Source organism: Teleopsis dalmanni, chromosome 1 (assembly GCF_002237135.1).
Source record: "Teleopsis dalmanni isolate 2A chromosome 1, ASM223713v2, whole genome shotgun sequence".
Classification (NCBI taxonomy): Eukaryota; Metazoa; Arthropoda; class Insecta; order Diptera; family Diopsidae; genus Teleopsis; species Teleopsis dalmanni.
This window is the reverse complement of record NC_051846.1, coordinates 16,890,901-16,999,005: the sequence shown is the minus strand read 5'-3', so window position 1 is coordinate 16,999,005 and position 108,105 is coordinate 16,890,901. Positions and strand designations below refer to the sequence as shown.

Genomic DNA, 108,105 nt, shown 5'->3' with positions numbered 1-108,105 from the left:
TTTCAAATTGTCTTTTCTGATTGTTATTTGTTATTTGTTATTTTATTTTCAAGTTTATTTCGGCACATTTAATTATAATATTAAAAACCAATTAAATTTCTTAACTACATATATATAAAGCTATATATATGAAAAAAATTTCCTAACATCGAAAAAACAAAATTTGTATATAAATAGTTTTGACTAAATTTTGACTGAAAAAATCAATAAAAATTATTGTCATGTAATAAATTCATTATTTTAGTATAAAAAGTATAAAGATTTTGGCTAATTAAAAATTGTAAAAATTTAAAATATATGCAAATTGCAATTGATTTAATTTAATTTAAGTAACAAAGGTTGACAAATATTTTTGGATAATAAAAAATTTGGCCAAGAAATGGAAAAGGGACAAGAAGACAAAAAAGAATGGTGAAATGCAAACAAATTGTGATCAAAAATTAAATAGTGTTAAAACAAAAACAAAAACAAAAACTTAAAAATAACATTTAGGCAAAGTTTTAAAGAAAATTAATGAAGTTTAAGTTCAGTGCTAAATTTAAGTTAAACAAATTTTATATCCCAAAGAACGGAAATAGCTCATAATTAAAATCAGAAACCTCTATGGTTGATGCAAAAACTGTTTGAAATCATAAAAAGTAAACACTTTTATTTATTTAAACACAAAGCCATAAAGAAAACCATAAAAAAATAAAATTAAAAGTAAAATAAATCAAATCTCTGTGTGCTACTTTTAACTTTGAAACTTTAAAATTACCTACATACGTACTTACATATATGATACAATTTATGGAAAACTTAAATATACGTAAAAATATGTGGTTTTATCAATAAAAAAATAATAAACAAACTTTTCTATTTTTTTGTGCTCAATAAGAAATATGTTAGCAAGCACAGATAGTATTCAGGTTTGTAGCTAAGGGGGTAATAGTAGCGGCGCTCTTTTAAGCGCGGTGCAGAATATCATTTTTGAATGTCATTCAAGTTGTGCTCTCTCTTGCTCAAATTTATTCTAGCTACCAAATTTGAACAAGCTCATTCAAGAGTTGTCATTCAAGCAAAATTTGTGAAGAATAAAGGTGATTGCGTACGCTGTAAGTGTGTTATTGTAACCACGCAAAAGTATGTTCTTGAATGACGAATGCAAGTTTTTGGGTGACAGACTATCAATTACAACATGTCGGCGAGAAGCTGGATGATATTGGTTGTGTGTCATTCAATAGTTCAGACTATCATTTTTGAGTGTCATTCATGGATTTTCTCTTTTGAATGACACTCAAAAATGATAGTCTGATCCGCACTTTAAATGTGATTGATCGATTGACTGTGAAGAGGCGAAACCAAATTTCTGATTCTATGAGTTTTTTTTTGTAAATGATATAATAATACATATGCAGATGTATTATTTATTGATAAGGAGAAATTTTTCCTTGCTTAAATTAAAATGAATTTATTGCCTAATTTTATATAAGATGCCTATTGCTTAATGTCAAATAATTATCTCAAATAAACTTGAATATAAAAAATAAAGAGAATTTTAGAACTATGTTACAATTCAAGGGAAAGTTATATAAATAATATAGTTTTAAAATTTTATAACCTTACGAAAACTTCTATATGGGTTTTTGGCTTTTGAGAACTGTCCATGTCATATGAGAAAATTTAACTAAATAATGTAATATAAAGTCAAAGAGTTTCATTACCCATAACATTCTTAGGAATATGCATACATATATCATGTGAAATAATATTAAAATTTGGTGCTACGTAATAAAAAATTAAGACTATTTTTTGATGGATCTACTTAAATATTTTCCAAGATCGAAATTAATCCTTAAATTATACCCTTCTTGAATTCTGACTGAAAGTAATCTATTTGCGGTTTTGTCCTTATCCAAACCAATTCATCATTAATGCTGCAGAGTTCGAAAACTCACCACGTCTTCGTTAATAAAATAAGTAACTGTCGCATTAACACAATTTCTTTAACAAATATTTTATATTTATATGTGTAAATATAATACATTTAACAAAAAACATTTTTAGTCTCCAAACTGCAGTTGTTCCCGATATTATACCATTATTAAAATTACTTACCTCTGGTAAATGGTATTCCTTTAGTTGAACATATTCCAACCTAATAAGAATCGCATTGAATACAAAAGAAAAGAAACTAACTAAAGATAAAAAACGTTGATATTGAGTTTTAAAGCTTAAAGAAAACTAAAATTTTTCTTATCCACAAGATACAAAAGATACAAGTGGAAAAGGTTTATATATTAATAATATTAAAAAATGTTTATCAATAATTCAAATTGTGTGTCTGAACGCTTTTCTGTGGTAGATTCAGAAAATTCTCTATATAAGCAATTTCTTAGTAAACAATCTGTTCTGCAAATATCCTAACTTTAATTATTCACTGATTTAATTAATTCTCTCCAATTGATCATCGATGTGAGGAGTTGGTTAAAGTACGCACATTCATATTAATATAATTATATCATTGAAACCCCGTACTAAATATTAAGGTAATTTATTTAGAAGCATTTTTGAAAACAATTTATTGGAAATTATTAATTTATTTGTTATAATACAATACGCACAAAAAATGTTTTAATTTTCTTGTTTTTGTGATAAAGCGAATCAATTTGAGTTCAAAGTTTATCAACGAGGACAGTTAAACAAATTAATAGCAAACAAAATTTAAACATTTAAAAATTTATATTTGTGCACGTTTAACTAAATACTACACGAACACCCAAGCGCCAATCGTCAGGAGCTTTGATATGAGAGATGAATAAGGGCAAGAGCATGCGTAAAAATATAAAAATACATTATTGATTCCTGTAATCATGGTGGACATGCAAACGTCCTGAGTAACGTGTATTACCAGATTGCAGAGCGTTCGAGCGGTGTATGACCTTTGCTGAGCCCTCGATTTGAGTATTTCCATCTTGGCTTCGCCAGAGATTTGCTATGGCTTCTAAGGCGATTTCCGTATCATCGTCCTTATCATCATGATCAGCCGATATTGTTAGATCTATTTGGCGTCGACTGCGTTGAAGAGTTAACTCGTTTTTGTGAATCATAGGATCATTCAAATCATTTAATGTTGGTGCTGACAAACACCAATCGCAATAGACACAGATTATCACGTAAAAAAATATGATTTTACTAAACATTTTTATATTCCAAAACATAAGTGCACTGTAAATAATTCAAAATGAGACTGAATATAAATCGAACATCTTTTTACAAAAAGTAGAAATCGAATAACTAAAGCGACTCTATTTGCTGATAAGAATTATTATCACTTTTGCTATTTTAAAGTGTATAAAAAATCAATGTCAACATATCAATTTTAAAGCGATCTCATTATTTACTTTCAAATATAATAATTAACATATAAACTGCTATGAAGTCCTTCGACATAAATCCACAAGGTATTATATAAATTAATAAATTGCGTTAAATGTTTTAAATTATGAAGGAAAAATTTTGTAACAAATTTTGAAATTATTTGTTATTGGGTTATTATAACTTTGGTTCAGAAATTTGTGCAGGTGGCCAATCCCATTGTTTGGGAGGCGCAGGCTTCACTAAATTCTCCCATGGCTTCCAACCAAGCATTTTACGTGTAAGTATTAGCTCATTTTCTGCTTGCACGATTAACTCTTCCGCTTGTCCACATCCTAGTGCTGACTCAAGCGCCGTAACATCTTTATGCTGGAATTAAAAAATTTTATTTTTATTTTAGTTTTTAGTTTTAAAACGCAATAACTGTCACTTACCGTTTCAACTGCCTTGGCACGTTGTTTTATTATTTCCTCAGTATATCTGCGGTAAGCAGCATCTTGAGGCATTTTAGTCAATGCACGCAAAATCTTCCCGTAAAGAGCATTGAGAGTGTGGTGTGGATTCGTGGACACAGTCAGACCAGTAAGTCCAGTGGACTGCAAGAAACAAGTAATTCAAAATGTTTTACGAATTCATTCAATATTATTAACTTCAGTTATGACATAACAACTAAATTAAAAATATGCATCCCATATTTCATTGTAAAACAACATGTCAATAATTAGATTGATTACCGCTTTTAATATTTTTGCCATGGTTCGCTTTAAGAATCACAAATATATGTAAAACTTTTAACAAAATTAACGATTTTTTAACAAACCAACTATACCTCGGATTTGTCAAAAAAGTGTTTTTGACGACCACTTAATTGACTTCTGGCACAGGATGATACTGAAAACTAACTAATAGAAAATGATGCCACTCTATTTTAATAAACAGTACTTATTTAAATTTCTGTTATATATATATATATATTCTGTTATACAAACTACATTGACTCACTAACATTTAGCTTACTTTCGCATATATTCGCATTTATGTAGAAAATCCTCATAAATTGCTATTTAATAAATTAGATATGAACTAGATATGAAATTATATCAATTTATCTATAATTAATTTTAAGCAATTATATAAGGTATTTCAAATTCGTCCCCTGCGCTTAGTTTCATTAACGACATAATCTTGCAATATTATTCCATTGTCTCATTGTTACCAAAAGGGATACCAACTTATTTGTTTGGAAAAGTTGCGTTTGACCTTCGTAGTTCCTAACTTTAAGAGCCAAACATATTCACTTTAACTTTAGCTACTGAATTAACAGCACGCGTTCGTCTAATATTATTTTAATTTAATATAATTTAATACAAAGTTTTAAATATTGTTATAATTATTAATTTATATCTATAGGTTATACAAGAAAATATAAAAAAATTTTATATCATATTTTTTAAGTAAAAATATGAACATCTATACTAATTTTATATGGCATTTACACTGGGTGCAAATGACACATTTCAAATCAGTGATTTGAAAGTGTTTACATTCGTTATTATCAGCTGTCTTCATTTTAAACAGCTGATTTGTCAACGTATATTTTATTTGAAAAATCGTAATTTACAATTTACGTAATTTTGTTAACATTTATTTGTTAAAAATGAACGTTTAAAATAAAAGATTGATTATTAGCGAACAATTGAGTTATTTAGAAAAAATAAGTTTTTTTCTTCAATAAACAATCCGAAATCAAATGCAACCACCAAATATTTGCATACCTTTCTTGTTAATATCTCAAAAACAGCTTTCTAAAACTGTCAAAATGCCAGAAAAAACCTTTATTCAGGGTATATTGAATGTATTTATTTGTACTTGGAACGTATTTGGAACTTATTTGAAACTCAATTGAATTTTAAGTGGTATTTTAAATGGCACATATAAGCGTGAGGTGACACTTCACAATTTGGTATATGTATAAATCAAATGGAAATATTAAAATTAGTTAAGAAAAATGCGTTCAGGATTCAAATATATATACAAAAAATGCAGCAAATTTAAGAATTTATTATATGTGATCTCAGTTGAAGGTTAAGTTGACACTTGTCTGCAATGCTATCTAACAATTTTTTATCACTAAAATATAAAACATAATTGTTACAAAAGTGATAAAAACAATAAATTAATTGTAGGTTAGAAGGCCTTCTAATTAACTTTTTACCAATAAAAATATATATATATACCACCCAAATATCTCTACATTTTCTCTTATCCTCGAACAATATAAGAATTACATATTCCCTTATGCACGCATCTTATGGGATTTAAAACTACCACTCAACTTTAAAATTACCCATCAATGCAGATAACACAAAACACATTAACAAAATTATTTACGAATATTACGAATATTTACTTATACCCGGATCATCTAAAAACCTTGAATATTTAATTATGGATAACACCGTCATATACCTGTAAGTAATGAACGCTTTACAACACTAAACATTAGTGATCAACAGCTGTTTGCATAATCTTGGGAGAATTATTCCGGTGGTACTGATAGCAAAATAAAATTGTTGGAGCAGCTTGATTTTGCTCAGTTAGAGCATGCAAGCGATAGCACGAAAACCGAGAAGTCAGTAGTGCAGGTGCAAAGCAGCAACAACGGTTAAAGTGAAAATAGCTGCAGAAGGTGTATCAGCAATATTCAAACATTCAAACGAAAACACACAATACGTGTTGGTCTGAATAACAACGGAAAAAAGAGCAAAGAACATTGAAGCTTATGCTGTAATAAACTAAAGGTGGCATAATTTAACAAAAAAGCGCATTTGTGAGAAAAATCTACTCAAACAAGTTACAAGTTTATGCGTTATTTCGTGATCATCTTCAACAAAAGCGGTACAGCGAACGTTTTTGCTTCAAGGGTAGTTTTGTTACCCGTTCTTTGATCTTGACAACGTGTTTGGTGAATGAATTTTAATAAATATTTAACGTTTGCTGAACGAACAAATATTTTCAGAATATATAATTTGTATATACACAACGAGTAAAATAGAACTGCACAGGTGAGTGAGAGATGAGTTATGTGAGTGATGCGAAACTTTTGCTTTGTGTTGTTGACGTCAATATTTCCGCAATTGGCTTACGCAGAACTGTTTTATTTGCTTGTCTAGAACTTAAAAACCAAAGCAATTAATTTTGTAATTGATTAATTTTTTTACTAGAAATGGCACCACCCACTGTACTTGTTACTGGCGGAGCAGGCTATATAGGCTCACACACAACGCTAGAGATGTTAAACGCTGGTTACAACGTAGTTTGTGTGGATAATCTTTGCAATGCCTACAGCACTGGTTCTTCGAAGCTGCCTGAAGCATTAAGTCGTGTACAGGAGATAACTGGCAAGAAGGTGCATTTTCATAATGCAGACATTACCAAAGATGAGGAATTACGTGCCATTTTTCAAGAGGTAAGCTTAGCATTGTCGTTTCATTACCTATCAGGTCTTAACTTTTTGACCTCATGACCTATTTTTAATTCAAATATTTTTTAACTTAAGTACATCACAAAATCCGTCTATCTACTGTGTTTTCTTTTGTGTCTGATAATCAAAATGAATATTGATGGCTTTGTAAATTTATCTTGTTGGCAATTTCCGTGCACAGCTAATTGCTGACAGTTTTTCTTCTGAAATATTTTCTATTTTTGCTGATAAGCCGTTAAAACGATAAATGAAAAAATTCGAGTACGTGCTTTGCGCTTCTTTCACATATTTGTTTTCTTTATCAGTCAAACATGGGTTTTTGGATATATATATATGTCCCAGATTTAACAATTACATACTGGACGCTATTTCGATTTTATGAGTAAACTACTTGAGGAGTTTTATATCGCTTTTCTGCTCCATTTTTTTTATCAAATCGTCGGTCGTAGGAATTCATATCAACTATTGTACTCAAAACCCAAACTATGTATGTATGGGTAATATAGAAGTACATTTGCAAATACGAAAACTCGGTAATTGCTATCAGCATCATTTGTAGTGTTGTTATTTGCTCAATAATTTTTAAAACGATTGTGTAAACACAGATGTCAGCGATGTTCTGAAGCCTCCGTTAAATAAGGTCACATTGACTTCACATTGTAGTATACGTTGTCAAGTCGTTAAAAGTGACGAAAGCAACTCTTTAGGAACACGTATGCGATTTTCTATTCCATTCAATGTAATCACTATGGCTTATCAAAAAATTTTAGATTGAAAAACATTACTGTAAAACGTTTTTCGCTGGTTTAGAAAGGTGTAATCGTTACGTATTTCTATTCTTGTTGTGAATATGTATTTACCATTGACATTGAGAAAGTAGCAAAAATATTGCTACTTGCAGTGCATACGTGCATATGCCTTATTCTGGCAATGAAATAGGAAGTTAAAGGAAAACTCTCTCTCTCTCCTTGTACTATAAAAAATGAATAATTCTTTTTCTTATTCTATTCACAATACTTACAATAATTTCTATTAACAAATACAAATATAAAAATAAAATATTTTGTTGTTTCTTAAATTTCATCGACATATAAAGAATGCAATTAAAAGCAGTATTTTAATAAAGAGCGGCCCTATGCTAACCCTAGTTAAAGGTTTCAATATATATATATATAATAAAATTGAAGTGTGATCCCAAAAAATATTAGTAACACAATATCTTCTTTATTATAGAAGGAAAATAAGGAAAAATAAGCTTCGTTTCATTTTCTTTGTAGTAAATGGTAACATTTTTTTGAGAATCAGAGATTATCTGCTTTTTATCCAAGACTGTTGTGTATGTGTGAAATCGGCTAAATATTTAATTTTACCAACATTTTTCATAAATATTTATAAATATATTATTCATATAAATGTTTTTTGAAATTCTTTAAATTTTTTAGTGTTGCTGGCACTTTTTATTATCGAAAAAGTTTGTTAGCGATTTTTTACAGTTTTTTTTTATTTCTATGCTGTATTTTTAGTGCTCTTAACTAGCACGTTTTTTATTTTTTATTTGTTTTATATTTTTAAGCCAGCACCGCGTATTATAATGTATATTTTTAAGCAAAATGAAGCACTAAATATGTTTCTTCGTTATTAATGTGAATTCAATTTAGTACATACCTAACGTACGATTTAATTACTTCAGGAAATAGTATTGAGGATGTTTTAACTTCATAACCTTAGGCGTCTAAAATTTCCCTTCAACATAGTTTATTAAAAATAATATTATCAATCTAATCAATTTATTTTAATTGTTATAATAAATATATTTGTTTTTCTTTGGTTTGGTTATCATATGTGACACACCTCGTATCATAAACGTGAACATTTTGTATTGAACATTTTTTCTTTTTCAGCATAAAATCGATATGGTTGCTCACTTCGCAGCCCTCAAAGCTGTTGGTGAATCATGTCGCATACCCTTGCAATACTACCAAAACAATTTGACTGGCACGAATGTCTTGCTAAAAACAATGGCTGATAACAATGTCTTTAAGTTTGTATATAGTTCAAGTGCTACCGTGTATGGTGAACCAAAGTTTTTGCCTGTAACAGAAGATCATCCCACAGGGAACTGCACAAGTCCGTACGGTAAAACTAAATATTTTACTGAGGAAATTTTGAAAGATCTTTGCAGGTCGGATAAGGTGCGTCTATTTATATAATTGTAATATTATACAGAACTCTTTAATGACAAAACGTTTATATTGCAGCGCTGGGCTGTAGTTTCTTTACGTTATTTTAATCCGGTTGGAGCACATCCGAGTGGTCGTATTGGGGAAGATCCCAACGGTGAACCGAATAATCTGATGCCGTATATAGCACAAGTCGCAGTTGGCAGGCGAAGTGTCTTACGTGTCTATGGTTCCGATTTTCCGACAACTGACGGTACTGGCGTACGTGATTACATTCATATCGTTGATTTAGCAGAAGGTCATCTTAAAGCTTTGGATAAACTACGTAACGTTGCAGAGACAGGCTTTTTTGCATACAACTTAGGTACTGGTGTAGGTTATTCAGTATTGCAAATGGTGCATGCCTTTGAAAAGGCAGCTGATCGGAAAGTCAACCATGAAATAGTTGAGCGGCGTGCTGGTGATGTGGCAACTTGTTATGCTGATGCAACACTTGCGGAAAAAGCGTTGGGATGGAAAGCAACACGCGGAATACTTGAAATGTGTGCAGACACCTGGCGTTGGCAAAGTCAAAATCCTAACGGTTACGCTGCCAAATAAATTTTGAAAATTAGAATTTTTTCGTAAAGATTTTTTTTCTTTTTTTTTTTTTGTTTTTATGTCTATATCTTGCCTATGTGTGAGTTGTGCAATTGTTGAAAATCTATTAATTTATGTCAATATATTCTTGTAGTCATTCCTTTTACTTTGTTATTACTTTTATATATCGTAACTTTTATAGTATCGTAACGTTTTGTACTATGATTTTCGTATTATTCCTTTTCGTATGTTCCTCTTTTAAAGTAACTTTACTATTATATTTAGTTAATGATGTACCAATGTTTTTATGATAAATAGTATAAAAACAGTCCTTTTTAATAAATGTACGTTTTAAAAATGTGAGCAAAATTATTTTTTTTTTATTTATTTCTAGAATCAAAATCTATATAACGAATATGCACATTTATTTTAAAAACATTGTTTTTGGTTGAAAAATTGCCCTACTTAGACAATATAGCAATAAAAACTCGGTGTCTTCACTACAGAACCCCCTTTTTCTTTAACACTTGAGATATATATGGTACCTGGAGTGAATGGGCATACGATCACAACGACGACGAAGTGCCGCTTATATATTTCCTCAATATGTTAATGGGAGGAGATCACTTAGTCTTTTCACAGAATGTGAAAACTGTTTGAGCTTTAACAATTTTTTCAGTTATTGGCATCGAAGACAATTATAAATACACTGTTTATTTGTTTATCGACACACCTATGAATAGACCATACACTGCACTTTCAACCATATGATAACATTTTACATACAGCGTTGATATTGGTGGATCTTCAACGTACTAGGTGTTGCGAGTGGCGATACTTATTTTGGGGAAGGTTGATTCTAAGTGAAATTGGCAAATCGTTTAATGAGGTAATATCCTTGGCACTTAGCACTAATAACTGAAAGCCTTTGTAGAAACTATATGTTCCTGATATGTTAGAAGTTTGAATGATATATAAATAATATAATAAATCTTTAACATCTTTTTAGTTGCTTGGAATAAAATGCTTTGAGTAAAGTATAAATGAAATATATTTTATTATAAAAACTTAATACATTTTTTCTTAGCGAAAAACATTTCTGTCATATAACAAAAGGTTTTGTATTCTTATTTTAAATTCAATAAAATTTGATGCATGTTTATCACATAAAATCAATTTGTGTTTATTTGGAATGATAAGCTTGTGGTTTATGTCTGCAAATAAGAGTTAATTGTAAATCCAGGAAATCAAAGTCGCCAGCAAAAAGCTTAAAGTACAGATTCGATTGTTATAGTTCAGTTTTTGTTGGTGTAAATTCATATTAACATTATCACTTATTATTATTCAGTTATTAAAAGCATTTATATCATCTTATCAGTAATGATTATTGGCAACGTTTATAAAATTCTTTATATTTTTTTATGTAATTATAATAATAAATTGTAGATTTGGCAGTTGCATTGTTGTTTGCAAGTCATTGCTTCCTTTTACAATATACTGTGTGTATTCTGTTTAAGCTGTGTACATTACATTGATTATTTTTTACTATAATTTTAATTCAATAAGTTTAAACTTTTAAACTGTGTATAATAACAACCTTTTTGTGGTTTAAAGACGTTATGAATATTAGAATCATTTATAAAAATTTTTGATATGGTAATTTTTATATATAATTTAAGAGACACATATTAAGCCATGCAAGTACAAGAAGCTGGAATAATTTTTTAACTACATACATTAGATCAATAAAATATCAAGTTCCCTTTAAAAATTACTACAAATCGATTATAGCAAATAGTTACGTGAATATGTTAAAATTACAATATATAATCTTGAAACCTTATTCAAATAGAAATTAAATTAGAGTTTCTTTAATATCTGTATAAAATTGTGTCGATATGCACTGATAAATTAGAAGAGATCATCAGAGTATTTAAGTATTACAAATGTTTAGTTAGGAAGATTTAAATTATTTTAAAATAAATTAATCGAGTTTATGTGGAAGTTACACCTTTGCGAGCAACTAACATATTCAAAATAGGATTTTTCCGTATATAGCTTACAGCCTTTTTATGTGTCACCATTGTAAAATCGTAGCCGTTGCATTGTAGAATCTTGTCATGTATGCGCAGGCCAGCGCGTGCTGCGGGACTGTTATCGTGCACTTCGGTTACATATATTCCCTAAAAATATTACCAATATTCAAGAGTTTTGTCCTTGCTTTACAAAAAATTACAAAACTTACATAGTCTGTGTAACCTTGTGGACTTTTCTTATAATCCTGATCAATACCACCGCCAATTTTAAAGCCACACTTTAGTATCTCCCTACCTTCTTGATCATAATCCTTTTCCTTGTGTAATGTTATTGGTATCTGTAACATATTGTTAACGTGAATAATTTTAACTCCACCCACGTAACAAACTCATACTCATTCATGAGCCTATTCCCATTGATCTCTATGATTACTTACGCTTAAACACTCCATAGCCGTTCCGGCTTGGTGTTGAAATGCCATTTTTGTTGCCATTTTGTTTTGATAAATTTGTTGCCTAATTTAATGTTTTATAATTTGTTGTTTATAAAAAAAAGTTTTTCAATTTTACTACGAATAGTAAAAGTTGGTCAAGCAACTAGAGAAAATTTGTGTCAATTAGGTAGAATGAGACACAAAAGGAATGACGTATACTAACAGTATTAATGAGCGTTGGCAGCACTCTATGCTGCCAAATGATTGTATGTTCAAACGATTTACCAGTTTCAAATAAGGTAACTCAAATATTTAATATTTATTATACATATGTTATTTTTTATACGGTTCAGTCGAATTTCTGTGACCACTTCGCATGTACAACAATTTTCAAACAATAATTGAAATAGTTTTTGTTGATGTATAAAAAATATATTTAATTTTAATATCAGTTTTAGAGTGACTGAACATACCTCTTAGATCTTGGTTATTGGAACAGTGATAAATGCAAATGTAAATAGATGTTCGAAGCAAATGCAGGGGGTTTGAGTATATAGTTAGTTATCTTATATATATAAAAAAGTGAGTAAGAGTCTAAAACTGAATTGTTGGAACTGAAGCGATTGAAAATGTCTGTGCAAGTAAATGATCTTCCGCCCTCTTATGACGAAGCTACTGGCAGTTCATTAATAGATAATACAAAATCTGGATCAAATTTGGATGCAAATGCAAAAGGTAGAGTATACACTAATTTGTTGCTTCTTACAAAAATATACATTAGTTTATCTTTAAAGACACAACATTTAATTCTGTTGTTAAACCAACAGCGCCTTCCCCGATAATAAATTCATATGGTGCGTTGGAAACAACACCAGTAAGTGTTGAGGATCCATCTGATGGTGAAGCTGACACTTTACCAATCCCCAGAATAGCAATTGGTGATTGTCCTGCTTGTCGCGTAGGTCAGTTGGAGGATGGTTACTCCTGTTTAGGATTAGTTTGTGCCATCGTACTGTTTCCAATTGGTATAATATGCTGCATGGCGATGAAAAATAAACGCTGTCCTAGTTGTGGGACAGAATTTTAAATTACGCATAAAATAAATTGAATGATAAATTTTAAAACGCCCAAATAGAAAATGAAAATAAAAGTTCTCACCATATCGCTGATTAAACAAGTGTGGCATTTAACGAAAAAAAATACCAAATATATGATATTATCTCGAACATTAAATATTAAACAAATTTCTATTATATTAATTAATAAAGCGTTTATTCTATTGGTGCGTAAATGTAGTTGAAAAGGCTCTAATGATTGTGTTAAACTTCGCGTCTTAGACTGATATTGGATACGTTTTTATATTTAAATCTCTACTATTATTGTTCAGATACCTAAACTTTTTACGCTTGACTCTAATTTGTATTATACTATATAAATAAAAAGTGACATTTTTACACAAATATGTTTTATACAAATTATTTAGAATCTGATGTATCTCTGTATATCAAACCCTAAAGACAACACGTATCCGTCCACTCGTATCATTAAGTGTGAGAATGATGATCACTCAACTTTAAGTGTTTTAAGAGTAAAAGTTAATTGTTTGTGTTAAAAGCTATTTATGTATTAGATTTTCGATAATCTTTAGCGGCATATAGTTAACCATACTTTGTACACAACCAATTAAATATATTGAACTGTTCGTTGACTAAACCTATTTTAATCTATTAAAATCTATTAAAATATTAAATTCATTTTTATAGTTTATTCAGTCCTTCGTTGAGCGTCACATGAATTGGGCGTTCAGCAATGATACACCATAAAAATATTAAGTTGGCTATGAAATCGCATTACAAGCTTTGGAATAATTATTAATACTGCTTTTGAATTGAAATCATTTTAAGGTTCATGAACTTTGTCACTGGTAGGACGGAGACATATAAGTTGGTCGTAGATCTGTGTAAGTAGCAGGACACACAGTTGTAAAATATTTCAAAAATAACCGGGTTTATAACTTCTGACGAGTAGTGAAATTCAAGTATCAAAAGCCAATTGAAAGACCCGTTTAAATATTTATAGAATTTCTTCAATACATGTGTAACAAAAAAAGTTCCGAATAAGCACAGAAAGTAAACCTTATTTTCCCATATTAAACTATTTAAATTCAAGCTGTTTTCTTGAAGGGTACAACTCTGTGACGACTGTTCTAAGAAGCGGAGGTTTGCGATGCACACCCTAACATAATTTGCAAAATGTCGAATAATATATGTATAATTATTAAATATCTTCACATCGAGAATTAATATTATTTATTACATTTCTATATATATATATCTAAAGACTAAAGTTTTAGCAAAAACAATTGAATATAATTGTCTACAAAAATAAAGAGAGTAATTTAAAGAGAGTAATTTTTTGTTGTATTCGAATATCAACTGCATGTATACGAATACATGTTGATTTGCCGAAGCACTTAGTTGCGCGGTAAAATTTGCAGCACAAATCTCAGTACTTTTTTATTACATTTCGTCTCTTCCCTTATAGCAGTAGCCCGCACGAATTTCTTTCGTTAGGTGTGCGGAAAAGTTGGTCGCACACTCATACGTTATAAGTGTGTTCGATTTTGTTTGATCACTGCATAAACAGGTATGGTTCTGAGTACTCTTGTTTGAAAAATGTTTGTTTGATGTTATAAGAAGTATTTGAAAAGTTGTGTTTATTCCATATTGATATAATTTAAACTTATATGTATATAAATTATTAAGTTATGTTATTTTTTTAATGAACTGTTATATTATTGCCTAATGTAATATAGTTATTATTAATAAAACATCTCATATATTTCAATTTATCATTTTTTATTTAAGCTGTACATGTAAAAACAACATTGTGGAAGGGCCGCATACCCTTCTAGATAAGGCACTCATCGTCACTAGTACAATTATATATATGTCACTTATCAAATCCGTTTTCACTTAGGAAATATTTGTCCCAATCACAGATGGTGTTTTATAGAAAAGATTATACAATTTACAGTTTGAAGAACTAGTCAATTATGCAGTTGGTTACACCGTTTATGAAATCACTATATTTGAGATGGCTTTGATACGTCATGCGTAAAGAATATCCTAAGATCCCGGTTATACACTCCGGGATCTAAGAATAAACATTCTTAACTACTAACTTTGATATGAAGCGAAATTGTGAAGAAAGCTTAAGGTTGTGACACTACAAAAGAAAACTAAAGTTTTTGTTAACTGTAACACATAATTTATTATTAAATATATTTTTTTTAAATATATATATGTATATGATCGGTTTATATAATATATTTGCATAGTAATTTTAAATACTCAAATAAAAATATTTTGTTTATTGTAATGCTGTTATACTGAATAATTTCTTATGGAAATGGACATTTTTACAGAACAATTTTTCGATTCATATTTATATATAAGTATATATAAATAAATTAAATTTTTATTAAACCCAAACTGTTGCTATATGCTTATTGTTTTCTATGTATACAATTTTCTTTTTAATGTGATATTTATCATAAAATATAAAATAACAAAAGAACCTCCAATTCAAAAGTGTGTCGATAACTATATTTATGTAAATTTTAATTAATTTCTTTCAATTAAAGATTTGTATTATATGATTGATTATTTTATTATAGTTTTCAGTTCCTTTATATAGAGATCAACATACCAATTAATATTCGAAATGTTTTTGAAGGGTATATATGTAACATATATATGTATAAATATTTACTAAAAGTATATTTGTTTTATTTTTCATATAGAAACACAACATCAAAAATATTAACAGTATACGCGAATTATAAATAATTTAAAACATTTTTGAAATCGATTAACCTTAGAACTTTCCTTTAATTTAATTTCTAATTATTGTCTTCTGTTTAAATTATTTTTAATTATTTTTATGCTCTTAAATAAACATTAAATGTTTTTTTTTGGATTTTTATATTTTTAACGTGTTTAGGGTTAAATATGTTAATTATTTTGCAATTGACACTTTTTCACGGAGTGAAGTTAGTTACTAAATCCTATCCTTTTAGGTATTCTTATCTTTTTGCTTTACACTTAAGAAAAACGTTAGTCATCCATTAGATTTTAAACCGATTTAAAGTCAGTTAATTCTTGTAGCAATATATTTATATTGATAGCTAGAAGTATATAAACACTGATATATAATAGAGTTTTGTTTACAGGATCAATATTGTAATATAATATAATTGGATTAATATATATTGTATTATTAATTTTAATACTAAATAAGCGAATGTTGCACTGCACTGCTAACTGCCTATATCAATAATAATTTTATATTCTTAACAATATTTAAATAACAATACACATCAGCAATTTGCAACCTATCGTTTTATATAAGCACTGATGCATCTAACATCTAAATTAGAATAAAGAAACCTATTTTTAATTAAGTGTAAGTGTATAAGTGTGTAGTCTTTTTGTGTACTTATACGCAAATATGGAAATATGTATATATTTTAGCGTAAAGTATTAAAAAAAAAAAACAAATTTAAATCACATGCTAATTAAATAGAACAACAAAGACTTCACAGAACATTTAAATAATAAATACTAACAAAACTATTGAAAGTCTTAGTTTTTATTTGTTGAATCAATAACACCACCAGGACCAGGAAGAGTACTTGGTCGGCCTAACAAATATGTGTCAACTTGACGAGCTGCCTGACGTCCTTCGCTTATAGCCCAAACGACTAAAGATTGACCCCTCCGGCAATCTTAAATTAAAAAAATTGCAATAAATTGCAAGTAAATGTCTCAAATTTTAATAACTTCGTATAAAGACTTACCACCAGCTGCAAAAACTTTAGGATTGGATGTGCCATAACTGCCATTGCAGGATTTTATATTACCACGTGGATCTAGTTCTAGGCCTAATTCATTCGGGACTGTCTTTTCAGGTCCTAAGAAACCCATAGCAAGTAATATTAAATCAGCTTCAAAGTAGCGTTCAGTGCCGTCTACTTGCTTCATAATCCATTGCCCATTTGCACCTGTTTCCCAAGCTACTTCAACAGTTTTTACAGCATTGATCTGCCCATTTTTGCCAACAAATTCTTTTACTGTTGTACAATATTGACGTGGATCCTTGCCAAATTTAACACGCACTTCTTCGTGACCATAATCGATTCTGTAGAGTGAAGGTAAGTGTGAAGTGTGAAGTGTAAAGTGTGAATAAGAAAAATAAAAGGTAATTTATGAGTATCTTACCTGAATACCTTTGGCCACTGAGGCCATGGGTTATCATTAGCTCGTTTCGCTGGTGGTTCTGGTAGAATTTCAAAAGTCGTGATACTTTTGGCACCCTGACGTAATGAAGTAGCAATGCAATCACAGCCGGTATCACCTCCACCAATAATTATTACGTGCTTCCCTTCAGCAGAAATAATATCCTTCCTGCCACCAAGTTGTTTCTTTTGTTGAGCTTCAAGAAACTCCATAGCAAAATGAATGCCCTTAAGGTCGCGATTTGCCAATGGTAAGTCTCGTGGCCAAGTTGCACCAGTTGTGATTAATAAAGCATCATATCTATTTATTTCAAAGAAAAAGGTTAAAATCTTTCTTCTTTATTATTTATTATTAAACATCAACTTACTCATTAAGCAATAATTCGGCTTTCACATCTTTACCTACATGTACACTGGTACGAAATTCAATACCTTCATCAGCCATTAAATCAATGCGACGTTTAACAACATTTTTAGATAATTTCATAGTTGGTATACCGTATTGTAATAAGCCTCCAACACGATCGTTACGTTCAAAAACTGTTACAAAGTGACCAGCACGATTCAATTGTTGTGCAGCTGCTAAGCCAGAAGGACCTGAGCCAATAACAGCAACACGTTTTCCAGAACGCACCTCAGGAATTTCAGGTTTAATCCAACCTTGTTCAAATGCATGATCGATGATTGCACATTCGATATTTTTTATTGTGACAGGTGGCTCAGATATACCCAGAACACAAGAACCTTCACACGGAGCTGGACAAACACGACCAGTAAATTCTGGAAAATTGTTAGTTTGCAGTAATTGACGTAATGCTTCTTTCCATTCGCCGTGAAATATGAGGTCATTCCATTTTGGAATAATATTACCAAGAGGACAACCATGTGCGTTTGATTGACAAAATGGTACTCCACATTCCATACATCGTGCAGCTTGTACTTTAAGAGTTTTACGCACATGTGGAAAATTATAAACTTCGTCCCAATCTTTTTGACGATCTCCAGCATCACGATAAATTGATGTTTCACGTTTATATTTAACAAATCCGCGTGTCTTATCTAATATGCGATCCGCTCTTTTTTGTTCTAGGGCTATATCGTGTATAGCTTCTTCTATATCCTTAATATTGGGTTCATTATTAGATTTTCCATTTTCAATTGTTATTAATTCATTTTTATTTTCTTCCTTCAAAGATTCGGCTTCTAGCTCCTTAAGAGCTTTTTGGTATTCATATGGGAAAACCTTAACGAACTTAGTTTTTGATTCAGCCCATTTTTCCAGAATTTCCTTAGCAATTTTCGAATTTGTTTTCTGAATGAAATCTCCTAGCAGTTCTTTTATAACTGTTTCGTCTTTTTTTAGTTCTAATGTTAATAGTTCGACTGATTCTGGATTAACTTTAGGCTTGAATGACCCGTCAATATCATAAACATAGGCAATACCACCTGACATACCGGCAGCAAAATTTCGACCAGTTAGGCCAAGAATAACTACTAATCCTCCAGTCATATATTCACATCCATGATCTCCAACACCCTTAAAATTTATATTATAAATAGTTTGGTTATTTCGGTATTGTGCTTTTATCAACTTACTTCAACAACTGCTGTGACACCAGAGTTCCGTACACAAAAACGTTCTGCCGCAATACCACGGAAATAAGCAGTACCCTCAGTAGCACCGTATAAACAGACATTACCAACAATAACATTCAAATGAGATTCAAATGGCGATGAATCTGGTGGTGTTATAACGATATTACCTCCACATAAACCTTTCCCAACATAATCATTTGCATCGCCTTTAAGTGTAACATTTACACCTTTAGCCAAAAATGCGCAGAAACTCTGACCAGCAGACCCTTCTAAAAATATGTCTATATTCTTGCCTTCTGGCAGACCTGCTTCACCGTATTTGCTGTTGAAAAAACACAATAAAAGACGTAACATTTAAATCTTTTAATCTTTGAACATACCAAGCTATATGGTAACTCAGCGTAGAACCAAAAGCCCGTTCTTCGTTGTGTATACGCATTTTCAAAGTAACATTATCCACTGATCCATTAAATATGCTTTGTGCTTTTGTTATAAGTGCGTTGTCTGCACGTTTTTCCAGTTGGAAGTCCTGTGGAATCGAACCTCCAATGATATTAGTTCCTGGTCGTAGGTCTAATGCATTTTGCAAAAGTAAAGACAAGTCTAATGTACGAGCTTTATTTAAACGCTTTTCAGATACTCGCAGAAGATCGGTACGACCAATTAAATCTTGAAATTTTCTTATACCCAAATCAGCCATTATTTGACGAATCTGTTGATTAAATTTTCATAAATAAATAAAACAATTCTAAATAATAAAACAATATAAATTTAATATTAATTACACATTAATATATTTGTATAATTATAAAAATAAATATGCACATATTCAATAACATTAATAAATATAATTTTGTTATTAATTTTTTTGAGTTGTTACGTCGAAATTTTTATTAAAATCTGTTTTGTTTTTTAAGAATGTTAACTTTTATTTCGTGCGTTATTTTTTAGTATAATTCTATACGTATTTCGGCAAATTCGCTTTTGCCTTCATCAGGAGGATTCCTAATATTAGGAAAAAAGTTAACATTCTTAAAAAACAAAACAGATTTTAATTAATAAATAATTATTAAATAAATAAAATTTTAAGGATCTCACTTTTACTACTAAAGAGAGAGAGAGAAGTATTACTTACATCTTCCGCCAACATAAAGAAGAAGTTAATAACGTGTTCAGGTTTTCCGGTGAACTTCTTGCGTAAAATCGGATCTTGTGTGGCAATACCAACAGGGCAAGTATTTAAATGACATTTTCTCATCATTGTGCAGCCTATAAACACAATTAAATACGTTATTTGTGTTATATTATTTGACACAAGATTCAATTTGTTAAACTAACCCATCACTATTAATGGAGCAGTACTGAAACCAAATTCGTCAGCACCCAATAAGGCAGCAACTACAACGTCAAATCCAGTGCGCAACTGACCATCAGCTTGTACAATTACTCTACATAGGTGCAGAGGTTCAGAGGTGCAGACCCAGATGCAGATGCAGATGCATATGCAGATGAAGAATTAAGCACATAAAGCACACATTATCAAGGATGCACACAAAGACATAAAAAATAAAATATATGTTAGATTTGAATTCACTGGTGGTATATATGTAATGAAAAAAATTACTAATGGAGCAGCTCTGCAGCTGTGTTCGATCATAAGAACGAGCGAGCGAGTGAGTGATTGTTTGATTGATTGTCTGATCGAGTGAAGAACACAATACAACGACGACGAGAAGAAGGAAGATTTCGAGCAATTACAAGCAATTTTCGAATAATACGACTAGAGACAACGACATTTTCGAAACACTAGACACGCAGTCACACACACACATATATATATATATATATATGCACAGGCATATTTTTAAGTAATCGTAAATATGGTGTTTAGTTAAGTTGTTTGCTTATGAATTCGTTCCAGAATACGAGTATTGTATTAAGTCCAAGCTGCTACTGGTGCTCCATTTTAATCCACATGAATATTTTAATGTTTCGTGTATTTTTTGGTCTTAGGCAATTCAGGTTTCAAGTGTGTGTTTAAAATGCGCGAAGTGCATGAAAACGACATTATAAATGACAAATGCGACAATAAAATATATGATTACGGAATCAACATATCACATATCACATCTCACCGATAAGATTGTGATTTCTTATGAATATCTCTCTCATTGCAAAAATGCGAGTGCCGCGTTAGCGTTAGCGTTAGCTTTATCTCTAAAACATTTAAGCATTAGCATTTGTATCTTAAAACATATATAATATATCAGTTCATCCTTTCCTGTGACAAGCACGAAATCTGGATAACCAGGTTGTTCAGTAATGTTTCGTCATGGTTAGTAAAAGAATTGTTGAAAATCTAAGCTTACCTTGAGCGTAAATTATTTAAAACAAGTACTTGATGGGTTTCTGCAATACCCAACTCCCACGGTAGTCCAGCATTTTTGATGCCAGTCCAAGAACTAGCACCAGTACCACCGTCATGGCCAGAGATAACAATATGTTCGGCTTTTCCCTAAATAAGAATAGAAACACTGTTATCCAATTGATATCTATTGTATATATCCATAAAAACATACCTTTGCCACACCCGATGCAACAACTCCAACTCCGACCTCAGAGACGAGTTTGACACTTATTCTTGCATTGGGATTTGAGCATTTCAAATCATATATTAGTTCAGCTAAATCTTCAATAGAGTAAATATCATGATGTGGCGGTGGTGATATTAATCCTACTCCAGGAACAGAGTGTCGAGTTTTAGCAATGTCCTTAGTAACTTTGTAACCAGGAAGTTCGCCACCTTCGCCGGGTTTGGCTCCTTGAGCCATTTTAATTTGTAAATCGTCGGCGTTAGCTAAGTAAGAAGCTGTTACACCAAAACGTCCTGAAGCAACTTGTTTAATTGCAGAACGACGGCTATTGTTCGGATCTTGATCTACGTGAAAATGTATTTTTATATCAAAATTTTGACTAAATATTGACAAAATGTAAAATTAAAAGTGTCTAACTCACTTAAATAACGATCTGAGTCTTCGCCACCTTCTCCAGTGTTACTTTTACCACCGATACGATTCATAGTAATTGATAGAGTTTGATGCGCTTCCAAGGAAATACTACCAAAGCTCATTGCTCCTGTCGCAAATCTATATAAAAAATAATTTTTTGAAATTTCATTGAAATTTTCATTATACTTAGAGTCACTTTATTTTTTACCTTTTTACAATTTCACCTGCTGGTTCAACTTCGGATATATCAATTTTTTCACGGTTTGTTACAAACTCCAATTGACCACGTAAAGTACACTTTTTGACACTGTCTAACGTTGATATCTTGAAAGCATTATAAGCATTTCTATTTTTATTTACAGCAGCCTCTTGGAGACTAGCAATTGAAGAAGGTTCATTTATATGCGCCTCTCCACCGTGACGCCAATGGTATTGACCAGGATTACGTAAAATACGAGTATCAGGTGAAACTTTGCAATATGTCATTTCATACCGTTCGAGACTTTCTTTAGCTAGAATTTCTAGAGTTACTCCTCCAATGCGGCTTTGAGTACCTCGGAAGCATTTGTTGATAAGTTCTGTACCCAAACCAACAGCTTCAAAAATTTGAGCACTTTTGTATGATTGCAAAGTGCTTATACCCATTTTAGCCATAACTTTGGCTATACCAGTGTCAATAGCTTGAGCGTATGCAGAGTAGATTTGCTTATCGCTTACATCAGGACTAATAACACCATCATTACGCAAAGATTGTGCCAATTCAAATGCTAAATAGGGACATATTGCATCTGCACCGTAGCCAAGCAGAACACAAACATGATGAACTTCACGTGCTTCAGCAGTTTCAACAATAATTCCAACTTTCATACGATGTAAAGTTTCAATTAAATGGTGATGTAAAGCGCCTAAAGCCAACAAAGCAGATACCGGTGCTCTGCCTGAGCCAATATTTCGATCCGATATGATCAACAGTTGATATCCTGTTTGGGCAGCTGAAGCGCCTTCACGGCATATTCTTTCAATGCAATCAATATAACCCCTAACACCCTCTGTGAACTGGAATGTAATATCCAAAACTTTAGTTTTCCAACCACGGTGAGTATTACGTTTTAAGAGATTTGTGTCTGGAATGCTCAGTATCGGATTTGTTAGCCAAATGCGATGAACTTGCTTTGCAGAAGGTTTCAACAAATTGGCTTCAGGTCCGATTGGACATTGCATGGACATGACAACTTTCTCACGGAATGGATCGATAGGAGGATTTGTTACTTGAGCAAAAAGTTGTTTAAAATATTCATACGGTATAGGTTGGAATGTTGAAAGACATGCTAAAGGCGCATCATTACCCATAGAACCTAATGCTTCTTTTCTGAAATTTAAAAGAAAAAGAAAAAAGTGATAAGACAAGTTTTCTAAAAAAAGTTATTATTCAATTTACTCACTTATTTTTAAACATTGGAACCAATAGCATGTTAACTGTTTCTGTCGTATATCCAAATAACGATAAGCGAGAATCAAAAATACCAGATTTTGAAGGATCTTTCATGGTATCAGCGATATCATTTGCGGCTTTTGAATTTAAGACATTGGCGTTTCGTATTTCATCGAGAGTTATCTAAATTAAAAATAGTAATATATCATGGTTAAAGAACTAACAAAAACTATATGGTACATTTTTCTTCTAGAATATAATTAACTCTCACTTGATTTTATTAATTCTTTTGTTTTCGTAATAATTTTCAGTTATTTCTTGAATTTTTTTTTTCAGTTTGAGTTTTAACACTTACCATCTAAATTTCCAAATAAAAATTTGAAGACATGTTAATAATATGAAACATTACACACAAAAAACTTTTTTGATGTATAAAAATTAATAAGCATAAATTTACCTGTTGTTGTAACCATTCCGAATGTGGACGTGATCTGGCTATGAAAGACTTAAGTTCAATGTCTTGTATAAATTTTTTTTCTTGAGTATCAACTAAAAGCATACGTCCAGGCTTCAACCGACTTTTTAGTATAACTTTTGATGGATCAATATCATAGACTCCAACTTCAGATGCCATTACTAAAACATTGTCATTTGTTACATAGAAACGTGATGGACGTAGACCATTTCTATCAAGTACTGCACCAATGTAACGACCGTCAGTAAATGAAATCAAAGCTGGACCATCCCACGGTTCCATGACACACGCAGCCCAATGATAAAAGTCACGTTTCTCCTGTGTCATAGTTTTATCATTTTGCCAAGCTTCTGGTACCATTGTCATTACTGATTCAGGCAATGAACGCTCACTTGCCATTGTTAAGAATTCCAAAACGCAATCAAACGAACCAGAATCAGAAAGGTTAGGCTCAACAACCGGATACAACTTTTTCAACTGTGTACCAAAAATCTCACTTTCCATAACACCTTCACGTGCTTTCATTAGATTTACATTTCCACGTAGGGTGTTTATTTCACCATTATGTGCCAGCACACGGAGAGGATGAGCACGTTCCCAAGAGGGAAAAGTGTTAGTAGAGAACCGTGTGTGTACCAGTGCTAAATAAGTGTCAAAATCAGGATTTTTTAGATCTGTATAGTAATCCCATAGTTGATCAGAAGTAAAAAGGCCTTTGTATACCATAGTCTTTGACGACAAGGAACATATATAAAAGCGACGTTCTTCTTGCGTTAGTTCATGACTCGCACGTTTTCGCAGCACAAAGACTTGACGTTCGAAACTTTTCTCATCCATGTGAGTAGGGCGTTTAACAAAAACTTGCCGAGAGAGCGGTTCAGATTTGCGAGCTACTCTACCAATAGCATCCACGTTTGTCGGAACAGTGCGCCATGCAATAATATCCATACCAAGACTCTTTGCCAATGCATTGAATTCAGTTTCTGCTTGAGCATGTGTTTGCTCATCCAAATAAAAAATTCCAGTAGCATAATCACCAAGATTGGGCAACGACACACCTTGCGAAGCCCTGAAATAAAATAATTCATCAAATTAAGATTGAAAATAAAATATAAAATCTAACAAATTTGTGTTAAGTAATTAATTAAATTATTTAAAAAATCTGAAATGATTGTTTTCTGACAATTAAACTCTCAGTGCAGGCGTATGAGGCCACACTCGTGTGATTAAAAACGCCAGCAGCAGATAGCAGATAGCAGATACGTCAAGTAATATAATTTATGCTCTAATATTTGCTAAATTATGGCGCACTCGACTGTGGGCACGCGATGCAGTCTATTAAGAGCTGAAAATGTGTTACTCTGCCAAGGAAACGATGTCGTTCACAGCTGTTTTGTGATGAAATGGCAAATGCTTGGCGCGAACAATTTAGGAAGCGCCATTTGAATAATTTAAATTTATTAATAGATCTTTTGCGGGTTCGGAGCAGAAGCGTGGCTGATAAGTCGTCTGTTTAAGTGCTAAACAAATGGGTCATATGGGTATGGGTATGGGTATGGGTAATTACAAGCTACAAGTGCTCGTACATTGATCTGGCAGAACGTATCACTTTAATGTGTTCCTTGAACTTGTCAGGGGTTGCCAAGCAACTTTTCTGCTTGCGTAGAAGCCGATTGCAGTGATTATTTATAATATATTTTAATTGCAGTCATTGCGCTTTCGTAATAATAAAATAATTAACGTAATTAATTAAACAACTAAACAACTTATAATAACAACTAAATCTGTGTTGTAGTGTACTTCTGAGTAATGCACAGTAAAATATTCCGATAATATTCCGATAAGCATAGATAGATAGATACGAACGGTGCTAAGCCGATTTTCAACAAATAGCGTTAGTGTTAGTATTTAGCATTTCTACAGAGTGGGTAAATTTACTAGTACGTTAAATAATTGATGATAAACTAATTAATGTAAAAATTAGTTTACATACCATATATGCTACAATATACGACACATTACTGTCAAAACCTTATACATAAATATGTTTTTTAGTTATTTACTTTATGTTATAAATGATCATAAAAAATCTCATAAATGATCTCAAAATCTGATAAAAGCATCTTAAATTTATCGAAAAATTTTATATTTTAAAAAAGTAAATAAAATGTTCAGACGGTACTTATCTATTTCTTATATGAATATATTGATAGTTACATCTACAGTTGATAATCCTTTAAAAGCGAGTGATTAAATCTAATTCAGAGAACTTGGATTTTCAATATATTTTTCGGTTTAGTAAACTGAAATAGTACTTAGAACTGTTAAAATGATATATAAGAATGTAAAGGGCCCATTGTTCTTTGGAGGCGTTAAATTGAAATGTTTAGGTTTCTCCACCTTAAATCCGGCTAATTTCAATTTAAACTCAATTATCTCTCATCGATCCCTTATCCTAAACAAACGTAGCCCATGTACTCATAGATTTTTTATTATAGATAAATAATAATATAGAAAACATATTATAGATTATTAATTAACCCAAATTTTTAAAAATTTGATGTTTGACATTGAAAACTGTGTTTCGAGAAATGTAAGTATGTGTAAATATGTATGGATGTAAATATAATAATTATAAATAACTGGAAAATAAAGTAATTTACTGGACTTGCAATAAATAAATCGTGTTTTCAAATCAAATAAATAAAAATTATTTTTAATTTATTATTTTTTACAAACTGTTAACAGCAACAAATTAACAACTCATTGTATGTTAATTTAAATAATTAACAAATAAAAAATAAAAGTTATAAAAGTAAGAAGTGCGCCAACAGGTACGGAAGGGAAAGACGTTTGTTGACTATACAACTTGACGATCTATTTTTGGTTTCAATTGCTACTCTAATTGGTTTTTATATGCTTTTCAAGGTTAACTGTGAAAATTCGTGAAAATTCGTGAAAATCAGAAATTTTTCATTTATTTTTATGATGTAATAAAGTAAAGCCAAATATATAAAAAATTATTTTTTTTTTAGTTAACACATTTGTTTTGTGTGTGCGTGATATACACTGCAAATAACAACAATAACCACGACAACAAAATTCATCTACTCTCTGTTATTTGTTTTGCTACCTCATTTCTGAATATCTGCCAAAAAATTTGCTTTCATCAACAAAAAGTGGAAACTTTTTAGATCTTTATTTTCTACTTCTATTACTTACAGAGCTTTTGCATAGAGTCCATGAGGTATAGAAGCCAGTACACCAGCGCCATCGCCGGTGTCATTATCGCAGGCGCATGCACCACGGTGATTCATCCGTTCTGACAAGGTCTGGGCATCACGAAGAATCTGAAATATAAAAGAACAAGTGTGTTAGACTTCTTTTATCTCAAGGTATAGTCTTAAAACATTTTTAAAATATATACGATATTAAATTATAAATTATTACATGATTAGATAGATGGTGATTTAACGGAAAAATAGATAAAACAATATATTAGTCAGCTGTATAATAAATATAAGAACTATATATCACAAAAATAAGTAATTGATTTATAATTGATTGATTATTTTGTAATATCATTGAGACATATTTGAAATATAGAAAAATACATTCAAAAAAAATAGAACATTTGATTTTAATTCAGTTTGATTTCTTAAAAAATTAAAAATTTTAATTTGACGCCAACTTATTAAAACAATTGTATAAATTCATAGCTCTTAAAATGGTTTGAAGAATATAAGAAATAATCCTTAAGTAAATTTAATAAAGTGGTAATTATAAAAATAATAATAATATGTTATATTGAAAATGGTTACAAGTTTATATAAAGTAAAGTATAAATTGGTCAAAAACTAAACTCAATTAATTATGTGAAAATTTTAACACTACAAATATCACATTTTTGTTGATACTATTGAAGATTCTGTACATCAGTAGCATCAATAAAGAAAAGAAGAAAAAAATAGAAGGGAAATAAATGCCATTAAAATAAGGAGATATATATATTTTTTAATGCAAGGACTGACATAAACAAATGTTACTTGATGCAAGTAGAAGAAGAGTTTTCAACACTATTTAATAGAATAATAAAATATACCAATAAAGTAGAATAATAATAAAAAGTGCCAACTAGAAGCACTAAAAGAAAAAAGGAAGAGAAGTTAAAAAAATATAGGAAATCTTTATAAACAATTTCAATTTTAAAACTTGGAATCTTTATTTAATATTTAAAAACATAGAACTGAAACTATAATATGTTAACTGAATTGGACAATGCTTTAATATGTGAAGTCTTGTAGCTTAATTTTTTTTACAGCTCGATGATCAGGCACAGTAATGGATATTGTTTTTATTTTTTATAGAAATGTGGTTGTATAGTTAAAAATGCTTGAATATTTCACACATCATTAAATAAAACTAAAAAATATAATCAAAAGCAAAGCACTATTGTGTATACTATGAGTTATATTTTCATTACATAATTGCAAAATTGAAGTTTACTTTTACAATTACGTTATCTGAATGGGAATAATAATACTATTATTACAATTTATAAAAGTAATTTAAACATGTTTTGTTAAATTATTTCATTTGGGGTTACATATTAAGTCATAAAAATAAAAACGAATAAAGAATACTATATAAAAATACTGATAGACACTTTAATATAACAGGAAAAACAACCATTGTGTGTTCCACTATTTCATTTCTAAATGTTTATTATGTTGCTCATCAGTTTCAATAATATAACTAAATAAACGTAAGCCTGTATCCTCTCTATATCACCTAACAATATTTTATTATAATACCATCATAAAATCCGTAAGTTTGACAAAATTTGGTGAATGTTTCTTAACAAAGTTATATAAATACGATAAATATGAAATCTAACATTTTGATAGTCGAGTCTAAGAATTAAAAAAAAAATTGTATAGAAGCAAGACGTGTCAAAAAAAATCACTCCCAAATAAAAACCTTCTGCTAAAGCATTCCCAATATTTCAAAAAGGATTCATTTAAATATTTTAGATCATAGACCTATTTTCAGTAGAATAAGGGTCGATTTTATAGTCATAACTTAATTCTCCAAACGTAAGTAGGAATTAAGTCAGTAAAGTCGATGACTTAACCATGACCTCAAATGCTATTGACACTTAGTTAGGGTTGTGAAATCCAACCTAAATATCTTTTAATTTTTATTGTTATATGAAAAATCAAATGTGCTTTTCCGTAGAATAGATCAAAAAATAAATAATAATAATAATAATAATAATAATAATAATAATAATAATAATAATAATAATAATAATAATAAAAATAAATAATTTTGATATATTATAAATTCCGAATTCATTGAAATAAAGGAACATATTGTACAGGAAATTAAATTCTTTTAAATGGATCAAAATATAAATAAATAATTTATATATTAAATATATAAAATAAATATGGAAAATGATCCCTTTCCTAACGCATGATTTTCTATGTTGTTTCTTAGACAAAAGAATCACTTTCGATATTTATTTATCTTTATTCGATATTTTATCACTTTGCACGGGAAACATCCTGCGTTTCCATCCATAATTTAAAATTATTGTTTTGTTTTATCACAAAAAAAAAAATTTGGAGAAAATTGTAGAATTTGGTCGTTTTCTTATATTAAAATATTTTGTTACCTTGTGAGACCGTTTGCCATCGACGGCAACAATGAACCCGACACCGCAAGCTTCATGCTCATTTTGCGGATCATAAAGTCCTTGAGCCTTAGGTCCTTCCCATGGCATTTGCTTGTGGTTATTGAAGAGTTTCTGGTTCTGACACTTCTCAGCTGTTGTACCGGCATCATTTTCAAGAAATTGCTGCTTTTCGTCCTTGGTCTGTTGCAATTGTTGCTGCTGACTGTTACCTATAGCTTGATTGAACTCAATACCATTTATGGAGTCCTCGTTCTCAACGACAATGTCGTTCACTTCTTCAATAAAATCACCGTTTTCACTAAAATTGCTGGCGTTATTGTTGGAATTAGCAACAAATTCACATTCTGATTCGATATTGTCAATGGTTATTGGGGCCATTATATGAATTACTTAACGTCTTTGAAAAATTTTTCTCTTAAGTTTATGTAAAACACAATATTTTATGTATATGTATAATTCTTTATAGCTGGAAATTTTTAATACTACAAACACTTAAAAAAATTGACAAATATAAAATTTTTGACACTTAAACACAAATTATTATGTTAATTGCGCTAATAAATGCACTAAATTCGTTTAAAACAAATTAATATGTGGGTCAAGTTATTTTAATATTTTAAATATTTTTTATATTGTCAATCAGTCGCGTTTCACGTCAAAATGTTTAAACTTGCAATTTATTTGATATTTAATCGTTTTAATACCTGCAAAGAAAATTAAAGTTTTCCAATTTACTTCAATTAAAATGAATTTTTTAAAAATTACTAAAATTAGTAAAATTAGGAAAGAATAAAAAAAGCTTAATTCTTAATTTCTTATGAAAGATAAAATCATATTTTTATTATTTTTTAGCAAATATTTTCACTTCATCTGCGCATATTTTCAACAGAGTCTATTTATAGCGAAATAATTCTAAAAAAGAAAAAAAATATCTCACTGAAAATAATTTTCACTGTCGTCCGCCGTAATCAAACTCAACGTTGTACGCAGTTAAACGCTCCCAAACGAATGAGGCGCCACGACTTTGATAAATTCACTAAACGCAACTGAATTCATGGTTTTCCCCTCCTTACGTGCGCTACACTCCGGTAATGTATGTTAAGCTTAGTATCAGTATATCAGTAGAACTCATCACTTGTTCTGTGAGTTTATATATGGTATATATTGTATTATTGTATCTTTATATATGAGCAGAATGTAGTATATTAATGGATTGACTAAACTATTCAGAAGAACTTAGAGGAAATCCAAATTACACAAGAACCGAGATACTAAATTAGCGAATAAGCAGTAATTAGAAATCAGTCAAAACCTCTAATAATTTCAAATTACTGAAATTAGTTTAATGGCTTTAGTTTCAAATAAATGAAATGCAGTTTTTCAAATGCTAAACTGAACGAAACCAATAACTCGTATTTGAAGGTAAAATATAGCATATTACTAAATTTTTTTTTGAATATTTAATTATTACAATTAATTTAAAAATGATTTGCTTCCTAATTATATGGGTACCTGCATTACGATTACACTACATTACGAAACAACTACAGATTCAATATTCCTTAGGATAATATTGGTTTGTTGTTAATACTATTTTTAGCACAGCACTAACTATGTTTATATGTAGTACTAACAGTAAAATTTATAGAAAAACAAAAGTTTTACTGTTCAAAACTAAGTGCGTTCAATAGAACAAAATACCTGCCCGATCTCAGTGCTTCGCTCCGTTGGGAACGCGTAACGTATCTATTTTTATTTCTTTGCCTGTCTTCAGAAATTATTTTTCCTTTTTTTAGTGCAGAAGATAGGACCAACTATCCTCCCTCTATATATAAACATTGATTATATGTATGAGTGAAGTGTTGAGTGGGGGGGAGGAGTGGTTAATTTAAATATATACATTAAAATAAAGAAAACTTAAAGTGCCAGATACCATTCAAAGTGCTATCAAAAATGTCAGAGAATAGTAAGAAAGAATAAAAAATAAAATGTGAAGAATTGGTTAGAAAATCTTTGCATAAACTTTTTACAAGCATACACTTCGTAGCGTAAAACAACAATCGGTCGACCGAAGCAATTTACATTTTGAATACTCCTTTTAAGATTGCACATATGTATATTCTGTAAATGTTGGATAGAGTTCCACACGTCAAAGAGAGCAAATAATGAGATTCTTTTGCATTTCTACGAGAACATTCTAAAAATATTTTTCTCACTGCACTTATTTGCACCACAAAAGTACGTAAAAACCGGCATGCGGTTCTATGGATTATCATGCATTATCAATAAATTTTGCTTCCATTGCTGTCGTTGTTATTGTGGTGGTTGTTGTTTGTAAGTTGTTGTTGTTGGAGCGCTCGAATTGAGTTAAGTTCAGTTAATTTAATAATTAAATAAACACGTTACTTTCAGAAGTACTGAAATCTAATATAAAGCATATACTGTTTGTTTACATGGTTAGGCAGGTATTTGTTTATATTTGTGCACAATATTTTCATTTAAAAATTATTCGCAAATTCGAGTATACTTGTAGATACATTCATACTTTACAAAAAATGTGCTAATTTCCCATTCTATATGGTGGCGTTCTCCTCAAAGCATACGTGACGTGGAGAGAAGTTACATTTTGTATATTTAATGTGCATTCCTATCAGATACTTTTGTGATGTAAACTCTAGTAATTTACGTTGATGTTTTAGTTTCAATAGAGGGAGGGGTATATTTAACTAAACTATAAGAAATTTTAAACGAACGGCAGGCAGAAGCTATTGTTTACATCAGTCAATAGAAAAATATTAGCGCAGTAAATACTGCGTATTTAGAAATAATTAATTACAAAATAAACTAAGTAAATGAATACGTATAATATGCAAGTTAACAGAAAGCTAAAATTTATTAACGATAATGTTAGTGCAAGATAAGGTTTGGGAAAGGTAAATATATTATTTTAACGGTTGCGTGGACTTAATACCAATCACCAATCAGCATCTGTAAATCATTGACGGTAAGATTTAGCAAATATGGTATACTATTACCCCCTTTAGTACTAGGAAATTAATTAACCCAAATAGGATCGGAAACAATGACATCTTTCTTGTAACCTGGGACTGTCGAATAAGCAGATATCACGAAATTAAGAGTCATAACTGAAGAAATTTATAGCCATTGCTAGAGGAGAAGAAAGAATTAATAAACTCCTCACTATGCCGACAGTCAACATTAGTAAGGTGCCACTCATCAATTAATAGAAGAATTTTCTTCAAAGATTCCGTAGAAGTATCACAAACTGTTATCGGAAGCCTCATAAATTTAAGTGGAATGATGTGGGTAACTCTTAAATCAGACTTGCATGTATCCATCATAACAACTGTCATAAAATCATTAGAAAATACATCACGGAAATGTAATAGAGCTATTTATGATCTACGTTGAATATATCGATTAACCCTCACACTACAGTTGAATGTAACAACAATATCATAATGCATGAATTAAATTAGTTAGGTTTTATTTACAAGATAAATTTGTCTTATGACGGATTTTTCAAAAGTTCAACGTTATTTTCACGAATTAATGTACATGTTTACATTAATTGTTCGATCGTTAAGTGGTAGTGCTGAGATGGTTCAAATCAGAGATATTTAACAGTTCACTTGATTTCTTTGTTAGTGATTATTTAATTTCTTCCAGATTTCTTACACTCGCTTACATTCCTAAGCATAAGCATTTATATATTCGAAATTCATTCGCTAATTTGTCATTTAAAAATTTATACATATTTAACAAACAATATCTGTTTGAGCATGATATGGTACGCAGAACAATAGCAAGCAACGGATATAAATACATAACACATATAACAAACAACTGTTTTTATATATTATTGTACATACTGGAGTTGGTTTTTGTCTCGAACATTCACTTATTCGAAATCCATTTGTGAGTTTGCTAATTTGCTAATAGTGAAGAGAAAATTAATAATTAACTAGTATATTGATTTGTAATGTGAATTCTTTTTGTATTTTCGAGTTTATCACTTGTAACAAATTAATCAGAAATGATTCGTTTTCTGGTTCGAATGTTTAAACAATTATGTGACCGTATCTTAACTTATAAATATCTAAATTAGATACATTTGACTGGGGAGCAAACAATTATTTGAATTTTATATTTTTTATTGTTAATTATAAATAAATAAAAATAAATGTTTGAAAGTTTTCACACATTTATGTTAGAGTCTTGATTATATCTAAAATCGTTATAATAACGTAACAAATTGAAATGTTTGAGGCAACACACGAGTTTGTGTTATAGATATTGAATATACATATAAACTCCTATTGTCAATTAAGTGATACGAAAATGTTGCATCTACCAGCTACTATTTTACTATTTTTATTTATAAAAAATATTATTTCATTCAAGATCAAAATTATTTTTTGTTTATATGTTATTCAAAATATATTCAGTTATTCTAAATAAATAATAATATTCTAAATAAATAATAAAATAAAATTCAATTTTAGTATGTGACCGTTTTTGTCAATGATCGTCCATCACACGTTTCTTTTGTGCAACACCCTACGGCAAGTACTTATAGCATCATTCATTTTCTTAAATTTAGTCACAATATTACTTGTGCAGAGCATTTAACTATATTTCAATGTACAATTAATGAAATATCTTTGGCTTTTTGCCTACTGATAACTAACTTTGGAGATGTCCTGCAAAGCTTTCTAAAAATTCACACTTTGTTTTAATGGATAGAAGAGAATAGTACCTTCTTTAAAGCAAAAAATGAAGAATATAAAGTTCTGCCTGTCATTGGCAATATTTCTGGTGGTAATTCAGGATTGTGTGTACGTACGTATAGTTCGGTAATGATGCGTGCCCTGTATGGAAGGGTGTGCGGCCCCTCTACAATGTTGTTTTTACATGTACAGCTTAAATAAATAATGATAAACTGAAATATATGAGATGTTTCATTAATAATAACTATACTTAGAACCATACCTGTTAATGCAGTGATCAAACAAAATCGAACACACTTACAACGTATGAATGTGCGACCAACTTTTCCGCACACCTAACGAAAGAAATTCGCGCGAGCTACTGCTATAAGGGAAGAGACGAAATGTAATAAAAATGTACTGAGATTTGTGCTGCAAATTTTACCTCACAACTAAGTGCTTCGGCAAATCAACATGTTTTATTCGTATACATTCTGTTGATATTCGAATAGAACAGAAAATTACTCATACAATTCCTACTATATAAATCTCTATTTCTCATATTACAAGCGTGAGCATACGCGCATTATTTTGTTCATTTTTCTGTTGACCACAACTAACGACAGAAATTTATGAATGCAATTGCTTAAAGGGAAAAGACGAAATATAACAGAAGTGTTCTGCGAATTGAGCTGCAAACTTATGAGCACAACTAACAACTATAGCATTTGAGGAAAGCAAATTGATTGAGTTTTCATAGACAATTATATTTAATTGTTTTTTCTGAAACTTTAATCTTTAAAAATATATATATGGAAATATGATAAATAATATTAATTTTCAATGTAAAGATATTTAATAAATTTATATATATTATTTGACATTTTGCAAATTATGTTAGGGTGTGCGCCGCACACCTCCGTACCTTAGAGCAGTCGTCACTGGTATAGTTCGAACTAAAGTGAACGGTTTTTCTGGTAATCTGTATCAACGAGTATCAATCGTATAATATGAATAAATTATTTGTGGTAACATTATGACTCCTTAAATCAAATGTCAAACACACTGCAAAGCGGTCTTAAATTCTATACAATTAAACAGTTTATGTATAATTAGTAACAGATTAAAAGAACTTAAGGACTTGTATTGCATTTGACTGGTTTTGACGATATGTATTTTATTACCGAAATACACATCTTTTTATAAATGTTAGCAGCTATTCATCTTGATAAGGAGCACAAGGTATGGCAATATGTTCTTCCATTCATTCCAAAATTTAAGTAAAATTATTTATTCAATTATTTTCAAGATTAATGCGTTAGTTATACTATCCTCCATTACAGGTCAAATTAAAATATATATTTTTTGTGAATTAAAAAAATTTGAATAGTCTTAAAAAGAAAATTAAAAGTTAAAGTATCCAAAATAGCAATAACCTATTTCAAGAAAAAAATGTTTCTCCTAAAATGGGTCCAATTTGACCCGACGATTCTATTGAGTTTAAAACATTGTGCATAAGCTTAAAAAATGTTTTCAACGTTAAGCATCTGCATCATATTCAGACGTAAACCTTATAAAACACACTACGAATAACAAATTTAGTTTATTTTTATTGCAAACGTCTAAATATTCTACGTAGTCAATGGAATTTTTTGGGCAAATTTTTTTGTCTGGCAGATACGTTTTTTTTGTTTATTTACTTTTTTAAAAGCAAATTTATTTTATTGTAGAATTCTTGGAAAGCAGTTAAGTGATTATTAAGTGCTGTAAGCCAATAAATCATTTCTAATCAGAATTCAATCAAAAGAAGAAAATCCCGAACAGCAGTAAACCGATTTTATTACCGATTTTCCACTGATAGTACAAAGTAAACCATCGCTAGCTTGAGATAACAAATAGATTATAAAGTCTAATTTAGTTAGCAGACCATAATGACAAGCAACTAATAGGCGTCTGCTGTCTCCGCTGTGAGTTCAGGTGCAAGTACGCGAGCTCAAAGTACGAACACTCGCAATCTTTTTTGCGGTACAAATATGTATATATTTTTGTTATACGAGTACTAAGTTGTGTATGGACATATGTAACATGTAGCTTCACTCGTGAATTATTCGTGAATGAAACTTGCAGTAAAACACTTGTATTTTGCTTCTGATAATTGAGTAATAAAAGGCGATAATAAACTTTAAATAATCAAATGCAAAGAATTTGCAAAGTTTCTGGTTATTAACTGGATTTGCTGATAAGGCGTCCCATGCACCCACCACATGTCGTTAAATGAATTTCATTTAATTTAAAATTAGATTAATCACCTCAGCATGTGTCACAAAAAAAAAACGACAAAAAAATAAAAATAGCAAACAGAAATGTTCATATCTACAAACAATTTGATTCCAAAATATATTTAAAATAATTAGACAAGAAATTATCTTATATATGAATTGCGCAAGTGTGACAATTGAATCATTTAAGTACGTGTTCTAAAAGTCAAATAAAGTATAAAATGGTATTTAATTGCCATACAGACATTAACTTAAGTTCATATATAACATTCTAACATTTTTTTAATAATTTATTGGCTTAAAAATGCAATAACAATGTTACTAATATTGCATTGCATTTATGTAAACTACAATTTGCACAGTTTACACAAATTTGTTTTCTTTTTATGTAATGTTTTTAATACAGTTGTTTTTTATTTTTCGCTTTTTTTAGCGCTATTAGTTAGCACTTTAAGCTGAGCTGTGCATTACTTACAAAAGTGAGTAAAATATTTGTTTTTTTTAGGAATTGGCAAGAATCAAATTTAGTGGCATAATTCATATATAGAATACGATTATAAATGTGTGACTTTATTAACACAATTAATAGGTGGTCTTAAAGTTCTTCGCCAAATTGGACCTTGTACATTTTTTATAGAGCTAATATCTACAAATGTTTTAAATAATTTATCAGTCGTTTTATAATAGTTTTAAAAAAGTAATTAAGTTATTTTAAATATGATGTGTTGAAATATAAAAAAATCCTCATCATTTATTGCGGTAATTTAAAACTTAAATTTAAACTATAAAAGTGTGTATAAGTTTATGTTATTATTTTTTAAATTCTTAATAGATAAAATTAAGTTTAAAATAATAATCTTACTTTTTGGTGAACATGGCATTTACTTATATTCATATTTGTGCATGCATTTATATATAATTGCTATGATAACAGAAGCAATTATAACAATAGCAATAGTAGCTTTGATTTACTTTACCCTTAGTGTGGATATAATATTTAATTACAGATTGAGAAGAAGAATGAGAAAACAAGCAGAGAATAAATTGAAAATATTGAACTTGATATAGCATCAATAAATCGCACCAACGCTCTAGGTCTACCATATCTACATATACTCACTAATTAAGAAGTCGGATCGAATAACCTTGATTGCTCTTCACAGTCGAAAACTTTAAATTTGCACAATTTGAAGTCAGTAATTGAATTGACTTTGTCGAAGATGAAACCGACGAAGCGTTTAGCATGTAGCAGCAAACTAAGTAATTGTCAATTTATATTTAATATTTGCATAATATACAAAACTGTTGTTTGCTTAATTTGCTTTAAAAATGTGCTAGGATAGGAATTTTTCCATACTGAGTTTGAATTTAGTTTCTTAAAATCACAGCACCAAATGATTGCGGGACGTAAAAATGGTGAGCAAGCACAAGCTGAGTGGGAAGGAGCGCAACAAAATATACACTCTGTATATAATCAGATAAATATTCAAAGTTCTAAGATGAGAAATAGGCGAATAGGTAGGTATACGCACAAGTCACAAACTCATAAATTTGCTACAAAAAAAAAAAAAAATACACAACGACTGAAGATACACGCAAACCACGCGTGGATACTGCATGACCAGTTCAAAAAATGCCTTAATTAAAAACAAATAATAATAAAAAAAATTAGCGATCAAAATACAAAAATTGCTAATTTAACAACTTGAACTTTTCAGATATTCTATTTTAAGTTTTATAAAAATCAATTATTGCTTAGAATTTTAGATAAAGTAAACTTCAAAGTAAAACACCAAATTAGATCAATTAAATGTAGCTAGAATTAAAACTTAGTTCTAAAGCCATTCAATATCTAACACTTTAGATGTTTACACTTACGTACGTGTAAGTGCTGTTTATATTATACAAAAAACTTGATGTTCGCACTGTTTGACGAAAATATCAAATATAAATCCAAATTTATACCAAATAGTTTGAATGGCCCCCTTATAGCATTTTTAGAATTTAAAATATTTGATGCAAAACGGACCATCTGGATATTGGAATACTAACAGACAGACCATTACGCCTATTTGGCATAATTTTTGATAATCTTTAAAGTATCGGTTATTAAAGATATCACACTTGGTATGTCCAAGTGTTGATTAAGTCATTATAGTACGTTTTCACTGTCTTTGTTAAACCAGTTAACTTACTTGAGCTTTAAGTAATTCAAGCAATCTCAAGTAAGTTAACTAGTCTAACGAAGCCAGTGGAAACATACTATGTATTTGTATATAAACACATATTTTTATTTTAAACTTTTTATCGAAGTTTTCGATGTCCATTTCGACACGAAATCAATAGATACTCGTATCATAGTTGCAAAGATCCAACTAATTTAAGTGATTGCAGTGACCTGTAAAGTAAGTATTTGATCATACCGGTCGTTTTGAAAAATATAAATATATATAACCTTATTTTTCAAAATCTATTGATAAGATATTGTTTAATACATATGCGTTAGGGAGTTGGAGTGAATTGAATTAATATATAAGAAGATGATTGTATTAAAAATTTGGAACGTTATTAAAAAAATAATATAAATCCGGAAGAAGTTGAAAATTGAGAATAAACCCAACATGCAAGATTGAATAATTCTCCAATATTTTCGCAAGAGCATGATATTAAACATGGGGTGATATGGAGTAATGTGATGCGGACGGTGATTTGTAATGGAAGCTATTTTAGTAAAGTAAACTGAATTGTTTACTACCGCAACTTTTTCCAGTATGATATAGCCAACTTCACGAAATATCATGATTTACATCCTATCTAGTGCTAACTGGTATATAGTAATTATTTAGACGCGCCATATAGCTTTAATTTAAAAATTTGCAACTTTAAAACCAGATATCGCGTAAACTAAGCTATATGGATATATAGCGTTGTGAAAACATTTCTCAAAATAGCTCTATTTACTAATATCTAGTTTCACGTAGACGTGCCCATATTTTTTACTATCGGACTTAGTAAAATTCAGCTTCATGAATATTAATCCTATTTAACTCTCCCATGTACCCTTAATGAATCAATCGAAATGATGACTAGTTCTACTGTACGTATCGATGGCTGTTAACGTTTCACAATTTATTTTTATGAGGAGGATTTAGTGGGTTGAAGTTTCACATGGAGTCATTTTATGCATTCCGTTTATGGGAGAAGAAGGTTGGGAGAAATATATCAAAATAAATATTTGAAACGATTTTGTTATCCGTTACGTAATGTAACAATAGATTGGCGTTTTGTTTTGCGGTTTTGAACGGTAGTAAAGAATTCTGTGTACTGTTTTTTACATCAATCAATCAAAATTTCAATTTTATTTTATTTAATATATAATATTGCAAAATTCATTGCTGTCAATTGCGTCGTTGTAATTAAAAATCAATCACATTTTCCAACAGTTGAATAAAATGTAATTTTGCATTTATTTGCCTTTGCTTTTGCCTTTGCCTTAATGCGCATATTTTGTAGAACCGCAAAGTAAATAAAATCAAATATAAATTACAACGAAATGAAAACGTTTTTTATATATAAAAACACATATCTCATATAACTGATTAAGTATACAATGTAATATATATACATACACATATACATCATTATAAAGAATATATGTAACCGAAAATCGGACAATTTCGATAGATGCGTCAAAATAGGCATAATTGCAAACTGATAAGAAGTGAAAAACATAAAGTATTTCCTATATAAAATACGTTTACTACACATCAATGTATCTACATAAATGCATGTATATGAATGTATTTCAAATTCATGAAATTTAATCAATATCAAATATATTACGAGTATTTATTGTACAAACGAATGGCACGGCACATTCGAGTATGCGAATGCAATATGCGAATGCATATGGGGTAGCAAGTCATTGAAATAAAAAAGTTGATTTCTTTCATAATCAATATCATCGCATAAACACGTGAATTAAAAAAATTAAGCACTTTTGAATATTCTCAATGAATTTTTTACAGTGCAACTTTTTAGCAATAAGTGCCTTTCCAATCTGCTGACCAGATACGCAGATACGCAGATACTGCGCTTTAAATTGTTTTAATTATTGAACTAAAAATAACCTGCTAATTACTTTAATTAAATTGCTAAATGTTTCTAGTTTGGCTAAGTTGATGTACCAGATACATATCACGGGGTTTTAATTCATTTTAACTCTGTACAAAGGTAGTAAATTCGAAATTGACACTATGATATTATCCAAAAATAACCTACTAATTATTTAAATTAAATTGCTAAATGATTCTAGCTTGGCTACACGTGGTACATATTGTATTAGTATCTTCTAAATAAGAGGAGTAATTTTGGAATTTATGATATACTATTATCACATATGGTTATTATAATATCCATATAAAATATAATATAAAAATATAATAACAGTACTCTAATAATATATAATATAATAATAGTACTCTAATAATATAAAATGGTTGATACGGAAATTCTGAATACTTTTCACAGGAACTATAACTTTCAAAGCATGTGTTCATTTTGTGTGGCGATTTTACTTATATTGTTCTATGTAGTTTGAACTCTGCCATTTAAATCCCAAGAAGTGCTACTTTCTGAAGGATATTATCTTCGAAATTACTTAATAGAGAACAAATGTAAAATTAAAAATTTCAAGTCAAAACTTAAAAATCTCCAACATCAAGTAGTTAAGTAATTAAATTCAATATTGAAAATGTCAAATCAATTTTAAAAATTAATTATTTACATATACTCGTATATATATATATATACTGCTCACTAAATATTGATATTACTTACACTCATACACCAATAATTTTTGTGAATATTAACTATAACAATTAATCCAGAAATTGAATGTGACTTCATTACAAATTGGGTTTCTTGCCCATTTGTGGGTATTTTTATGTTTCATGTTTTTATGTTTTATGTTTCCTAATAATAAATAAGTTATATTTATGCATCTTAAATATTGAAAATATTGTGTGTATTCGTTGCACATAAATATTACTGTAATAGTAGTATCGCAAGCATGACTGATGCTTTGCTCAACTTTTTGACCCTACCAGAAAATATACATATATTAATATATATAGAATTGCAATTGGGTTTTCATTTGCGAGACCCCCTCAATTCAGCACTACGGGATCCGGTTGTTCTGGATACTGAGTTGGCTTCGCAAGACAAACCCAAAGCTACACAGGAAAGTTGATAACTCTATGATTTCACTCAATTTGGATTTGAATTTTACTGTGCAGTGACAAAAAGAACCACAGACGTTTTGATAAGCCTCGCTTCTTAACAAATATATAATATTAATTGATAACGACGTTAATTGGTGTATTATCTTGACGGGAATATAATGACTACTTGTATAACAAATATATATTTGCGTAAAATTAATTAATGGGAACGAGAAGATATATATAATGAAATTTTTTTAGGAAGCTTTCCATGAAACATTTTTAATTTATAAAAGTCAGTTCAAAAACAGTGGTGCAAATTTTATTGAAGTCTGATCTAAGAACATTTTTTAGAAAATCTTTAAAAAATTCTCGGCAGTTTTGACAACCCGAATTGAGCTTCAAAAACTTCTTAGATTCGCAAAACCAAAACATGGATTTTGCATGGCGCATGGAGGTCTTGCTTCATCTAGTATTACTATTTTGCACAGTTATCATGAACTCGGCATCATGATGGTATAGATACTAAGAATGAAATTTATTAAAAGAAATTATTGTGTTCTAATCCAGAGTTCTTTAAAGTAGCTTCACTATTGTTATACAAGCCTATATTGAGTGATGCAATTTATGCATATTTATATCCACATTAAAATCAATCGGCGAATATTAAACAACGATATTCAGAATAAATATACTTTTTTTATTATTTCATAATAAATTGTATTATTATTATTTATTAAATACGAGGTATATTAGGACTATCAGTATAAAATTGTTGGCATCCGTTTTGTTTAATTTATATTGAATACTTGAAGTTAAATACAAAATACATAAAAGGCATTAGGTATATATATATACATATGTTAGTATTATATATTAGTATATATATTAATTAAAAATCAGGTCTATGGTAGTTTATATGTGAACTATGATTATCATGAGATGAGCACGTGTAAGGTATATTATGATGTTAATTCATCATTATTATCAGGCTCAAGAGTTCATAGCGATGCAGGCTACATCAGATGTTAATTAGATGTAGATAAATTCTAATAAATACTAATAAAAAATAAATTAAAATTCATTTCAGGTATTTGATGCCAAAATAGGAATTTACTACTAATAAATAATTACATTTTATCTAACAAAAAGATACTTGCATAAATTTTTATTCTATCGTAGATGTTTGAACGGTTTAATTTATTACTATGGGTACAATTTAAAAATAAATACCTAATTACCGTGTAACAGACTTCATGGAAGGAATTGTAAAAGGCAGCGAAATTGAATGGTGACAGTTCCCAAATAATAATGTTTGATTCTCAAATATATTACTCTTTACTCTTTACTCTTTAATGGTGAAAAAGGTATGTTGAAGATTACTTCACTAAAAAAAGTCAATTATATTCTAATATTAAGTAATTGGTAAATTACCTGTAATAACGTTTGTAACAAATTTTGCATTATACAAGTGTACATCTGTGCATGTTATCAGTTTAGTAAAATTTGTTTGTACAATGAATTTTAATTATTTAGCTTAAAACTAAGTAGGCGCCGACAATCTAACAATGTGTATGCATGTAGATACTAAAAATGTATCTCAATATTTACTTAGACACAATCTTACATAAGTACGATAATACACAACCATATTTGTGCACGACTATATGTAAGCAAATGTGATGAACAAAACTAATTAGCAATAAGGTTAAATTGCTACAGAACAATTTTTCTGAAATAATTTTTTCTAGCTTTAATATTTTCTTAAAAACTCCTAGTTAAAAGTAGTACTAATATGATTGCTTAAATTGAATAAGTCTTAAAATGGCCTGACACTGAGCAGTGGATACGTGCCAGCCACGACAGATTCAACCTGTAAGGCTGCATCACAGTACGATGTACGATGTACGAAATCGTTAATGTTATTGTCTACCAACAAAAATTCGTGATATACCAAACAGAAAAGATGATATATACTTTAGGAAAAATTAAGGAAGACATTGTTCCTTCTTTTTGGAAATGTCAGAGGCTGGTCAGAAAAATCATCATATTGACTATGTTGTATTCTCGATTTTTGGGCGAAATACTAGAAATAATAATTGTCAACGTTGGATAGACCGAACGGGTTATCTGTCACAAAATTCACCTTTCATTAACGGAAATCCATGATTGATGCGGTGGTAAATATAGCGTATACTATATGCGAGGCAACAAATGGAATAAGGTGGATATAGGGTGATAAGAAATAATGTACTGTTGACAGATAATTCAAGCAACAACCAGTATTGGAACACCATGGGACCTGTTGCGGATAATAACGAACTACTCGAAGGTAGAATACGGTTATATAACACAGATGATAGCGTGAAACAAAGTTACAAAGTTAGAGTTAACAGAGATGGTTTACTTCAGTACTCGAAATCATAACCTGAAAAGTAGGTGATCATCAAATTATATCCCAGCCCTGTATAAGACACCTAAGAGTTTAGATTGATACAAGGATACCATTTAAATATTATTTGAATGCGGAAAAAAAAGTATCTCAAAAAGTATCAAAAATACTACGAAATATGTGTAAAGTGCTTTGAAAGTGGAAAACGGTAAAAACTGTTGCAGTGAAGAAATTAAAGCAGTTCAACGTTCATGATTGCAGATTAAATAACTAGTGGTAACGAGTTTGACCGATAATTTTACAATTGGTCAGAAATGCTTTATAAATCCTCCCGGAAAATGTATTCGTATGGACGAGAGGTTTTTAGAGGGTTATATTTACTCACTGACTTAGACTTATTGACTTAGATGTTTTAACTTATTTAAAAAAAAAACAATAACCAATCTCTATGTGCTTTTTAGCCAGAATACCATATAAGAAAATCGATTAATAGTAATAATTTCTTATATGATTTATAGAATTTAAAAAAAGACAACATTGAAACATTTTGTAATTGCACTTTCTATTAAAGGCTAAAATACTTGCGTTTAAGGATTTTTTGCTAGAAATATTTCATACTCTAATAAACTTCAAATGTTAAAATTTAATACTTTTATATCAATATATCTTAAAAGAGAAGTAGTGAAATTAATCCTACTAGTTCTGTTTGCTTTTTTGACAACAATATTCCTTATCATTAAAAAACATGTCCAACAATCAAATTTATGAGTCTGAATTTCATGACATACTTTTAAATGCTTAAAATGCATTCCACCAAACTTTTGAAAACAGCTTTACTTATCGATGGAGAAATTATTAGTTCTGTTGGTAACCAATATGTGTATGGTTTTCTCAAAAAATGTGGACTGTACCCTGATATTCGGCAGCATAACAAATATGAACAAGTATTAAGTTAGATTAGGGTGCGATTCTAAGAAGTTGGGATTTAATCAAGCGATATTAAAAAAAAATAGCTTGTTTACAATAGCTATCTGGTCAAAATTTAAACCAAAAAGTCACTAATGTTTCTTTAATGCGATAAAGAAACAATTCCATCCTAATAGGTGTCATCACCGAACACTGTCTTATAAGATGAGTGCGGGTTTTACATCGAATTATTTTACAGCGCCAGTAGCAATGAGGCGGAATAATAATATCATTAACTAATAAATAACTCGTATACGTTGACAGAATATGTTCTAAAACGATTAACATACTACAAACATTTAATAGATGATATGATTAGTCGGATTGTGTACTAATTTAGTTTAACAGTCAGTTTCCAAATTAAAGAAATCGACATCCGCACACACCTGCCTATCTATCTCTACTTTTATCAATTTTGTAACAATTTCAATCTATCACTGAAGTAGTTCCTAAAAGCTAATAGATTCAGTTTTTAAGATAGTTTCAATTCATCTTTATAACGATTACAGAACTTATTCTGTAAAATTCATACATTTTATCTACGGACAGATAAATTAACTTATGTCTAGAAATGCAAATATCATCAATTTTGAAAGTTTCATAAAATTATTTATCTAACAAAACAACACTTTTTAGTATATTCTTTGTTTACTTAATATAGATTATTACATTCTGTTATCTTTTCATTAAAGTTCAACTATTATTTACCACCTTTAACCGTGGGAAAATCATTAAATACATATTTATTTGTATCAAGTACTCAGTACATGTCGAAAATGAACAATATTGGACTTAATTTGATATACCGACAGCTGTAGTTTATCATTTATAGCAGTGATTGCGCTTGACGCAATATTACAAAATACTCAATGATAGTTGGCAGTGTGGTTGTAAAAGGAATAATTTTTTTTTTGATGTTCTATTTTAAGCCTTATCAAAGCACCATTAAAGCAAACTGATTACTTTTCCGAAACACTTTTATGAAGATATGGGCCTTTTAAGGAGTCGGAGAGGATTGGGGAAAATGGAACAAAACGCCTCTAATTTGTGCTAAGGTGTCGATTTATGCCCGTGATAATAATCGTTTTCATTATCACTAGTAACTACATACAAATCGCAGAACTGACTTGTTGCTTTTTACTTTGTTTACTTTTTTGCATGATTTTAGGTTTGTTGACCAGCATTGCGTGACTATGAATTACGCCAACAGACTCAGCGCCCGAATCGCTCTGGACTTTGGTCGCATGCTTTATAAATTAGTTTGACTAAAATAAACCAATTGTTTGTGTTTTTATTTATGCGATTTTTTGCACATTTTTTGAATGAAACGCGTAGGCTAAAAAAATTTATATTTTGGCTTCGACATTGCGGTTTTAATATTTTTTTTTTGTTTTTATCAGATGTCTAAATTAAAAATTTACTTAGTTTATTAAATGGAAAATTTTTAAAATTCATTTTTAAGTGAAAAGAAAAAATATTATTCTGCACACATGCAAACAATAAAAATTAAAGACTGTGAAAAAAAATTTCGGGTCGTTTTTAATAATAATAACATTATATATGGTACATATATTTACACTTAGAAAGGTAAGCTATCCACAAGTAAACTCAAAAAAACAATACAATTCTACAATGTGAAGTTGTACAACATATTGGATACATGATTTTAGTCGGTTTATCTTGGAAATTCATATAGAACATGAGCTGTCGCAATTTGTTATAAATTGATGCAAACTCTCAATTGAGTCTAGAAAATAAAACTCTAATGTACAAAGTGATGCTAAATCCGATGTGGAGATATATCAAAAATTTTGAGACACTGCAAGTACCTCTAAAATAAAAATATTGCAAAGAAATCACTCTAAAGCGATTAGGAATAATATCAATGATCCATGGTACGGAACGAGTTACGCTATATATCAAGACCTTAGCTTGCCTTTGGTAAAGAACGAAATTCCTAAATTTAGCAAAAGAAAAAAAAAAACAAATAAAAAAAAACAAATAAAAAAACCAATAAAAAGGTATATAAAAATAGGTAGACATTTTAATGAGCTAATAGTAAACCTTCGAGACAATAGCTGGTTTGCATATATGTTGAAAAAGTTTCAAGTTATAGATGTTGTAGATAAATACAAGTTAATTGTGTTTATATAATTGTTATTATACAGGTCTTAATGATATGGTCTTAATGAAGTCAAATGGAAATCATTTGCCTTCTGCGAAAAAATTGGCTTATTGTAAAAGCGGATAACATCTGTCTTGATTTGTATCTCTCTATATCTTAAGATCTCTTCATATGATGCACCACTTAAAGATTGCAATTTTCTCATGCACAATAATAGCTTAAGTTCAAAAATTATATTTATGTGTAAATATAAAATATAATTAAAATGAATTTTCATATAATCACAATAATTTATCATAATCACAAAGTTCAATGTTGATCTCTCATACAATATATAGTACTTTCATAATGCTTGATAATAATGTGTACTTTTAATTAATATTAATTATTATTGAATCAATTCTTAATTCTGAATTCAGTTCTTTTTTTATTAAAAATGCGTTATTAGTTATAACATAGATAAAAAAAAAGTAAGTAAATAAAGTAGTTGTACTTTATAACTTTACTTCCAACCTTAATCGTTGAGTGTCAGTGAATCCTGAGCGCATTCACAAATTGATTGGTATTTTAAACGTAAGAGCTAAAAGTGAATGATTTTTAAATCATTTACGAAAAAGCAAATGCTCAAAAATACAAAAAGAAATTTACAGAGCTAATCGAAATGAAAGTAAAATATTTTTCTTTATCATTATGCTACCTACAACATGCAACATGCAACATGCAACACTGATGCAATTGCAAACAAAATAATGGTTTTTGAGTCCCTGAAAGTTTGAATATAAAAACTGAAGTCAATTATTATAACTTCAGATACAGTTCGTAAGAGAAGTTCAAATAAATCAGTTTGCTTTTTCTGTTATATGTAAATATTGTGCTACAATAAACGAATAGATTTTGAATGCATGAAAGCTTGTACTTAGAAAGTAACATGTAAGATATCTGACGATTGTAAATTGATGAATGAAAATAAAATAGATTGAAAAATGTGTGACTTTTAAAATGTCTTTACCATTTAAATTGAATATAAACTTATTTACGAGTATAGAGTTTTTCAGTGTTGAACACTTTTTCTCAATAATATTTGGTGATCATATTTAGATATATTATATATCCAAGTGCCGTCTCTGAATTGGAGAACATATTTTTAAGAATTTTGATTTTTAAAAATACCAACTAATTCCCAAACAAAATTTTCCACTGAATTAAATTCAATTGCAATGTTTTCAGTTATTTCACTTGAGTCCTATTATTCTAACCAAGTGCCACTTAAGAGGCAACAATGAACTCTTTGAGCTTTGCTGGAAGTGCAGTTATCAGCATTACGAAATAGTTTTCTCGTGTTGAAAAGCGCTATGAACTCAAACAGATTGTGTAATAATTATGTAAGTTCTTCTGCTACTGAGCACCTACTTTGCTGAGCAACCCATGAAGGGTTTTACTGTGCCAAAGTAACAATAATGCGCAGTATCTACAATCGTTTCTATAGATGAATAGTAAAGAATAGATGAAAAAGAAGATTATATAACGCTGAAGTGAGGTGGGAAATTCATAGTATTTTCGTTGTGATTTTTTAGTATTTTTTCGTTTTGTTGCTGTAATTGTTGTAATATGTATGACATGAAAAATAATTTACAATGTTTATTCACTAAATAGTAAATAAGATTTGTATTTTCTATTCATTCTATTTTTCATTTTTATTTCGTTTCAGTAAAATGTATTTTTCTTTCAAAGTAATATGTCATTTGCAATCACTGAGTATAAATATACATATAACAATATTTATGTTTAATGTTACAATTTAGTTTAAGAAAGACCATATATATATATATATATATATATATATATATAGTAATAACAGAAACAAACACGACCCACGCAAGGAATTCTTATTTGACGTAAAAAACCACCAAAACGCTTGGAAATCAAAGACAAAGAGGTAAGGAAGCTTCATTTAACCCAATAATATGGGGCATGAGCAGATGAAGGAAAGACTGTTATCATTAATGGCAGACACAGTGGCTACCATTGAAGCCACACATTTTTCACATAAAATAAAAATCACGAAAAAGACTGAGAAACATTCAAATGTTGTGTGTAACCTTACGTCGACCTTGGCAATGTAATAAAAGCCATTCCGGTAGTTGCAAAAAGAATACAAGAAAAATCAGTCGCTCCTTACAACATCCAGCAGATTGGAGTAAGCAGAGCGAAAGCAGAGCCAAAAATAAACAAAAGCAACACAACTTAGCAGAAGCGCGAAATATCACCGTAAAATACAAAAACATACTTCATCAGACAGCAAGCAGCAGCAGCAGCTGCTGTGTGAAAATGTGTATCCATACTAACTCCTCCAGATGTGTGTATGTGTGTATGGGTATGTGTATGTGTGTGTATGCCGCTATGTAGATATTATTGATTTTTTAAAGCAGTTTTTCTGCACCCCCAGAGATCATTTTTAATTATTATCTAGGAATTATATTCCTATGTACATTAGCTTAAGTAATGAAAGCACTAAACATTAAATTATAAATAAAATCTTTTCATCAAAAGGAAGCACATCGTCAAAAGTCAACTATTTTTGCAATTTTAATATTTTTTGTTAAATTAAACAGTAAAAGGTACTGCGAAAATAGCTTAATTAAATTTGTTATATTTTTCGATTACGAAAATATGTCAAAAACAAATTATTTGATTATATTACAATATAAATGATGAAGACAAATTCTTAGATTTTTTGCGTTTTACGAAACTTTGACTTCACTGGAGTAGCTAGACGCTCTTACTCTTTTGAAAGACCGAATGAAACTGGAATACAATACAAAATGTGTTATTTCCGAGTAAAGCCTTTTCTCTACATTGCTCACATCAAAAATACTGAATTCTATAATGGCAAGCTTTTAAAAAGCATTAACTGCGGCTCGCCACTACAAGTTTCAGTTTGAGTGTAAAAAATTTTCTTTTTAAATTCTTGTGTCCTACATGCTCCGCACGTTCTACGTTAAATGCAAATTACATTAAGTAATACATGCAAAAAATCGTATTTATTGATGAAGAAATAAATATTGTTAAATAATTTAAAAAATTTTCTTTTTCTATTATGTTTATATTATTAAAACATAATAATAGAAATATCTTTCAAAAGGTTGAATTTCTATATTAAATGGTTCAAAATAATAATATTATCATACATAATAGCTGATTACAAATATTACATTTACATATCAACCACTTACCTCAATATGATTCTCCATTAATAGTATATGACATTTAAAAAAATTTGAATATATATATGTGTAGTTTCATATACAATTTTAATTTTTAACAATTTCAATTTTAACAATTTTTAACAAGATATTTCATGACATTAATATATTTATTTATTTTCACGGCAGAGTGCACTACGTACAGTTTGTTTTCAATACAGCTGATATTAATGGCTTGTGAATAATTCAGTAAAAGTTCACACACTGAACAATCCATATTTTGAAGTTTTGTAAATAAGCGTCATTGTTGATTTTGCACGTTTCTTAGTTACTAATTATTAAGAGATTTTTATTCTAGAAAATTCATTAAACATTTAGAAAGGTATTATATTTAATTCTAAATACAATGTCGTCACAAGAAAACGCATATGATGGTATCTTATTGGCCATCGCTGAAAAGCATGATGGGTTGCCGCAGGTTTGCAAAATATTTAATTTAATACATATAAATTTTTTTTATATTGAAATTTCTTTGTTATACTCGATATAGTTTTTGGGAACTCTTGCCAGCTTTTTGCGCCGGAAATCAGACTTTTTTGTAAACGCAAAGCAGAGCGAATGGGAGAAGATGTTACTGGACACATTTCGAAAAGAGTCTGAAATTGCCAATGAGGCACATAAAGAGGTTTTAATGCAGCGAGAGGAGAAGGACCGTTTGAAAAAGGAAAAAGAATTGAAAGAACGCACCGCACGGAAGAAAGAAATTGAAACCAATAAAATTTGTGATATTACTGATAAGGAAGCAGCTGATATTATTAGGGAGGAGGAAGAGAAGTTCGTATAACTTTAACAACACAAACTAACAACATGTGATTGTTTAATATATAATTGCAGAAAACGTGAAAAGCTATTAGAAGCAGCATCTGAGAACGGTAATCCAATAGTGGTAAATGAAAATATATCAAAACCTATTGAAAAAGTAGATGATGAAAATGAAAAAAGTGAAGTTGGTAAATTAATGCCAAATTCTGGAAATGGTTGCACTCTTGAAAAATATGCTTGGACACAAACATTACAAGAAGTTGAGGTAAGCCTTTAATTAAATATATTTTACTATGATCTAAAGAAGAAATGCTTGTTAATGACAAAATTGTATATAAATCGTTACCCATGTTGAAATTATTATATAGGCAATGACATTTCTGTTATAATGTTTTCTGAAAAGTATATCTATAGTCCTTAATATATTTAACGCAAAAATAATAATAAAGCCTAGTATCATTTCCATTAACGCACGAAACATTGCCATAGCATTTCATATAAAAAAAACTTTTTATGCTGTCAAAATTTTGTGGAACATATTTTTTATAAGGAGCTCTATAATTATCTGTGCGTAATGGATGTTAGTACTAGGCAAAGAGCTAAAATAAAACTGCTTAAATTTGATTCGATTTAGTAGAATACCCTATTTAATAATATACGTGTACAGTATAATAATTAATATTTATCTGTAAGATTTGGAAAAAATCCAATAATATATACAAAAATTTATGTTTGAATAGCCAGCTTTTATGGCAACTTATAGCAGCTTTAGCGAAATTTTCACCGAATATTCTACTTTTTATTATTGATAAATAATATATATGGTAATAAAGACAGCTTCACCCAAATTAAATAAAACAACTTCAAAATAATTCTCAATAGTATTTTTCGGTTCCCAAATTTCAATAAAATATTCTTGTAAAAATGAAATTATAGTTTCAATTGCTAAGTAATTTAGATACATTTTAAGAATAAACTCATGTATACCTTATACGATCTGCGATACGTGCTTTCAGTGCGATCTTTAACAATTTTAATATATGGTATATAAGATTATACAACATAATGAAAAATGGAAGTCTTAAGACCGTAAATTTCAATTTTCCTTAATTATCTTGTTATGGGTATTCGCAGTTTAACAATACTTCCTGTACTGTTTTTGTATTGGTCACACTTTAAAACCATAAACTAATTAATGTTTATGATATAATATAATTATGCTAAATTTAATAGATCAGATAGAAAAATGGCGACGACCTAACTAATACGCATGACAAATATAATAATAACTTTAGCATCATATAAACAATTTAAGTTATTTTTTCAGCACTTGTGCGAATTGATTGATATTAAACTAGGTTTATAGAATATTTAAGTAACAAACATAAGTTTGCTATTTAAAATGTTTCATAAATAAATCCAGAAGGTTTTTGTTTATGAAGTTATGAATAGTTATGTTCTCTAGCAATTTAATATTGGTAATTTTCTTTAAAATATCAGTCTCTAAAAAAACTAAATTAATTACTCTTTTTATAATTAATAATAAAAAAAATTGTCACAAATATTTAAAAATGGCTCTGTAGAGATATTATATTGAAAAAAATTATGATAGGTCATTCCTTGTTACGAAAACTGAATGCCATTTATATTATTATGATTAAGCTTTTTCTATTTTGCAACTTTTTTGAAAACGAAAGCCGTCAATAATTTTATAAATTATTATTATTCTTAATTAACTGAAATTTTTGAGGTGATTTAGTCAAGTCTACCTTTTTGTATTAAAATGTGTGTTGAAACTAGTTTTTAGTTTTGTAAATAGTTGAATAAAACTATTGATAAAATTATATAAATTCTAATAAAAGTTATTTAGTTTTTTTTTCATGCCAGTCTGCATATTGTTTTTTATGTCAATCGTTATTTGATTATATTAGCTATTGTCTAAAACGCGATTTGATTTTTTTTATTATTCAATTCTTTGCTTTAAAATTTACAATATATATATTTGGAACGATTTCGATTTTTTGAACACGCCCATTATAGCTTTAATATATACACGAAGAGTGTATTTTTTTTGTTAATGTAACCGTTATAAAAACTTTAGAGCTCGACATCTCCAGAAGTGAGCTATATCGGTATATGGCGTAGTGGAAGAAGCTACGAATAAAATCCTGTTCAAAGGTAAATCGTTATAAATATGCTAATTATTGTATATTCAATTGAAAGTCTGTAACAATTGTAGTAATTTTTGCAACAAATTTTCTACAAATCGAAGATGCGATATGAGGCTTTGAGAGATCCAATTTAGATTATTGTCAGATGTAATTGTATTCAAGATCGGCTGAATATATCAGATATAACAATGATACAAAGATGCTTTATTGTAGTATCTTTATTGCTTGCTTCCTCTTCATGTTAGTAACATGTTATGTTAAACATGTCATGTTTAGGTGGAAAGCATCGAAATGCGCAGTGTGAGACTCGAACCCACTAAAACCGCCTCTTTGGAATGAATGGAGAAGATTTCCACATCAATGTGGAAACTTCATTCTAATAATCAGGGGAAAGACATGAGAATAGATAGGCTTAATACCTAGTGGACTAGGTTCATGTAAGCCAGAAAATATGGGCGTGAATTAGAGAGAATGTGTGATACTGAAGAGGGTGGGGTTACGGCTACTAAGCGGAGGTGAGATTAACGGTAAACTTTGTAGTCGGGGTCACGAAAGCTACGGATATAGAGAGGAATGACTTGGGGATTACGGTCCCATTCGTCGAAGTAATGGGATAAGTACTGAGGGGGTTTAAAGCGCAAGGCTTGAACAAGGTCTTCGTGGAGTTTAGTGAGAATGGAGGGGGTGGTCGCGAAACCGGGTGAGGTACTTACGGGCGAGTGAGACAATAGGTATTCGTCAACACGAGTGATTTTGGCATTGTCTTAAAGGACAGAGACGGGGAAGTTAGTCTTGCCGTTAGGCTTGAGAGGAAGTTTCCGCTCAAAAGGGCAGAAACTTCTTTCCATCTGATCGGAAGTGATTGCTGTTCAAATAGGGCATGCGTAGATGAAAAGGGGGACGAATAAGCTGGTTATACCAGAGCAGCTTAACATTGCAGTTAAGCTGATTATATCTTCGAAGTGCATTTTTGAGTTGAGTGTGCATGAACCCGGGTTACAGATGACATAGTTAATGTAAGGCATAAAGTTGTGTTGTGAGGAGAATACAATGCTAAGATATTTCAGCTTGAAAGCAAACTGAATCAGGGAATTGAAGGCGTTGAGCTTCATCTTCCACTTGTTATAGTAGTCAAAAAGGTACCCAAGGTGGGCATTAAGCTCATTAAAAATGCGGCAAGGATTGGACGACCTCATAAAGACAAGGCAGACGTCTGCGAAGCAAATTTGCTTGACAGGGGCCTGCGGGAAAAGGATGTCTGCTATAAACATGTTAAAGAGGAGGGGGTCAAGGACCGAGCCCTGGGGGACGCCGGACAGAGGAACCGGCACGAACCTGAAAGGTTTTGTTGAACAGAAATTTGTGGACCACACTGTGAGCGTTAGGGAGAAACCGAACTGGTGGAGCTTAAAAATTAAGCCTTGAAACCAGACGGTATTATGTTAAACATTAAACATGTATATAGCATATATATACGACTACAGAAGTTCTGAAGGCTTGTATTTTAAGCTGAAGTATATCATGGCAAACTTTGGTGAATGAGTACGCTACTTTTAAATACAGTACTCTTTATTTATGAACATATTTTTTGTATTTGCATTGTTTCATGATTTTTCTCAAGCCAAAAGAGGTAATCTGGAATGTTATTACTATGATGGGCTATGAAATATTTGACAATAGACGTTTATCAAACAGTTTTGAAATTTGAGATAGTAGATTAATTGGCCTTAACAATGTTGCAACTTAGTATTTTTTCGAATTTTTAAAGCATTTCTATATTTGTATTGAACATTCTTTTCACACCTTAAAGCTTCTGATAGAAATAATGGTTTAAAAAATAAAGATATCAAATGAAACTTTTTTTATCTGTTAGTTGCTTGAGGATTCTTCCAGAAGTTTCATCATACATTGAATTTTTCGGATGATGGGGGAGAAAATGTTTGAGCCTTGATACGGTCATCGTGGTGTGGCCGTTTTTCCATTCAATGGGCGTTTTTGATTTTTGGACCTGTAACCAAATTGTTTGCTTTATTTTTGCTAACCGGGTATGTACATATTCTCGTTCCGGGTTAACCATAAGCAGTCAATTATGTCATTTAATAATTAAATAGTTTAATTATCTATTTTTGGTATTTTAGTGCTAAGGTAATATAAAGTTAGCTTCTAACTTTTGAATGACATAGAAATGAGAAATTGCTGTTTTTTTTAAATTCTTTATTTGACATATCACAGGGATAAAACGTTGTAATTGTTACATTGTTACATTATTGTCTACAATTATTTAAAAATATACAATATTTTGTGATTGATGATTTTTAATTGTTTTTGTGATTTTGGTTGTATTTTTGTAATATCAAAACATAAAAATTTTTAATAAAACTCATGCCTGATATTTTCATTACCCTTCCTTTGTGGTTAACTGATTTTCTGCAGTTTATTTTTACATATATGTGTATGCATATAAAAGTATTGTTTATGAGGCATAATGAGTTGCTAGGTTTTTTCTGGAAATGTCTATATTTGTCTTATATATTTAATTTTTGAATGTGTGTCTCTACTTTTGTGTTTGTATTGTATGTGTGTTTTGTTTGTTTATCTATTTGTTGACTATGTGAAATAAAAATTGGTAAATTTAATAAAATAAATAACCTTATAATTAATAAATTGGCATAAACTATAACAAATATTTCCACTTAAAATTTGTATGAATACGTTTAAATAAATAAAATACGATTAACTATTAACTATATTAATAAATAAAATATTTTGATTCGGATGCTAAGCCGCCACTCTATATAGCTGTTCCGTTTGGCAACTTCACTTTTACCGCAACTTCACAACGAAACCTTTTTGAGGTTGTGATTGCGAGTAAAGCCTTTTCCAAGCCTTCTTCATTGTTTATGCTGTTGTATTTGTTAACTGTGAGGCATGACGCGTGCCCGCACTGAAAGTAAAAAATTCGAATTGAAATTGAATTAATGGATTTTCATGTTTATTAGTGTGTGTTTAACTCACTTTCAAGTGCATAAACCATGCCCATGATAAGTAACATAAATACTGTACTCATGCTGATAATCAATACTGTCACTTGACGACCACGATCGCAAAGGCCGCGCTTCGGTTTCTTTGCGGCGTTGCCCTCGCCGTTGACCATTGTAAAGTGCATTGAGCTCGCTATGGAGACAGTGTCAAGTTCTTTGGTTTTGATGAAATCCAAATTGGGATCAATTTCAATAATAGCGTCGTCGTTGTCGTTGTGGTTGCTATAACCGTAATTATTGTAATTATGTGTTTTATGTTGTTGTATGCTACTATGTCTGCTGTTGTTCTGCTGATGCTGTGCTGCTGTTATTGCGTGTACCAAATTTGCATTGTAAGTAGTATTGATAGTGGGATTGGTGCTGCGATTGTTGTGCATATTGTTGTGCGGCAATTGCTCCAAATATAATTTATTTTGCTTTTGTTGCTTTTTGTGTATCTCTGCGAAGCGTTCTAAATTCGCTGCTGTTAATAGCAATGAACCAGATGCTGCGCTCTATAAAGTAAAAGAAAAATTTCAAATTATTTTACTACTTAGGCAATGTAAAGTAGAGTAGTTGTAACTTACTCTTGTACTATTATTGCTATCACTTGACCCCTGTGAAGAGCGTGAACCTCGCTTTGCTGCCGCTAGGACTGCGGCTGCAGCGGTTGCAGCATCAGTAGTGATGGGGCTTGTATGACTGCTGGAATGCGTTGCTGTTGGTTTCTTTGTGGAAGTGCCGACGTTTGCTTGGCCTCGAGCTGCTTCCATAATACTGCCGACGAAATATGTGTTGTATGTTGTATTTGATTCGTATGCACGTGATTGTCTTGTGTTGGTGCCTTGCGCTCTGCCATTCGGTATAAAACGTTCACGTTTTTGGCCATTATTTGCAGACGACGTCGTTGTCGTAAGATTATTGGCATGTGTTTTGCGTTTTGCGACCGTAGGCGGGTTCGAATGTGATTTGTTGCTGCCATTTGATAAAGATGCCGATGAGGCGCCTGATGACGAGGACGACGCTAGAGAAGCGCGCGGTATATGCCAGTAATCATTCATCTAAAAAACAAGAAAAATATTTGTTTTATACTTCAATTGTAATTTTATTGTTTTCAAAATGCTTTCCTTAAAATTTAAGTTTTAATAAATTGTTAAAACTAATTTTTTTAATCGTTTTCTTTAAAATATGTTCACGTTTTTGGTGATTTCAGTTTATAAAAATGTGTTTGTTTTTTAGTTTATTGAATAATGTGCTTCCCCTGTTGAACTTCTCAAGTTATTTTTCAGTAGTTATTTACACTGTTTTTGAATAAAGTGTTTTGTTTGGTTTTTGGCAAATAATCAAAAAATCACTTTTTAACAATTATAACAAATAACTACTAGCAATTATTTCAGTTATTAAGTCAATATATATATACATTATTCGAAATTTCTTTAGCATTTCTTTATATTGTAACAATCTTTATATTGTGTATTGTAAATAATTATTGATACATTAATTTTTGTGTAATTAATTACTAAATAAATTTTATTATTTCACTTTTTCACACTTTAAGTGATCCCCGGTTGAAAATTTTATTTCCGTGATATTAGGATTACAACAATAGGAAATAATAGGAATAATGTGTTATTTTTAATAGTTATTAATTTCATATATTATAATTAAAGCTTTAAAAATGGGCGTGTCGACATAAATACATTTTAATCTGTTATAAAGTGTTTAAAGTAGTTATCACTGTTGGTTAATTAATTAGCTTAAATGACCTGTCTTCAGTTATCATTAAGTACCAAACAAAATGCCTCCATTATATTTAGCCTAAAAGCTATTATTAAGGCTTTAAATTAATTTACTTATTATCTTCAAAAAAACATTTTTAAAAATATGATTTTTATATGTTTGTGAATTTTTTTCTTTGGTCCAGTTGAAATGTTTTTGGTTTGTCATTTCCACACGAACCATAATTCGCTATAAAGATAAGTAGCGATTCGAAAAGAGTTTGTTGCTTAAGTCTTTTAACTTGTATTGGCAACTGTTTAACTCTGTCTCTTTGGATGATGTTTTAGTATAAAGATATTATTGCAAAATAGTAATAACACCAACGATTTAGATATTTATATGGAAAAAAGTTGATTGAATTATTTGTAAAAGTATATAATATTTTTAATAATTTCATTAAATAAGATGTTTTAATATTTTTCAATGGACTATTTACTTATCTCAACTCCATAGTTTATATTTTTACAGTAATTTATAATTGTTCTAAAATAATAGTATAAAACCATAAGGATCATATAGGATCATTTCTGGTTCAATATTCTGTTTGTATTTAATGAATTTTGAATTAATTAATCATTTGACCAATAAATGCTAGAGTTTCTGGAATTATTTTTTAATAATTGTTTTTAAATGATTTTACACACTTTGGTGAAGTGATTCTGTTAAGAATTTTAGCATTTTAAGTCGTTGACAAAAAACTTGTTTTAAGTTTTTTTTTAATCTTGAAAGATTTTATTATTTGCATATTTTAGAATTTATTTTATTGAATTCTAAATTTTTTTCTTTGTAAAAAAATAAGAATTTGAATTTAAAATCTTGATATCCACACCTTTTTCTTTTTGGTTACGTTAGCTTATTATACTAATTTTAGTATATAATTTTGGATTTAATTGTCTTTTTTTATTTGTGATACTGTTAAATTATTAACTTCAATTTCATTTAAGATAAATGATTTTAGATTTTATTTTTTTTGCTAAATTATTAGTTTTAAATTATAATTTTGCAAATTTGTCAAACTCTAATTTGTTAATTGATAATTGATTTTACTTATGTGATTTTGATTTGTTATTAATCTAAATAAATTGTTCTTTTTGATTTGAATTAAGTTTTGGTATTATAGTTTCTTTAGTTGATTATTTTTTTTTCTCAGTGTTCAAAATTGTCTCAAAAATAATAATTTTTGTTTATAGTCGCATTTATTTTACCTTTTGTATGCGGAAGTTCTTGCCTAAAACTCGTTTTTCAAAATGTTTTTCGAAATAATAATAATAAAAGAATTAAATAAAATTTAAATTACATTTATTGCGTTTATGTTTTTTTTTACTTACATTTACAAAATAATTTATTAAAATAAGTTATCACAATGTTTGAGTATGTTTCAATCTTAACTGGTTTTAAATTGGGTAATTTGCGGCTTAATTAATTGACGTTCGGCCGCTTTAGTTTATTATTTTATTATTTTCTTGATTTATTTTATTTATTTAATTTAAAAATTTGTTTTGTTTATATTTGGCATTAATATTAATATATGTCTTACAGATTACCAAACAAACAATATATCACAATTTTTAATGCAATGTTTAATATTTTTTTAATAAACTTTAAATATTTCAAAAATAATTTGCATTTGTCGCTTCTTGATGCCTACGAAAAATCTTGGTTCTTCTCTATATTTTTGACTTAATTTAATGAAAGTGGTAGCGACTTTAGTATAATTCTTCACTAATTTCAATTGCTATATTCTCTAAATCCACTTCAGAAAACACATCGTCGTTTCATGAACTTTGTGAGTGTGCGATTTAGCAACAAGCAAGCAACAGTGTCCGTTGTTCGTAGTTCCGTAATTTCGCAATGTAGAACCGATCTATCCAACACCAAGAATCAAACTGATCTTAGCTCGCACGTCAAGCACTGCCTTTTGTTTGGCTAGACTTATTAAATTTCGGTATTGTAGTCGACAGGTTACTTGGGTTGCTCACTTTTGCCGGATATTTTCAGTTTGTGTGCTTTTTTTTTGTTTGTTGCTGTTGCTGCTGACGCTATATTGCTGCTGTCTCAGCTTCTGGTTCAACTTTTGTTATTTTGAGGCGTTTTCTGCTATAAGTTTTATTACTATTATTATTACTATCAGTTGTTTTTTCTTTTTTTGTTTTGTTTTTGTTTTTTACTGTGCTTAAACTTACATCGTGCATACGGTTATTGGCCACGTTCATTTGAATTCTGTTGATTATGTTAAGTTAGGTTAAGCGGTCGTTCAATCGTTCAATCGATCCATCGCCTCATCGATGGATCCGTTGGTGTGCCATCGATCGCTTGTTTGTAAAATGTGCCCATTGTTTTGTATGCGCATCAATTGACACACGTCTCGCACGATTTTCGGCAAGTGTTTTTATTAGAATTTTGCTTGAAGACAACTACTTGTAAAGTATTTCTTAGTTGAATTATACCATGTGAAAATAGAAGAGATCTTATATTTGTTGTAGTTTTAGCACTTTAAACTACCATAAAACGATTTATGGTTATTTTATTTATTATATTAAACAGAGTCACATTTTTATGGTTGCTTGGATTCATTTTGCATTTTTATTAAGTTGCCGATGGTGCAGCAATGTTACTGTTTGAGTTATAGTTTGTTTTTATATTAATTTTTTAATTATACAATAAATTATAATAAAAAATTTTTTATTTATATAAATAATTTACTTAATTATACAATCATCTTATTTATATTAATGTGCCTTAAGTTCGATTTTAAGTGAATTAGATAATATCACTTAATATCTCTGTAATGAGTGAAATTGTATTTCGTTAAAACATACAAATATCTACAAACTTACTTAGTAACAAAGACATTTTCATTGTTTAGGTTAATTAATTTAGTAAATAATATTGATAAAATTAAATATTTTTTTTATTTAAAATAAAAATTTTTCTCTTTTAAAATGAATTTCAAAAATAATTATAATAATAAGTAAAACATAAACATACGTTTCTATGTAAAATTAACAAATGATTTTAATTTTTAATGCTTTATTGTCTTAAATGTGATATATGAAGTAAATATTCTGAAGCTCCTTATTAAAGGTTATATAATAAATATATAATAAATAATGTTATTCATTAAAAAATTGAATTAAATTTTTAAACAGGCTTTTAGAATGGAAGTAGATGGCTTCCAAGTATGTTAAAATGTTTTGTAGAGCAATAGTGTTTAAATTTAAAAAAATTACATTTTATAATAGTTGAGTGATTTTATTGGCTGTGGTAGCTGTGGTTTATGCTTTAGTTCTAAAAATACTATATGAAGTGCAACTACTATTGACAAATGTACAACAAAAATTGACACAAAGTGAAATTGAAATAACATAAATTAAGTGTACATTAGCTAGGACAACACAATATTTTTGAAACTTCCAGTGCAGATATTATATATGGACAAATATATTTATCTATCAATAAATAGATAATAATAAAATGCGGTTATTTTTGTTTTTTAAAATATACTAACTTTTATTTCGAAATTTTATTCGAAAATTTAGGAATTCTCCTGATGAAGGCAAAAGCGAATTTGCCGAAACACGTGTAGAGATACACAAAAAAACTTTCGAAATAAAAGTTAGTATATTTTAAAAAACAAAAATAACCGCATTTTAACATTTTCGAAGTAACGACTCAAAAATTAAAACAAAAATAGATAATAATAGATTATAACTCAAACATAGTAGGAATGAAGGTTTTGATAGGGTAAAGTACCGCTAGCATACTAAATTTTTTTAATAGAAAGGACCCTAACCGAGCAGAAGACGTGCGATCCCTCTTTGTAAAGTTTATAATACCAGAAGAGAAGAAAAGCATCCTTCTTCTGGCTAAGATATAATAACTGTATAGTTCAGTTACAAAAAATGTAACTAGAAGTCGAGACAAACATTTTAGTAATTCAGACAGACTCATCTTGTTGAGCTAGAGACATGTCTTTGTCATTACAAAAACGAGCCAGCCAAATTAGATATAAATTGAAAATACTTTATGATAAAAAAAATTTCTGAATCTGTAAGTATTTTTTTGTTTTAATTTGGAGTTAATCATTTTTAATTCAGCTATTCACTTTGCCTTTGTGTGTTTTCATAGGTGTGCAGTTTAAATATATATAATATGTATATATTTACTGCTTTACTGTACTTTGTTTAATTTATTGAATATTAAAATGTGCTAGTATAAGATTACGATCAATTAATATCACATTTCATTCAAACGTCAGAGATGAAATTTGATTGAGTCATCAATTAGGCATCTACTTAATAAAGCAAATTCAACTTCACTCATCTTTACTTGTAGCAAAGATAAAAATACGCGGTTTCTTCACATACACATTACTAATGAGCTTAAAATTCTTTAGAGTTTCACAACATGCGTCATAAGTTAGTGGTTTTCCCTGTTGACTTAATTAGCATAAAATATTTAAATTTTATAATTGGAATTTTCACCTACATTAAGCATCTTATATTTTATAAGGTGTGATTCAGATAAGTTTGATCAAAATAATAGCTCAAACAATAGAATTCTATTAATTCCAAGAATGAGTTATAATTAGAATTTAAATATTTCTTTATAGCGTTTAGCTTATCAACAGATATCAAATAAAGAAGAAAAAATAATTTTTTATACAAAATTATTGAAAAAAATATAAATATTAAATATGGGTAATATTTATATTGTTGTTGGCAAAAGCCAACATGTTGATGTCTTGTCTGACAATTTACAGTTTATAAACAAATATAAGTAAATCTGGCAGCGCATAAATTATTATTATAAAAATGGTTGATGGAACGTTAAAGTCGTTGCAGTAGTGTTCAATTTTGACACTACTATCTATGCTCTATGAGTATCTACACTGTTCAAACCACTGTTGGTGTAGAAAGCTGAAGGCAAACACTTAGTGTCACCAGCTCCAGTCTGTCTGCCAGCGGAATCTTAGCCTTAGGCTACAAATCAACCGAATCATAATCAGAAAAAGCAAATCGGATTGATCAAGTATGTAAAATCAAAAGAGTCAAAATATTGGTAATAGTTTAAAGTAGGAGGCTTCCTTGATTTTAACCAAATATTATAGATAGTTTTTATTTTAAACGAAACATTTATTCGAGTTGCTTTCATTTCGTTTGCTTTTTGAATTTTTATTGCTGGTTGGTAACGTCTTTGAACAAGAAATAAAATTGACATTAGCAACGCAAATGAGCGGCACACCACTTGCTTCACGACGCCGCCAATGTACGTCTTTAAATCCATGTATCAACTGCTTTGTAGGCATTCGGTTTGGTACGGTCTCTCGGTGTTGGATGGAAGTGTCCACTATTTTGCATGTTTAATTATTTAAATTTGACGTGTTTACGTACCCCAGCTGTACCTGTTCAAGTATCTACGTACGCCGAATGTATCCACACAGAAGCTGTTAATTTGCCGCGAACATTCGCTTAATGATTTTTATTTATTTTTGTTCATAAATTTTTAACGTTTTATTGATTTTGGCGATTGTCTTTTTGGTATTCATTGCTAAGGTTGCGTTTTTATTTGGTTTATATTTTGTTTATATTGTTATCGTTTTATTTGTGTTTAATTGTATATGACGATCTCGTATCTCAACAATTGAAGTGTAGTGAAGATGCTACATTTGTAGTTGTTGTTGTTGTTGTTATTGTTGCTGTGCGTCTTGATATGGTAACTGGTAGTGTCAGGTAAACCGTATATTCGGCACACTTATAAGGCGAAAACAGCATTCTTTTTAATATGTATATTTATATATCTACATGTACGCATAAATAAGTATGTAACAATTTGAATATTTAGTTTTTTTTTTTTTGGCGTTCTATAATTAACCATTAAAATTAAAATTACTTTCATATAAATTTGTTCTGATTTATTAGTATTTAAATCAAGCGATGACCAATGATATTTGTATTTTTGAATACTCAAGGCATTTGTAAGCATGTATCTTAACATTTCTTAAAATTAAATAATTTTAACAATTTAGTTAAATAGCCGAAATAGTTCAATATCTACGCAACTTAATTTTTTCTGTATTTTGAAAAAAGAAGTATCTTAAGTGTATGATATCTGATTGATAAGCACTTTAGCGTTTCTGTAATCAGTTTTAGTATTTTATTATTGTTAAATAAAGATTTTTAAATATTTACATTAATTGATTTATTTATTACAATACGATTTTTTAGTACTTTAATTCTCTGTTGCATTAACAGAGACTGCTTCAAATTTTTTAATTAATTTATCTTTACTATCTTAATATTTTAAAACTTAATATTAATGTAACTACTATTTAATGTAGTATAATATAATCATATAACATCATCCATCTTCTTAAATATTGAATAAACGGAAGAACATATCCGCCTAAAGTTTTACAATTTCTTGACTGTTTTATTTTACTAATGAAAAATAAAATAAAAAAATACAAGAGAATAAAAACTTTTTAGTTTTATAATGCTGTTTTGTAGCATTTTTTCTAGTTGATCTGCCAATTTTTTTTATTTTGGAATAATGTTAATTAAAAGCTTAACTGTTTATTTTTACTTTAGTTTAATGGTTTGTAGTATTGTTTTTGTGCAGCTCGGGTTCGGTTTACATTAAGGTGAGCATTGACTGCTTGCTTGAGTGAGGTTTACTGCGTCACTAATGTAATTAGAATTATAAATATTGTACCTTATTATTAGGCTGTTTTTTCTTTTAACTGTAAAAATACCAAATACACATAGAAATACCAAAAAAAGAAAAAGAAAATTTGTTTTCTATATACATTAAGACCGAAAAGTTTTCGGAAATTCTCATTTAAAATTCGCGCGCTGTATATTTTCCGATATTTTAAGTTTATGTAGTTTGGCAGCACTGTCCTTAATTACTATGCCAAAAATGAGCGCGATCTGTCAGACAGTTCGTTTACGGCAGCTGTTGAAACCAGTTCACCTCAGTAGGGCGTTGCGAAAAAAACAATGGAAAAAAATATTGAACAAAGAGTTTGCATCAAATTTTGTGTTTCGAACGAAATTTCGTGTGCAGAATCGTTGCGAATGCTACAAAAGGCTTATGGGGAATCAGTTTTATCGAAAACTCAAGTTTATGAGTGGTACAAAGCCTTCCAGGACGGTCGTACGACCGTCGAAGACATTTCGCAACGCACTACTGAGGTGAACTGGTTTCAACAGCTGCCGTAAACGAACTGTCTGACAGATCGAGCTCATTTTTGGCATAGTAATTAAGGACAGTGCTGCCAAACTACATAAACTTAAAATATCGAAAAATATACAGCGCGCGAATTTTAAATGAGAATTTCCGAAAACTTTTCAGTCTTAATGTAGAAAGTTTTCAATATCTGCTCATATTATTAAATATTTTTTGAGCGTAATTTGTCTACAATCCGATTTCCTTATTGCTCATTCTAAAGTGTCGGTAGTCCTAGGATATTGCTTACAATTATTATTGTTCTACATATAATTTTTTTTTTATTAATGGACTATTTATTATTATTGTGATGTACGTTATATGTTGTATTATTATTGTATGCGCTATTTTGAATGTTAGTAACTATTACGTCAGTTACAAACTAAATATATTGTTATTAGTTTGATTTTATGTTTCAAGAATTAAAATAGAAAAAACAAAAGAAGTATCTGCAACCTATAGTACGAAATAGGTAACTTGAGTAATAAATTTTTATATTTTGAGGTTAGCTTGTTTATGATTCTTTAAATTAATGTTGAAAGAAAATAATGAAAAATTAAAATTAAACGACTTTCAGCGTTTTACTATTAGATATTTACTAAAGATGATGTAACAGCTCTCTGATCTTTTCACCTTACTCCACCTCAAATTATAATCTATGTCGAATAAAGAAATCTCTTAATATTAGTTAGCCGTATTTAGTATGAATTGGTATTAGCAGAGTCTTTCTGGGTATTAAGTGTAAAAACAGTATGTTATTGACTGATCTAAAGGGCAGATAAATTAATTTCGTTAGATAATTTATTTCACGGAAATATATGAAAGTGTCTTGATTTTTTGTAATTATCGATTGATAATGAAAAATGTTCTTTTTGATTTGCAACTTCAATCACATGATTTGCCGGAAATTGAAGACAGAAGCGGGAAAATATGACGAGAAGTCAGGTGATAAAATGTACTAGTATTTTTGAAAATATCTTTATAATACATTCATGTGTTGCTGTACTTGTAATTATTGATTATGAAGTTGATATGGAGATATAAATTTTAGTCATATCAGCGTAAGAAGTTTCAAGTGACAGTACTCCTACGCTAAAAACTCCTACAAGACAAATTAAAAAATGGAAAATTTAAAGAAGTGTTTGTGACAAAAATATTTAAAATTGTTATTCTCCGGTAATTAGTTTACTCTATTCTTATGCGGAAATTTATAACAGAACTACGTCTTTTGGTACAGCGTTTTTGATCATTTGAAATTTAAAGTAAGTACTTGTTCTGTTTATTACTCAAGGTAAGCCGGAGACAAACGTTTGCGCCAAGCGACAATTGCAGAAAGAATTAAATTTTTAATAATTTTATTGTTAATAGTTTATTTAGTTTCCATCGGCATTCTTTTACGATGTTGTGGTGTTACGAACCTTACGAGCAAAAACAGGTCTTTAGCGAAGTAATTCGGAATGACAGATTTATTCCGAATTCTACAGATATGAGGTTTTGCATGCTTTTTGCACGTTTAGGCATTTCTTGACAGCTAAGCCAAAAGTAAATGTTTATTTTTGGGTTTCACAATTGCGATTTTGTTCGCGGACAATCTCTTTCCGAGTATTCAAATTTTAGTTACTTACTTTACGTGTTTAATTAGTGTCACTTCCCTAATTATTTTCCTAACTTCACGTGAGTTCCGTCGTTTTTATGAACTTTATAATTTTTTAAATAAAAATTCAGTTTTGTTTTTTAACAGTGGCTTTGGTCTTTGTGTCTATTGATAAAAAATACCAAAACGAGTTTCTTTAATATCTGCTTATTTTACTGATTTTTATATAAATTATAATCTAATTGTTAAACATGTCATTTGCTCTTTGCTATTCTGTTCTATATAATTAAATTTTGCAAATAGCGAAGCTTTTTGGGAAAGTATTTGCTTATATGAGCACAAATTTGTAAAGCTGACTTTGCATTTTCCTTACCTAAAGTTTTTGCTAATATGCAAAAAAATATACAAAAATTGTATGAAATAGAATGATTTTATTTATTAAAATTTTATTATGTTGAGTTATTATCAGCTTTGGTATTCAATGACCTTATTGTGGAATATAGGTAGTTGATTTAAGTTCAGTAATAATTTAATATTTAGCGTCTGAATAATGTCTGAAGTTTTTTTATGAAAAAAATTTTATTAAATTTTATTATTTAAGATATAGCCCATTAAATATCGCTGGAAATGTGTAACTAAAAACATGTTATTTTTATACATTTTTATGTTCCGTCATTTATTTCAGTACTTCCTATTAAATAATCCTTTTTGGGACCTTTCAAATTAAGATGTTATTCCAATATATCTTTTTTTTTGTCAATAGCAGTATGCGACCAAAAGCTCGTTTTGATTGTCTTCCAAATAATCGTTTATTGTCATACTTCTGCACTATTTTCAATTAGTTCTTTAAAATAAAATAATGCAAAAAACTTTCCATGAATAGAGTTTATTTGGAATACTTATATACAAAAATATTAATTCATTATAAAGTCTTATAAAGATAGACATTTCAATATGTTCAAGTACGAATATGTTCGACTGCTATCAATTCACTTAAGCATATTTATAGATATTTTTCAGTTTTATGTTTTGTCATTCGATAATATTAAAACTATATTAATTGCAAACATATTTCAGTAGTTGTTTCATAGTTTTTTAAGATATAAATCTACTAAATAATACTAATAAGTCATTAGATTCTAGGTATATTGCTGACGTATCTATATTTCTCAAATTCACCTAACGTTGTATGGATTTGCATTTCTTTTTCATTCTACGAAAAAATTGCTATTATGATATATATAGTATAATATGATTGCTTATAACTGTTTTCTGTGGAAACAAATATTTAGCATAAAAAATATATTTTTTGTTATCATTTGTACTTTTTTGAAAAAGTTAAATGAAATTATGTTACTAGAAACCTTTTAGTCATCTTTATTTGCATTTTTTATTGTTTTGTTTTCATTAGATTAAAATAATTTATTTTAAAATATATTTGTGGTACCAGTCGACGATATCTGTTTCTTAACATATTAAATATGCAAAAATAAACCAACAACTTTGAAAACAAAATCTCAAATTTAATCAAATGAAAAGACCGAAAGACTGCGCGGAGACTACTTTTGAACAAAATAAAAAAAAAAATTAAATTTTTATCTATGAATAAAGTAAAATAAATAAATAAATAAATAAATAAAAAACTAAATTTAAAAATGTTGATGGAGAGGAAAGAATTGGTACACACGTCCGTTTAGTCTTAATCTGTTGTACGTTCATCTGCATTTCAAACTCATAGATCGGCATAAGTCTTTCATTTACGACATCAAATCACATAATTGATTAATCGCCAAATCGTCTAATCGACCTGTCCACCAATCAAGCGTTGGGGCAAGACACAATTAATATTCGCGCTGTTATAATTTACATATTGCCGCGTGGCTCTTGGTTCGGCTTTGTCTTTGTTGAACTTTTATTTAATTGTTAGTGGTCTTAGTCTTAGTGTTATTTTCAAGAACTCTTAAAAAATCTTTATAAAAAATACATAAATTTTTGCTTTAATCAAAAATTGTTATTCTTTTTGAAATACCTTTTTCTTGTTTTTTGCTCTTCTAAGATTTCATTCATAGAAAAATTTTTTTTATCGAAGTGTTGAAGTTATTAACAAATCGTTAATCTTTTTCAAAAGCCTAGGACACTGAGTTTATGTATCACATAAACATAGAAAAGTTCTATATTTCTTTTCTATATTTTGTCTTCATTCCACATGTCCTCACAATCTTCTTTCCTAACTATATTAAAATATTCTAGTTATAACACATCATTCAGTAAGTCAAGTATTAGGGTTTACCATCTGATAGCGCTATTCATATTTTAGTGGTGGAGTGGTAACCTTCAGACTACCGTTTAAAATTTTTGACATTGCGGTTGTTAATCATTGATATGCTTCAATTATTTTCATACATGTTATGTTTGCAAAATAATAGAAGTAAAATAATTTCATTTAAATAAAAAAAAACTACTTTAAGGGTAGCACAGTGATGGCTTAAAAAGTTTAATATAAAATTTATATGTTATAAATTTCTGATAAATTCGCGAAAGTAAATGAATGCACTAGTCACGTGACTTGGTATCGCATTGCTCTTGGACCCAGTAACACAGTATTCAGCTCAATTGGATGACATACTTCTCTTACCAACTAATCACCACATTAATTCATTAATCAATTGCTATTGTTTTAGTTAATCGCTGCAATCAGGGCACGCAACATCCGAACTTGCTGATATGTTTCTTTTATATATTCTTACATATCACAATAGATTTTATAGGTCACAATGTTTCATTGTTCTTCATAGTAATCTGCTGCTATAGTGTTTTTATATCACAGATTTGGCAGACATGTGTAGTTATGCCATCATTCATCTATTTCCCTTTTCAGTCAAATAATTTTGAAGAATAGCTTAATTGTGTTAAAAGTTGAGTAATCTATAAATTAAATTAATTAATTGAAGCTTGCCATTATTTTACTCTGCGAGTGTATCTAAAACCAAAAATTTATTTTTTTTTATGTTTTTAGTATCTTGATTTTGTAGTGTTTGTGGTATGTACATTTTTTATGAAATGACTTCTCGCTTAATGACTGCGAGAATCATTTTTTGATTTATTATTTTATAAACGAAAATATGAAGCAATTTCTATTTTTACCTTTTGCAATAATAAAATTTGAGTAGATTTTGAATTGCTTCAAATTTTGTTTTTCAAGTATGTGAAGATAAAAGTAGAAAACTGCTTGTGATGGCCTCTTTAACTTTAAAGTAATTAATATGTGTTACATAATGAGATATTCGTCGGAACACAAAAATCTGCTTTGTAGCTTCAATTTTATCGTTAGAATTTTGTCCTTACATATGTAGTCCTTTATCCTTTATAATCTCAAATATTAAATTAATATATCTTTTGTTTTAAATACAATATTTAAAGATGTCTTCCTGAATTTATTTGCGGTCGTTAATTGTTGCGCTTGAATGGCTTGCAAAGATTACATTTAAAATATTTACAACAAATGAATTCACAATTTACTTCATAGTGTGAAAAACTTAAAGATTCAATTCTAATCGATGTCAAAACATTGTATAAATATCGGGACAACATGATCTTTCTTCTTGTTTTCGTCAGAGCAGGGTATGAATAGAGTATGTGTTCTAAAGTTTCTTTTAGTTTTCGGTTTCCATATTTATTGCAACAATCTTCGACTACCAGTCCTATTATATGGTGCAATCAATTCAATTCCAAAAAATTTTATATAGTTTAACAGCGTAATCGGTAATTTGTTATTTAATAATCGCTATTACTTGTTGTCATTTTAACAACTTTAGATGCCATAAATGACTGACCCCAAGACTACAGGTTATACCATAAGTTCGTTCTTAATGTCGTAATAAGAAACATTAATATTGATGATGAAATCATAAAGTGTAGATAATATCATTAAATTGATATATTAGCAGTAGGTTTTTCTGTTATGCTTGATTACAAGTAATTAACCGTGTTCGGTTGTCTCAATATCAATTTTAAATTATAATTTTATATTTAATAAAAAAAAGTCACATTCGGTTCCGTAAAATTACAAAATAATTGCAGACACGTGCTGCCTGTGTGTAAATTGTAACTTTGTGAGCTATTCAAAGCTGAAGACAAAAATGCAGTTTTACATATGCCAGGTTCATTGTAAATTGTAGAAAAAAAAGTCATTCTACATCCGCGTTGGCAGAATTATTTGCAATGACTCCGCACCCGGTCTATACATTAGATTAGAATAAAGAATACCGCGCCTGCGGAATTTATAAAATCGACTATTAGAATGCAAAGGTTAGTTCAAAATCGAACACACAAACTGAAGATATTATTGCTAGTTTCACTTTTTTTATTTTGTAATTAACGTTATTTTTTCGTTTCGTTACACCTAAAATAAGAACTTTTGTTATAAGACTAAGGGCAATCCCATAACGATATTTATCACTGTGTAACGATAAAGTTGCCAGATGGGATCTGAATATATCATAATTGTCTAATTAAAATAAATATAGAACTGAATATATCTATTTAACAGATTCAGGCTGTTTAAATTTGCTCTTATTATCACAACAGATGTTGTTGATCTGTTCATTGATAACAGCAGTACGTTTCCTTAGAAACGTACTCAAGAATCACTTTTAAAAGAATATATGAAGAAGATTCTTGCTAGTTTAATCGTATTAATCACATTTCAGTGCAGGAAGAATGAGAGAAATAAATACGTACGTTGTACGTTGTTGTTAACTATTACTTGTCAAGTTCTCATATATTTTTCAATTAATATTAAGAATTACTGTTCCTTGCTTTTTCGTTATGTCACTTTTGTTTGTCATTATTTATATATTCCTTTAGTTCCATTTGTAGTACGTATGCTGATTAAAGATTTTGTGGCAATGGAATAATATATGTGCGTTAAAGCCCTCGAATATTTATCATATTTCAGCATTGCAATCTTAACTCTTTTAGTCTTTGAAAAACTGATAACATTCTTGAATTAAAATCCTTATATTGGTAAGCCCTAACAGTTTTACGGTGTGTTTTACTGCACATACCTACCTAGCTGTGATATATGTTATATATATTTTTCTGCTGTGGTGAAACTAAAAGTATTTTTTTAACTTTGCGATGCTGCACGCTGATTGCGGTGTCCTTGACTTAAAAGAATCTTCAAGTGTAGTTTTAATTGCCGCTTCGTATGTTGCCAATGTGTCGAGAGTTGGTTTGGGCTGTTGCTCGATTGCTCGTGTTCTTACGTACACATTTTATGATTTTTCGCTTAATTAAAATATTTAAAATAAACTATCAAGTTTACAGATTTCTCGTTCTTTGTATCTTTAATGATTTTAATTGTGCCTTACTTGAAAAGTGTTCGTTTGTGGCCTATTTGAAGCAACAATTGCTTTGCTGATGTGCTGCTGCTGTTCTATTGTCTTTTGTTGTGATTAATTTAAATACTGTTGCACTCAACAGAAACAATATTTATTATAAAAATATTTTTATTTATTGAAAAAAGATTTGTATGTAATTTTTTTACATATATGTATTACAAAATCACAAAGCAACGAGTATGTTTCTTTTTGCATCTTCATTCAATTTAATTCATATTTATTTTCGATTATGTGATTAGTTTTATATATTAATTAATTTTTATTTTGATGTTGATTAAAATTAATATATAATATAAACTCACCAAATGAAAAAATGGCATATTGTGTTTGCGTTTAATTCGTTATGGCAGCCGTAAACTTCTTTTTAATTAAATAGTTTGATATGTGAAATATATTTCACGAGATATTTTTTCAGTAATCCTCATGAAACTTAAAACAAGTTTTCTTGATAAATGATTTAATAAAAATGTTTATTTTAATCTAGTATTGTATCTTTTAATACTATTTTTACAAATCTTTTAGTTTAATAAAAAGGTTTGCAAATACCTATATTTTCACAAAGAGATTTATGGGAACAGTTGTCAAACAAATGTGGTACAGAAATATGATTGCAAATTTAAAAGAAGATTAATTGTAGTTATTTAAAAAAAATAATCCATACTTGATATCTATCAATAGATTATAGATATAATTCTTTGAATATTAAACGACTGCTTTGCTGATATCATTTTTTTATATTTATTGAAATACAGATAAAATACTCGTATTTGTAAAGTAATCCACACTAAATCTTCTTAGTATTGACAAAATATTTTACAGTACAGTAGATATGTTCTTCAAAAATGTTCTGTAAACTACCTACTATGTCAAAGTCAAATCAAACTATTGTCACAATTTGTATATTTTAATAGCTAAACAACTAGTTCTATTATATGCCTTCTAGTGTAAGATTTTCAATTTAGCATTTAATACCCTTTTGTACTATTTTGTACTACTATAAAAGATTTGATATTTGTTTCTAAATTTTTTGAAATTGGTTATTTCTACGGATCCTTACATACTATGGATTCTTACATATTTTACAATTACTGCAGCATTACGATAGTTCACATACCTGATCATCGATCACCTGTGTTTAGACAGTAAGAAACGAAGTGGTGAGGTGCGCAAAAGAGATAAGAATAAAATAAGTATTATAGGGAATGAAAATTGTAATTAATAATTTAAATAACTTAAAGTTTAATAATAAAAATAAAACTCAACAAAAAGTTGATTTATGCATGAAGAAGAAGTAGCAAATTAATTGATTGCTTATTCGGTTTAATGGTATTCTTTCTTGTTTTTTATTTTATTAGAAATTCGTACTATTTAAATAACCTTTATTATTATTAAAATTGATAGTGTTACACCAAGGTCTATGAGATCTATCGCATGATTTTAAGAGTACTCTAGTGTTGGTCCCATAAACGAACATAGCTTATTACTTTCTTTAGAAATTTATCATTTGTAAGAAAATAAAGATTAAGTAGGATTTCAAAAATACAGTTTAACAACAGCAAACATTATTATTAAGTACTCCTTATTTTTAAAAAACTTTTATATTGAAGCCCTTATGCAAAATTGATTGTTTAGTAGGTTTCTGCTATATTAGTCAATCTGCTGTGAAAGCACATGGTCATCAGACGTCTTCGAATTATTTTGTTGATATTACAAAAATAAGTAATACTATTAAAATTACATGGGCAAGATATGAAATATTTTTCGATTAAAAGACAAACGCATTTGACAAGTTCCTTCTTATCCTTATTATCACAAATTTTACAGTAATGGATGGATGTTCCAAATCTTTAAGTACTGAATAAATGCTTCAGCATTTATATATTATATTCAAAGTATGATTGAGTAAATACTATTTCTTTGAACTTCTTAGTGAATGCGATATTTGCATTTCTATCAAAACAGAATTAAAAAGATGTTTAGAGAACAAGTTTATTGAAACACTTAAATAGTATTAAATCCAAGCACATTAGTTTCCACTTAAAGCCAAAATCATGCTGCTTAACACGTACGGACGAGTACGAGCTGAAAGATTTGGCGAAGTAGAAGCATGGAAGCATTCCAAAAATATTTTTAGTACATGCACAAGTAATCAGTATTACTTTTTGCTTACGTGTTAAGTATGATTGGTGAGATGAGGTAATGGCTGTCTATCTATGACTTCGCTTACGTTGTATATTCAGTCAGACGACTACAACCACAATACATTAATACTAAACATATAATTACATTGTTCCATTAAATTTATTGAGTTATAAAAATTATTTATATGATTTTTTGTTTGTTGAAAAAGAATGTTTATTATTTCTTAATTTAAAACAAATATTGCAAATTAATAAGAAACGACTTAAGCGCTTTGTTATTAATAATATTTTGCCTTGTGTTTATTTAATGTATTTAATCTCGTCTGTGTTTTCACGTATCTCTTGGACGCATATTTATTGAGAGGAGGTATTTAAAAGCGATTAATTTAATAAAAATGCAAAAAGACAGATAAAAACAGAACGTCGGTAGAACTACATTCCAAGCTGCTTTTCAGCCAAGAGCTAAAAGTATTTTTGTTCCACTGTGCTATTAACTGAATTCCATAACTTGGTTTTTTCTGTGTTTTCTGTTGTTTCTGTTTTTTGTGTGTTTTAGGAATTTGTTTTCGTTTTCAGTTTCTTGCGCTTTTTATTTATTTCTTCGATCCTGTTTTAGGTATCTTTGAACCTGTAAAAGTGAATTTTATTTTTAGTTCGTCCTTGAACTGCGTGTGCACCAATTAAATTCCCGTTCTTTGTACGCGCATCGAGTCCTTGAAGTCTCAAAGAAGATCAGAACAATAACAAGAACTTGAAAACACAGTCATTGTAGCAAATTCGAGCTTGGGACAGCTTTTAACAGATAAACGATTAACAAGTAGATTTAATATGTTATTTAAGTCAAAATTAATGAACTGAATTTGTTTCTCAGTTTCCATTTTGTTTGAGAATTGAATTAAATAATTTAAAGTTATTTTAAATAAATATTTTCTGCTTTTAAACTTAAATTTTATTCAGAAAAGTCATAATCGAATGGCTATTGGTGATCTGGAGTTCTAACATAAGTCTTTAAGTGTCTAACTGAACTGATTTACACAAATTACCTCTTTATAAAGAGAATTTATTGTGCTAATTCAAGAACCGTAAAATATATCTTAATAATACTACTTATTGTGATTGATTCTTACTAAGTTTCTAGAAAGTGTGTTTCAAATAAATTGAACGTTTCTAAATATATATTCAATTATTAGCATAATTATGTTAATTTAACAGCAAGTTGTTATTAAATATTGGTAACTTTTAGCTTAATTTTGTATAACTTGAAGATAAAATGCAATATATGATAATTTAATTTGTATTCAATTATCTTAAATAAGTGCAGTTGAATTTCATGAAAAACTAAATTTGTAAATTTTCAAGGACTTTGAAGGACTTTGAATTTGGAAAGTTGAACGATGTTGCAGGAATGAGGCATTAAGCATTAAATAAAACTTAGATTCCCGAAAAGCGTTAACATCTTTTATGATATATACTATATATAATATATATTATATTATATATTGTATTTTATATTATATCATATCCCTAGTATCACTAGGCACCAATAGGTCTATGTGTGGTCAATAAATAAAAAAGTCTGATGTGTGGTTTTTTTCGATGTGGTTTTAATTTTTATTCACATATTCTCACTTATATAACTGTAATTCGCACATGTATATATTTTTAAAGTAATAATACTAACTTTTTAGCTGTGGGTTAAATTCAAATAAACCTTAAGAAGATTCTAAAGAATGCAGTCCAGAACTTGTCCAATCGTTTACGTGGTTGAATACTTAAGAAAGATAGTATCCGCATTATACTTAACGCCTGGCTTGTCTGTCAGCCTCGACATTAACAGTTTCTTTTCTTATTTTTCTGTCATGATTCGTACGGTTGAGTCTTATAAACTTTGGTTTAATTTAATTTCAGAATAGCAAAAGAAAAATATATTTTCAAGGTTTTATCTTACACATTTCATGTTTATATGTTAAGATTTTTATTTTTTTTCTTTTGTTTTTTTTCGGTAATTATAAATTTTACCTCATCATTGTGTATTCATTGGCTTCTTCAAAGTAAGCTTCTAAAAATAAATTCAAATTGAAACAAATTTTCTGTTAAGCAATTCTTGGCCTCTCTGTTGTTACTTTGATTTAACAACGCAAATCTTTTAATTTATCAGATTCATTGTTACAAAAATAATATTTCTAAATTAATTATTTGCAGCTAAAAATACCTTTTGATGTACCCTTCGCTTTAAGGGCTCGTGATCTAACAGTTTTAATTTGTAAGAAAACACTTAAGGTTGGCATCAAAGGTCAAGAGCCTATCATTGACGGTGAACTCTGTGCCGAAGTGAAACAAGAGGAATCTGTTTGGGTGCTACAAGATAGTAAAACTATCTTAATTACACTCGAGAAGGTTTGTGTTTGTTTGCTTAAATGATTTTGTTGTTATATGTTAAGCTTATTTATTTATACATTTTTTATTATTTTAAATATTTAGGTCAACAAGATGAATTGGTGGGATCGTTTAGTTACTACAGATCCTCAAATTTCAACTCGTAAAATAAATCCGGAACCGTCCAAATTATCTGATTTGGATGGTGAAACACGTGGCATGGTTGAAAAAATGATGTATGATCAACGTCAAAAAGAGATGGGTTTGCCCACCAGTGAAGACCAGAAAAAGTTGGATATTCTTGAGAAGTATGCTGAATAAAATAGAAATAAAAATAGAGTTATATTACATATTTACTTATGTGTTTATTAATATTTGCAGGTTCAAAGCCCAACATCCAGAAATGGATTTCTCCAATTGCAAGTTCAGTTAAATTTTCTAACTCAATCAAAAATGTAATACAATAAGTGATTCAATTCAATTTCCATAACCTTTATTTAATAAAATATATATTCAAATTTACTATTCTAAGGGTATAATTAACAAAAACTGAAATTTATATTCGGAAACTGAGTTTTATAAAACAAAATTTATATTGAAATAGATGTATTTAATAATAATAATAAAATTTTGAATTTAATAATTTAAAAATAAAAACATTTGAAATATTTATGATTCGTTTTTATTTTAAAAAATACAGTTGCCAATTAAAAAAATGTTGATTATGGTTAGTAGTGTAATATAGTTCTCTCTAGATTCAATGAACATTTTAAATATGCATAACAAGAAAACAAGGTTGTTAGAGTAAGTTTCTATAAAAGAATTAGTTCTCGTAGATAATTATTAATGCTATAGTTATTATTAACTATTTCAAGCTGGTAATCGGCACACCTTCACTCAATTTTAAATGTGAACTTGGAGATTAGTCCACAGACAACATGGTGGTAAGTTTTTAAATAAATGTGATCCAGAGCCGGTTATATTGAAAAGACTGTGTACATTGTCGTGTACGTAAATTGCTAAACTCTCGATACAGAGCTTTCTGTCTGAGTCTGCTAACCTAATATACCATCTTTTTAATATACCATAATATTAATTTCTATTTCACTGTTAACCTGATATAAAAATCTATTGATAAGATAACATTTGGTTAATTGTGTATTTTTTTTAAAAAAGAAGAGGAAAGAAGTGATATTGTGCCTTCAATACCTGTTTAAGTACACACAGATTTATATCAATTACAACTCTTAGATGACATGATCTAAGATAGTCAATCAAGTGCAGTTGGAAACAAAGAAGAAAGAAGGTACTATTGCACATCATGTTTTTGGTTGAGTAACATATGTGTAGTATATATAATTTATAAACCTGATATGAAGAAGAAAAATTCTGTTGATAGGATTGTATTTGGTTAATATTTGGAATAACTGAGATACGTAGAATAGAAAAATAAATTTGAAATGATTTGTGAAGGCGCTGCAATAATTATGATATTGTGATAATCTAAATGTTTTTAGAGAACAAAACGTTCTCATTTTAAACCATTTAATATATTAATGGATATGTACAATAATAGATATGTACAATATAAATAAAATATACTTAAATAATTAAATAAGACCTTCATAAGCTGTTAGAGATTTGTTATAATTATGAATGCTGGTTGTTTTTTCTTATAAGTATGAATTTATTTGATGCTTGAGTTCCAAAGATACTTTGTGGCATTCAATTTAGAAAGTTAACCAAGAATACACATATATAATATTTTCCAACATACTGCTGTGCTGAATTGTATAAATTGACACTGGTCAAGAGAGTTCATGTGATCAATTAATTAAGTATTTAATGAATGCAAAAACATATATTAAAGAAGTAGTGAAAGTACATTAAATTTGTATAAATTAGTCAATTTCAGAGTTGGTACAAACTTTCTTGGTCTTCGTGAATTTGTTTTGATTAGTTCACGCTAACAGAAATTTCCAAGAATATATTATCTATTAATTATAATAAATATTTTTGTATTTTTAAAATATAAAATGATGGATTATAAACAATACTAACGCTTTTAAGATATAAATGAATATTTTGCATAAATAAACTATTTCGGTGCCAATCGACATAATCATGAGTGAGCACTTAAAAAATTACTACGAATGTGGAAAGAAAAAATATTAAAAAACAAAAAATTTTTAAACATTTTTTTTAAAATTTTTTAAAAATGTATTAATAGTACAACAGAAAAAATGATTTTTTTTAATTTACTCAAACAGTTAATCTCGTAATACTAGTCTGGTTTGAAGCGTTATGTGATATATTAAGAATAAAAATCTGCATTTAAAAGGTGCTCTAATTTAAATTCAAAATAAAATTTATTACCTTTGACACTCCCAGATTTCATGCTTTTTTTATAAATTAATCTTTTGGCAAGTAGACCTCAGTTTATGCGACGTTTAGAATTCGAATCAAGAGTACAGAGAATCCATAAAGAAACTGAGTATCAAATTAATGACAATAAATTAGTATAAAAATAAGCAAAATAAACTTGTTTGTATTTCAAAAATTAATCTTTAATATTGAAATTATTTTGATTTTAAAACATTTTTAGAAATATTTCTTTAGAACAATGGGTCATTGATCCAAAAGAATAATTTAGGGCTTGGCTCGGTACTTTAGACAGATTTTAATAGCAGTTATTATTGCTAAAAATAAATAAAAATAATTACTCTAAATTGCTACATTTCCACCAAGCTGCAAATTAAATATATTATTCTATATTACACAAAAATGATTTAAAATGAAATTTTGTGATTTTATTATGAATTTTATTGTTTAATTTATACTATCATAGAGATTTTAAATATATTTTTATCCACATGTTAATAGGTCTATTTTTAATTCATAAAAGACGGATAATTATGTCAATTAATAAATTCTTGGTAACACGCATACTTAATAAAATTTAGTTGGAATTTTTGTTACTTTTCGGTTTTGTTAACTGACCAGATGAATCTTATCTCTCTTCTAGAGTAAAAACATTTAGCATGCTTTAAATGCTATGCTAAGGCTTTTGATTCAGTTAAGTGACTTTGTTTAAGTAACTCTTTTATTGTTTTCGGTTTACTATTGTTGTGATGAGACTATGTTGCGAGAAAATTAATTTAAAAAAATTCTTTTGCCCAGAAAATCATTGTTATGTTTGCCAGGTACAAGTTAATACTTCTAAGTTTTTATTGAAATGTCGTACATGTTTGAACGATATTGTGGTGCATTCATCGGATAATCTAAAATGAATACCCCGTCAAATGACAGTAGTGCAGACGAATTGGCCAAAACTGGTATACGACTTTTCAAGGCATCGATTGCAATAGACCAAATACAAGCAGAAAAAGTCAGGTATGCTATCAAATAAAGTTGATATACTGATAGGACACTGTTCAATAGACAGTTGATTTAAGTGACCGCTATCGTAACTGTGAGTAATAAGATCAGTGGAAAAATATATCTTGATACTGTATTTTGATACTGTCTGGACAGTTGATTTAAGTGACCACTATCGTAACTGTGAGTAATAAGATCAGTGGAAAAATATATCTTGATACTATATTTTGATACTGTCTGGCGTTCTTTTGTTAGCCTATTTCCACTCTAGGGTCATTCCTTAAGTATTTATACGATATCAGCGAAATATATATTAAACACATTTTTTTATTTCATTAAAACTAAATAGTACTTTCGCAGTTCGAAACAAAAATTTATTTAACTAGTTTCCTAAAATAGTTAATACACCGTAAAACCGTGGTTTAACAATAGCCATATTTCTTAAGACCTATCGAGTTTTATTTTTTTTGCACGAACAATATCTCACAAACTTAGTGCAGTTTTGTATAGATTATTCAAGTAAGAACTTGCATGTACTAGATAATAAGATAAGGCATTAGAAAAGTTTCGGTTATTGGCATGGACTTTAACAATATATTTTAGTTAACCTCTAGTTACTTTCCTTAATTGCTGTTTGTTTGCTAAGTGAAGTATTTTTGTTCAAAATTAGCAAGTATATAGAATAAACTCATTAAAAATGTACAAATTTCTCAAATATTTTAAAATTGCTATATTTCACTAAATTTGTGACAACACAACCGGATTCGCAAAAGCAATCAATTTCTAATTTATAATTATTTCTTTTTAATATATAATTTGTATTAAGAAGCTGCTACATCAAAATCGACTTTCATTTCCACCCAAACACATTAAACCAAAAATAAGACAAAAAAATGCAAAACGTCAAGATACAAAAAATATTTTTGACGGTTTTGATTGCGGCAATAATCGAACAATTCTCAAACACTTGAAAGGCAAGCCGAAGTCGAAGCCGAGATCGAAGAGCGTGCAAAAAGAACGGTGAATGAAAAAATAATTCAAAGTACTAGAAAAGAAGACCGAGAAGATCTCATTTGCCGTTAAGTTCTACTTTCGTTTTGTAAGTCACTTATTTTGTTCTGGTTTGGCAATTGTTTTTTCGGTTTTAGGGTTTTAACCAAATCCTGGTTTGAACTTTAAATGAAGTTAGAAATGATGGATTTTACGTGCTAACCGCTGACTTTAGGAACATAAGGCACCAGAACAAATCCGGGAATGACGTAAAAATGTTTGATTGCTTCGTCTCTGAACTGAGGTTCAGTACAGTTTCATGTTGTGTGGGAGATTTCATTTTCAAATGGGCGGACCGAATGTTGATTTTGTTTTTTGTTTGAAGTGCTCTGATACTTTCCACTTTTTATTGTTCCTATTTTTAGTTTGCTTTTATGAAATATTGTAGGGAAATATATAAAAGCATTTATATACTTTTTAAGTATTTTTTATTTTTTTTTAAATTTATTTCATAAAATAATAATAAAAAGTTATTAAATGTTCTAATCAAACTGGTTTCATTTTTGGAATACAGAAAGTCAAAATTTGAATTAATTTAAACGGACAAAACGTATTGTGATAAGTTTTTAAATTATTTGGCTATAGGCAATTTGTTGCTAATTAGTCATGAATAATGATAAATTATATAATTAAGTTGTGCTATTACTGAAGTTTATTATTTATTAATTGGATAGTTTTTATTTGTCTTGAGGCAAATTAAATTCATTCCGTGTCATTATAGACGGTACTTTCAATATTGCATGCATAAAGGATAATTTTATCAAATTGATTCAATTATGTTAATAACCATACGCATTCATTATATATACACTATGAATAGTGGTATCGTTTTGACAATAAAATAATATTACAATCATACTGGTATTAATATCCTATAATTTCATTTTTGAAGGTTTGGAACCAACACGATCAGGTCCAGTTAACAAAGCAGTGATGATTCTGAGTTGAGGTATATTTAGATAGAGAAATTTTTCAGTATTTTCTGTTGATTTGAGCTATTTGGATCGGTTTATGTCTTAAATAAAAGTCTATAATTTCGCCGACAATATATACCAAATCATTCTTAGTACTGTTGTTGTGTGAAAGTTGATTTTACGCAGAAACTGTCGTGTCTAATAAAGGAATTGAAGGCAGTTTTAAGTTCTTCGTTAACATAGAATTCTTCGTAACCACGATTCAAAATAGGTGTTACCTTAATCGTATTAACCAATTGAGATTTGACATTTTTGCAGTTTCGATATATTTAAATTTATTGGTCTAAGATTGGAGTAATGGACATATGTTATGTCTTTTAAACGAAATAATATAAATATTTATATGCTCAATTCTTAAATCATATAATTTTTGTAACAAACAACTTATTTTCTGTATTTTTCTCTAGATATACGGATTCTGTATCTCTTTTTTGACATTCCTATCTCTTGTTATTTTAAGTATTCCTACATAACTGCAATAATTGCATGCACGAACACATTTATAACACCATCGTGTATCATGGTGGTGTGTGTGGTCGTCCATTTTGGCTTCACTTATACTTATTCAGTGTTTTGTGCTAGCTTCGTCGTTGCCGTTACATGACTTAATAGTTTTGAGACCGTAAACTAACCTTCACCTGACTTCTTTACTTGCATTCAATTGACTTTGTTTCGGCATTGTTTCTTGTGCAGTGGTCTCATTTAAGCTTTTGGTCTCTTCATTGCATTGTTTTTTTAGGCAACGCATGAAACGTTGTGTTTTTATTTTGTGGTGTTTCTATTTTTAGCTTCTTATTTTATCCATCACACTAATTGGCCACAAAGTTCGTAAAGTTCGTTGCTCCGGTGTATAGATATCCGCAACATAAAAGGGCAGTTGTGTTGTTTAAACCAAATCAAAGTTGGACGGAGCATATGACAGAGTTTTGACGTTGCATTTTTTTCTTATTATTTCTGTTAATTGATTGATTTCCTTTCCTTCTAAAATAGTTTTTCGTGTGTTTAATTGAATAAACTTTATTTCGAGGTCGCTTGGTCTTCGTCGATGGTGAACAAAAGACTTAAGAAACAAACTTTTCAAAAACACATATAAGCGCCTGCAGTTATTTTTAAAGTCAATTAAATAATATTATAACTTATTATAATAAATCAATTATGAAAAATTATTTTCAATTTCAGTAAATTATCAATTGTCACTTTTTTGGTAATAACCATAATGTAATTGAATTAGAAAGTTTACTTATGCATTTATGTTTAAAAAATTTGAAACTATCAATTATGTTTCGCTTAAGATTTCCATATTAATTGTTAAATGAATGCGGATAGAATTTCATGTACGATCAACGTCAGTTCCTTTATTCTTTTTCAAGTCAAGTGAATGCGTCTTATGAATGAGGAAATTCCAATGCGTTCACTTTTTTGATTGCAATCTCTCAGCAAGACAAGACGCAGACAAGCTTTTAAAGGTATCCGGATCTGTTTTGCGTCAATTGCAAATATATTTCTTGTTTTATGCTGTCTGGCAAGAACTTCATTTGCACTGTTTAACAACTGGAAAAAGTATGGTAAAAATAATTCGCGCCCCCAACATACTCAGTAAAATTTTTGTTCTTTATGAGCAAAATTCGACTCCGGTTTGAGGTAGGTTTTTTATTTGGTTTGGCGCCAATATGTACGTTTTGTATAGCTTTTTTTAATGAATTTGTTTTTAACCAGTAATAAAAATAGTCAAAAGCGGAAAATCCGGCTAATCAAGCTATTTTCTGATGAATAAAAAGAACTTTTTTTTACTTAATCAGTTTATTATGTTATTTAATATTTCATTTCGCAGTTTTGTTTTTTAATAGTCAACAATATATAACAAATTTTTAGAGCCACCCGCAACGTAAAGATTGTTTTTTAAGGTCCATAAAATTTGTTAAATTTATTTATGAATGATCGCGAAAATATTTAAATGAAGTTGTTATATTGATAATTTATTTATTTATTATTTATCATGTAATTAAACCATTAAATGTTGATTTTACAATTTTATATTTTATACTTTATTATCAATGTCTTCATCATAAATATTTTATTATATTTTATATTGTCATCTATGATCTTTTATTGCTTTAATTTTTTTTATTATGAAAACATTAGAAATTTGCTTCACAACTTCATTATATAATCTCAAATATTATATCTTGTTTATCTAGTTCTCAATAATAATTTTTCAAATCATAGTGAAAAAGAATTAGTCTTATCTATAAACTATAAAAAATAATAATTAATATATAGTAATTTGAAATTTCATATGTAACACCATATTATTATTAAAAAAACTATTATTTATTAATATTATATAATAATTTTCATATGCTCTATATAAATAAAGAAATGTATGTTAGAAAAAATGAAAGGCATATGGATAACTGAAAATAAAGACAACTTAAATTTAAGCACTATAAGAACTTTCTACAGCGAGCCATAGAACTTAAAAGCACTTTGAACTTAATGTTTAAACATATAACCGATATCTGATTCCATAATGGAAAACTATTCTTTAATAACGAAACAGTATATATATAAATTTAATTCATAGTAACTGTGTCATTTTTTGTAATCATTTTTATTTCTACATTCAACTAGAAATCTATATTTGTTGATTTTAATAAAAATTATTAAAACCCATTGGTCTCTTTCATGCGGTCATGCAACCTGCTTTGTATCGTGTTCACATCTCTCGCTACTGCACTAGTTGGAGCATTAAGCTCAATTCCTTCAAGATCTCAAAGGTCAAAGAAGAGATCACTTTAGAGGTTTCCATGTTTCACCTATTAAGCTAAAGTTCGATAATACCTCCATTCAGCTTATTAGTAAGTATCTTGGTGTTGTGCTATATCCTCGGCAAAACTTTATTCCGTATAAAAGATATGCCATTCAAAACGGTACATTGAATGGCGATCCTCCGAGATCGCTTTCTCGACAAGTACACCCCAACGCTATCCTCTATAGATAGGGAGGCGCTTCATTCGGTTGCATTACTCACCCCTTAATGTTTTAACCCCTAACGCCCTTACCTCTAAACTTTTATTAGATATGCGCTATAAGCTTCCAATGCTTGTTGTTTCGACGGTGGAGTGTAAGACGACGTGAGTATGTTAACGTTTTTTAGTAACAGGTAAAAACCAAATAAAAATGAAAATAAAAACAATAAACATAGAGTACATATGGCAGAGAAAAAGTCGGCATGGTTTTTGTTTTTATAAATTACTGCTTTTTGTTGAATTTTTTATCGTTATGGAGAGAGAAAAAATTGAAATTATTCCTCTGAACTTTTATAAGATATGATCTATAAGCTTCCAATGCCTGACCTAAAACGGTGGCTTTCGAAACTATAGTCAAACAATCTACAATTAACTCCTGCTGGAAAAATTTTGTTTTTTTTGTTCAAGTAAAATAAAGTTTTGTTTATTATATTGAATTATTGAATATTGAATTTTGACGAAGTAGTATATAAATATTATGCAAGTAAGTTTGTTGTTTAAGTCTCTTGTATCCCCAGTTATTATAAAATCGAGTAGTTTAAAACCTCAACTTCGAGAAAGAAAAATGTTTGTTTTTTTTTAAATTAGCAGAAGCAATGAAAGCAGTAAAAAGCTTCAACTATTAAGATTGTTTAAATTTAAAAATGTATGATTTTTTTGTTTTTCTAAATATTATGTAAGTTTGATGTTACTTTAAGCATAAAGTAAATAAAATTATAAGCATCTATATATTGCTATTAAATTTTGAAAATAAAATTTTTTTGATTTGAATGTTTCTATGGAAACGTAAATTTTGGCGTGGGTATTGAAAATTTAATTATGTGTGAGAAATAAATTTATTTTTATTTCTCATCATAAGAATATTTGGTCTTTTATTTTCTGATCGTTTCTGTTATAAGTTTTTGCCTAGATTTTTTGTTAGAAATAATGAGCACATTAATAATACACGCCTGTCAGATAATGTAGCATGTAGTAGCGTGTGCCATCGTGCCACTGATTAACAGCGTTACAGTCGTACAGTGGAAAAAACAAACACTTTTAACAAAAAATGTCAAATTAATGATTTACAAGATAGTATTCCGAATCTTTGCAAGCCACATCCTATAATATGATGCAATGCAGTGCATTCGAAAAAATTTTCAGACAGGGTTATCTCTCTCAGCTTTTGATCTATAAATCCGGTATTCAGAAAGGGTATTTGTTGCCATCAAGCCTTTTTATACGTGCCATGCAATAGTCTAAAAAAGCATAGAAAATTACCGTAACATTATTTCAAAATCGTGTGAATGAATGTTCTTTTGTAAACTTTTTCAAAAAAATAATACGAAATATTTAAATGTTTGTATAGCTCAAAGCTTTACAATATAACTTTGTATTGAAAAGTGTTTTATATATTGTAGCACTAATACAGATTGAAAATGACAGTTTTCAAGCTGTCAACAGTTCTTCTATTGATGACATCTACAATTATATCCAAAGAAACAAAAATAAGAATGTGTTAGAAAATTATGAATTACTAAATATATACCTATATAATATAAATCGGGTACTAATAAAATCGGGCAACAATAAAAAAATTTTAAATATTTTTTACATAAAAAAAAATTGTTATAGTATGATAAGTCTTGTATATACTATAACGATATTTTGCAATAATGCAATAAGTCTGTAATACGGCCAGAATAGGTATCGCTATCCAAAAGAAATCAGAATAGATTCAAAATCAGCGTTTACGAACAAGTGTTACAAAAGCTATAGATGCTTTTTTTGATTTAATATACATTACTATATATTACTTAGTTACTTAATAAAAGAGTACAGCGATTTAAATGAACTGCAAAAGAATAAATAATATATCATGATTAAATATTGGCTTTTAACTTTCAGCAAAAATTTGTACAATTTTTAATATATAATAATTACTTTGAAATGTAAATTTCTTTAAGAAAAATTGCATTTCTTTACATCCATCATATACCTAATTTTTATTTGTACATTAATTCAACGATACCACTGTGCATCGTGTTTTCCTCAAGCTATACGCGAGTTCCGACTTATTGTTTGTTTATTTTTTTTTAAATATTTTTAGCACTTAATTGAGCGCTAAAAATATTTGCAAAAAGCGTTCATTGTGGTTGTTCTTACTCTTGTCGTGAAATGTATTCATTGCTGCTGTTGTTGGTGCTGTTGTTTCGACGGTGGAGTGTAAGACGATGTGAGTATGTTAACGTATTTTATTAACAGGTAAAAACCAAATAAAAATGAAAATAAAAACAATAAACATAGCGTACATATGGCAGAGAAAAAGTCGGCATGGTTTTTCAGTTTTTATAAATTACTGCTTTTTGTTGAATTTTTTATCGTTATGGAAAGAGAAAAAAATGAAATTATGTCAAGGTCAAATTTGCAGTTACGTGTTAAAAATGCTGGTGCGGTGGCGTTTAAAATCAAATGTTTATCGTTCTGTTATTGTTGCTGTCGGCTTGTGCTTTTATTCGATGTCACCTGTTATTAGCATTGCAAAAGTGTCGGTTGATTGAACTTAATTTATGTTTGAAAGAAATTTGCATTAATTAATGTATTATAATTATTGTTATAATGATTTTAGTTATTATTTTATTACAATTATTAAATTTTAATGAAGTCGAAAGTAATTATGAGTGATTAACGAAGCGGTCTCTGTTGTTATTTCAGAGACCCCGTCAAGCACGTGGAAAATATTTGCTTATAAGCATTTTTATTTATCTAACGTTTATATCGTTAGATTTCATATGCTTTCTTATTTACTTTGACACCTTACTGTTGTGTTTACTATTTACAAAGTTACGAAATATTGCGTTGCAAATTATGTAAACCAAAGGTGACACCTTTATGTGCAAACACAATTAATGCACATTTTCTGTTTCTTTGTGGGCATGTTAAAGATTAAGACTGCATCTCCTATTGAAATGTATGTATGTGAAAACCTGTTCTTTATGCTTTTAAATTATTTTAGCAATTTTCGTTTTGAAAAATTTTACCTGACATATGAACAGCAAATATTTTAATTTAAATCTAAACAGCTTAGTATTTGTTTGCTTATTTATCGCATTATCGGAATCAGCTTGCAATAAAAATTTAAAAAATTACAAAAAAAAACAATAGGTTAAAGATCTCATTTCAGAAAATTTTAAAACTCACATAAGTCACATAGTGGCCCAGGAATATACCGATACAGCGCTGTGCCAAACAAAAAACTAAATAAATGTAATGCAAATATAAAAAAGAATAAATACTGCTCAAACAATATGACGTCATTTCACACGTAGCACTCTCGACTACGTGAGCGACTACAGGTAACTTGGAGGAGGATGTTTCAATATGAATCTGGTAAATCTTTATTAATATAATCCGTACCTCTTAACGCAGTCCAAAACATTTCATATAAAATATCTTATCTATTTTTTAAATATCAATTATTTTAAAACTGTTGGTGCATAGTATCTCTTCTAAAATTTTAGATTAAATCACATTTAAATTCCAACAGGTTTACACATATTTAAACATACACATTTTTATATTTTAATTACCTTAAAGTCGCAGGATTAAGTGTAAATTTAAAATTCGTATATTTTTTTAAATATGTAAATGTGTCAATAAAAGAATTAAATTTAAATATAAACAATAAGCTTAATTATCAGCGGCAGTCTTTCATTATAAGAATTATAACAGATTAGCCATCGATTATAGCCACGTTCATTTCAGTAGTTGTTATCGAAATTTATATATTCATTAATTTGATCGAAATCTGATGAATTCACCACAACGTGTGCAAAAATCAGAATAAAATTAAATTTCAGTTTTTCCACATTTGTCAACACTGAACACGCGTTCTTAAAGGGTTATATTTATAGTTATATTGAGTTTGTTGTTGTTGTTTTTGTTTTACTTGGATATGTGTACGTGTGTGTGTGATGCGAGCAGGAAAATAATAGACTTTCAAAGCAAGTGATTAATGAATGCACGCTAAAACACAGGAATTACTGAAAGTACTTTAGACTGTGCGGGTAATTAAAACTCCATACGCATCGGAATGGGTAATGGGTACAAATCTTTTGTTTGGTTGAAAATGTCGGTTAGTTGACATTGACCAAAACAGTTGTTTCAGAAAATGAGGGTCCCACCTAATGTATTGTTAAACTGCAGCTGAAGCTAAGCTTTCATGTGCACACGTACATAACATTCAAATGCACTTTGGTCTTTCGATTCAAATAAACTTTAACCATGCATTTTAGTGGGTCCCCAAAATGTGTGAATGCTACAAAGTAGTGAATAAATTTGAAATTGAAGCGACTTTTATGGATATGCTGAAATGAAGTAAATATTATTGTTTCTTTTAATTGGTTACTTAATAAATCTTAATTAGATATGATTGAAAAGTAGTGTTTGAATATACGAATATTGAAATAACTAGTAACACAATTTTCTTATTGCTTTTATTAATTGGCCAAGTCCTACATGTTTAGACCGTCACTGTAAATATGGTATATACTGTTTTATATCAAGTTAGCAAATTTAATATAAGTCTAAAGAAAAGTCTAAAATGTTAATAAAATTCACATTTATGAATGCATATTTTGAAACATTTTTGATTTCATTGAATATTGAATACATAATTGGGAAGTTTTAAATACATTCAGTCCAGCTTAAAGAAAAAATAAATTCAGAACAGTTAAGTAAATAATAAACGAAATAATTATTATTTGAGCAAATATAAAACGTAATTATGAAAATATAATATAAGTTAGAAACACAAGTATAATCTGTATCTGTATCTAGTTTATGGCCGATTTAGCAATTGTACAATTCTTAATGATATATAAAAACTTTTTGTTTTCACAGTTTAGTATTAAGGAGATTAAAGGAGATTCGCTGTTGAGTAGCTAGTGCAATATAAAAACTTGTCTAAGTTCCATTTAGATTTTTTTTATGTGTGACAAATTTCCAATAGAGTAAATCCATAAATAGGTTTTTATATGCTTGATATAATGAAAAGCAATTTAATGTTTATGACAAGAGAGTATCTCTATTTTTGCTGATTAACAGACCTTTATGCTACCCAACCTTCCAGAAAAATTAAGTAGTCCTGGATTTTATGCCGACATAGGTAAAACTGCTCTGTCATCAATTAATAAGGCTGTAATAGAAATAATTAAGGCCATTACTTTTAAGTTTATCTAATGTAAATAAAACATATAAAAGGGAACCAAGGACGCTACGTTGTAAAACAGCAACCAGCATGTATACTTAAACTGGTAAAGTTAAATGATTTGTACTTTACACTAAAAACCTCGATTTGTAAGGGGATTCTAATATTGGGTGTTAATCGGAAAAGTAATAAATGACTAATTAAAGCTTGCTTTTTGTCAAAAAATGTTTAAAATAGGAAACGATTAGTAAACCAGTCGGAATTCTTGTAGATTATAAAGAAGAGGCAACGCGTAAAGAAGGAGAGACACAATGAGTGAATTGAAGACAGTGGAAGCCGCGTCTCACAAGAGATTCAAGCCATTCTTGCATAAAAATTAAAGAATAATACGTACGTGTTTCTAAAGGATTATATAATACGAAAACCGCTATCGGTTTTTCTATCGTACAATGGTCCGAACAAAGAAGATATGTATCTAGAGAATATTACGGTAATAAAAGTAAAGAGCACACCACTGAAAGTAAGTATATACCGGGTAAAGATTATTCTTCGTGGGAGCATCAGGATTAATCTCAAAATCGTACGACAGACTAAAGCGGATGAGATCCGGATGACGAGTACACTATAATTTTCTTAGTGGTTTTCTTTGACATCCTGTACTTTAGTTAATATTTAAAATCTACCTACAATATTTTTTTTGTATATTTTTTAGTCAAATTATCATAATTTACATCTCTCTCATTGAAATCCGGAAATTTGCGACTATTTAAATTGAAATGTTTATTATACGCGTGTTAGCCATAATTCAAGTATTATTCAAAATGTTAATTATAATTTAGAATCATATTATTCATAATTTAATTAAAGAAACTATTAATTATTTAAATATGACCACATAAAGTCATTCATAGTTACATATTTAATGATTAATACGGCATTTTAAATGCAAAAGCGGATTGAATAATAAAAAATAACTAAACGTACACATTTCAATATTATTCAATTTAAATTTAATTATAAGTTGTGTAATAAAGCAAAAATATTTAGCATTTTATAAGCTTTTCAACAGATTTTATTTATAATTTTTTGGCCAAAGTCAATTAAACATTAATATGAATGGGAATAAATTATTGTAGTATAGTTTAAGGGAACCAATTAGTCATTTATTACAGTAAGTGATAATTTCGACTTTTAAAAATTAATGAAACATGCAACTTCATTTTGTTCTTCTAACTTCACTCCAAAATGAAAAAATTATGATGCGAAAAATCGTTATCCAAACGCTATTGTTCGTACACCCAATCTGCGTTTGCTTCACACATCTCATGATCAATATTATAAAATGGCAAACCTTAAACTGAAAATATATTGCCTTAAATGATAGTTTCGATTAATATATATCAATAGAACAGTTTTGCAAATTGAGGGCTAAGAAATGGATAACTCTATATTAGGCCTAACATAAGCTATATGTTTATATTAGACACATATATTTGTGTCTTTTATAACCGTATTAAAGTTGCTGAATTATGTTCTTGAAAGTGCTCTATGCAAACTTTTACTTCTAATGAATTTAAATAAATAATTCAAATAAATAAAATAAATAAAAAATAATTCAAATAAATTACAATAAATGACATTTATCATAATAAGTATATTACAAAAAATGCTTCTGCTCAAACTTAGGTTAGATCGATTGACAGCGATCTTTTTTACATCAATATTATGCTATTTATTAGTATTATTCAATTGTTTAATGTATTTTAGCTATGATACGTATATAGCAGTATATATTAGTATCAGCTTTTTAAAGTATGATTAAAAACTCACATCCGCCAACAAATCATTAGAGGTTAAAGTTATGTTAAATAAGAGATCGGCGTTTTATGAAAGGTGATATCAGTGGAATAAATTATATTAATAATCACATAATAAAATATGTAACTCATTCACTGCTGATTTAGTTTTTGGTACGCTGATTTTAAATGAAAATGTATGAGTATAAAGCTTATTTGTTGATTTGCAATGAGCTGTAACCAAAATATATTTACCCGGCTAAAGTATTTTGAGTTATTCTCATTACAACATCAACTTTTATTTGATTTTTATAGTTATTTTTATAGAATTATTAAAATTTATTGTTAACACATAAGCTTACGTAAATTGAATAAATTGAATAAGCTTATAAGTAAATAAATAAATCAATAATGAATACTCGTAAGTATAAAAATTGATAAGTTTAAAAAGCGAAGTATGAGAAACTTGAGTTGACCTCAAGTTGCTGGAAACAGCCAAGACAAAATTAAATTCAAAACTATCAACACTTACTCTGTACTGTATGATGTCGTAGTGTAACTCAGGCAACTTATCGGCCCATACAATTTCATATAATGACCGCGTGCGAGTTCGAGTAAATTGAGATAAAGTAAATTGAAATTTCCTAGGGATTTTTTGTACTCCACTTATGTAAATATTTATTTATTTATTTATTGAATTTATTTATTATTTTTGGTTAAAACTTTTCAAATTTATTTATTCATTTATTAAACATCTTATAAAATTTCCGCAATGGTAACACCTAATTTACCTAATTTGTATCAAATTTACCCTACTCTAATTTGCCTTACGGACATAATTTACTATTTCTCTCAATTTACCATCGATTTACTCGAACTCGCACACGGCCTATTAAGAACAATAACATTTCAAACATGTTATATATACAAATATTTTATTTAAGCTTTTTAAATGTAAAATAGCTTTATTGTTACTTTTTTAAATTCATTGTTTTCTCTTTTTAAAAACTCATATTTTCATACATAAAAATATAAAAATATGGATTTATTATATTCAGTGTTATTGACCGATAAGAGAAAATTTGTAAATTATGTAAATTGTATGCAAAGTAGATAAATTTTGACTTTGACCTTTGATGTTATACAAAAAATTATTACACAAAATTTGCACATCAAAATTTAAAAGTTAATATATATATAAACGTAAAAACTTTATTATACATATTTAACCCTATTTAGTAAATATTCGGACCTGTCTGTCATTTTGATTTGCAAAAGTCAATAAAATAATATATAAAAAATTTTTAATAAATTTTGTTTATGCCATTATTCAAAAATTGACAAAAAGTGTTTTATGCAAAGTTTTGTTTATAAAAATAAACAAAAATCGAGTTGGAGATTTTGAAATTATTTTTTTAGAGTTTGCTTTGAGTTATTGCTTTAAGCATAAAAATCAAAAATAAAAAATCCTTAACACAATTTACTAAAGTAATTGAATTATATATTGAATATTTTCAACTATTAAATGTTTTAATTTTGTAATCTCAAGATATTTGTTAATATGATTGATGTTTCTGACAAATAATAATATATGGACTACCGAATACAGTATGTGAATATCTTACCCTACTGTGCAATATTAATAAATATTGAAACAGGAAAACTCTCAGAGGAAGTAACATCAGAAGACTTTAATTTTTTAAATAATTAGGATTCATTTATCATCTTTAATAATAAGAATCTTGTTCCAAATCATCCAACTAAATTCAACTATTTAAAAATATATATAATTCTAAATAATTTCAATGAAATATAAAATTTTTTTTAAGCTTTAATAAATCTTTTTAAAACTTGAACTTGAAAATTATAAGGACGGATAATGGTACATCGCAATCTAGGATGTATTGTGATCTAATAGTTCAATTGTGAAAAGGTTTAGGCTAATCAATTTATAAAATCATTATCCACGAATTTATATTCAATATTCTCCATGTACACTCATCTTTCTGGAATTACAATGAATGTGTTATAGAATTGTAAATTTTTGTTGATTATTTTTCTAACATTTGATAAATATTGAAAATACCAAGCCTCAATGCATACTTAATTTTTCTATATATTGTATATTCTAATTTTGCTTAGAAGTACTGAAACTTAACTTACTCGCTCTCGCTTTGAGGAATCCATGGCGGTAGAGTTTTTCAAACAATGTTTTATCGTTTTTCTGTTCAAATAATACCCTCTACGTGTGTGTGTTTGTGTGTTGGTTTGCGCGATTGATGTATCTAATTTTTGCTTTTATTTTTCGGTTGTCAACGTTTGTTGCGGCAGAAACAACAGTCAAAAATTAAACGGTGTCAATTTCTGATAATCCACAGCAAAAAAGCACACAAAATCACGGTGTAATAATTTGTCTGGTTAGTTGCTGTTATTGCTGCTGTTGCCGTAACTGTTGCTGTTAACAAAGTTACTGTTGAAGGACACTTGCGCAGCACTGCTCTCTGTGATTTACTACTTTGGATTTTCTTTGTTTCGTATTTTGCTTTTGTTTGGATGAAATTTATGCTACTTCTTTGCTACAGCCTTTGCATATATGTAGGTTTTTGCGTGTTTCTTGTGCGGAAAAGACACATATGCACACATACAAGCGCAAACGTGAACAATAGTTTAATTTCAAAGAAAAAGTACAAATACACTGAAATCTAAATATTGTTTGAGATTTCTTAATTCTTTTTTGAGCTCTTCTATCAATTTCGATTGTGTGAGTTATTGTTACTTTTTTTCGAAAAAAGATATGTAAAACATAAAAATGTATACGAGTTTCTTTATTTTGTGTTTTTTAGACGATTTTAAACGATTACAAAATATCAGAAATGTGGCGTGAAAAATCTTGCAAAATCCTAATTTCAAAGTTTGATAGCTGCAGTGTCTATTTCTGTTTTGGTCTAAGTTTTTAAATTTCTCAGTTTGTTTTCTTCGATTTTATTTGAAATTTATGCACAGATATTAATTCGTGAAAATTATGTTAACTTAGCAAAAATTAGTAATATGCAGCAATTCTAATACCGGTAACAATTGAATTAATAGTAATTTGATAAGTTTTTTTTTTAAATATTTTTTTATTATTTTATTATTTTCTAAGTCAAACAATATTCAATTCCAAAAGTTAATTGTAATTAAAATTTTACTATTGCAATAGCATAGTGTTTTTTAAAAATATTTCAAAAGAACTTCGATGTTTTCTTATTTATATATTTTTTTAGAATAACTCCCATTCAGACAATTTGTAATTTTGCAAAAATTTTAGTTCGAATTTTTAATCGAAATACTTCGTCATTCGTTTGGTGGGTGTTTGAGCTTGCAACACTCCACTCCCACTCCCACTCTTACAAATACAACACTTACTACCGAAGCTCTTGCACTCGCGCTTAAATGCACAACATAAGTATATTGATTAAATTTTGGTTTTTACAAATTTATTTATAATTTAACATAAAATATTTAAAACCAACTTCAAAATCAACAAAATTTCGTAGTCGTCTTTGCGTTTGTTTTCTTGCTCTTCTGTGTTTTAAGTTCGTTGCGGTACGTAACGTAGCGTGCGTTTCGCGTGCACACTCCTATGCGGCTGTGCTAATACTAACTTCGGAGTCAGATCAATGCCGGTTCAAGTATTAAAAATTGTTAATTTTTTTCCATTAAGAAATATATAAAAAAAATAGTTTCTTTAATTTCTGAATTTGTTAGTTTCATACTTGTTTTATTTTGTTTTATTTAAGTTTTGGTCTTTGAAGTGAGCTTGTATCTCTACTGCAATCTTATTTTGCCTTCCAATTAGTTAGACTAACTCTAGGGGGCATTTAGCATTTAGCCACAGCACGAAAATTGCATTGACTTTTTGTTTTTTTTTCTCATTTATTATTGCTCATGAAATTATTGTTCTAAACAAAAAATGTTGCCAAAAATATTTTAAAAAATGTTATAACCTTTTTAAACAGAAGATATGCAACAAAATTTACATCGCTATGTAAGTAATTCAAATATAACTATATACTTATACTTAAATATATATTTAATATATATAACATAGATATAACAAAATAATTTATCTGTGGTACAAAATGAGGCAGTAATAGAGGCTTTCGACCCAAAAGCAAATTAAAATTAATACTATTACTGTCCTGCGCATTCCATTATCATTATTTCATTCACTTGTTCATTAGATAGTTTAGATATTTTCTCAAATTTTTTTATATTTTTCCGAATTTTTAAATTTTTTATTAATTAATTATGTTATTCTTTATTAACATTATAAGATTAACAATGGCCTGTTTTAGTGATAGTTTTATTCAATAATAATAAAGATTTAATGAATATGTAATAACAATAATAAAAATTTCATTTTTCATTATAAAAATATTTTATTTTTTATTATATATATGTTTAATAAACTTTATTTAATTTCTCAAATCATCATAATTTAAAAAAAAAATACATATTTATAGAGAAATGTAAATATATGTATACAAAAATTTCTATATAGATATAGATATGTAATTCCAAATATGTATACATTTTGTATTGGTTTTCTATTGTTTTTGTTAATGTAATGATTCAACATTAATACAACATAGTATTCATTATTAAAATAACAAATATTAAATATTTAAGTGCATGTATTTAATATTTATAAATTATAATTTTTATGCCACTTTTGTTTTCAATTATTTTAAATTACATTCACACTGACACATTGCTTAAAAACAATGGACTTAAGCCACAAACTTCAATTAATAAGAATTATGGCTATCGGTGCGGTTTGATTTAATTTATTGTCATTTTTTTTTGTAAAATATAGACATAATTAAGCCATTACAAAACCAATTTTAAATATATCATTTCTATCATTTCTATCATTTCTATTTGATATATTGATATCTTAATAGCAGTGGGTTTGCTTAAACCAACAATAGCACTATATATATGTGTTAGCAGTTACTGTATAGAATGGCAATACACGACAACGTTTTCGATATATTTAACCCTGTAAAGTCTCCGAAATGGCTTGGAATACGTTTTACTAAAATTTTAGTTAATTCGGCAAGCCGAATAAATATTTCACTGCATTTATACTTAAAATTATGGTATTATAAAACACATAATAATATTTATTAAATACTTAATACAATATATATATGTATATATATATTTAATATATATAAATAACTATTCTATTCAGGGATAGTTTTCTGATTTGATTTTGTAAGAAAATTTTCGATGTTCGATTAGAAATTAAAAAAAAAACAATCTTATAACTCGTGCTAATTTTTCTTGAAAATCTTCAAAGTCTAATTGAAACCAATTCAATTAAAATTATATTTGCAAGTACTTTTAACTATTCGCCATCAGCGTGTTTCAGATATTTGCCAAATCTCGTAACATATTTTGATAGTTTATCTCTGCAGCGAAATTTGCACATTTTAATTGTCATATTTACTTATTATTAATTTCATAATATTTTGTAAAAATTCCAAAACAAAACATTTTTCACTTTTATTTTCGTTTACGCGATTCACTTGCGATTTCGTTGGCATTGAAAAAAACCGGCAAATGTTTCGTCGACGATTACAAGTGAAAAATAAATGCTGTACGACAGAAACTCACAAACAACTAAATTTGATCCACTTAAAGTACGAAAACCTAATTTCGTTTTTTTCTTATCTTCTGTGTTAGATTTTACTTGCTTTTGGAACGATGTTTGTAGTTTTATTTAAGTATTTGCGGCACTTTTATCAACAGTAATTTGAAGTGAGATGCTAATTAAATGCTATTAAACGATGTGCAAGTCCAAAATGAATAGTGAAATCAATTTTAGAGACTTAATAAGAATTAAGCAAATATTAAATTTAATGACATGCTGTCTGTGAACTATATAGAAATGTTCAGAGGAATATGTGTAACCTTATGTAAAAATCTTCTGCATCTTCTACATCAAATTGAAATGCCAGTGAATAAAATAAAATGTCGACTAACACCCCTTAAAACCAAAAATAAATTTAAAAATAAAATTTAAAAAAATTTTTTAGAAAGCATTCTTTCCACTTACGTGGAAATTGAAAAATTAGGCTCAGCTAATCTAAAACTTTGATCATTGCATGATCGGGAAGAATCCTTTGCGATCTCATTGTTCGATTTTTAAGTTAAGTTAATACAGTTTGCTACAAAACATAATGTGGCTTATTAAAACCAATTCATTGGCTCTCTTGTTGAAATTAAAAGTAAATGTTGAAATACATTCAAAACCAACAAACGATTTTTAAGACTCACTGACAAACATAGGATATATTTGTGAAGCTTATATTTATTAATCATAGAGCTGATGTAGACCTATGATGAAATACAGAGCAACCAATTAAGAGATGTACTACAACATAATCACGGTACTAAGAGAATAATAAATCAAGTAGTAGTAGTTAAAATAAATGCAGAGATGTGCAAAATATTCTAATTCTAAACATGAGTCAAGCAATGGTTTCAATTAGGAATTTTACTTTTCGTTATTTTAATAGATATAATAGTTACATAAGACAATAACACAACACACAATACCTAGACCATAAAAGCATATAACCATTATACTATTAAGCTCTTTTATGCTTAGCCAATATAGTACTGTTTTAAGACACACAAAAAAAGTATCGAAATACATTAAACCGATGAAGATCCATACCTAAGGACGAGATAATGATTATTAATATTGAAAAAACAAAGCTTATGCCTATGCCAAAAATGAAGCAACTGATTCAATGTGTCTTTTGCAAAAGTTTTCAAGAAGAATAAATTGAGACCTATAATTCTCTGGTAGCCACTACACCATATATCAATACCAGAGGACACATCAAGAATTTCGAACAACATATTTCCGACAGTTGAGATAGTAACTATCGAGGAGTATATAACAATTAAATCACGTACAAAAAATGAGTTATATACAACAGCACTTATTGCCGAAAATACAAAACAGTTGTTGAACCAAATCTATTGTACTGAGTAGAACGTTGACCAGAAAGCGACAAAGAACTTTAAAAAATAACACACATTAAAGATAAATACCAAAAAATAATTTTGGGGAAAATTAGATATAATAGAACATGAAACGATAATATAAAAAGAGACTTACTTATCGCTAACTTAAATTGTTTCGCCATATGTTTAGGATACCATAGTCAAAAATTCCTAAACGTATTGTGGAAGTGAACTTAATGGGAAGAACACCTGGTGGGTAAAAAACGCTTTTATTTATGGATAAAGTTTCAGAAACAGCGAAAAGAAGTAAGAAGAAATACTCAGACACGTTGGGAGTGGACAGGATTTAGTTAGAGCCATCACGCTGACATGATAATAAAGACGTTTAATAAAGAAAAAGGAGAAGATATGTTTACTTTATTAACTTCTTTAGCTTGCTCTTATTTATTGCATTGAATCTATAAAGAGTCAGTACCTGAAAAGTTTCATAGTCAATTCCAAAAGTTAGTCTTATTAGTTTAAAGTCTTACGCAGTGGGTTTGGAAAAAGAAGATTCTGTTGGAACAGTATAAACATGCTGAAATGAAAAAATTGGATGAAAAAAATCAAAGACAAGACATGGTTTTTTGAAAATAAGCAAATAATTTGAAATGTAAAAATGTATGTGACTATGAATGCGTGGATGCGTCATTCCGCTTTAACGTCATGTAGGCGCATAGCATTCATCTTTCAATATTTCAATATTTTTACATTTTTTATTTCATGTATTTTTCGAGATATCTTGTTTTGTTGTGGAACAAGTTGTCACGTGCTAATGGGCGCGAATACTTAACTTAACACATTAAACGGTTAAAAACCTGATTTGGAAAAGCTCAAAAATGCAAACTATGTGATGAAATGTCGAAGTCAATTTTATTCAAATTCATTAATTCTTTACAATATAAATTTCATAATATAAATTTTAGCTGTGTTTTGTGTCACTGGACAAACACAATGCATCAGGATATTGAGCAATGTGTTCACCCTTTAAGTTTGTATGAAATAACTGAATACACTAGACACAATACCATTTGAATCATTATTCAAAATTTTAGTTTGGTATGAGAACAGAAAAACAGAAAAAACGTGAAATACTTCTCACACTAAAGACAGCTTCACGAATCTTTTAACTATTAACAACTAACAACTATTAACAACTATTATACTCGTATTATAATTAAAGACTAAATATAAAACTATATTTATTCTATAATAAAGCCTGAAGATCAGGAATTGATTACTGTATATTGGATATTAAATGTGTTAAATTATTATCGAGATGAGCTATGTATAAAACATTTCTTGGTAGTAAAATATAGTAACAAAAAAACGATATTCCCATAAGAAATTCATACCATTTTGTATGTTTAAGCTGCAGTGATACGTGAGTGCTAGCTTGAGGTTTCCTGATTGCCCAGGACACAAAAATGTTTACTAAGTGAAAGTAACACATTTATAATCAAATAATTTTATTTTCTTCTTGGCTTTTGATTTTAGAGTCTTCCTTTCATCACTGTGATCACTTATAATATTTTAGGAAAGAGTATCAATACTTTACAGCTGAAGAACCCAACAGCTTTTTTTATTCGAATGCTCATCGAAGCCCAGTGTGCAATTGAGTAAGTCGTAATAATATTTTAAGTACTTTGCTTAATGTTTATAATTTTTTAATTTAATTATTAATTTTATTTATAATTTAATCAAATTTTGCAATCAAAACATAATGGTAAATGCTTCAAAGTTTATTGGCGAATGATTATGATTTATATTTCGTTGCGTTATTTTTTATTGTGAATTATTAAATTTGTTCACTTCTGGTCGAATGTATCTAACTATTTAACAATCTATGAGAATATGCCATGATAGCTAAAGTTGTTTTTGTAACATTTATTTTTGTTTTTGTGACTTTATGGTCATCGACCGATAACTTACGCGACATTGATTTGATTTTTCGCTATTTTTTCTTACTGGCTGCTGACTGTTTAGAGTTCAGTTTAATAAAAATTTAAAGTTTTTAATCATTTTGAAACATTTCCAAAAGAATGTAAATGAACACTTCATATTTGAATTGTGTTTTAAATTATTAGCAATTCGAAATTAATTTTGCACTCGTTTGCGATGTATTCTGCAGGTATGTGGCAAAGTATGCGTAACTTTTTATTTGAAATTTTTGTTATTCTTTTGAGTTTCAGGCATTTGTGCATTACTGACCATTTCAAATTATTGTAAATCTAAAATTCACAACAGTTTAAATGCGTAACTGAAATCATCGTCCGACAACCTCAAAGCGTTTGAACCACAGTCGGAGCGAAATTAGCATTTAATGAGCAGCCTTGAAGTGGGCTTAGATTGGTTGGCTATGGGCTTCGCTCTGCTTATTTTTGTTGTTAATTGTTCACTGGGACCATGAGGAATTACTATGGCGCTAATCAGAGGCTACTTAACATGGACGATAGCATCTGCATATGAGGCTGAACATTTCGGAATGTAGGAAGTAGATTTTTGATTAATGTGGTTTTATTTTGTGTCACTATACTTATAACATATGTAGGGTTAAGTACCTTATCAAAGGTTGGTTTGAGCTGCAATTAATCAATTAATAATTTTAAGAAAAATTCTGATGCATAGAGTTATTCAATACAACATTACAATAATAAAAAAAATTCTTTTATATCATATCATGTGATGATTGCAAAAAGATAGCAGTTATATTAACAAGATATCAACTAAAGTTAAAGTTAATTAATATCGATTATTTCTTCCTATTATATTGAATATCTGAAATAGTTATGGTTGGTATATGTATATTAAGTTATAATATGTGGGTCTTATTACTTAATTCAGTGATAATACACTAATGTTGTCAATGATGTTCGCGGTCTGAATGGCACTTAAAGCGAAAGCATTTAGGATTCGACTCTAAATATTGTTCAGAATTTAACATGACTTTTTCATAGTTCATTCCTGACAATAATAAAAATTCATTCATATGGCAGAAGTTACATATTACAAATTGTATCTATAAGTTTTACTACCGATAGATTTTCTACTTAAATAAATATTATTTTAAGGAATATATATTATGAATTTTCATTTTAGAGATTTTATTTTTAATAATTGTGTGCATTAATGTTGAATGCGATTTGAAATCAAGTTAATTTGATCTGAAAGTCAAATTTTCGATCAACTGAGTGGTCTGATGACTGATTTGTTTGAATAGATCTTCATATTTATTAAACATATTTTCATTAAAACATCCCGAGGAATGACATTTTACTATCGTGGAGGCTAATTTTGATTGTGTCACGTTACGTGCGCCATATTACTGTCAATTATTAAACAGTAGTCACGTCAATTGCCACTAAAAACAGTATTGACAACTTTAAAATTAAACCTCTAATAAAATATTGTTTTAGCTTTGTTTTGTTTTGAGTCAAAAATGTCTCTATGTAATTAAAATATTTTACATAAAATTGATTACAATATAAAGAGTTATTGCAAGTTATTTTTCTTGTTTTAAAATTTTCAACTACATTTAAGCAATAACGTTTAATAAAATAAAAAAAAATTTATCTTCTTCTTAAAAGTGGTAAAAATACTTAAAGGACGGACGTTATGCATTCTCGGTGTAACCAAAAAGTGCTTGCAAAGTTGATTTAATTTGCATTGAATGTAATTATAATGTTTATATGTATCTGAATTTGTCAGTAAGTGATATTAATATCAAACAAAAAGGTTTAACTTTTCCAATAAACTAATATTAAAAATTTTTCAATTTATATGCAATTAAGCGTGTAAGCACGATCTGTCATAAAACACATAAAAATGTCGTAAAACAAACAATTGAACTGTTAAAATGATCATGATTAGATGCTAAATTTGTTGCATAAATGAAGCTCGATTCGCAGCTTACACAATCCTCGATTTATTTATTTCAAATATTTATAAATAATAAAAGTTCTAAAGCGCAATTACGAAAGATATACTTAGTGCTGTTCAGCTATATAATGTGAATCAATATCACTGTTACCGAACGAATTATGGAAGCACATTTAACAAAAATATAGAATGTAGAATATAGAATATAGAATAAAATAAATACAAGTGTTTAAAGTTAAATACTGAAATACGGTTGCATCTTTAATGCATATATTCGTCTTGTGTAATCACTTGAGTAATGAATTATTTGAGTATATGTTGCATAAAATTGTTGTAATTTTATAAAATATTTGAAGGTCAATGTACAAAAATTGCAAAATAAAAATCTGAAATTGAAATCATCTGAAATTGTCGTGTACGAGATTCTGCAGCAAACATAAAAATGCATCAATTTTAATATTTTTACTTGTAATTGGCACCTAAAATGCACAGCGTGACTTTAGAGCGCGCGCATTTGCTTAATTAAAGTTAAATTTATTTCTGTCTTCAACAATTATCCCGTTCACCTTCCCATCCATCCCTAAGCATAAAACAACAAACTCATTTTGTGCTATGTTAGGGAATTTTTTTTGAATTGAATTTGAACATTTTTTTGAATTATATGCATTCATTAACATTGATTATCATTATTAAAATATAAATAGTTGAGATAATTAGCCACAGCAACAGTCACAGGTAGTGTACAGCGTTTTAAGCAAAAATATTAATAACACTGTGAACTGTTAACTAACATTGGTGACCTCATTTGTTAAGTACTTACTTAACCTATAAACGCAGCCGCAGTCAGTCGCCACAGACAAGCGAGGACAACGGCCAATAAATGGAGCGCGCGTTAAAAGCACAGCTGGTCAAAAGTGTCCGTAGACAAGACGGCGAACAGATGTGCTGTCAGTTTGCATTTAATCATTCTGTATTTAATTAAATAACTTATTTCAATTATTAATAAATCGAATTAATATTTAAATGTCCAATTAAATAAAAACTGCATTGTAAATGCATTGCAATTATTGTCTGAACTAGTTCCGTAAGCGTGTTTGCTTAAATGCAGCAGCAACTTGAGAAAATATTAACATTGCTGCATTGACACATTTGTAATTGTCGTTGCTGGTACTCGTATTGTGCTTGTCTCCTTGGGGCTTTAATAGACAGTTGCAAATTAGTTGTAATTTTAAATAATTATTTTTATAGTCAATTGGCAATTTACACGTAACATATAAATTATTTTGTTAATGATTTAGTATAAATTTACAGAGCGTTTTCAGTTTATCTACAAAGAGAATTCCGCACAATCAATGACTAAATGAAATTTTGATAAAGTATGGCGTACATGGATATTGGACAAACTTAATTTCCTTTTTGTACTCCCTACTATGTATATGGTTTTGAAATCTTATATTTACCAAATTATGCTGTTTTCACAGATTTTTATGGAACAGCTTTGTGTAAAATATGGTGAGAACATCAGTACCACGCAAATAAACAATACAAAAATTTGAATTCAAACCAAAACAGCTGATTTACACATCATACAAATTTTACTTAAAATGAAATGTACGAGAAAAGTCTGTGTAGCATTTTCAAATTTTGATAGGGATGTTACGCTCTCTCAGATGCTCTCATTTACTTGAAAATTTGCTGGTGGAACCACGGTTGCCACTTATGGTACTTTAGTACCAAAATTGGTACTTTTTTTTCCGTTTGGTACTCTGGCACTCATATTCAAAAAATGGTACATTTTCGGCGACCCAACTTTATTGTGGATATTGTATTGTTTTATACTTTTTGTACATTTTATATAAATTGTATTTTCTTATAAAAAGACAATAGAAAAATTTTGGACCTTTTTTTACAGAAATGGTACCTTATTAAACCAATTTTGGTACAGAAAAAAATTTTCAAGTGGCAACCGTGGGTGGAACGCACTTGTGTATACACAGAGTTACTCAAAGTTACTACAAGTAGCTCGTGGAACAGACCTATTGTGATACGTCTACGCAATTCTTCCCATCAGATCTCCAAGCTGACATTGTTGTTGTTAATCCCGGTGGTGCCAGCATAAATAAAAGCGTTGAGAGCTTTAAAAGTACAGTTCTCAGGTATCAGTTGGCCTTTCGAGCACCACACATTTCTGTCAGTCGCCGATATATACTTCATTCCGCTCTCATTTACCGCAAACCCCATTTGCGCAGATTACTTTTCGCTAATAGTATACACATTTTGTAGAATGTATGATATAATTTCAAATATCTCAGCAAAGAATTTATTAACTATCGAATATCGAAGATCCGTCTGATTTGCTCTTTCTTCAAAATATTATATGATTAAGTATCATAAGTTTATACATTTGTTTTATCAAACTTACTTCAAATATTGTCGTCGTGTATAGAATTAAAGTCACTCATATGCAGTGTAGTGCTAAAGATATACGTAATTTAAATATCAATTAACTTAACAATGACAGAGAGACAAGAACAAGAACAACAATACCAGAAAGTATTTCATTGGCTTTGCTTCATTAAACATATGTTATTATATTTGAAAATCTGCATATCTCTTAGTTGATAAGTAATTGTGTTTATAATTGCACCTAGGCTATTTTTGATTTAAGTATTTAATTTTTCTTGTGTCCACAGATGTTGATTGCTTGGATGGTCGCAGACGAGCAGGCCTGTCAGTAGGTGGCATTGCATTGTGTAATTAAAAACTTGAGCTTGACAATTAACTTGGGTTAATGTGATTCGTTTTTTGAATCTTAAATGGAAATTAAAGTGAAACTTCAAACACTCAAATGCGACAACGTGGGTATCTGTGATTTTGTAATGCAACTAGAATGCAATTCGTTACTTAACAAAACGATTAATATTAAATAGACAAACAATAAGTTTTGTAACAAATCACTTTTTTTTTAATAATTTATATTTTATAATTTATTGTCAAATAAAATTCTATTTGATTAAATTATTCATTAGATTCAGTTAAGAAATTTAATATAACTTTTTCGTATACTTTTACAAAAATAAGGAAGTTTTAACACATTGAGTTGTACGATGAAGATATGAAACAATAATATGAATGCTTTAAATCGAATCATGAATGACAACGGTTTTTTAAAACTAACTTGAATATTGAATGTCTACTTCATATTTGGTTTATTTATATCGAAATATTTGTTTTATCTCTGGCCAGTATTTATATCAATTTATTATTCGCAGCAATCATTTTTGAAGTTTTGGTCATGGATTATGTTTTTTGTAAAGGCAAGTCCTGTTGCTTTATACGTAATCTAAAAAACATCGCATTGTAATTGAAACATGATATATATTATTAATTAATAAATCGAACGTATTATTTGCCGATTAAAAATTTTTTATGTAAATGAAAAATAGTTAAAGTTTCAACGACACAATGCATCGCCTCACTCTTTGGCAGTCGCCATAGGTAAAATTCAGTTAATTTTTTTTTTAGGTAAAACAGAGTTTAGGTCGGAGGGCAAAAAATTCTTCTGAAATGAAGTCATGATATCCGTCGTAAATGACTATTTTAAAGATCATAATACCATGCATTATTTCGACCGATTAAAGAAGGTAATGAAGGAGTATCATTTGGAAATTGTGTTTATTAAGGAGAATTATATCGAAAATATTACTACAAACCCAAATAAAAATTTTAAATCATTGTCTTCTATATTGGACACAAAACTTTTTGAGCACCGTTTGTTTATATTGTACAAGTTAAAAATATATTATATATATATATATATATATAGTGATTTAATTTGAAAGCATTTTAAATATTTTAAATGATTTTCTTAATAAATAAATTTTCGGAAGCTTCAATCTAGTTCATTATTAGAAATCTTACATTATCCAGAAGCGTACAAATTAGTTTAGTGATTAAATATATAAATCACGCTTAAATTTTGAAATGGAAACAGAAAATGGTATTATAGTAATAATAATAAATTGCAGTTGAAGTATAGTCATAATTATAAGGTACCATGACACATTAGGAGGAATGACATCCTCAGGGACCTTCAGATAGATTCAATCAAAAAATACATGAAGGATAGAGCCCTGAAATTATTTACGAAAACTGACAGGCTTACCAACACCGCGTTTTCGAATCTCAGAATGGTTACAGGCTCCTCGGGAAGGTATGCAGATCTGAGGTCAGTTATTGCTTAGTCTGATGAAGTGTTAAACAATAATCCAGTCAAGGCGTAAAGAGGGGTTATGAAGAAACCTCGCAGTAATAGAGGGTAAAAGTGCTGAAGTGCACTGACTAAACTAGCCACAATATAATATAAACTTATAAACTTATATATTGTATATATATCTAACATATAAGTAATAATATACTACAAAATGAGTGTTTCAATTTATTAATTTACTTAATCTCTGAAATTATTAAAAAGAAACAATTTATATATAGCAGCATGTAAAAATTAATTCAACATTTTTTTTTATGTATTTTTCAAATAAAAACTTTTCGTTGATTAAGTTATTTTATTTTAGAAGGAATCGATTATGGAGTAAGAACAACTTTATCATCTTAATATTTTTAAATGTGAATATACAAATGCAATATTTTAACATTGGTATCTTAAACATAGCGATGGTGTTGTATTTTTACGTATAATGTCATAATCTGTGC

The 108,105-nt window shown here is 28.9% G+C and overlaps 8 protein-coding genes across 10 annotated transcripts; 3 read left to right on the top strand and 5 right to left on the bottom strand.

The window, feature by feature from the left end:
* Nucleotides 1–2,571: 2,571 nt before the first annotated feature.
* On the bottom strand, nucleotides 2,572–3,314 carry LOC119672235. Its single transcript, XM_038083238.1, has 2 exons — nucleotides 2,891–3,314; nucleotides 2,572–2,779 (listed from the first exon to the last, which is right to left on the bottom strand). Exons 1-2 carry the CDS (start codon nucleotides 3,198–3,200, stop codon nucleotides 2,736–2,738), a joined length of 354 nt encoding a protein of 117 aa, XP_037939166.1. The 5' UTR covers nucleotides 3,201–3,314; the 3' UTR covers nucleotides 2,572–2,735.
* Nucleotides 3,315–3,355: 41 nt separating this feature from the next.
* Nucleotides 3,356–4,244, bottom strand: LOC119672234 (NADH dehydrogenase [ubiquinone] 1 alpha subcomplex subunit 5). The gene is made up of 3 exons (XM_038083237.1): nucleotides 4,092–4,244; nucleotides 3,792–3,953; nucleotides 3,356–3,726 (listed from the first exon to the last, which is right to left on the bottom strand). The coding sequence occupies exons 1-3, from the start codon at nucleotides 4,110–4,112 to the stop codon at nucleotides 3,535–3,537; spliced, it is 375 nt and encodes a 124-aa protein (XP_037939165.1). The 5' UTR covers nucleotides 4,113–4,244; the 3' UTR covers nucleotides 3,356–3,534.
* Nucleotides 4,245–5,892: 1,648 nt separating this feature from the next.
* LOC119682518 (UDP-glucose 4-epimerase) lies at nucleotides 5,893–9,649 on the top strand. The gene is made up of 5 exons (XM_038096016.1): nucleotides 5,893–6,322; nucleotides 6,377–6,422; nucleotides 6,582–6,826; nucleotides 8,743–9,033; nucleotides 9,100–9,649. Exons 3-5 carry the CDS (start codon nucleotides 6,584–6,586, stop codon nucleotides 9,619–9,621), a joined length of 1,056 nt encoding a protein of 351 aa, XP_037951944.1. The 5' UTR covers nucleotides 5,893–6,322; nucleotides 6,377–6,422; nucleotides 6,582–6,583; the 3' UTR covers nucleotides 9,622–9,649.
* Nucleotides 9,650–10,636: 987 nt separating this feature from the next.
* On the bottom strand, nucleotides 10,637–12,246 carry LOC119682705 (tax1-binding protein 3 homolog). Its single transcript, XM_038096238.1, has 3 exons — nucleotides 12,074–12,246; nucleotides 11,846–11,974; nucleotides 10,637–11,783 (listed from the first exon to the last, which is right to left on the bottom strand). Exons 1-3 carry the CDS (start codon nucleotides 12,128–12,130, stop codon nucleotides 11,595–11,597), a joined length of 375 nt encoding a protein of 124 aa, XP_037952166.1. The 5' UTR covers nucleotides 12,131–12,246; the 3' UTR covers nucleotides 10,637–11,594.
* Nucleotides 12,247–12,281: 35 nt separating this feature from the next.
* LOC119682609 lies at nucleotides 12,282–13,519 on the top strand. The gene is made up of 3 exons (XM_038096127.1): nucleotides 12,282–12,369; nucleotides 12,523–12,805; nucleotides 12,865–13,519. The coding sequence occupies exons 2-3, from the start codon at nucleotides 12,700–12,702 to the stop codon at nucleotides 13,155–13,157; spliced, it is 399 nt and encodes a 132-aa protein (XP_037952055.1). The 5' UTR covers nucleotides 12,282–12,369; nucleotides 12,523–12,699; the 3' UTR covers nucleotides 13,158–13,519.
* Nucleotides 13,520–16,707: 3,188 nt separating this feature from the next.
* Nucleotides 16,708–50,105, bottom strand: LOC119668579 (putative glutamate synthase [NADPH]). 2 transcript variants are annotated; one of them, XM_038078131.1, is made up of 18 exons: nucleotides 49,997–50,105; nucleotides 29,561–30,285; nucleotides 27,103–27,230; nucleotides 23,863–24,949; nucleotides 23,761–23,763; nucleotides 23,416–23,588; nucleotides 22,182–23,342; nucleotides 21,981–22,111; nucleotides 21,545–21,903; nucleotides 21,335–21,480; nucleotides 20,304–20,413; nucleotides 20,101–20,234; nucleotides 19,346–19,677; nucleotides 18,966–19,287; nucleotides 17,738–18,906; nucleotides 17,353–17,670; nucleotides 16,932–17,272; nucleotides 16,708–16,859 (listed from the first exon to the last, which is right to left on the bottom strand). In XM_038078131.1, exons 2-18 carry the CDS (start codon nucleotides 29,957–29,959, stop codon nucleotides 16,717–16,719), a joined length of 6,456 nt encoding a protein of 2,151 aa, XP_037934059.1. In that variant the 5' UTR covers nucleotides 29,960–30,285; nucleotides 49,997–50,105; the 3' UTR covers nucleotides 16,708–16,716. The 2 variants fall into 2 exon arrangements, with proteins under 2 accessions (XP_037934059.1, XP_037934060.1); XM_038078132.1 differs by lacking the exon at nucleotides 23,761–23,763.
* A 546-nt stretch (nucleotides 50,106–50,651) lies between these two features.
* On the top strand, nucleotides 50,652–77,700 carry LOC119667863 (nuclear migration protein nudC). Its single transcript, XM_038077202.1, has 6 exons — nucleotides 50,652–50,976; nucleotides 51,049–51,332; nucleotides 51,393–51,585; nucleotides 76,860–77,054; nucleotides 77,139–77,341; nucleotides 77,415–77,700. The coding sequence occupies exons 1-6, from the start codon at nucleotides 50,905–50,907 to the stop codon at nucleotides 77,464–77,466; spliced, it is 999 nt and encodes a 332-aa protein (XP_037933130.1). The 5' UTR covers nucleotides 50,652–50,904; the 3' UTR covers nucleotides 77,467–77,700.
* Nucleotides 56,204–95,272, bottom strand: LOC119667862 (GATA zinc finger domain-containing protein 8). 2 transcript variants are annotated; one of them, XM_038077200.1, is made up of 4 exons: nucleotides 94,612–95,272; nucleotides 57,099–57,572; nucleotides 56,507–57,026; nucleotides 56,204–56,435 (listed from the first exon to the last, which is right to left on the bottom strand). In XM_038077200.1, exons 1-4 carry the CDS (start codon nucleotides 94,633–94,635, stop codon nucleotides 56,407–56,409), a joined length of 1,047 nt encoding a protein of 348 aa, XP_037933128.1. In that variant the 5' UTR covers nucleotides 94,636–95,272; the 3' UTR covers nucleotides 56,204–56,406. The 2 variants fall into 2 exon arrangements, with proteins under 2 accessions (XP_037933128.1, XP_037933129.1); XM_038077201.1 differs by lacking the exon at nucleotides 94,612–95,272 and adding an exon at nucleotides 59,619–59,745.
* Between the last annotated feature and the right edge of the window lie 12,833 nt (nucleotides 95,273–108,105).

Excerpts from the sequence above, each read along its gene's own strand:
- LOC119672235 (XM_038083238.1), bottom strand. The coding sequence starts at position 3,200 with ATGTTTTGGAATATAAAAATGTTTAGTAAAATCATATTTTTTTACGTG. Across the intron at positions 2,780-2,890 it reads CTCGAACGCTCTGCAATCTG|CTCCTGACGATTGGCGCTTG; the intron begins GTAATACACGTT and ends CTCATATCAAAG.
- LOC119672234 (XM_038083237.1), bottom strand. The coding sequence starts at position 4,112 with ATGGCAAAAATATTAAAAGCG. Across the intron at positions 3,954-4,091 it reads TGGCAAAAATATTAAAAGCG|TCCACTGGACTTACTGGTCT; the intron begins GTAATCAATCTA and ends TGTTTCTTGCAG. Across the intron at positions 3,727-3,791 it reads GTGCCAAGGCAGTTGAAACG|CATAAAGATGTTACGGCGCT; the intron begins GTAAGTGACAGT and ends TTTTAATTCCAG.
- LOC119682518 (XM_038096016.1), top strand. The coding sequence starts at position 6,584 with ATGGCACCACCCACTGTACTTGTTACTGGCGGAGCAGGCTATATAGGC. Across the intron at positions 6,827-8,742 it reads TACGTGCCATTTTTCAAGAG|CATAAAATCGATATGGTTGC; the intron begins GTAAGCTTAGCA and ends TTTCTTTTTCAG. Across the intron at positions 9,034-9,099 it reads ATCTTTGCAGGTCGGATAAG|CGCTGGGCTGTAGTTTCTTT; the intron begins GTGCGTCTATTT and ends TTTATATTGCAG.
- LOC119682705 (XM_038096238.1), bottom strand. The coding sequence starts at position 12,130 with ATGGCAACAAAAATGGCATTTCAACACCAAGCCGGAACGGCTATGGAG. Across the intron at positions 11,975-12,073 it reads CGGCTATGGAGTGTTTAAGC|ATACCAATAACATTACACAA; the intron begins GTAAGTAATCAT and ends AATATGTTACAG. Across the intron at positions 11,784-11,845 it reads CACAAGGTTACACAGACTAT|GGAATATATGTAACCGAAGT; the intron begins GTAAGTTTTGTA and ends TAATATTTTTAG.
- LOC119682609 (XM_038096127.1), top strand. The coding sequence starts at position 12,700 with ATGTCTGTGCAAGTAAATGATCTTCCGCCCTCTTATGACGAAGCTACT. Across the intron at positions 12,806-12,864 it reads TTTGGATGCAAATGCAAAAG|ACACAACATTTAATTCTGTT; the intron begins GTAGAGTATACA and ends TTATCTTTAAAG.
- LOC119668579 (XM_038078131.1), bottom strand. The coding sequence starts at position 29,959 with ATGGCCCCAATAACCATTGACAATATCGAATCAGAATGTGAATTTGTT. Across the intron at positions 18,907-18,965 it reads GTGTCACAGCAGTTGTTGAA|GGTGTTGGAGATCATGGATG; the intron begins GTAAGTTGATAA and ends ATAAATTTTAAG. Across the intron at positions 17,671-17,737 it reads GCCGAATTATTGCTTAATGA|ATATGATGCTTTATTAATCA; the intron begins GTAAGTTGATGT and ends TGAAATAAATAG.
- LOC119667863 (XM_038077202.1), top strand. The coding sequence starts at position 50,905 with ATGTCGTCACAAGAAAACGCATATGATGGTATCTTATTGGCCATCGCT. Across the intron at positions 51,586-76,859 it reads AAACATTACAAGAAGTTGAG|CTAAAAATACCTTTTGATGT; the intron begins GTAAGCCTTTAA and ends AATTATTTGCAG. Across the intron at positions 77,055-77,138 it reads TCTTAATTACACTCGAGAAG|GTCAACAAGATGAATTGGTG; the intron begins GTTTGTGTTTGT and ends TTAAATATTTAG.
- LOC119667862 (XM_038077200.1), bottom strand. The coding sequence starts at position 94,635 with ATGGATTCCTCAAAGCGAGAGCGA. Across the intron at positions 57,573-94,611 it reads ATTCCTCAAAGCGAGAGCGA|ATGAATGATTACTGGCATAT; the intron begins GTAAGTTAAGTT and ends CTTGTTTTTTAG. Across the intron at positions 57,027-57,098 it reads ATAGCAATAATAGTACAAGA|AGCGCAGCATCTGGTTCATT; the intron begins GTAAGTTACAAC and ends TTTACTTTATAG.